The sequence below is a fragment of the Notolepis coatsorum genome (assembly GCF_963971535.1).
Source record: "Notolepis coatsorum genome assembly, chromosome: 4".
NCBI classification, from domain to species: domain Eukaryota; kingdom Metazoa; phylum Chordata; class Actinopteri; order Aulopiformes; family Paralepididae; genus Notolepis; species Notolepis coatsorum.
In genome coordinates, this window is record NC_140168.1 from 49,476,015 (window position 1) to 49,582,901 (window position 106,887).

At 44.8% G+C, this 106,887-nt stretch overlaps 2 protein-coding genes across 2 annotated transcripts; both read right to left on the reverse strand.

Annotated features, from left to right (window-relative positions):
• Positions 1-11,911: 11,911 nt before the first annotated feature.
• LOC311227215 (uncharacterized protein) lies at positions 11,912-36,791 on the reverse strand. The gene is made up of 5 exons (XM_084312781.1): positions 36,753-36,791; positions 36,239-36,359; positions 35,081-35,190; positions 34,725-34,868; positions 11,912-12,684 (listed from the first exon to the last, which is right to left on the reverse strand). Exons 2-5 carry the CDS (start codon positions 36,324-36,326, stop codon positions 12,118-12,120), a joined length of 909 nt encoding a protein of 302 aa, XP_084168907.1. The 5' UTR covers positions 36,327-36,359; positions 36,753-36,791; the 3' UTR covers positions 11,912-12,117.
• A 16,407-nt stretch (positions 36,792-53,198) lies between these two features.
• Positions 53,199-78,169, reverse strand: ndufv1 (NADH:ubiquinone oxidoreductase core subunit V1). Its single transcript, XM_084312217.1, has 11 exons — positions 78,059-78,169; positions 75,533-75,648; positions 75,347-75,426; positions 74,747-74,917; positions 68,563-68,746; positions 65,135-65,324; positions 64,214-64,426; positions 56,237-56,403; positions 55,881-55,962; positions 55,356-55,501; positions 53,199-54,967 (listed from the first exon to the last, which is right to left on the reverse strand). Exons 2-11 carry the CDS (start codon positions 75,638-75,640, stop codon positions 54,887-54,889), a joined length of 1,422 nt encoding a protein of 473 aa, XP_084168343.1. The 5' UTR covers positions 75,641-75,648; positions 78,059-78,169; the 3' UTR covers positions 53,199-54,886.
• Between the last annotated feature and the right edge of the window lie 28,718 nt (positions 78,170-106,887).

Genomic DNA, 106,887 nt, shown 5'->3' on the forward strand with positions numbered 1-106,887 from the left:
ACTTGAGCTATCGTCCCTCGCTTTCTTCCTCTTCCCCCCTTCTTCCCCACTCTCCTCCCCCCTACTCTCCACATCACCACCCGACCCCTTACCCTTGCCCTGGCTACTCTCTTCTTCTTCTTCTTCTTTTGAATTTCCGGCAGAGTAGACGCATCGTGGCGTATTACTGCCCTCCGCACTTCTTTTGATGATCTCTTCTTCTTCTTCTTCTTCTTCTTCTTCTTTCTTGGCGTATTTCTTCCCTCCTCATTTCTTATACTACACTAGTGGTGTTCCATCTTTAGGCCTCTTCAACTCACACTTTCTCCTTCTTCTCTGCTCCTCTTGCCTGTCCAATACTAATACATACACTAACGCTATATCCTCTGGTACAACTCTGAAGCATGCAGAAATGTCAGCACTGCCTCTGTGATCAACTGGTGGTTCTCATTATCCATGCCAAAGAATGATTTAAGAGAGAAGGAAGAGACTCCCAGCTCTACCAGACTTTTATAAAAGATTTCCCTCTCTTTCCTATACCTTTCACATTTTAGGAAGACATGCCCGACAGTTTCAGTCTCTCCACATTCACACACCCCATCTGGATGTTTGCCCACAATGCACAAGCTACTGTTCAACCCACAGTGTCCCAGCCTCAGTCTACACATCTTCACCCTATCACTCCTTGACCCATATCCCTCCACCTTGATCTTGACCCGAGGCTGCAGAGAGAAATAGTGCCTTCCCTTGGTCCCCCTTTCCCACTCATCCTGCCACTCAGCCTCAACTCCTTTCTTTATCTTATCTCTGAGTTCTACTCTTCCCATTGAAATACCTATCTCTTCCTCCCTTCCCAGGCTCTGTTTGGCAAGGGAGTCAGCCATCTCATTCCCCGCAATCCCAGCGTGCCCCGGGACCCAACAAAACTCCACTGACCAGCCTGCCTTCGCAATCCTATATAAAACCAACATTATTTCCTGAATGAGATCAGGGCGAGCTTTAGACCCACCTGCACTCAGAGCCATCAGTGCAGCAGCCGAGTCAGAGCATATAATCACCTGGCTTGGTCCCACTTCCTCCACCCACCACAATGCCCAGAGGATGGCAAGCAACTCTGTCACAAATACTGAGCTGCCATCGGATATTCTTTGTCCCTTACCGATCCCTAACCGAGGCACCCACCACCCAAATCCTGCCCTCCCACTTTCAGGATCCACAGAGCCATCAGTGTACACCTCCAGAGCCCCTGATTCCAGAAGGAACCTCTCTATTTCCTCCACAATCTCGCCCTTATCCTCCTCCTTCAAGAACCTAAGTTCAATGACTCGATCAGGCACTAGCCAAAATGGCACTGATAGCCACCGAGTGTGCTCCGCCACTCCCCCCTGATGCAATCTCAACTTCCTGGCCCACTGATCAATACTGGCCAAAAAAGGTTTATACTTATCCCCATCTCCTGAAAGTAAACACCTAGCTGGGAAGGACAGACTTGTCCCACTCAATTTTGCCCAGTACTGTAGCCCTAACTTTACTCTCCTCAGGTTTAAGGGCAACTCCCCCATTTCCACCAATAGTGCTGAAGCAGGGGTGGTCTTAAAAGCTCCACAGCAGATTCTCAGAGCCTTGCACTGAAGCACATCCAGCATTCGCAAATTAGACTTGGCCGCAGAGCCGTACACATAACAACCATAATCAATTGTTGACCTGATCATCGCCTGGTATATCATGCACGTGGTCTCTCTATCCGCTCCCCACCCACTAAATTGTTGAATATATATAGAACACAAATGTTCTAGAATGTTTGATTATGACATCATATTGTGACATCACAAATGTTCAAGGATGTTTGATTATGACATCATACTGTGACATCACAAATGTTCTAGAATGTTCTATTATTATTATTATTATTTTTTGTATCTCTCTTTCTACGATTTTTCTCTGTTTTCTCCCCGTCCCAATTTAGTCGTTGTGCCAATTCCCCCCCCCCTCCCCTACCTGGTTGTTGTGCGCATGTTCTCCTACTGGTCGGTACAAGGGAACCCTGAAGTATCTGCACGCTTCCTCCGACACGTGCGGCAACAGCCAGTGGCTCTCTTCTCACCTGGCAGCGAGGGCTCTCATTGGTGAAGTGTAACGAGTGGGAGGTCACGCTGCCTTCCTCAAGTCCTGCCTCCGCTGAGCAAGCACCCAGACCTGACCTGTAGGCGTCACTGTCCACAACGCCAGTTTCCCACCCACGGCTTCCCTCCCCCTAACCCAGCCAAACGAGTTAGTATAGCGATCAGCCCAAGCCAAGGCAATGCTGACTCCGGGAGTCGAGACCGCAGCCTCTTGCATTGGTGACGAGCACAATCGCCGCTACGCCACCTGACCGCTATAGAATGTTCTATTATGACATCATACTGTGACCACAAATGTTCTAGAATGTTTGTTTATGACATCATACTGTGACATCACAACGGAACATGTTTGAGAGACATTTGAATAATATAAATAATGTTTGGTAAGACTGTCCCCGAAGCCTGTTTTTGGGATTCAAACTTCGTCAGGGTTCTTCGAACAGACGTTCGAACCTTCGTTTTTAATTAAAAAAAAATTATAAAAAAAGTATTCATTTTTTTTTATAAATACTTTTTTATTTTTTATATCCTCAAACTAAATCCTCAATTTGAATAAAGTGATGAATCTGATTAAATTAGTATTTTTTCTTTTATTAAATCAACTTTCCAGCCCCGTCAACTGTCAAATGATGTCAACTGTCAACCTGAATTAACATTCAAGTATTCAATATTGTCTGATTCAATATTAACATTCAGTATTCAAGTAGAACAGCTATAGCCATTGTGGACACTCACCTTTCCACAGCAAAATGGTAGGCAAGGCACCTTGGTTGAGAAATGCAGGCTTCAATCTATGTTGTTTAGTCTATCTGTTCAGTACTGTTTCAAGATGCACAATGAGCTCTTCTTCTTCTTCTTCTTCTTCTTCTTCTTCTTCTTCTTCTTCTTCTTCTTCTTCTTCTTCTTCTTCTTCTTCTTCTTCTTCTAGAATTTCCGGCAGTGTAGACACAACATGGCGTATTACTGCCCTCCTCAGTTCCATACTACGCCCACAATTTAGGCCTTAAAAAATATATAATAATAATAATAATAATAATAATAATAATAATAATAATAATAATAATAATAATAATAATAATAATAATAATAATAATAATAATAATAATAATAATAATAATAATAATAATAATAATAATAATAATAATAATAATAATAAATAAAATAACACTATATCCTCTGATACAACTCTGACTCGTGCAGAAATGTCAGCACTGACTCTGTGATCAGAGCTCTTCTTCTTCTTTTTTGAATTTCCGGCAGTGTAGACGCATCGTGGCGTATTACTCATAGATATCTATAGTATTACTGCCCTCCGCAATTCTTTTGATGGGCTCTTCTTCTTCTTCTTCTTTTCCCGCAGTCTTCTTCTTCTTCTTCTTATTTGAATTTCCGGCAGTGTAGACGCATCGTGGCGTATTACTGCCCTCCGCAATTCTTTTTATGGGCTCTTCTTCTTCTTCTTCTTCACCTTCTTCTTCTTCTTAGAATTAGTCTTCTTCTTCTTCTTCTTATTTGAATTTCCGGCAGAGTAGACGCATCGTGGCGTATTACTGCACTCCGCAATTCTTTTTATGGGCTCTTCTTCTTCTCCTTCTTCTCCTTCTTCACCTTCTTTTTCTTCTTCTACTGGACCCCGTCATCAACTAAGTGCAGCTACTGCTGCTACTTCCTGTCTGAGCCCCCCTCCGCGGGACCCACCTTGCCCCCTGCTATCTTATCAATTGTTGAATATATAGAACACAAATGTTCTAGAATGTTTGATTATGACATCATACTGTGACATCACAAATGTTCTAGAATGTTCTATTATGACATCATACTGTGACATCACAAATGTTCTAGAATGTTTGTTTATGACATCATACTGTGACATCACAACGGAACATGTTTGAGAGACATTTGAATAATATAAATAATGTTTGGTAAGGCTGTCCCCGAAGCCCGTTTTTGGGATTCAAACTTAGTCAGGGTTCTTCGAACAGACGTTCGAACCTTCGTTTTTAATTAAAAAAGTAAAATAAAAGAAAATAAAAGTATAATTTTTATTTTTATTTTTTATATATATCCTCAAACTAAATCCTCAATTTGAATAAAGTGATTAAAACTTCGTCAGGGTTTTTCAAATGGACGTTCGAACCTTCGTTTTTAATGAAAAAAATTTAAATACTTTTTTTTTTTTAATAATTTTTCTTTTTATTTATTTATTTATTTTAACTAAATCCTCAATTTGAATAAAGTGATTCAAACTTCGTCAGGGTTTTTCAAACGGACGTTCGAACCTTCGTTTTTAATTAAAAAAGTAAAATAAAAGAAAATAAAAGTATAATTTTTATTTTTATTTTTTATATATATCCTCAAACTAAATCCTCAATTTGAATAAAGTGATTAAAACTTCGTCAGGGTTTTTCAAATGGACGTTCGAACCTTCGTTTTTAATGAAAAAAATTTAAATACTTTTTTTTTTTTAATAATTTTTCTTTTTATTTATTTATTTATTTTAACTAAATCCTCAATTTGAATAAAGTGATTCAAACTTCGTCAGGGTTTTTCAAACGGACGTTCGAACCTTCGTTTTTAATTAAAAATAAATAAATAAAAGAAATCTCATTTATTTTTATAAATTCTTTATTATTATTTTTTTTATATCCTCAAACCAAATCCTCAATTTGAATAAAGTGATTAATCTGATTAAATTAGTCTTTTTTCTTTTATTATTTTGTTAGTGATGTAATAAAAAATAACACTTGGAACAAAAATAACACTTGGAACAAAAAAAAAACGATAATATACGATTGGTAAACACTCTGATTAACCAAAACACTTAAGAAAACTGGATGAATTATTATAATAATATGTGGTTGGCACTTCTTTATCGTTGCTATTGTAGATAACTGTGGCAATTCTAGAGTTAATACATGTAAAACATTTTATTCATTGATAACCCAAAAAAAACAGTATCTACTTGAGGAGAGAATGTGTATATCTGTGTTTTAACTTTGTGTACACACTTACCGCCCATAATGGGAGTAGGTATGCGTTACTCATAAATTGTTTCTGCTTGGGGAGAAGTCTTGGTTTTGGGGAGAGTAATACTTAGGGTTTCCAACCTGCTCTACTTCTAGAAACAAAACAGTTCCAGTTTTTGTTCCAAGTGTTATTTTTGTTCCAAGTGTTATTTTTTATTACATCACTAACAAAATAATAAAAGAAAAAAGACTAATTTAATCAGATTAATCACTTTATTCAAATTGAGGATTTGGTTTGAGGATATAAAAAAAATAATAATAAAGAATTTATAAAAATAAATGAGATTTCTTTTATTTATTTATTTTTAATTAAAAACGAAGGTTCGAACGTCCGTTTGAAAAACCCTGACGAAGTTTGAATCACTTTATTCAAATTGAGGATTTAGTTAAAATAAATAAATAAATAAAAAGAAAAATTATTAAAAAAAAAAAAGTATTTAAATTTTTTTCATTAAAAACGAAGGTTCGAACGTCCATTTGAAAAACCCTGACGAAGTTTTAATCACTTTATTCAAATTGAGGATTTAGTTTGAGGATATATATAAAAAATAAAAATAAAAATTATACTTTTATTTTCTTTTATTTTACTTTTTTAATTAAAAACGAAGGTTCGAACGTCCGTTTGAAAAACCCTGACGAAGTTTGAATCACTTTATTCAAATTGAGGATTTAGTTAAAATAAATAAATAAATAAAAAGAAAAATTATTAAAAAAAAAAAAGTATTTAAATTTTTTTCATTAAAAACGAAGGTTCGAACGTCCATTTGAAAAACCCTGACGAAGTTTTAATCACTTTATTCAAATTGAGGATTTAGTTTGAGGATATATATAAAAAATAAAAATAAAAATTATACTTTTATTTTCTTTTATTTTACTTTTTTAATTAAAAACGAAGGTTCGAACGTCTGTTCGAAGAACCCTGACTAAGTTTGAATCCCAAAAACGGGCTTCGGGGACAGCCTTACCAAACATTATTTATATTATTCAAATGTCTCTCAAACATGTTCCGTTGTGATGTCACAGTATGATGTCATAAACAAACATTCTAGAACATTTGTGATGTCACAGTATGATGTCATAATAGAACATTCTAGAACATTTGTGATGTCACAGTATGATGTCATAATCAAACATTCTAGAACATTTGTGTTCTATATATTCAACAATTGATAAGATAGCAGGGGGCAAGGTGGGTCCCGCGGAGGGGGGCTCAGACAGGAAGTAGCAGCAGTAGCTGCACTTAGTTGATGACGGGGTCCAGTAGAAGAAGAAAAAGAAGGTGAAGAAGGAGAAGAAGGAGAAGAAGAAGAGCCCATAAAAAGAATTGCGGAGTGCAGTAATACGCCACGATGCGTCTACTCTGCCGGAAATTCAAATAAGAAGAAGAAGAAGAAGAAGACTAATTCTAAGAAGAAGAAGAAGGTGAAGAAGAAGAAGAAGAAGAAGAGCCCAATCTATAGACCACCAGAACAGACTGGTTTTTATGATACTCTGGATGTGTGCTTAGCTGGAGCTGAGGATGCGGAAAAAATTCTTATTGGGGATTGGAACACGGATATGCAACAAAAAAATGCACCCGTCTTCAAATCCTTCAATAGGTTTTGTGATCTGCACGGCCTCAGCCAACTAATCACCCAACCCACAAGGATATGTGAATCAACTCAGACTACCATTGACCTCATACTGACCTCTGACAAGTCCAAGATCTCCAGTAAAGGGGTTATAGCATGCGGGTTAAGTGATCATTACATGATATTCTGTACCCGCAAAAAGCTAAAACTAAAGGCTGGCTGTCACAAAACAGTCACATCTAGAGACCTCAAAACCTACTCTAGCGAGGCCTTTAACCTTGAACTGGAGAGTCAGGACTGGTCAGATGAACTCAATGGTACACTGGTTGAAGAAACTTGGCTTGGCTTCAAAACCAAATTTTCATCAATACTAAACAAAATGGCCCCCTAAGAACCACCAGGGTAAAAAATCGCGCTGAGCCATGGATGCACACTGAAATACTGACCGCTATGAAAGCCAGAGACAAAAAATGCTCTGAGTTTCGTAAAAGTCAGTCAAAGCTTACCAAAAGCACGAGCAGTGAACTCCAAGACCACGTGACTGAACTCAAACTAGAAAGAAACAGACTAAGAAATGACGTAAACTCCATGATCAAAACTGCAAAAAAAAATTTCATCAATGACAAAACCGAGGAAAACAAAAATAAACCACGTGAACTTTGGAAATTACTCAACAATCAACTAGGCTGCAGTAAAAAACTCAAAACCAGGTTCTCAAACATAAACATAAAGACGGACAACACGCTCATCACAGACAAGCTGGATGTAGCCAATTACTTAAACACTTTCTTCACAAACATAGCCACAACACTGGTAAACAAACTACCCTCCCACTCAGGGCAGTATGGGGTAGAACACATAGTAGCATACTACATGAACCTAGGCGTCCACAAAGACGACTTCAAACTGGAAATAGTAACTACAGATGAGGTACTCAAAAAACTGAGCGCCCTCCAACCAAACAAGGCCACTGGCCATGACAACATCCCCTCCAAATTCCTCAGAGACTCAGCAGCAGCCATCACCCCAGTCATCACACACATAATAAACCTCTCCATAAAACAGGGACACGTCCCCAAGGACTTCAAAATTGCGAGAGTAACACCCCTGCACAAAAAGGGCAGCAAATTAGACCCGGGTAACTACCGCCCTGTTTCTATCCTTACATCCATCTCGAAAGTCATGGAAAAAATAGTATACGAACAGATCGAAAAATACCTCGCGGAAAAAAATCTAATCTACGAATTCCAATCTGGCTTCAGAACATCCCACTCCACTGACACATGCCTTCTCTACTTGAACGACCACATCAAACAAGAGGTGGACGCGGGCAAATACTGCGGCATGGTCATGCTGGACCTACAAAAGGCCTTCGACACTGTCAATCACACCATTCTGATTGACAAGCTAAAAGCAATTGGTTTTGATAGTTTATCAGTGAGCTGGATACAATCCTACCTGGAGGGGAGGGAACAGATGGTGGAAGTAAACGGTACCCTATCCCCCCCCCTCACAGTGAGCTGTGGTGTTCCACAAGGAAGCATACTAGGACCGCTACTATTCCTAATTTATGCAAATGACATGTCGTCAGCTTGTGACTGCAACTTGTTCCTGTTTGCGGACGACTCAGCCCTGCTGGTCTCTGACAAGAACAAGTTACAGGTTGAAAAAGCCCTCAGCTCGGAACTAGGCAAAATCTGCATATGGCTCGCCGACAACAAACTATCATTACACATGGGCAAAACAGAGTCCATTCTCTTCGGTTCAAATAACAAACTCAGCAAGACTGACGGCTTCTCGGTTACAGTGGGTGACAATATTGTCACAAGGAAAGATGAAATTACCTACCTGGGTTCCATCCTAGAGGCTAATCTTTCCTGTGACAAAATGGCATCCAATGTAATAAAAAAAGTCAACCAACGAACGCGATTCTTGTACCGGATCTCCTCTCTGGTAAACAAGAATACCCTGAAGACTCTAGCAGGAGCACTCATTCAAGGGTACTACGACTATGCTTGCACCTCATGGTACCAAAGCACCTCAAAGGCACTAAAAAACAAATTACAAACATCTCAAAACAAGCTAGTCAGACTACTACTTGACCTGACTCCTAGAACCCACCTCACCCCTGCCCACTTTGACAACCTAGGATGGCTTAGAGTAGACGACAGAGTACAGCAACTTGCAATGGGCCTGGTCTACAAGATACACTACGCGACCAAGGTACCCATGTACATGTCAAAATACTTCCCAAAGGTCAGTGAATACCACGATCACAACACCAGAGGGAGCTCCACAAATCATGTAAAACCCAGATTCGGCTCAAACAAGGGACTAAACACGTTTCGCAATTATGCCACATCAATGTGGAACGCCCTGCCTAAAGCTGTAAAGGAATGTGAATCACTACCCACCTTCAAAAACACTCTCAAAAAACACCTACGTGAGACTGCAATTCGAAACTGGCCCCTACAAATGTCCTAACCTAGTTGTACAGTAAATGACCAAGTAAGGCTTTGTCAACATTCCAATGTACAGTGTAAAATGTGTGTGTGTCCCCTACCCAACCCCCCCCCCCCCCCCCCCCACCTCCAATGTACAGCCCTCACCCAACCCACCCAACCCCACCCCACCAACCTCCTCCAATGTACAGTTTCTACGCCAAATGTATATACACTCCTTTTCTGGACACTTTTGTATCACAAACAGTACTGTATTTGCAAATCTGATATGTCATAAATGTATAGATGTAGCAGTACTGTCTATCTGTATGTCATGTATGTCATATATGTTATGATGAATTGAAAATGGGGGACCCTGGTGGAAACAAGACGAAAGTCTTTCTCTGGTCTGCATCCCCTTAACAATTGTATGTATTGAGATGTACTGTACTGTACCCATTCTGCAATCTGTTAATAAACTTTTCAATCAATCAATCAATCAACAAAATGTGTATTTTAGCAGCTTTAGGGGCTACAGGTGTGTAGTTCACCAGTTTGATAAGAATCTATTATTTGGGAAACAGAAAATTCTCTGTTACACTATAACCACTTGTAGGGCTGGGCATGGGCGATATGGCCAAAAATGATATCGTGATAACGATATCGATAACATATCACGCAATATCCATAATTATCGATATTGTTATAAGTATTTAAAAAAAATATATATATATATTTTTTTTTTAAACAACAGATGTATGTTTATTTTGCAGCAATTCTTTGTCGTTGCCGCCATCTTTAGTGTTACAGCCCCTCACACTCCAGTTCTCAGGCTGCAGCTGGTTTGAAAGCTAAAGTAAACAGGCTTCTCTGCTGGCTGTGGCACCAGGGGAGTTGAACAGTTCTGTCTCTGCTCGTTTCTTTTCTATCTTTTGGCGCTTTTTTGGTGGACAAACCACCGCACATGTGCACCGTGACTCGTGACTGGAGACTAGCTCTGCTAGCACACATAGCCTACTGTGTACAGACGGTTTCAAACTGTATTTTACATTATAAAGCAAGAGAAAAATACATCTCAATTTGGTCAGTATTGTCATTTGGACAAGCAAAGCCATTACTTTAAGTTGCAGGCAAGAAAAACAAGTCTGTCCACTGTCTCTGGGTTTGTATAATATATATACCATCTTATATATCTTTACATATTGTTTTTTTTTTTTTTAACTCTTTTCTTTTTTAGCGTTTATCGCTTTTCTGGTCAAGCATGACCGACAGATACAGGGTGAAACGGGATATAGAGCAGGGGAAGACATTCTGGCAAATGACGAATGATGATCGAACTCGGAGTCCACCAGATCCGTGACGCAGCACGGTTTTCCCTAACGCAGAAATAGCGCCGAGATATGCTGTGAGCTACTGGAGCCCCCCCTACATATTGTTTTCAAATGCATTTTTTTTGGTCTCATGAGTGTTTTACAAAGGTGTGTGAGAGAGAGAGAGAGACAAACAGACACGATATAGACAGACAAATGATCTATATCCTTTGCTATTTTAAGCTTGTTCTGGAAGAAATTACTGTGAGTGTCAACCTTTAGTAAAGTCCTGTCTTTAGTTATCCTAAATAAATCTTATACAATTGATATCTTAATTATAACTTATTAACCTTAGTTGTATAGTGCATAATGAAACGTTTGTCAATCTGTATTGTTCTAGAGAAAGAATGGGCATTCATTCAAGTCAAAGTTAATTTATCATGGATGATTCCATCATTCCAAGCTGTGAGAGAGAGAGAGAGAGAGAGACACACACACAGACAGAGAGAGACACAGACAGAGAGAGAGAGAGAGACCTGGAAAGCGAACAGGCTCTTGGAATGGGTGTCTGGGAGGAAGTGGGGGGTCTTTCGATGTTGATTAAACAGCAAGCAACTAATGTCATGAGTGCAAAATTAAATGACAATAAATCTAATCTAACTGAAATTATGCAGCACAGACCTTTCTATGGATCAAAACCTCAATATTATTATGGTGTAGTAGTTAATACTTCATGTATCCTTAATCCCTAGGCTAATGAGGCACTAAGATGTTAGTAAAAAAAAAAAAATGTATGCCAATGACAGGAAGTAATGGTATATGTGTGTGTGTGTGTGTGTGTGTGAGTGCACATCTAGGGGCGGGGTGTAGATTTTAGTCTCCCTGATGTTGACTCCTTAGCCACAGGCTTGGGTTGTTTAATACTGGACGAGTGTTTCATAACGGCCGTTGTGTGGGCCGGTTTCGGGGCCGGTGCATCTGAATGTCCCGGGCTGAATTTGTGTCCCAGTTCGCCCCTGTCAGCGCATGTTTCATTAGGCTACATTCAATGGTTGATAGCAACTTTACAAATTGCCCCGAAACAATAAAATATCAAAGAGTCGTGTTACACGTTTAGTTTTATGCATCTAATGTTTTAATTCTTTGTGGGAAATGTTAAGATCCCCAGATTACATAAATTGAGTAGTATATGATCCCAACAACACTAGCCCCTCTGGTTTATTGAGCCTAGTTCACAAGCAACTGGTGTTTTTCTACATTATGTAAAAATGTAATACCAGTAAAATAAATAAATAAAATACAAAACATCCATTGATAGTTCAATTTGCTACAATGAATATAAACACAAATGTTCAAAGCAGTATAATAGTGGTAAGACGTGTGGAAAGCAAACAAGGTCCAAAGACAGCAAGTGTTCAGGAGACGTTGCAAATCATAACAAGACATAAATCAGGGTTGAGTTTTTATTTACAATTGTGAAATCTTTCTGAAAGCAAGTCAACATCTCTTTCCAAAGAGAAACTAATAATCCAATCTGGAAAACGGTATTCCATAACATCTCCCCCACCACCCACATAAAAAAAACTGCCCACAGAGTATAATACAACAAAATTTGACATTTATCACAATGAATAGTCCATGAGGTAACAACAGTTTCTTATCCGGCACTATCTTTTCCCTTTGTCAACCCTCCAACCACCGCTGTGGTCCCTGGTCATGTGGTCTTTGAGCTGCTCAGGCTGGGCATAGCTCTCCTCACACTCTACGCATGGATGAGCCTTGCGAGGGGATGGGGGAGGCCCATGCATTTCTTTCTTATGGACACGGAGGGCTGCAACAGAAAGGAACATGCAATCACAGTTATTTACAGGACACGGTATCTGGAGCTGTACCTGGGGTTGCTGCTCCATTTGATTCCCTCCGTTTCTCTGAGATTCTATTGTTCCCCCTTCCTCCTCTTCCTCCTCCTCCCCCCCCACCTCCCCATCTTCATCATCTTCTTCTTCTTCTTCCTCCTCCTCCTCCTCTTCAGCTCCTCTGCTCTTCTTGGCAGCAGTCGCTCCTCTTTCAGCCGCCGCACTAGGTGGGCGGCCGCGTCTTTTGGCCTGGGGTCTAACGTCGGGGTGCACGGTGAGGATGTGATTGCGGAGATGCGCGGCGATGCGGAACACACAGCTACAGTATCTGCACACATAGTGCTTCTCTTTGCACTTGCGCCGCCGGTGACTCGTCACCTGCATGAGACACAACCAATGAAACAAACATCAGAGAAGAGACGGACAAGCTTTGACTCTGAAGACTGTACAATACAAAGTGTAAGACAAGAGGATAAGATACCAATTTCCTCTCTGTGCATTCAGTCGAAAGCTATCCGGCTGCAAGCTAGTCTAGCTTAGCACAAATTAATGGAAGCGAATACGGGTCGTTAGCCTAGCTTAAAACTCTGGGAGAGGTGTTTTCTGGCCAAACAGCTAGGTTGGCAGGTCCGTATCCACTTGCATTAATTTGTGCTAAGCTTGGCTAGCTTGCATCCAGATCGTTTTCTACTGAATGCACAGTGAGGAAAATGGTATCCATCTTCTTGTCTAATTTCCCATAATGTTGGCAGGTTCCTTTAACACTTTGAGTGCCAGCCGACGAGATATCTCGTTTTTAATCGTTATTTTTTTATTAGCGATTTCCATTCATATTTCATCAATCTAGCCTCACGTTACCAGTGGGGATCGGTCTGAACTCGAATAGGGAAAATACAGCCCCCTATCGTCTCCCGGATGGTAATGCACGCATTGGAATGGACTCAATGAAAATGGATGAGAAAAGAAAAATCCGGAATCCACATTTTACTTCTCAGGCAAGTAACCTGAGCCGATCGGACTCATTGTGGACACTCAGAACAGCGTGGAATATATATTTCCAGTACCCAGCGTTGGATCAATAAACGCAATCGACATTTTGAATGGCGATCAAGAATTGGAATAATCTTTTTGGAGAACATCTGATCTGAGGTAAGGAATCTATTTTACCAGTATTGGGATAATCAGAGCTATTTTCACCTATATCAGCGTGTGCCATATGTGTGTGATCAGGAAATAAGATAATCGATTTTTCAGCCCGCTTCTATAGCGTGCATACTATTGATAATCTAGCGTTTATTTGAAAATGATTCATAAATAGGCCGAATAATGACAACGTGTTTTGTGTATTCCAGTGTATTCCACTAAGGGCGTGTTCACACCTGAAAGTCTGTGGATAGTCCGGACTTTCTGGTGGACCAAATGTGAAAATGATACATTGTTTGATTTTGGTCTGCATTCACACTACCCTTTTTGGTGCGGATCTCATTTGTAAATGTAGCAGGTATATAAAATATACTAATGTTGTATTCCACAAAGATCCCTCCCTAATGTTTTATTTTAATTGTTTATTATTATTTTTACTCTAATAGTCTTTTATTTTGAAGCCGTCGTCACTTCCTGCCGAAGTGACGTATTTCCCCTTGCACTTCCCCTTTCGCGCCAGACTATCTGGAATGCTGAAAGGGGTAAGACGTGCTTTCACTGTCTGTAAATATATCAGGTCTAAAAGAACGCACTATTGTAAATAAGTTGTCGGGCAATGAACCGAAGTTGTATATAGTGGTAACTGTGTTAATGTGAACAATTCTGCACTTTTTGTAATGTGGTTTAGCTGTGGTGGCGAACTCTTTTGTATGACACATGTGATTGAACTGGTAGTTATGGTCTGAGAGTTACATGTAGGCCTCAACCTGACGTGATGGCATATTTCCCCATTGCAGCCTGCTAGCTGTTTTGGCGCCATCCTGTGGACAAACGATAATGGTGTTATCTGTATTGCCAACAGGTAATTTAAGGGATCCTATTGTTTATTTTGTATTATCTTTGTTTCATTATAAATGTGTTATTTCAATGTTTGATTAAAAATGCCATTGAGACTATCTGGAATGCTGAAAGGGCCTGCTAGCTGTTTTGGCGCCATCCTGTGGACAAACGATAATGGTGTTATCTGTATGTCCAACAGAATTAAATACTGAAATGGCCACGACTGAGTCTTCACTTCCAATGCACGACGACGACACAGAGGGTGACCTTAGACCAGTTACAGTGGTGCCGTGACCAGGACAACACAAGAACCAACGCCAGATTGGTCGCCGGGAAGAGTGACGTCGAAGTGAATTTTTTTTCTTCTTTCTTTGATTTCTGATTTCTGGTTTATTGAAAAATATTGTGACCAACGTATAGATATATTTTTATTCTCTTTCCTGGTACAGGAATAGCCAACAGAAAAATATAGTGACCTTGTTATATATTTTTTTTTCTCCTCCTTTGTGGTGGAATAGCCAATTGAAAAATATAGTGACCTGATAATATATTTTTCTTTTCCTCTTTTGTGGTGGAATAGCCAAATGAAAAATATAGTGACCTTGTTATATATTTTTCTTCTCCTCTCTCGTAGTGGAATAGCCAAGAATAATATTATAATCAAATATTTCTCCACTATTTTGGCATAGTATTGGTAATGGCCAAGGTAAACATATTGTGATCCGCAGTATATATTTAATTTTTTTTTCTCCTTTGTTGATAGCCCATTTTAGAAAATAAAATAGAATGGATCACGATAATGTAGAGGTGGGGACCGTTTCAGAGAGCGGGTCTGTTGTAGAGGGGGGAGCCATTGAGGAGAGGGTAGTTCATGGCCCTAGTGATTTTGCGTCCGGGAGGGGGGCACAGCTGTTGGCTCGATTTAACTCACTGGGCTGGCAGGGTGGTGAAGGGAGGTCACGAGCGCCCAGTCAGACCCAGCAGGTTAGTGCCCCGGGCAATGAAGGTTCCCCAGTCTTCACCTCAACCCATCTACCGAGCCACACACCCTTTGCCCACAGGCCTGCCTTTTCACCTACGGCCATCCCCGACAGGAACGACCCAGCATTGAGTGACCTGATATCACACATCGCCCAGCAGGTGGGGCAGTCAATATCGGCTCAGATGAGGGGAGAGAGCCGGGTGAATGAAGGCAGTCAAGAGCGGGTTCGATACCCGGGCGGGAGCCAACCACGCGTCGACTCCACACTCAACCTGACTGGTGTAAAGCTGGTCATGCAGTCGGATGTGAGGGAGCCTCCAGTGTACAGAGGAGATGGATCTGACAAGCTCTCAGTGCATGAGTGGGAGGAGCTCATGGACACCTACCTGAGGAAGAGAGGTATAGGAGTGGACGAGCAGCATCAGGAGATGTTGTCCAGACTGATGGGCAGAGCCAGAGACATTGTAAAGATAACGCTCCGTAGCAACCCGTTACTAGAGCCTCAAGAGAACCCGAGGGTTGTGATAGACATACTGAAACAACATTTCGGTGGCGTGTCATGCTCAAGTATGCCTCTTGCGGATTTCTATAACACTGTGCCTGTGTCAGGGGAGGACCCTGTCGAGTATTGGATCCGACTTAACAAGGCTGTTGATGCAGCAGAGGAGGGCCTGAGCAGGCATGGGCGACATATTGATGACCCCCGTCGAGAGGTGACCACGATGTTCGTAAAGTATTGCCCTGATCCTTCCCTTGCCGCAATCTTGCGGTTCAAAGCGCCAGAGAAGTGGACAGCTGGTGAAATACAGGAACATGTTGACCGTCATCAGATCAGCATGAGAGGACAGCGGGACGCCAGAACAAACCGTGCAGGTCTGGGGAGACCTTTAACAGTTCATGTCCAGACACCTGTGTTCGAGGGGTTGTCTACGCCCAACCTTCCAGAGTCGCCCCCTGTCCAGGTGGGAGCGAGTGTCACGTCTGCTCCTCAGATAGATGGGAACTGTCTGATGACCTTGATCGGCCTGCTTGACCGGACACTCTCTCAGAACAGTCAAGCGATGGCGCAGAATAGTCAAGTAATGGCTCAGAACATTCTGCCGATCCCTCAGAGCTACCAGCCGATGGCTCAGAACATTCTGCCGGTCCCTAAGAGCTACCAGCCGATGGCTCAGAACAACCAGCCAATGTATGGACGACAACAGTTTGACTGCAAGATATGCAGATCGGCGGAGCACTCCACTGTGGCACACTGCATGCGGGAGCACCTGTGTTTGGGTTGCTTTAAACCTGGCCATATTCGCAGAGACTGTCGCAGTTCCCCTCCCAGACAGAGAGGCCAGGGCGCGCGCTCACCCAGAGAGCAGCAGTCTTTAAACTGACTAACCCGCATTGGAGGAGGGAACGTGTGGGTGAGGACAGTCAAACCCTCAGTGCTGAAAGTGAACATGAACAGTGTTATGTGAAAGAGTGCAGTGCAGCACCGGCTGGTGTGAAGATCATAGCACAGAACACGCAAAGAGTTGAGCCGTATGATGAGCTGTTCTATGCTCCAGTCAACGTGAATAATATGTTTCAGATGCAAGGAATGCTCGACTCAGGCTCCATGGCCTGTACTTTCAGTGAAGATGCAGAGGAAAGGATGTTGAAAGGAAAAGTATTGCAAGGACAAAGACCGATGACTGAGGACGTGGTTTTAGTGGGGTGTGGAGGAAAACTCACTAAACCGAAGTGTGTGTACGAAGTTGAACTGAAAGTATATGGAGTGAGCTGCATCGTACCAGTCCTTATGGTGCCGGGCCAGAGGGATGATCTCATCATCGGCACGAATGTGATCAAGTTCCTCATGCACAAGTTGAAGGACAGTGACGATTACTGGCGGCTCATCTCCGTCTGTAGCCCATCCTCATCCCCAGGGTGTGAACAGTTCTTGGACCTCATGGCGAATACGTCCCGATGGAGGGGTGAGAAGGTACCGGATAAGATCGGCACGGTCAAGCTCAAGCAGTCAATCACTCTTCTGGCGATGCAAGAACACCTCGTCTGGGGTAAGCTACCCAAGAATACTGTCATGTCGCCGGGAAGCACCGTGATAGTGGAGCCGACTTCATCAAGGTCCATGCCACGTAATATTATGGTTGGTCGGGTCGTGACACCTCTGTGGGGTGATGGGTGGGTCCCCATGAAGGTCACCAACCTGTCTGATAGACCTGTTACGCTGAAGAGGAACTGTAAGCTGGCAGATGTGTCTCCCTGCTTAGCTGTGGAGGATTTGGAGCTACTCCAAGGCTGTAGTCGGATCGACAGGGCTCCCCCGACTGAGCACCATACGGCAACCAGTCCCTCTGACTTCGAGCAGAGGCTACGTGATGTTGGTCTTGACAAACTCGATATCCAACCCTGTCATACCAGCAACGCAGGAAAGGAGAAGTTGGTCCAGCTGCTCGAGTCTTACACCGACATCTTCTCCAAGCATGAGATGGACTGTGGTGAGGCAAAGGGCTTCGTCCACTGCATTCGACTGACCGATGATCGTCCATTCCGCCTTCCTTACCGGAGAGTACCCCCTGCTCACTACCAGAAACTACGACAGGTCTTGACAGACATGGAGCAGCAAGGGATAATCCGAAAATCAGTGAGTGATTATGCTTCACCGCTGGTGATGGTATGGAAAAAGGACGGTAATCTGAGGATCTGCACCGATTTCCGATGGTTGAATGCAAGAACACTGAAAGACGCCCATCCTCTTCCACATCAGTCGGACTGTCTGGCCGCCTTGGGGGGGGAACACCTTCTTCAGCACGATGGACTTGACGTCCGGCTTCTACAACGTTCCCATGGCTGAAGAGGATAAGAGATACACGGCGTTCACTACACCGATAGGCCTGCATGAGTATAATAGAATGCCGCAGGGACTGTGCAATAGTCCTGCCTCATTTATGCGCATGATGCTGAGTATATTCGGAGACATGAACTTCAGCAGCCTGTTATGCTATCTGGACGACCTACTGGTCTTCGGATCGACGGAAGAGGAGGCGTTACAGAGACTGGAGGTCGTCTTCCAGCGACTGCGAGACCACAACCTCAAGTTGAGCCCGAAAAAGTGTCATCTGATGAGGTCGTCTGTCAAGTTTCTGGGCCATATCATAGATGGTAACGGAGTGGCTGTGGATCCTGCGAAGGTGGAGGTCATATCCAGCATGTCTAGCACAGATCTGATGGAAGAAGACGGGTGCACGCCCTCAGTACGGAGGATAAAGTCCTATCTGGGAATGGTCTTCTTCTATCAGCACTTCATCCCTAATTGCTCTTCCATCGCCAAACCGCTGTTCGCCCTGACTGGGGGACAGAAGAGGAAAGGAAGGACGAAGGTGAAGGTGAAGGCAGGAACATTCAGGAGACTAGGACCCGATGACTGGACTTCAGAGTGTGACGTCGCCTTCGTCAGTCTAAGAGAGAGTCTGCTGGACTGCGTGGTTCTGGCGCATCCTGATTTCTCACGTCCCTTGATTCTGTCGACCGATGCTTCATTGGACAGGCTCGGGGCGGTGTTGTCACAAGTACCAGCTGGTGAAAGTAAAGCGCGCCCCATAGCTTTCGCAAGCAAGACCCTGAGCAGTTCTCAGAAGAATTACCCAGCCCATCGGCTCGAGTTTTTGGCACTGAAGTGGAGTGTGTGTGACAAGTTCAGCCATTGGCTGAAGGGCAACTCCTTCACTGTATGGACGGACAATAATCCACTCACCTATATAATGACAAAGCCTAAGCTCGACGCTTGTGAACAACGGTGGGTCGCGAAGCTCGCTCCTTATACGTTCAGCCTGAAGCACATCGCAGGAGTCAAGAATGTGGTGGCTGATGCTCTCAGCCGGGATCCGTTTGCCAAGACGGTTGGGCGCCGGCTGGTCACTGAGTCCTACGGCAATCTGCTCGCCGAAGCGGGTGAGGTTGGAGTGAACGGAGTTCAAGATGCCTTCCGTTTGAGGGTCCAGTGTCAACGGGCGGAGAGGTCAGAGAGCGTCGCTGTGATGCAGTCCCAGTGTTCGCCGGCCCTGTGTGACAGCGCTGTGAAGGCGGTCCTTGATTCTCATGACCATTGGGATGCAGCTGCAGAGTCCAGGGCGACAGAGTTGGTACAGACCGTTCAACATCTTGCTCCGCCGGGACAGGATTCGCTGCCTGCCTTTTCCCTGACAGAGCTTCAGAGGAGCCAAGAGAGTGACCCTGACATCTCAAAGGTCACGTCTTTTCTGACTCGACAGAGGAGGCCATCGAGGCGAGAGAGAGACGGTCTGGGCGCGAGTGCTCTGGTGCTGATCAGACAATGGGAGAGACTGAAGGTCACTGACGGAGTGCTCTATAGAATCACCAAAGATCCGTTGAGCAAGCAGAGGAGGCTTCAGTTCGTCTTACCCCGGAGTCTAGTGGACAAGGCCTTGCGGGGCGTGCATGACCTAGCCGGACATCAAGGGCAGGCAAGGACGATCTACCTGACAAGACAACGCTTCTTTTGGCCAAGGATGGAGCGCCAAGTTAAGGACTATGTGAAGTGCTGCCAGAGGTGCATTTTGGCCAAGACTCCAGATCCGTCTGCCAGGGCTCCGCTTGAGAGTATAAGGACCTCCGCTCCCATGGAACTAGTGTGTTTGGACTTCTGGAGTGCAGAGGATAACAATCAGCGTTCAGTAGATGTCCTTGTCCTGACGGATCATTTCACGAAGTTGGCACATGCCTTTCCCTGCTCGAATCAACGAGCGAAGCAAGTTGCGAGGAAGTTGTGGGATCACGTGTTCTGTGTGTATGGATTTGCGAAGCGCATACATACGGATCAAGGAGCCAACTTCGAGAGCGAGCTCATTGCGGAACTGCTTAGACTGTCGGGAGTCTCCAAGTCACACACTACCGCCTACCATCCCATGGGGAACGGAGGGACCGAGAGGTTTAACAGAACCCTGGGAGGCATGATCCGTTCGCTGCCGCTGAGGGAGAAGGCCAGGTGGCCTCAGCAAATACAGACTCTGACATTTGCATACAATGCGACGGTGCATGAGACTACTGGGTATGCACCTTTCCACCTAATGTTTGGGCGGATTCCGAGGCTCCCTGTTGACGTAATGTTCAGACAGGTTCTGCATGACCCAGTGGTTGTTGACTACAGCAGTTACGCGACAACGCTTATGTCCCACCTCCATGAAGCAGCAGACGTTGCTCGGAGACATGCTGTCAAGGAGCAAGACAAGCAAGCCAGAGGTTACAACCGTAAAGTCAAGGGGATCTGCTTGAACGTGGGAGACAGGGTGCTCCTCGCAAACAAAGGTGAGAGGGGGAAGAAGAAACTTGCGGACAAGTGGGAACCAACAGTCTATACTGTCATGGACAGCAACCCACAGACTCATGTCTACAAGTTGGAAGATGAAAAGGGGAAGACGAGAGTGGTGCATCGCAACCTGATTCTGGATATCAGCTTCCTGCCCATAGAGACTGCTGATGGGAACGCGCCGGAGACTGAAGACAGTCTTGGAGGATCAGAGGATGGGTCTCAGATGGGCCTCATCGACTCTCTGGAGGAAGAGAGAGGATCAGAGGGCGGGTCTCAGATGGCTCTCGTCGACTCTCTGGAGGGAGAGAGGGGTTCAGAGGATAGGACGGAGGCATGGGTGTTGAGTGGGGCTGAAGAGGCTACCAGTCATGGCTCCTGTGACGTAGCTGATGTGGACGAAGATCAGTCTGAGATAGAGACAGTGTCGGTGGTTGATGCGAGTAGTGCCCAGTCCTCCAGACCAGTGTCTACAGTTGACACATCAGACACAGTGCCAAGGGCCCCGACCGTTATTCCTGTAGTCATTCCGGCTATGGTAGAGCGGGACCGAGACTGCCGTGCACCTACACTGAGGGGCACAGAGGGTGTAGTCAGGACACGGGCTGGCAGGGTGGTTAGAGGAGTCAACCGTTTGATAGAGACGATGGTTCAGAGGCCGTTCGGTTGGTAAGAGTTCCCAGTCTCTTCTAACTCTGTCCTAGGCTTTCTGTGCCGTCTCTTTCAGTTTTTTTTGTTTCATTGATTTTTATTTTATCTTGCACTGTGACACTGTAAGTGGCGTATTTACCACATGTGCTCACAGATGAGGTATGGGATTCGAGTAGGCCGGGTGATTTGGTGTACAAGGCACCGAGTGTTTCTAGGAGGAACATAGGACTGTACACCCTTTTGTTTTCTCTGAACCTGTCTGACAGGTAACTTATAGTTGATTTTGAAGATGTGTATCTTCAGGTAAACCCGTGCCGGTTCTGACGTAGTGTTGGAGGTCCCAGTTAGTGTGTCCTGTAGGTTCGGGATTTTAGCGGAATTCAGGGGGGGGGAGTATGTAGCAGGTATATAAAATATACTAATGTTGTATTCCACAAAGATCCCTCCCTAACGTTTTATTTTAATTGTTTATTATTATTTTTACTCTAATAGTCTTTTATTTTGAAGCCGTCGTCACTTCCTGCCGAAGTGACGTATTTCCCCTTGCACTTCCCCTTTCGCGCCAGACTATCTGGAATGCTGAAAGGGGTAAGACGTGCTTTCACTGTCTGTAAATATATCAGGTCTAAAAGAACGCACTATTGTAAATAAGTTGTCGGGCAATGAACCGAAGTTGTATATAGTGGTAACTGTGTTAATGTGAACAATTCTGCACTTTTTGTAATGTGGTTTAGCTGTGGTGGCGAACTCTTTTGTATGACACATGTGATTGAACTGGTAGTTATGGTCTGAGAGTTACATGTAGGCCTCAACCTGACGTGATGGCATATTTCCCCATTGCAGCCTGCTAGCTGTTTTGGCGCCATCCTGTGGACAAACGATAATGGTGTTATCTGTATTGCCAACAGGTAATTTAAGGGATCCTATTGTTTATTTTGTATTATCTTTGTTTCATTATAAATGTGTTATTTCAATGTTTGATTAAAAATGCCATTGAGACTATCTGGAATACTGAAAGGGCCTGCTAGCTGTTTTGGCGCCATCCTGTGGACAAACGATAATGGTGTTATCTGTATGTCCAACAGAATTAAATACTGAAATGGCCACGACTGAGTCTTCACTTCCAATGCACGACGACGACACAGAGGGTGACCTTAGACCAGTTACATAAACAAAGGACATACAGTCGCCAACTCGTTCATCTATTGGACTATAGCACTCACAAACGTAAACAGTTGCCGATAGCGTAATGAGAGAGAGAGAGAGAGAGAGAGAGAGAGAGAGAGAGACTGCGAGTCTAGAGAGGAGAGAGAGAGGAAGAGAGAGACTGTCCGCGCGCCTGTCATTAATTTGAGTTGGGTCGCGCGCAAGCGGTTACTTGGCGCTGTCAAGTTGGGTTGCGCGCCAGCCGCCACTAGGCGCCGGTCACTCATTTGCTCTAGATTAGGTACTAAAGTTCGATCGCGTTCACACCAACAGCAAACGCACCATGGTCCACTTTGAAACGAACAGAGTCCCAACTTTTCAAGAGGACCATGGTTCGGTTGTTTGGTCCTCAAAATTGTTCGGTTTGTGTTCACACCTGTACAAACGAAACGGACTATTGATCTAAAGGGACCATGGTCCACTTAAAGTGGACCAAACAGGGTAGGTGTGAACGCGCCCTAAAGGGCGATTATCACAGAATCTTCTGGAAGTTTCAAGAAACGTTTTCAAAATGGTATAAAACGGAAATGAACCGATTAAAAAACAATCCGTTTAGACAATGTTTTTTTTTTTTTTTTTTTATCTACTTTTTCTCCCATCCCAATTTCGTATCATCCAATTCTACCCTCCCCTGTCTCGAACGTTGTTAGGCCATGCCTCCCACAAGCCGGCTGCAATGTGGACTAAGCCTTACATCACGTGTCCCCTCCGGTACTCAAGGAAGCAGCAGTCGCATCTGCACAGCGCGATCTCTCAGCGGCGAGGGTCTGCGTTTGGAGGGCACGCTGCCCCGTCGCTTCCTGATTCTGCTGCGCAGGCGCACACCAACCGACCTGTAGGAGTCGCTGTCCACAACGTCCGATCCCCACCCATCAGCTTCCCACCCCCTAATACTGCCAATTGTATTAGTATGAACGACCAGCCAAGCTGATAGCAATGCGGAGAGCTGGGCCCGAACCCAGCGTCTCCTGCATTGGTGGTGAGCGCCTTGCCCACTGCACCACCTAGCCGCCCCCGTTTCGACAATGTTGACTGCAAACAAGTCATTGATAAGCAACGGCCACATTAGACACATAACCATAATTTAAGATATAGTTTATGCGTTCACAAATATGAGAGCTCTATCATTGAAGTGAGTGGCGGCATTCAACGGGGTAAATAGGAAACAATAACAACCGCCACAGCAGTCGAGAGAGATCCAACAACCATGCTACAGTGTATCTTTTTTCCCCACGCCCTAGTTGGTGTTAGTTGGCCAGGCTGCAACACCGGACCTCATCATAATGTGCCTCACCTTAAAAGAACACACCAACATTTTGGGAAATTAGCTTATTCTCCAGGGAGACAAGAAGATAGATACCAAAAAAAAAAGATGAGCGTTCAGTAGAAAGCTATCTGGCTGCATGTTAGCCTAGCTTAGCACAATGAATGGAAGAGGACATGACCGGTTAGCCTAGGCATTGTCCAACTAACACCTCTCCCGAAGGCTAACCGGTCATGTCCGCTTCCATTAATTGTGCTAAGCTAGGCTAACATGCATGAATGAATGAAAACTTTATTTAACAGATTGCAGAATGGGTACAATACAATACATTATGGCTCAATACACACAATTGTTAAGGGGATGCAGACCAGAGGAAGATGTTTGCCTTGTTTACATCAGGGTCCCCCATTTTCAATTCATAGTGACATTTATGACATACACAACATACATGACATCATAACATTTATGGCATAGGGACATACATGACATACAGGTATATAGTACTGTTACATTTGTGACATATACTGTACGATATGCAAATATACAGTACTGTTACCCATAGATCCTAACAGAGAATATATACATATGATGGGGAGGAGACTGTACATTAGGAGGGGGTGGGTGGTGTGGGAGAAAAATATATACATACGGTGGGGAGGAAACTGTCTATTAGGAGGGGGGGGGGGTTGGGTTTGGACATTTACGGTGGCCAGTTTCGAATTGCAGCCTCCCGTAGGTGCTCTTTAAGAGCGGTTTTGAATGTGGGTAGGGATTCACATCTTTTTTTTTATCTTTTATCTGCAGCCGCTGCCAGATAGCTTTCTACTGAACGCACAGAGAGGAAACTGGTATCTATCTTATTGTCTCTCCCTGGAGAAGACGATAAGCTAATTTCCCAAAATGTTGGCGTGTTCAGGGGTCTCAAACTCGCGGCCCAATTGCGGCCCGCTGGATGATATTTTGCGTCCCCCTACTTGACAAAGTAAAAAAAAAAAAAAAAATGTATATATATATATATTTTTTAAATGTTGTGGGACTTGTACAGCACTTTGTTCAACGTTGTCAGTGCTGTAAAGTTTAATCCTTTTTAAATCTTAGACAAACAAAACACTTTCATGAAATATTGTATGCCGTCATTTGAGGCTTTATAAAAGCAGCACAATGAACACACATCGGTCAGTGCCGAGTCCAACCTCATCTTAAATAACAAACAGCATTGCTTGTTGTAGTTAACAAAGAGAGGCAGAGTTGATTTTGCAAAGAAAAAAAAGAAAAAAAATCATATGCAGGAATGGGAGTGGCTGGCTCTGCGCTGACATGGCTGTCATCATACCTCAATGACCGCTCCTACCAAGTGTCATGGAGAGGGACCCTGTCGGCCACCCGCCCCCTGCGGACGGGTGTCCCCCAGGGCTCGGTTTTAGGACCCCTTCTCTTCTCCCTCTACACTAAATCACTGGGTAACATTATCACGTCTCATGGCTTCTCCTACCATTGTTATGCCGACGATACTCAACTCTTCCTCTCCTTCCCTCCCTCAGATATCCACGTCTCTGTGCGGATCTCGGCCTGTCTGTCCGACATCTCAGCCTGGATGACGTCCAACCACCTCAAACTGAACCTAAGCAAAACAGAATTGCTCCACCTGCCGGCCAAATCCTCCCCCCTAACCGACCTTTCAATCACAGTCGAGAATGCAGCTGTGACTGCGTCCCCGACCGCCAAGAACCTTGGTGTTGTCCTCGACGACCAGTTGAACTTCTCTGCTCACATCGCAGCGACGACCAGAACCTGCCGATTCCTCCTGAGCAACGTCAGAAGGATACGCCCCTTCCTGACAAAAGAAGCCACCCAACTCCTCGTCCAATCAACAGTCATCTCCCGCCTCGACTACTGCAATGCACTGCTCGCTGGCCTCCCGGCCACTGCCACTAAGCCTCTTCAACTCATTCAGAACGCAGCGGCCCGCCTGATCTCAAACCTACCGAAGTCGGCCCATGTCACCCCACTTCTTAGGGACCTGCACTGGCTCCCCATTGCTGCACGAATCCGCTTCAAGGCCCTCGACCTAGCATACCGTGCGGCAAAGGGAACCGCTCCCGCCTACCTCCGGTCAATGGTCTGTAACTACACACCCTCAAGACCCCTACGCTCTGCATCTTCTGGCCGCCTCAGACCTACTCCTATCCAAGCTCCGGGAGGGTCATCAAAGAGAAGTCGCCTATTCTCAGTCCTTGCCCCACAATGGTGGAATGAACTACCCACCCCAGTTAGGACAGCCGAATCACGTCCAATCTTTCGCCGTCGACTAAAGACGCACTTCTTCAACCATTATCTGAATTAAAAAAAAAAAAAAAAAAAAAAAAAAAAATCTAACCCTAACTAACCGTACTGTCATGCACTTGTCCTAATAAACTAACCTACACTGTAGCACTCAACACTTTGATGAACATTGTTGCTCAGCTGATAGAGTTGTGCCCTTCCTGATGGCTTGTCGTACAGAACTTGTAAGTCGCTTTGGATAAAAGCGTCAGCTAAATGACTAAATGTAAATGTAAATGTATATATATATATAATATTTGATGCGGCCCAGCCTCACCCAGACTCTACCTCCAGCGGCCCTCAGGTAAATTGAGTTTGAGACCCAAAGTTTAACCTCAGTGGAAGCCTCACGCACAACCCTATATTTGGAATGCTTAGCTTGGAATCTTTGTTCCAAATCAAGCAGGCCCAGGAAGAGCTTCTTCCCCTCAACCCGCCCCCACCACACCGTATAAACTCCACTGCCTAAACTCTAGGCTCTGTTGCCCATGCCAGACAAACACATTCATATATACAGTATATAGACTTTTAAGACCTTTCAATGCCAGATAAATTACATTTAAGGCCAATTTTATGTTTAAATGAAACATTATAAACTCCAAGTTTATTTCCTGTTGCAGTGGTTGCTAATATGTGCAATAACTGACAGGAAATAAACATGGGCCAAAGCTGTTCCCTAGCAACACAATTCCAGTGAAACCATCTTCTACAGGCATAGATATTTATAAGATAAGATCTTTATTGATCCCCTTGGGGAAATTCGGTAATGAGTAAATACGGTATGCTGCATATTGTCAGTTTAAAATGACAATAACTGGTTAGTTTAAAGAACATTTGTCCACTCCAAATATATTTGTCCTTAATGGCATTAATCACTATGATAGTCTTACAGCCAGAGTCCGAAATTAACTTTTTTTGGCTCACCTGCCAAGGACTCTTGTAGGCCTACTTTTCATGTTGAGACTATCAAGGACGGTATATCATTTCTATGCTAAAAGTAATTTAAACCTCTTTTTCTCCTCCTGATTTTTCTGTGTTTTTCCTCCCATCCCAATTTAGTCGCTATGCCAATTCCCCCCTCCCCTACCTGGTTGTTGCGCGCATGTGCCCCCTACTGGTCGGTCAAGGGAGCCCTGAGGTCTACCACATGCTTCCTCCAACACATGCGGAGAGAGCCAGCGGCTCTCTTTTCACCTGACAGCGCGGACTCTCATTGGTGAAGTGTAACGCGTGGGAGGTCACACTACCTTCACCACTTCCTGTCTTTTTTGCTGTGCAGGCGCCCTGACCTGACCTGTAGGAGTCGCTGTCCACAACGCCAGATTACCACCGCTGACTTCCCTCCCGCTAACTCAGCCAAACGAGTTAGTATGATGGCCGGCCCAAGCCGGAGGCAATGCCGACACCCGGATTCGAGACCGGAGTCTCTCGCATTGGTGACGAGCGCAATCTCCGCTGCGCCACCCAGCTAAAAGTAATTTAGACCCTGGCTGTATTATTATGGCGGCTCTCTGTTTCATAGTTTATACTTTTAAATAAACAGGTAAACACAGTACCATCACTGCTGCTACAAAAGTAGTGAATGGTATTGTGGAGGCCATGGATACCAAGAACTAGGGATGCACCGAATGGGAAATTCTTGGCCGAAACCGATACCAAAAATAGGAAACAGTTGGCCAAAAACCGAATGCCGAAAGGCCGAAAATTATTAATATAAATATATATATATATGTTTTTTTTTTTTTTTTTTTTTAGCTACATGATTATGGCTAAACTTAACTTAAATAATATTAATAATCACTATTATGGGCCCATAAAACATTTATTCAGCACTTTTGATTGAATGCATACATTAATTCCAGACTGTTAAGACTAAAAGACTACAACGATTGATGACGACTTCCTGTCCTCGCATTTCCATTTTCGGTTTAATGATACATTTTCAACAACGGATTGCTGCTAATTAAACACTTCATTTAAACGGAGTAACGTTAACGTTATGTCGAGTTCATACGTGTAGTGTAGTATGAACTCGTCATAACGTTAACATTACTCAGTGTCCACTGTTGCTGCCACCGTTGCGTCGCAGATGGATGGTACACTGTTAGCTCCGTAGCTAATCCGCTCCTAGACTTAACGTTAACGTCGGAGCTGATCAATACTCCGGTTTTTTCTAATTTAGTTTAGAACCGGGTTTCGGGGGGCATCCCTACTCCCAAGAGGAGTTAGTTATCACAGGCTGTAGAATGCAGGAAGAGCTGCCAAGCTGCTCACGTTACATGTTGCGCATGCCATAGATATATATATGCTACCGGTATGTCTGTAGTCGCGTTTTGATGACGTCATCACAACAACACGTTATTTGACTTTCGGTCATATATTTTCGGTGATAAAACCCTTTCGGCCGAAAGCCGAAAGAGCCTTTTTAACCATTTTCGGCCGATAATTTTCGGTAGCCGAATTTTCGGTGCATCCCTACCAAGAACTACTGCACTGCTCTTTTTATCAACTTGTCTAAGGCTTTTGATACCGTCAATCACGGTGTCTTGCGGCAGCGTTTAATGGACATTGATTTGTCAGACCATGCAGTTGGCTGGTTTACTAATTATCTCTCCAATCGCAAGCAATGTGTTCAGTTCAATGGCCTCGCCTCTAGCTTTCTGAATAGCACAAATGGCATGCCTCAAGGCTCTGTCCTAGGTCCTACCCTATACTATTTATATCAATGATGAGTCTCGTGATATAAATGCTTCAGTAAATCTTTATGCTGATGACACTGTTTTATATGGTTGCGCATGCACAGTTGGCTCTGCCTTTGAATGTCTGCAGTCCGCTTTCAATGCCATTCAGTCTAACCTGCTTCGTTGAACGCAGACAAACACATTTTCTTTTTTCGAACAAAAATAAGTTCTTCCTGGCATTTCATCGGACCAAGGGACTTCTATCGAAGTAGTGTCCACCTATAAATACTTAGGCCTTTTAATTGATGACCATATTGACCACCTTTTTAAGAAATCAAAGTTAAAGTTAGCTTGTCAGCAAGACCGACGGCTTCTCAGTTACAGTGAGTGACAATATTGTCACAAGGAAAGATGAAATTACCTACCTGGGTTCCATCCTAGAGGCAAATCTTTCCTGTGACAAAATGGCATCCAATGTAATAAAAAAAAGTCAACCAACGAACTAGATTCTTGTACCGGATCTCCTCTCTGGTAAACAAGAATACCCTGAAGACTCTGGCAGGAGCACTCATTCAAGGGTACTACGAGTATGCTTGCACCTCATGGTACCAAAGCACCTCAAAGGCGCTAAAAACAAGATTACAAACATCACAAAACAAACTGGTCAGACTACTACTTGACCTTACCCCTAGAACCCACCTCACCCCTGCCCACTTTGACAACCTAGGATGGCTTAGAGTAGACGACAGAGTACAGCAACTTGCAATGGGCCTGGTCTACAAGATATACTATATGACTAAGGTACCCATGTACATGTCAAAATACTTCCCAAAGGTCAGTGAATATCACGACCACCAGAGGAAGCTCAACAAATCATGTTAAACCCAGATTCGGCTCAAACAAGGGACTAAACACATTTCGCAATTATGCCACATCCATGTGGAACGCCCTACCCAAAGCTGTAAAGGAATGTGAATCCCTACCCACATTCAAAACCGCTCTTAAAGAGCACCTACGGGAGGCTGCAATTCGAAACTGGCCACCGTAAATGTCCAAACCCCCCACCCCCTCCTAATAGACAGTCTCCTCCCCACCGCATGTATATATTCTCTCCCCGCCGTATGTATATTTCTCTCCCACCCACCCACCCCCTCCAAATGTACAGTCTCCACCCCACCGTATGTATATTTCTCTCCCACCCACCCACCCCCTCCTAATGTACAGTCCCCTCCCCATCATATGTATATACTCTGTCAGGATCTATGGGTAACAGTACTGTATATTTGAATACCGTTTATGTCACAAATGTATCAGTACTAAATACCTGTATGTCCCTATGTCATAAATGTCAATATGAATTGAAAATGGGGGACCCTGATGTAAACAAGACAAACGTCTTTCTCTGGTCTGCATCCCCTTAACAATTGTGTGTATTGAGCCGTACTGTATTGTACCCATTCTGCAATCTGTTAAATAAAGTTTTCATTCATTCATTCTTTTTTAGAAATAAGTCATGTTTTTCTTTTAATTCCAGGAAACGTCTCGTTACTGCCACCTTCTTGCCTGTTTTAGATTACGGTGATGTCCTGTACAAGGATGCATCTGCCCACTCTTCACTTGTCAGACGCTGTCTACCATGGGGCGTTGAGATTCATTACTGGTTGTAAGCCCCTTACACCAGTGTTTATCTTTTTTTTTTTTTTTTTTAAACTTTATTTTTTAGCGTTTATCGCTTTCCTGGTCAAGCATGACCGACAGTTGCAGGGTGAAACGGGAGAGAGAGCAGGGGGAGACATTCGGCAAATGACGGCGGGTCCGGGAATCGAACTCGGAGTCAACCAGATCCGTGACGCAGCACGGAGTCCCGCGCGAGCGCGGTAACATGGTGTGCTACTGGAGCACCCCTCACCAGTGTTTCTCAACTGGTGGGTCGCAACCCAAAAGTGGGTCGCGGGGCCATTTTGAGTGGGTTGCGGATTTTTTATTATTCTTTTGCACTACCTATCTTTGTGAAAGTGGCTTCTCAGCTCTGGTCCAGCTGAAGACAAAGCAGAGGAACAGATTGGACATTGAGCATGACCTCAGAGTTGCTTTGTCTACCATCACCCCAGACTTTGAGACTCTTGTCAGGAGCAAACAACATCCCCAGTTATCCCATTAGTTCCCTGGGATGTTAAGCTAAGAAGTCTGCTAAGAAGGATATATTATTATTATTTTTTTGATCCACTTTTTCTCCCATTTTCTATATTTTCTCCCATCCCAATTTCTTATCATCCAATTCAACCCTCCCCTGTCACGAACGCGGTTTCTTGCCTCCCACAAGCCGGCTGCAATGTGGACTAAGTCATACATAGCACAAGTCCCCTCCGGTACTTGAGGTAACAGCAGTCGCATCTTTTCACCTGCGCAGCTCGATCTCTCAGTGGCGAGGAGTAACGTGTGGGAGGCTCACGCTGCCCCCGACACTTCCTGATTCTACTGCGCAGGCGCACCAACCGACCTGTAGGAGTCGCTGTCCACAACGCCCGATCCCCACCCATCAGTTTCCCACCCCCTAATACGGCCAATGTGTATTAGTATGGACGGCCAGCTAAACTGAAAGCAATGTGGAGCGCTGAGCTCGAACAGGCAAGCCCAGCGTCTCCGTCATTCGTGGCGAGCGCCTTGCCCACTACGCCACGTAGCCGCCTAGAAGGATATATTATTTATTATTATTATTTTTTTTTTTCATTGTGTTTTTAGCCCTAGTTGCACTTTTGTTGCAACCCCAGTTATCCCATTAGTTCCCCCAAACGTAGGTCTCTGTTATGTTAAGCTAAGAAATATGCTAAGAAGCATATTATTTATTATTATTTAAATTTCATTGGGTTTTTAGCCCTAGTTGCACTTTTGTGTTTATTTCATGTTTTTAACAGTGCATGAAAGATTGTGTATTACTCCAAAAAAATATTTTTTTTAATAAATCAGTGGTTAAAAAATGTGTCGCGACTTAATGACTAAGGGAAATGTTGGGTCCCGAGGCTAAACCAGTTGAGGACCACTGCCTTACACATCATTGTACCCTCTACTCAATTGTGAATTGGACATCTCTACACTTGCGTAAGACTCTCCACTGGTACTGCTTAATTTATAAATCTCTCCTCGGTTTGTTCCCTTCTTACCTGTTGTCCCTCATGGTGCAGAAACAGAGTCGTTTTTGCCTGCAGTCACAGGATCTTTTAACTCTCTGTATCTTTACATTTACATTAAGTCATTTAGCTGACACTTTTATCCAAAGCGACTTACAAGTTCTGTACGACAAGTCATCAGGAAGGGCACAACTCTATCAGCTGAGTAACAATGTTCATCAAAGTGTTGCGTGTTACAGTGTAGGTTAGTTTATTAGGACAAGTGCATGACAGTAAGGTTAGTTAGGGTTAGAGTTTTTTAATTTTATTATTTCAGATAATGGTTGAAGAAGTGCGTCTTAAAGTCGACGGCGGAAGATTGGACGGGTTTTGGCTGTCCTAACTGGGGTGGGTAGTTCATTCCACCATTGTGGGGCAAGGACTGAGAATAGGCGGCATCTCTTTGATGACCCTCCCGGGGCTTGGATAAGAGTAGGTCTGAGGCGGCCAGAAGATGCAGAGCGTAGGGGTCTTGAGGGTGTGTAGTTAGAGACCATTGACCGGAGGTAGGCGGGAGCGATTCCCTTTGCCGCACGGTATGCTAGGTCGAGGGCCTTGAAGCGGATACGTGCAGCAATGGGGAGCCAGTTCAGGTCCCTAAGAAGTGGGGTCACATGGGCCGACTTCGGTAGGTTTGAGATCAGGCGGGCCGCTGCGTTCTGAATGAGTTGAAGGGGCTTGGTGGCAGTGGCCGGGAGGCCAGCGAGCAGTGCGTTGCAGTAGTCGAGGCGGGAGATGACTGTTGATTGGACGAGGGGACCAGTAAGGTTTCGTCGATATTCCAATGTACAGTTTCCCCCCCCCCCCACCCACCTCCAATGTACAGTCCCCCCCCCACCCCACCCCACCTACCCAACCCCCTCCCCCCCCACCTACCCAACCTCCTCCAATGTACTGTTTCTACGTCAAATGTATATACTCTCTTTTTTAGATGCTTTTTGTATCACAAACAGTACTGTATTTGTAAATCTGGTATGTCATAAATGTATAGATGTAGCAGTACTGTCTATCTGTATGTCATATATGTTATGATGAATTGAAAATGGGGGACCCTGATGTAAACAAGACGAAAGTCTCTCTCTGGTCTGCATCCACTTAACAATTGTGTGTATTGGCGGCTACGTGGCGTAGTGGGCAAGGCGCTCGCCACGAAATGCTGGAGACGCTGGGCTCGTCAGTTCGAGCCCAGCGCTCCACATTTGCTTTCAGTTTAGCTGGTCGTCCGTACTAATACACATTGGCCATATTAGGGGGTGGGAAACTGATGGGTGGGGATCAGGCGTTGTGGACAGCGACTCCTACAGGTCGGTTGGTGCGCCTGCACAGTAGAATCAGGAAGTGTCGGGGGCAGCGTGAGCCTCCCACGCGTTACTCATCGCCACTGAGAGATTGAGCTGCGCAGGTGAAAAGATGCGACTGCTGTTACCTCAAGTACCGGAGGGGACTTGTGCTATGTATGACTTAGTCCACATTGCAGCCGGCTTGTGGGAGGCAAGAAACAGCGTCCGTGACAGGGGAGGGTTGAATTGGATGATACGAAATTGGGATGGGAGAAAATATAGAAAATGGGAGAAAAAGTGGATAAAAAAAAAAACAATTGTGTGTATTGAGCTGTACTGTATTGTACCCATTCTGCAATCTGTTAATAACATTTTCAATAAATCAAAACCATTTGCCCGCACAGAACTTGGAAAAACAGCCTTTTCCTATTCTGCCCCATCTACGTGGAACATATTACAAAAGGAACTGAGGCTCCCGAACCTAATTCCCATTGGAGATTTTAAGCTTCTTATACGCAATATTGAAAGGGCATCCATGGGGTACTGTTCTTGTTTTTGCTCTTAATTAAATGTATCTAGATTTTAGCCTCTCTTAGACTTTTAGTTGTGTTACTTGTTTTTATGTATTTGTTATGTTTGTTTGGTGGATCAGGTCGCTCTTGTAAATGAGACTATGTCTCAATGAGATTTTTACCATTTATATATTTAGTGGTGAGTGTCTATGTATTGTGACTGTATGTTTGTCTTTTAACCACTACACAAATGAAGTTCCGAAAGGAAAATAAAGTAATTTGAAGTTGAAGTTATCCTGCTAACCTATCATGCTCGCTGGCGTTCATATCCTTGCATCCTCAATGAGGGTAAAGGAGTAGTGATGCTGCTAAGCCATTTTCAGTAGTATATTAAACATCTTTGGTGGAAAAAAACACACCAAACTAATTGTTAAGTGTGGAGGGGATCTTTAACTATTTTAAGCCAAAGATTAATCTTACAAGCATGTTACACCTTCCCAAACAGAATTTAAAACTATTTAATGCTTTTTAAAGAAGAAAATTGAAGACATTTAAGGACCTGCGCCACAAACCAACTGCCATTCAGCTCCATTGTATTGGAGTGACAACAGACATCTCTACGGCAGATATCTCCAAAAGAAGTTGAATCAAACCGAAACTATATGGATGGATAGATAGCTCTCCGGGTAAGGAGGAAAATGTTTAAATTTTTTATTTTGGGTGAACTGCTCCTTTAAGACTAGTGTGGTCTGATATGGTAAATGGCTGCATTTATATAGCGCTTTTATCCAAAGCGCTTTACAATTCTTTTTTTTTATTTTACCCGTTCACTCACCGACGGCGGAGGCAACCATGCAAGGTGCCAACCTGCTCATCGGGAGCAATTAGGGGTTAAGTGTCTTGCTCAAGGACACTTCAACACGCTGCCCAGGAGGAGCGGGAATCGAACTAGGAACCTCCGGATTACCAGACGACTGCTCTACCTCCCAAGCCACTGTCGCAACAGAAACACATTTGTATTTCAAAGAGCGACTGGCGGCCTGGGACTCTCACCTCAGAGAAGCTGGGGAAGCCTTCCCCACAGCTGGGGCAGCGGAAGGGGTTTTCCTCCTTCGTGTGAGAGGCCTGGTGCTGCGTCAGCTTCGCCGATGATGAGAAGATGCTCGTGCACATGTAGCACGAGAAGATGGTATCAGTCTGCACAGTGGCAATGGAATGAGAAAGTATAAACAAATAAAACCAATGTGAGTGTGCAAAACATCTGTTGCAAAAATAAACGCACATTTATCTACTTCATGCTGGACCTCGACTGCAAGACATTTGGTGTGTCCCATTTCTGAATAGTAAGGTAGAACAGGATGTAGCATTGGGGTGTGTAGAATAGAAACACATTTTTATCAGACATTTACCTGCTGGAGTAACTGTTTGTACTCCTCTGCATGGCTCTTCCTCATGTGCCTGTCCTTGGATTTGGGGGAATTGAAAGTGATGAAGCAGTGTAAACACTGCATAGTACTGTCTGTAACACAGGGAGAGGATTATCCGTCAGTCACACAGGTTATGAGTACAAACAACACACTGGTAAAGCTGACCAGTGACTGTGTTAAATAAAGGTTCCTTGCACTGAATTATGTTGAGTAAGTGAAGAGTAGAATAAATCATTGGTAGGCTAACCCTGGTGGATACAAAGGGTTAGCCAAAGGCGTATATGTACAGTATGATTTTGACAGTACATGTACATGTCAAAATACTTCCCAAAGGTCAGTGAATACCACGATCACAACACCAGAGGGAGCTCCACAAATCATGTTAAACCCAGATTCGGCTCAAACAAGGGACTAAACACGTTTCGCAATTATGCCACATCAATGTGGAACGCCCTACCCAAAGCTGTAAAGGAATGTGAATCACTACCCACTTTCAAAAACACTCTCAAAGAACACCTACGGGAGACTGCAATTCGAAACTGGCCCCTACAAATGTCCTAAATGGGGGACCCTGATGGAAACAAGACAAACGTCTTTCTCAGGTCTGCATCCCCTTAACAATTGTATGTATTGAGCCGTACTGTATTGTACCCATTCTGCAATCTGTTAAATAAAGTTTTCATTCATTCATTCATTCTAACCCATTTGTACAGTAAAGACCAAGTATAGCTGTCAGTATTCCAATGTACAGTGTACAGTGTTGTCGTCCCCCCCCCTACCTCCAATGTACAGACCCACCCACCCAACCCCACCCCACCTACCCAACCTCCTCCAATGTACAGTTTCTATGTCAAATGTATACACTCTTTTTCTGGACACTTTTTGTATCACAAACAGTACTGTATTTGCAAATCTGGTATGTCATAAATAGATGTAGCAGTACTGTCTATCTGTATGTCGTGTGTGTCATATGATGAATTGAAAATGGGGGACCCTGATGTAAACAAGACGAAAGTCTTTCTCTGGTCTGCAAGCATCAATTGTACAATTGTATGTATTGAGCTGTACTGTACTGTACCCATTCTGCAATCTGTTAATAAACGTTTCAATCAAACAGTAATCGAATCTCCGAGTGCTTACAGTCCTTCACAGGTTGTTTGATCTCCTGGGCTGAGGTTGTCATTATTTCATTCCCAACAATAACTTGCTGTATATCCAACAACTCCATGATGTCAGAGATGGCTCAATCCAATAGTACAAACTGCAACAAAAACACACATTTTGTGATAAGGTTTTAGTTAGACGTTACAAATGTTGCACACGTTCAGAACGTGAAGGGTGAGCGTGGAGGAAGGGTTACATTTCAGGAAGGTAAGGAAAGGATGAATCTCCCAAGAATTACACTTGTGCATAACTAGCTATATGGGGCAATAATTACAGAATCGGAGATAACGTTGGGCAAAACCAGGCTCAAGTGATGGAGTTTGATTCATGGTGAAGAACATCGTGTTCTGTAACATAACTAAAAAACGTTATGTTAATAATAATGAATGATGCACCTCGCGCAAATATCAAGAAAATTACAAAATTATCACGAACATGAAAGTACTAAGTTACGCTTTGTAAACGATAAAAAATTGCAGCCGTTGCTTACCTTCCGACTGGCATCCACCAAAATGAAGCCGAACCGACCGTTTTACCCAAATCACGTGACACTGGATAGATTCAAAAGTGGTGACGCCTCCATCTAACCACTAGGGGTGCAAATACATTATTCTACGACCCCAAATATTCCTCTTCCTCTTTCTATAATGGCAAAAGTATTTTTCTATAACTCTTTATTTTGGTTCATTTTTTCTTTTCTTTTCCAAAACCACTTTTTTACATTTTTACATAAACATTTTTCTTTTCTTTACAATAGGATTTTCCATTTTTGCATAGACACTGTTTTTCTTTACAACAAGATTATCCAATTTTTACATAAACATTTTACACATTTCCCCCCAAAATAAGACAACCACCACCACATGACAAACAGGACTCACAGGACAGGACATTGGTGTGTGTGTGGGGGGGGGGGGGGGGAGAGCCTCCATCTCGAAAGTCATGGAAAAAAGAGTCTACGAACAGGTCGAAAAGTACCTAGCGGAAAAAAATCTAATCTACGAATTCCAATCTGGCTTCAGAACATCCCACTCCACTGACACATGCCTTCTCTATTTGAATGACCACATCAAACAAGAGGTGGACGCGGGCAAATACTGCGGCATGGTCATGCTGGACCTACAAAAGGCCTTTGACACGGTCAATCACTCCATTCTGACTGACAAGCTAAAAGCAATTGGTTTTGATAGTCTATCAGTGAGCTGGATGCAATCCTACCTTGAGGGGAGGGAACAGATGGTGGAGGTAAACGGTACCCTATCCCCCCCCTCACAGTGAGCTGTGGTGTTCCACAAGGAAGCATACTAGGACCGCTACTGTTCCTAATTTATGCAAATGACATGTCGTCAGCTTGTGACTGCAACTTGTTCCTGTTTGCGGACGACTCAGCCCTGCTGGTCTCTGACAAGAACAAGTTACAGGTTGAAAAAACCCTCAGCTCGGAACTAGGCAGAATCTGCATATGGCTCGCTGATAACAAACTATCATTACACATGGGCAAAACAGAGTCCATTCTCTTCGGTTCAAATAACAAACTCAGCAAGACCGACGGCTTCTCAGTTACAGTGGGTGACAATATTGTCACAAGGAAAGATGCAATTACCTACCTGGGTTCCATCCTAGAGGCTAATCTCTCCTGTGACAAAATGGCATCCAATGTAATAAAAAAAGTCAACCAACGAACTTGATTCTTGTACCGGATCTCCTCTCTGGTAAACAAGAATACCCTGGCCTGAAGACTCTGGCAGGAGCACTCATTCAGGGGTACTACGACTATTGTTACGAAGGATCAGATTAAACCGAATATATATATTTATTTATGGATATATATTGAATAGTATTTGTATATCGTTTGATATCCCTTGTATATTCCTTGTACATATACACGGAATATCCCTTTAGCCTACTATAGCCCATAATAGTTCATTCTCTTATTGGACAAAGGACCAGGCGCCAGGGGACCAGCCCCTGGCGTCAAGTTCAAAGGTACCGACGAGACATGTCCGTACTAGCCCCGGCTCCGCTCAGGGATACGGCTACCGAAATGAGAGTGGCACTATTTGTTCACCGTGCATATAAATATGGCGCAAGTAAATGTAGAAGTCCCTTACCCTTCTTCCCAACTTAGTAACAGAACGTGAAGCCTCACCCACGATACGACGTGCGGTGAAGTATGGCCTGTTTGGCCTTAGAATAGCATTGAGACCTCGTGCGAATTAATAACTGAATTGTCAGAGTTTGGCACTGTACCGTCGAGTGCGACGTATTTCTATCAAGTAATAATAGTCTATCGTGTATGGTGCATCGTGCGGTTAGAGTTCTAATGTGACCAGCATCTCCAACGCTTTCTCGTGTTATCTAGAGTCTTATCCAGGTTGGGCCGACCACATGGCGCTTTCATCCGAGGAGATCTAGGCGAGGACCGAGGGACATGTACACTGGATTACCTACCCGACGACTGCTGAGCCCTATGCGGCTGGAATATATATTTGCTTTGGTACTGTGATTTGTGGAGCGGATAATCGCCGACGCCTGTGAGTGTTGGATTTACCCCCGAGAGGAGTCAAGTTGAGTCGGCGCTCAGAGAGACTGAGGTCGCCTAGCTTCTTCTTCATTGTGGAGCTACAGCCTACAAGAGAACCAAGGTGTATTCATCTGCGGATCAAGAGTCTATTGCACTGTCTTCTGTACTTGAAGTCTCCATAGATATCGTTGACCAGACGGTCTACTACCGACGGCTCTCCTACCCCCCCTACCGGCTTACAACCGGGAGGACCCCTTCCAGTATATCCCGCTATATCATTAAGTGTACCATAGATCTAATTCCCTAAGAGCCAGGTTGTATACTTGCTTCCTGCGTAACCAGAGATTGGACATTCAGTGTTGATTTGCCTACGAGTACTCATTTGCCTTACAAGTGCATTCAAATGATAAATGTAAGATAAATATTCTATGTACCTTTTGCTCCATTAAATATTTGATTATTACCTTTGAGTGGAACCGATTTCATTGTGGAAAGTGTTCATCATATTTAGATATCGTGTACTGTATGGCCAGTAGTTAAAGTACATAAAGCGGTAGTGGTTTAATGATACCATACTTATCAATACAGTCAGGGAATTGTACCCCTCAGTTACAATTGGTCCTTCGAGCCGGATGGTAATTAGTGTAATATTAATATAGTGGTATTAATATTGAAATGGCCTATGATGAACACTCCACGAAACGGTCCTCCTAAAGTAGAACGCCCGCAGCGTAGACGGCAGCCACCTCAGTACTTAGAGGATTACGCTGCCAGTATACTACCTAGCCTTCTACAAACGGTAAACGCGGTAAAAGTAGAAAGTAAAATTATGTCCGACCCTATCAACCAGGATACCCCGACCACAGAGGCCCTAGTGGGTTCTAATGTAACTGACCAAGCTCACGGTGGGGACCAGGAGGGAACTGACACGACTTTACCCCCCGCCAAGACCGAAGAAGTAGTCCCCAGAGAGCTCCGGGAGGAAGACAACCCTCCAGAGATGGAACTCCACACGGAACAAGATGAGGAGAGCGCCGAGGAGATAGAGCTCCAGGACTCCCCGCAGGAGAACGCATCCCCAACGAGTACTGCCAGGAGCGGATCACCTCAACCAGCGTCTTCCCCCAGCGAGGCGGACAAGATGCTGGCACAGGCGTTCCTCGCCAGCCTAGCAGCCTCCACAGAGCGCGATCGGCTCCAAGCACAGACGCTTAGTGAGCGCGAACATTCTACCATGGAAAGAGAACGCATTCAAGCGCAGCAACGGAGCGACGAAGAGCGTATACGTCTGGAGATGAGACGCCTTCAGACGGAAGAGAATATGGCAAGAGACCGGGCCGACACCCAGCGTGCCGCTGCCGGTGCCCAAAGAGAAGCAGAGCGCGACATCGCTCTCACCAAGCGCGAAGCCGAGCGCGACCGATTACAAGCGCAGCTAATGGAGCAGCTGATCGCCAGGGCAACACCCCCTCCCTCGACATGGGGTTCCAGGGCCTCGTCAAGACACGGGTCAAGGGCACCCTCCCCTAACCGATTAAGCGACCCTGAGCCCGACCACCAGAGAGAACCTATACCCCCCTCCGAACTCCTTCCCCGACTGGTCCCAGTGAGACCCAGCTACAAGGAAGGAACGGCGTACACCGCGGAGAGGCTAAATAGACGACTACAGGATCTAGATGACCTGACAGAGGAAGAAGAGGGAGAGGAGGAGAGTCAAGCCCGACAGCAGCACAGTACTCCACAGGACCAGGAGGTCCAGTACAGCCCAGGCTATACCCCCGCGGCTCTGCGCTACAGACCCCCGACTCTATTCACGGGTGAGCATGACGCACGACCAGTCCCGAGGAATAGCACCTGGACCAGCGGGCCATGGTACCCTGCCGGTACCAGCCCACCGAGAGGCGTAAGAGGAGACTCGCCTAGGAGGCCTCTCTTCCAACGCTCACCGATGTGCCAGCCATCCACGGCGTCATACATTGGCACACCGACGTTTCCAGACTTCACCCATGAGAACCGAGCACAGTACACGGAGCTACGGATGTGCTTAGAGACAATGATGGTGGATGTAGCTGATGAACGCCACAAGTATGCTATCCTATTGAAGCACCTGAAAGTGCCCAGAGCGCACAACATAGCGCTAGCTTATGCCACCTCTACGACCCCATACACCGCGGCTCTAGCAGCACTAGACCAAAGATATGGACGTATATGGGATTACGTAATACAAGAGATAAGGCATATTGACCGCCTACCCCCAGCAACAGACAATCGCTCACTAGACGACCTGTCTATCAAAGTACAATCCCTGGTAGGGATGCTGGGGGCGCAACGAGAAAAGGGTATGCACGAACTATACGCAAACTCGAATGTCGAGAGGATTTTAGAGAAGCTGCCGCCCGCCCGACAGGAGCGCTTCAGGCGGCAAAGAGACCACCGTGATCCTAACGGTCCCGAGCCATCCCTCCTAGACCTAGCCGACTTCCTGGCGAGAGAAGTCAGCAGCCTACGGTTGGATACGTTCGTGCGGAGCACACCAAGCTCCAGAGAGGGACCTAGGAGAGCAAACGATGGCCGAAGATTGGTGACTGTCATGCACCAATCAGAATCAGTACCGAGCAGCAAGAACCACAGTACCCCCTCGATGAAAGAGAAGTGGAAGATGGTGTGCCCGTACTGCGAAAAGGAACACTGGTTGTCACAATGTGACCTGTTCAAGAAGATGACCGCTGAAGAAGTGAGTCACTGGATAAAGTCCAACAGGCGCTGTTACCGATGTGCGCGCAGTCACATGGCAGCCGAGTGCCGCCTAAAGAAGAGGTGTAGTCGGTGTGACGGAGCCCACCTAGATGTCCTACACGACAGTAACAGAAGAAAGCCTGCACCATCCAGCAGCACAAAGGCAAGTGTTATGTACATTGACCCCGCTAGCAGCCGGGGCGCCCAGGTGCTCTTAAAGGTGGTCCGCGTAACACTGAGTTACCAAGATAAGGTCATGGACACTTACGCCGTCCTTGATGACGGGTCAGAGAAGACCCTTCTCCTCGCGTCCGCTGCGGCCCAGCTGGGGCTGCGGGGGAGCGAAAACCAGATGACGATTCGGACAATAAGAAGAGATCTAAAGATGATAAAGGGCGAGAATGTCTCCTTCACTATCGCAGCAAGCGGGCAGCCAGAGAGACGGTATAGGATTACTAATGCTTTCACCAGCCAAGAAATAGGACTATCGCAGTACACCTACCCCATCGCCAAGCTGATGGATAAATATGTGCACCTGCGTCAACTACCTATCCCGCTCATAGACGGTGCCACCCCGACCCTGCTGATAGGCTCCGACCATGCAGACCTCATAGTCCCGATAGACCGGGTCCATACAGGACCCAGAGGTTGTCCTGCAGCAGTCGAGACCCGCCTAGGATGGACATTACAAGGCCCCCTCGCCAAGTCTCTTAACCGAACAGCAGCCACTAGCTGCCTCCACTCCAGAGTGACAGAAGAAGACACCACTCTCCTGCAGCATGTCGAGAGGCTATGGACACTAGAGACAATGCCCTTTAAGAACGAAAAGAAAGACATTCGTTCTAAGGAAGATATTTACGCTATAGCCCTCCTCGAGCAAGGGACAAAGAGAGTCACAGTCAACGGAGTGATGAGATACGCAACTCCACTCCTGAGGCGAGAGGGAATGCCCACCTTTCACGCCACAAAAGAAGCGACGGAGCGGTATCTATTGAACACAGAGCGGCGCCTAGCCAAAGACCCCGCTCAAGAGACTGTGTACCGCGCTGAGATTAACAAGCTAATCACAGCGGGACACATAAAGAAAATTGACATTAAAGAGGCCGATCAGACGACTGAATCATGGTACGTGCCGCACCACAAGGTCCACCACAACGGCAAGGATCGTATTGTGTTTAACTGCAGCTACCAGATCGGATCACAAAATCTGAATAAAGAGCTCTTGCCCGGCCCAACACTCGGCCCCTCTCTACTAGGCGTGCTACTACGCTTCCGCCAGGACAAGGTGGCTATCAGCGGCGACATCAAAGGGATGTTCCTGCAGGTGAGACTAGTGGAGGAGGACAAGCCCCTGCTGCGGTTCCTATGGAGAGAGAGGATCGGAGATGAGCACCCAGCCATCTATCAATGGGAAGTCCTCCCTTTCGGAACCACATGCAGCCCATGCTGTGCTACGTTTGCACTACAAAAACACGTCGCAGAGGACCCAGCAGCAGATGAAGAGGTCCGACAAAGTGTGACAAATAGTTTCTACGTGGACAACTGTTTACAAAGCGTCTCGACGCCAGAAGAAGCCGAGGCTCTTCTACTCAAGCTCCGCGCCTCCCTGATCAAAGGCGGCTTTGATCTCAGGCAGTGGGCCAGCAGCGACCCGCAAGCATTGCGCAGCCTCTCCCCCGAGGACAAGGCAGCGAGCAGCGACACCTGGATGGCGACCATCCCAGGAGAAGCCCAAGAAATGACACTAGGACTAGTCTGGCGCTTCAAAACAGACTCGCTCCATTATAGACACAAACCCCTGACCAAGGAGCAGGGAAGGTCGACGGCAATACCGACCAGCAGACGGAGTGTATACAGAACACTCGCCAGACAATATGACCCGTTGGGATGTATTCTACCTTACACCACCAGGGCAAAGATGATTGTAAGAGCGCTATGGGACAAGGACCAGGGCTGGGACGATCCCATACCCGAACACCTTGCATCCACATGGAGAGAGTGGGAGACGGAGCTCCGCTCACTCCCAGGTGTTAACATACGCCGCAGCTACTTCCCACCCACAGTGAGGCCAGAGACATGCAAGATGGACCTGCACATATTCAGCGACGCCTCCGAAGTAGCCTACGGTTCGGTGGCCTACTTGCGTGCCCGAGAGGAGGGAGGAGAAATACATACTGCTTTCATCCTGGCTCGCTCAAGAATAGCCCCACGAAAGCAACAATCTATCCCGCGTCTAGAGCTCTGCGCAGCCCTAGCAGGAGCGCAGCTCGCCACGTTAATCCAACGTGAACTCACCATCCCGGTGCAAAGAACAATCTTGTGGTCAGACTCCACGACAGTACTCACATGGATCCGGTCTGATTCGTGCAGATACAAGGTCTTCGTGGGAGTCAGAGTCACCGAGATTCAAGAGTTAACAGAAGTAGCGAGCTGGAGGTATGTGGACACCAAACACAACCCAGCTGACGTCATCACCCGGGGAATGTCCCTGGATGACCTCACCCGTCACAACCTCTACAGTGACGGACCAGAGTTTCTCAAGCTCCCCGAATAAGAGTGGCCTACACCCACCCCACGGGAGGCGAGTAAAGAGGAGGCCGAAAACAAGAAACCTATGTTCTGTGGATTGAACACACTCGTCTCCACAGACCCCGACATAGACGATTGCCTCACCCTACAGAGTGCGCAGCTAAAGACATTTCTGTGGCACCACCCAGAGGTTCAGCCCACGACTGACATTTCAGCAGCTGACTACGAAGAAGCAGAACTTCTTCTACTACAACGAGCCCAGAGAGACTCGTTCCCCGATGAGCTAGACTGTCTACAGGGAGCAAAGCCCGTCCCATCAGACAGCAGACTGCTCCACCTAGCCCCCGAGAGCGACGCCCATAGTCTCATCAGAGTGGGTGGTCGTCTGCGGAGAGCCCCAGACTTACCGGATGACGTCAAGTACCCGATAGTCTTGAACAGCCGACACAAGGTCACAGAGCTGATCATAAAGAAATACGACGAGGATGTGCACCACGCAGGGGCAGAGAGAGTCTTCGCGGAGATCAGACGTCGTTATTGGATACTGCAAGGGAGAGAAGCAGTGCGGCGCTTCCAGCGAACCTGTCTAGACTGTCGTAAGTGGCGAGCCCAGCCCAGTATACCCCGGATGGCTGACCTACCTCCCTGTCGCCTCCGACTCGGCGACAAGCCCTTTCACTCCACCGGTATGGACTGCTTCGGCCCGCTGTATATAAAGAAAGGAAGAGGAACCGAGAAGCGGTGGGGTATTGTATTCAAATGCATGACCACCAGAGCGATACATATCGAACTCCTTCCAACCATGAGCACAGACTCATTCCTTATGGCCTTCCGAAGATTCACATCACGGAAAGGAAAACCGTCTACATTATTGTCTGATCACGGGACAAACTTCAAAGGCGGAGAAAGAGAGCTGAGAGAGAGCTTCCAAGCTATGGGCCCAGAACTTAAGACCCACCTCGCTCCATCCCAGATTGACTTCCAGTTTAATCCCCCGAACGCACCTCACTTCGGTGGAACTTGGGAACGAGAAGTACGTTCTATAAAGACAGCCCTGTACGCCGTGCTTGGGGCCCAGACCGTGGCGGAAGAAGTCTTAATGACAGTCCTCACGGAGATCGAGGGAGTATTGAACTCAAAGCCCCTCGGTTACGTCTCAAGTGATGTAGCAGATGTCGACCCAGTCACCCCCAACACACTCTTGATGGGGCGGCTGGACCCCGCGCTACCCCAGACAATGTACAGGCCTGAAGAAGCGAACGGCCGAAGAATGTGGAGGTACAGTCAAGTATTGGCTGACAAGTTTTGGAACAGCTTCCTACTCCACTACCTACCGTCTCTACAGACCCGCCAGAAATGGGTGAAAGAGAGAGACAATTTGACAGAAGGAACAGTCGTCATGATTATCGACCAGTCACTACCCCGAGCTATGTGGCCGGCTGGCCGCGTAAGCAAAGTGATCACCGGTGCCGATGGAAAGGTCCGAGCAGCTGAAGTGCTCGTCCAAGGGCGGACCTACACCCGACCCGTGGCGAGGCTAATAGAACTGCCAAGGCTCCCCGATACTATCGATGACGACCATGACCCCATGACTTTGTGAACTGACTGACCCTCACAGCGGACATTGAGTAGTGGACAGTGCGGTTAATCTGTCTCTGCTTAGCTAATTAGGTGGGACTAATTAGGGGGCGGCTGTTACGAAGGATCAGATTAAACCGAATATATATATTTATTTATGGATATATATTGAATAGTATTTGTATATCGTTTGATATCCCTTGTATATTCCTTGTACATATACACGGAATATCCCTTTAGCCTACTATAGCCCATAATAGTTCATTCTCTTATTGGACAAAGGACCAGGCGCCAGGGGACCAGCCCCTGGCGTCAAGTTCAAAGGTACCGACGAGACATGTCCGTACTAGCCCCGGCTCCGCTCAGGGATACGGCTACCGAAATGAGAGTGGCACTATTTGTTCACCGTGCATATAAATATGGCGCAAGTAAATGTAGAAGTCCCTTACCCTTCTTCCCAACTTAGTAACAGAACGTGAAGCCTCACCCACGATACGACGTGCGGTGAAGTATGGCCTGTTTGGCCTTAGAATAGCATTGAGACCTTGTGCGAATTAATAACTGAATTGTCAGAGTTTGGCACTGTACCGTCGAGTATTTCTATCAAGTAATAATAGTCTATCGTGTATGGTGCATCGTGCGGTTAGAGTTCTAAAGTGACCAGCATCTCCAACGCTTCCTCGTGTTATCTAGAGTCTTATCCAGGTTGGGCCGACCACATGGCGCTTTCATCCGAGGAGATCTAGGCGAGGACCGAGGGACATTGGTACACTGGATTACCTACCCGACGACTGCTGAGCCCTATGCGGCTGGAATATATATTTGCTTTGGTACTGTGATTTGTGGAGCGGATAATCGCCGACGCCTGTGAGTGTTGGATTTACCCCCGAGAGGAGTCAAGTTGAGTCGGCGCTCAGAGAGACTGAGGTCGCCTAGCTTCTTCTTCATTGTGGAGCTACAGCCTACAAGAGAACCAAGGTGTATTCATCTGCGGATCAAGAGTCTATTGCACTGTCTTCTGTACTTGAAGTCTCCATAGATATCGTTGACCAGACGGTCTACTACCGACGGCTCTCCTACCCCCCCTACCGGCTTACAACCGGGAGGACCCCTTCCAGTATATCCCGCTATATCATTAAGTGTACCATAGATCTAATTCCCTAAGAGCCAGGTTGTATACTTGCTTCCTGCGTAACCAGAGATTGGACATTCAGTGTTGATTTGCCTACGAGTACTCATTTGCCTTACAAGTGCATTCAAATGATAAATGTAAGATAAATATTCTATGTACCTTTTGCTCCATTAAATATTTGATTATTACCTTTGAGTGGAACCGATTTCATTGTGGAAAGTGTTCATCATATTTAGATATCGTGTACTGTATGGCCAGTAGTTAAAGTACATAAAGCGGTAGTGGTTTAATGATACCATACTTATCAATACAGTCAGGGAATTGTACCCCTCAGTTACAACTATGCTTGCACCTCATGGTACCAAAGCACCTCAAAGGCGCTAAAAACAAAATTACAAACATCTCAAAACAAACTGGTCAGACTACTGCTTGACCTTACTCCTAGAACCCACCTCACCCCTGCCCACTTTGACAACCTAGGATGGCTTAGAGTAGACGACAGAGTACAGCAACTTGCAATGGGCCTGGTCTACAAGATACACTACACGACCAAGGTACCCATGTACATGTCAAAATACTTCCCAAAGGTCAGTGAATACCACGATCACAACACCAGAGGGAGCTCCACAAATCATGTTAAACCCAGATTCGGCTCAAATAAGGGACTAAACACGTTTCGCAATTATGCCACATCAATGTGGAACGCCCTACCCAAAGCTGTAAAGGAATGTGGATCACTACCCACTTTCAAAACCACTCTCAAGGGACACCTACGGGAGACTGCAATTCAAAACTGGCCCCTGTAAATATCCTAACCCAACCCCCTCCAATGTACAGTCATTTACCTAGTATGGTTTTGTCAATAGTCCAATGTACAATTTTGCTTGTTTGTACAGTGTCTCCCCCCCCCCCCCTCAATGTACAATTTTGCTTGTTTATACAGTGTTTCTCCCCCCCCCCCAACCACCTCCAATGTAAATTACCCAGTATGTTTGTCAATATCCCAATGTACCCAACCCCCCCCCACACAACCCCACCCAACCTCCTCCAATGTACAGTTTCTACGTCAAATGTATATACTCCCTTTTCTTGACTCCTTCTGTATCACAAACAGTACTGTATTTGCAAATCTGGTATGTCATAAATGTATAGATGTAGCAGTACTGACTATCTGTATGTCATGTATGTCATATATGTCCTGATGAATTGAAAATGGGGGACCCTGATGTAAACAAGACGAAAGTCTTTCTCTGGTCTGCATCCCCTTAACAATTGTGTGTATTGAGCTGTACTGTATTGTACCCATTCTGCAATCTGTTAATAAAGTTTTCAATCAATCAATCAAAAGCCGTTTTCTTTCTTATTTGGTCTGTGCTGCTTTTTCAAGTTGGTGGTCTTTAATCGTCTGACAGCCTATACATTGTCCATTTCAACCAGCGTCTTTCGTATGTCTTGGCTTTCGTTCTCTCTCTTTTTTCCATAGAGTTTATTTCCTCCACTATTCCCTTCCATGTTTCTTTGTCTGGAGGGGCCTCCTTGAGCCAGCTCCTTGTGATGGCCTTTTTCCCGGAAATTGTCCAGATTTTGAACAGGTATAAGTCTTCATTGTGGATAGTCTCCTCAGTGATCAGTCCCAGGTATATTGACTGGGGTTCCATAGGGAATTCGTAACTTAAAATTGTATACATTTCCTGGGTAACACTCTTCCAAAATGATTGCACTTCATTACATAACCAAAAGATGTTTTGACTTTGACAACCTAGGATGGCTTAGAGTAGACGACTTGCAATGGGCCTGGTCTACAAGATACACTATATGACTAAGGTACCCATGTACATGTCAAAATACTTCCCAAAGGTCAGTGAATACCACGACCACAACACCAGAGGGAGCTCAACAAATCATGTTAAACCCAGATTCGGCCCAAACAACTGCCTCTTTGAACTGCTGCGGTCAGGCAAGCGATACCGGAGTCTCATGGCAAGCACAGAGAGACTGAGGGGGCTTAAGAAGAAGCTTCTATCCTCAGGCCATCAGAATGCTAAATGACAATAACACTATGTGACAACCATCAAATGCACTCACAGCACACACATCCACACGCACACACTCACTTTAAACAAACAACTCACTGCAGCACCCACTTTACAACACCTAAACACACTTTATATTTATTATCAAAGAATTTGCACTACAACCCATACCTCATTACACCTTACTGTAAATTGTACCTAAATTGTACCTCATCCCATTTCTGCATTGTACTGTGTATATAGTATAGTATATTGTATTGTAACTCAGTTACTTTTCTACTCTGCATTGTACATTGTATATATGTATATATATATTGAACACTTTTGTCTACGTACTTGACTTCTATTTTATACTCACTATACTTATTTTATACTTATCTATTTTTATCTAGTACAATCTCTGGAGCAAAATAGAAAGAAGCATTTTATATAAAAGTATTCTGTACTTCTGTATGACAACTAATAAAGAAACTTGAACTTGAACAAGGGACTACACACGTTTCGCAATTATGCCACATCAATGTTGAACGCCCTACCCAAAGCTGTAAAGGAATGTGAATCCCTACCCACATTCAAAACCACTCTTAAAGAGCACCTACGGGAGGCTGCAATTTGAAACTGGCCACGTAAATGTCCAAACCCCCCCACCCCCTCCTAATACAGTCTCCTCCCCAACGTATGTATATTTCTCTCCCACTCACCCACCCCCTCCTAATGTACAGTCTCCTCCCCACCGTATGGACTCTGTCTCCCCCTCTGCCCTAAAGCACTGTGCTGACCAGCTCGCACCGGTGTTTACCACCATTTTTAATGCATCGCTGGAGCTGTGTCACGTCCCAGCATGCTTCAAGGCCTCAACCATCACCCCCCCCCCCCCCCAAGAAGGCCAAGGTCACGGGCCTTAATGACTACAGACCTGTCGCCCTGACCTCTGTGGTCATGAAGGTCCTGGAGCGCTTTGTCCTGGCCCACCTGAAGCTCATTACTGATCCTGTGCTGGACCCGCTGCAGTTCGCGTACAGAGCCAACAGATCCACAGAGGATGCTGTGAACATGGCTCTGCACTACACGCTGGAACATCTGGACTACGCGGGCAACTATGTCAGGATATTGTATGTGGACTTCAGCTCGGCCTTTAACACCATCCTTCCACCCATCCTGGAGCACCAGCTATCCCTGCTGCAGGTGCCGGCCTCCACTCGCAGGTGGATTACGGACTTCCTGTCCAACAGGTCTCAGCGGGTGAGGCTGGGGAAGAGCATTTCCAGCTCTAGGTCCACCAGCACCGGTTCCCCGCAGGGCTGCGTCCTGTCCCCACTACTGTTCTCCCTGTACACCAACAGCTGTGCCTCTCTACACCCCTTGGTCAAACTCCTGAAATTCGCTGACGACACCACCCTGGTGGGTCTCATCTCCAGGGGGGACGAGTCGGCCTATAGGAGGGAGATCGAGAGGCTGCAGAGCTGGTGCAGCTGCAACAACCTAGAGCTCAATGCTCAAAAGACAGTGGAGATGGTAGTGGACTTCAGGAAGAAAGCAGCCCTGCCCCCTCCCATCATACTGGGAGGCACTCAGGTGGCCTCCGTGGAGTCATGCCGATTCCTTGGCATGACCATCTCCCGGGATTTGAAGTGGGAGCTCAACATCACGGGCATGCTCAAGAAGGCCCAGGGGAGAATGTTCTTCCTCCGGCAGTTAAACAAATATAAACTGCCGAGGACCATGATGGCCCAATTCTACACGGCCATCATTGAGTCCATCCTTACCCACTCCATCATCTCCTGGTTCCCCGCTGCAGCGGCAAAAGATCTTGCCAAGCTGCAGCGGGTGATTCGCTCCGCGGAGAGGGTGATCGGCTGTCCCCTGCCCTCCCTCAGGTCCCTGCACAACTCCAGGGCACTGAAGAGGGCAAGGAAGATCATGGCCGACCCATCCCACCCCGGTCACAGCCTCTTCACCCTGTTCCCCTCTGGGAGAAGGCTGAGGATCCCAAAGGCTGTGAAAGCTTGTCACAGACTGAGCTTCTTCCCCTCAGCCGCCAGGCTGATCAATGCCTCAGGTCCCCCCCCCCCCCCCCCTCTGCCCCCAAGTGACACTGGCACAATGACACTGACTGCACTGCACTAGTGGAACTGGAACTCTGCACTTTATATATATATATGTATTTAATTGATTAATCCTCCACTGCACTGTTTCGTTTCTTGTCATGTGTCTGTGTTGGTGTTGTTTACTGTGAAAAAAGAAAATGCATACACTGTATTGCTGCAACAATTACCAATGTGTTTTTACACAAATGGCTCAATAAAGGAATCTGAATCTATATATTCTCTCCCCACCGTATGTATATTTCTCTCCCACCCACCCACCCCCTCCTAATGTACAGTCTCCTCCCCATCATATGTATATATTCTCTGTTAGGATCTATGGGTAACAGTACTGTATATTTGCATATCGTATGTCACAAATGTAACAGTACTATATACCTGTATGTCATGTATGTTCCTATGCCATAAATGTCATGATGTCATGTATGTTGTGTATGTCATAAATGTCACTATGAATTGAAAATGGGGGACCCTGATGTAAACAAGACAAACGTCTTTCTCTGGTCTGCATCCCCTTAACAATTGTGTGTATTGAGCTGTACTGTATTGTACCCATTCTGCAATCTGTTAAATAAAGTTTTCATTCATTCATGATTCGCAATATTCTTTATTATTCCCTTCCTTTGGTATGACAGATATCACAGCCTCTTTCCAGGACGGGACGGGACGGGGGGGGGGGGGGGCTCTGCTTTTTCTAATGTCCAATTGAAAGATTCTAACATTATTGGGGTCAGGTCTTCTTTAAATATTCTATACCACTCGTTTGGGAACCCGTCACTCCCTGGAGTTTTGTTTGCTTTCAGTTTTCCTATGGCTATATATCCAGTTCTTCTTTCGTGATGGGGGAGATTAAGGCTCTGTTCTCTATTTGTCCTATACTCGGAGGTCTAGAGATGATAAGAATTGTAAAAAAGTTTCCTCGTTTTACATCTCTGGTTGTGAGTAGCTTCTCGTAGTATTCTTTGAATATACGTTGAATTTCGTCTGGCTCATATGTCGCTTTCTCTGATCTTGTGTATGGGGTGTCTGTTTTATTGGTCTCTGAGGCGTTTTGCTAGAATTTTGGTTGCCCTTGGTCCCGATTTGTAAAAGGTTTGTTTTTCAAATCTCAGTTTATTTTCTAGTTCATCTATCCCCATCTCTTCTAACTGTTTCTTTATACCCTTTATCTGGTCCCTTGTGGCCTCCCCCTCCCCTCCCTGTGCTTGCTTCTTGAGTTTTCTCAGGTCCCTCTGTAGTCCGTCATATCTTAATCTCCTGTTTTTATTTAGATAAGCCGTCTTTGAGATTAGGTATCCTCTCATAATCGCTTTGATTGTGTCCCATATGATGGTCGGGTTTACATGGCTGTTCACGTTATTTTTAATAGATTTGTTTATTTCCTTCCTGACCTGATTCACGATTTCTTCATTATTTAAAATCCCCACATTTAGCCTCCAGAGTGTGTCTCGTTGTCTGTTGTTCAGGTGTATATTCAGATATATCATGTTGTGATCTGAGATGTCCGCCGTTCCTATTGAGCAGCTCATCACCCTGTCTCTCTCTCACGTCTATTAAGAAGAAATCTAGCCTGGAGTATACCTTGTGAGTAGCAGAATAATGAGTAAAATCTCTATGGCAAAAGTATTTGACCAGAATGGGACCTTCTCTTGCATATAATATACAACTATTTTGTCTGCTTGAGGTAGGTATCTCTGCAGGCAGAATGTTTTCATTTGGGTCCTGGTCCCTTCCTGCATGACAAAAGACTAAAGCTATGAGCAGACTCAAATCCTGCCACCCCTACAACAAGGCGGCACAAGAGATGCTCCGTTCCACCACTGAGGACCTGTCCAGAAATGGATGGCTGGCGGCAGCCTGGAAGCAAGAGTGGGAGATGGCTGGGCCAACCCGCATCCACCGCTACATCGGAGATCCAGGAGATGGCGCCACAGGAGACGATCTTCCACACCGGCAATGGACTCTACTGAACCGTTTAAGAACTGGGGTCGGTCGCTTCAAAACATCATTGAAGTGGGGCCTGGTAGACAGCGCTGCATGAGAGTGTGGAGACCCTGACCAGACTGTCGAGCATATCCTGACGATATGCCCCTATACAGACCACCCTCAGAAGCCAGCCTCTTTGATGTGGGACCAGAGATAAGGGCATGGCTACAAGATATGGAGTTGGACCTCTGATGTTACACGAAAGAAAAAGAAAGACTAAAGCTAGCATAAAATACACCAAATTCTATGACTAAAGTTAGTATATTTAATGACCCTGAATCACAGAACAAAGATGACAAAATGACAAAGCAAGTTTCATTCTCATAAAATTTTACTGTATGTGTAATAACAACAGAACACTGGTACCATATATACAACCGTTGAAATCAAAACACTACTTTAACACTTTCAGTGCCAAAAACTACTTAAGTCGTTTCTGGGCCCATGTCGTTCAGTGCCATAAACGACTTTTTACGTTTCTGGGTCGTTTTTCTATTCGATATTTCTATTAATTATCCACCCAGGGAGCCTGTTGTTACCATAGGGCAGTGCTTCTCAAACTTTTTCTGTCAGGCCCCCCCTTTGGTGGACCAAAATATTTTGGGCCCCCCCCCCCCCCAACAAAATAGTCATGAAATGGGCCATGTTTAAATGTATTGAAATAACACCAATATCGTGACCTTTCAAATTGGCCCTATATTTTGTTTTCAGAGCTGTCATGGATGAAAAGCCAGCTTCACACAGATACTGTATGTGGTGCTGAATGGTATCAACACCTTAACTGCTGCATCATGAGATACTTGGTGGGCCATGAGATGAGATACTTGGTACTCAGCACCACACTCTGAAACTAGCTCTCTAGGTGGCATCAGATGAGATTTCAAAGAGTTCTTCCAAGAGTTTGGATGGAGATGTGTCAGGAAGCTTTGTCTCAATGTTGTCTGTACAGTTTTTTTTTACCCAGAGTAACTTGGTGATCCTTTTCTGTGTTTTATTAAATAATGATTTTCAGATTTTGAGAAATGGTATTTTCATGGAGAACAGTGCAGCTGCAACAGATAGCACTTTAGTGATAATTTTCTGTAATCCAAAAAAAGTTTTTTTTTTTTTATATTTATATTATATTTATTTTAAATCTCAAGGCCCCCCCTGTCATGCCTCTGCGCCCCCCCTGGGGGGCGCGCCCCCCACTTTGAGAAACACTGCCATAGGGAATGAGTCTGAGGTCGCCAAAGTGCAATACCGGCCGCATCCAGCTAGACGGCGGTATTGAGCCACCTTTGAATCCTAGTCAAGGTAAGGGCTATATGATATCAATCTTGCGTTGATCCAAGCATGTCTTCAGCTCGATCCGAACGTGTGTCTGTAACGTTAGTCCACAACGTATGCTGTTGGTGGCGATCAAAGCATCAAAAATCGACCCCCCCCCCACACATGGTGTGCTACTAGAGCGCCCCCTTTCATGCATTCATGATGAAACATAATACCTATGATATAGATTTGATTTGAGAATAATAGCGGGTCCAGGCAAGAAACGACAACGGTTATAGTATAATACGGCTATAAGGCTATTCCTCAGCATTTCAGGAATTACCCCAGACCGATCTAAAAACATACTTATATTCACCACGGTATAACGCGCGAATGTATGCATGGAAAAATTATCTCTTTTTTGCATCTTGACCGGAAGAAAGTCACTGGCAAATGACCATAGTATTGTATCCATAGCTATAATATAGAATGTTATAGCTCTACAAACAAGGTGACGGATTCCTATCTATCTAGCGTTGGCCTTGCTACAGAGGGCCGCGTCTAATGGCTGGCACTGAAAGTGTTAAGGTTCATACAAGCTTTATTGGCGACTTCAAACAAGGCAGATACAGAAGGCAAAGGATTCACAATGAGGTGATAAAACGGTCTTGTTTTAAATAAAAACTATTGAGTGAAGGGGAAATGAGGAAAGGCATAACCAAGGAGCCCACGGGGGAACAAGGGAACAGCTTAAGCCCTGGCCTGCTGCTGCTGCTGCTGGAAGTCTGCGATTCGGGTCTCCATCACGGGCCTGAAATGCCTGATCAATCCCTGAGAAAAGAAAGCAATCCATGATTTTTTCCGATCGTGTTAACGTGGGCTATATTCACATTAGTGACTTGGAGAGTTTATCTATACATGGCAAATACACTGTAAATAAGATGGCAAATACACTGTAAATAAGATTACAGGGGGGGGGGGGGGGCTACCCCTTTGTTTACGTTTGACTGATGACTGATCAGGCCTCTAAAGGGCAGGCGATCCCACAATAAATGGGTTATTAATCATATAATAATACAGAAAACCAGAACAGTAAACAGACGACTCGACAGAAATAAACAAATGGGTTGAATGACTTTCTCCATTGGGAGAATATTATATCTACATGACATGCCCGTTGTCGTCCCGTGGGCACCGTGGCTGTGACATGTTTTTTTACCTGCACTGGCCACGCGGCGCCATCACCCAGGGCACAGATGGTGTGACCCTCGATCTGCTTGCTGATCTCCCAAATCATGTCGATCTCTGCTGCCCGCGCGTCACCACGCACAAAACGCCACATCATGGTGTTCATCCAGTCCACTCCTACAGGTGGGAGGGAGAAGGTGAAATAGAGGATTTAGAGATAAAAATGGCAAATGGTGCATTTATATAGCGCTTTTATCCAATGCGCTTTACAATTTGTTCCTCACATTATACCCGTTCACTCACACACCGACGGCGGAGGCAACCATGCAAGGTGCCAACCTTCTCATCGGGAGCAGTTAGGGGTTAAGTGTCTTGCTCAAGGACACTTCCGACACGCTGTGCGGGAGGAGCGGTTATCAACCCGGGAACCTCCGGATTACTAGATGACAGCTATACCTCCCGAGCCACTGTCGCCCCCAGAGGGATGCATCAAGGTCCTTTGGTATCTGTTTGAAAATCAACCGGCCAACCAGATGATGTTAAAACTATTCCTCACCCTCCCTGCAGGGTGTGCACTGGCCACAGCTCTCGTGTTTGTAGAATTCGATCAAGCGGGCGATGGCTTTGATGATGTCAGCCTGCAAAAGACAATGCATTGTTTGTCAGTGACTATTGTAATGTTGCAGATATTGATAGTCTAATTTGAAATAAATTATAACAAGTAATCTACTAGATGATGGATGCCTGAACACAGAGTAGTCTGTAACTATCTTTTCCCCTTAGAATCGGTAGAATACGATTTGTTTTGCCTCGATTAAATATTGAAGATGCCTGCAATTTGGACATCGCATGAGGCCATACTGCGATGTCAATAATATTCCTATCCTATGTTACACAGCTGACAGAACGTACTGATTTGTCCATCACAATGATGGCAGCAGTTCCCAGGCCAGTCTGGGCTTGGAGGAGGCCGTCAAAGTCCATCAGCACCTCTTCACACACTTTCTTGGGGATGAGGGGGGTGGAGGAGCCACCAGGGATTATAGCTAGCAGGTTATCCCAGCCACCACGCACTCCACCTGAGAGACAGATGTGCATTTCAATCAACCAACTAAGCATGAAATAGGGACACTCATTTACTCAGTGGACGCATCACACTGGTGCCAATAACCACAATATTAGTTAGCACTCCCTCTCATATGTTATTGCTTAGGTTACTTCTAAGGGCTATAGTAATATAACACAATCATTCCTTTCTATGAATTGGTTGTCGAGACCATAAAAGACTGACAGTTATTAGAGCTGTGAATCTTCACTGGCCTCACGATTAGATTACGATTCAGCTGTCCACGATTCGATTTCTACGATGCGGATGCATCTCAATAATATAATACATCCTCAATTTTATAATCTATATTACTGCACATGGCTACTTTTTCATCCTTTAACACATTCAGGGCCGGCCACGGACATGTCTGTGGCAAGGTTGTTTAGGCTTTTATTCCATTTTAACACTTTGATTGCCTAAGGCTAAATTCATGATATACCATCCCTTGCCAGCTCTATTTGTCTATGGAGAAGTTCCCCTTCTTTGCAGGGCTATAACTTTTTAAATTCTATTGCTAAATTGCCATTATTAGGGCCCATTCAATGTCCTATATGTATTGTTCAGGGTGTATGAACGTTAAACTTTTTCATTCACATATTCATACTAAAATATGATCTAAAGTATAAGTATGTTTTCATCTCTTTCTGCAGCTTTCTCCAGAACGTGATTTATAGCCCCAAATGCATTATATTGATGATCAAATACAGTTTGATAGCAATCGGCGCGATATAAAAAAATCCAACTGGACGGACTTCTGGAAGTTACTACACGTCATCTGATGTTGACCGGATGGGCGAGGGGGCGTTTATAATTCCGTGGGCAGCGTTATACCATTCATCTAATGTGGGTCAAATGTTCATCATAGCAGTTAGTGTCGAACACGGTAATATTACACGCTAAAACTCACCCCAGTCTCCGCGGGCCGTTGAGCGATCAGCGTGGGGTAGACAGTTTTCCATTATGGGATGTCGAAATACCCGGTCCATTTCCAGGTTGTATAATACTATATACGTTAGGGCTGGGCGATATGGCCTAAATATGATATCACGATATTTTCTGACCTTTCGGCGATACACGATACGCATCACGATGTTTTTATTTTTTCCCCCAAACAATTCATTATGAGGCTTACCCAGACAGTATTTGAGTTTGCAAGCTAACATTAAAGACAAAATAAAATACCCATGCATTTAGCATTTTTATATTATATATTAGATTTAGATTATTGGATTATTAGATTATATATTGCATATATTTAGCAATGAGATATTATATGATTTAGATATGAAATATGATGAATTGAAAATGGGGGACCCTGATGTAAACAAGACGAAAGTCTTTCTCTGGTCTGCATCCTCCAGTCCACTGTTGATTGTTGTTGTATTGAGCTGTACTGTATTGTACCTATGCTGCAATCTGTTAATAACGTTTATATTCATTCAGTCGGCAAACATTTTGATTGACAGTCGCGTCTGCCAATTACGTCACATCGCTTGCACCCGCCCTGCTGTTCTTAGCACCAATCGGCAAGCGCGTATAAATTTTTTACTTCCGCTATTGGAGAGCTCAATGAAAACAACAATGGCAGCGGTAGCTCGCCGCGGCCGACGTTTAGCTTTTAGCTCTGCAGAATGACTAAACGACTGGAGGCATAATGATTTTACTGCAACGGATGTTATAATAAAAGCCTTTCCATACATCTGTCTGATTGAAAACGTTATTAACAGACCGCAGAATGGGCACAACGGAGTCAGCACGGGCTGAGATATGAACGGCTAATGCTTGCTATATCTAGGTCGACCTCGGTCGTTGCTATGTAAATACGCTGATGTTATTGAAAGTGTAACTATATAGCGTCAATGCCACAAAACGAATGCCTTTGTTATCATAAGTAGTAACTTTTGATGCAGTAGTGTGTGTGTGGGGCGGCGGCGGCGCTGTTCAAAAGTTTCAACGTGTGGACCAGATTGACGCGACACAAGCCTCTTGGGCAAAACATCACGATATCCACGATACGTTTAAAAAGTGTATCGTTAATGAACTGTACCCGATATTTATATAATATCGTCATATCGCCCAGCCCTAATATACGTCCAAATCATGTTGTTTATAGAGTTATTTGCAACCGATCGATGTCCAGTGTATCAAGATGGAGTCCCGGGACCTATAGCGAGTGCCCGGAAGTAATATGGGTGATCAGCACTTCATCCACATAACTTCCTGTTTGGCGCTTCTGCCGATCGGCCACCAGATGGCGCTCTTGAACCGCTAGAGGATTGAGAGGAGCTCAGAACTGTGTGTGAAGGCTGCGGATGGAAAATATGATTCCGATCACAGATTTTTGAAATATTGATATTAACACTTTGACTGCCTAAAAACGCTTTACAGCGTCATTGCTGGCCATGCTAAAGTTGCCGGGGGACGCTGTACAGCGTCCTTATATCAATATTTAAAAAATCTGGAATCGGATTCATATTCCCCCTCCGCTGGCCTGATATCCACCAGCAGGACCCACTGAGCTCTCTGGCGGTTCAGGAGCGCCATCTGGTGGCCGATCGGCGCAACCGCTTAACAGGAAGCGCAGTAGAGGTTTTGCTGGTCGGCCCTATTACTTCCGGCCACTCGGTATAGGTTCCGGCACTCTAGCTCGTCACTCTACATAGCGATCGATTGCCAATAACTCGATAAACAACATGATTTGGACGTATATACCATTATACAAGCTGGAGATGGACCGGGTAATAATATATCCCATAATGATAAAATTTCTACTCGACGATGATCGCCCAACGGCGCGCGGAGACTGGGGTGAGTTTCAGCGTGTAACGTTACCATCTTCGATACTAACTGCTTTTATCAACATTTGACCCACATTAGATGATTGGTATAACGCTGCCCACGGAATTATAAACGCCCCCTCGCCCATCCGGTCAACATCAGATGACGTGTAGTAACTTCTAGAAGTACGTCTAGTTGGAATTTTTTATATCGCGCTGATTGCCATCAAACTGTATTTCATCATCAATATAATGCATTTGGGGCTATATATCACGTTCTGGAGAAAGTTGCAGAAAGAGATGAAAACATACTTATACATTAGACCATACTTTACTATGAATATGTGAATGAAAAAGTTTAACGTTGCTACACAATGAACAATACATATAGGACTTTGAATGGGCCCTAATAATGGCAATGTAGCAATAGAATTTAAAAAGTTATAGCCCTGCAAAGAAGGGGACTTTCTCCATAGACAAATAGCGCTGGCAATCTATGGTATATAATTAATTTAACCCAAGGCAACCAAAGTGTTAAAGACGAGTTACGGCGTCCTCGGCAACTTGAGCATGGCGGGGAAGGACGCCTAAACACGTTTTCGGCACTTAAAGTGTTAATAACCTACTCAATGTCACCGAGCGGCACTGCAGATTTACCATACTCTTGGAATTCGGAAAAGTGCATTACCAGCCAGATCCTCGTAGGGGCGCTGTCTCGATAATGCAGTGTTCCCTGTGGCAGAAAGGTGTTTTATTTTTTTGGATCTCGAATGGACTCTCCTGTTAGGGTGAATCTATGCGTGTAGCCTGTAGCTTGGAATACGTTTTGGGACGCGGAATTCAGTACGCAGTAAAGGAATATATCATCAGCCAATGGACATATGGATCTACCAGATGGCGATCGATAACTGGGAAATCCTTTTTGGGATCCAACCGGCTACAGGTAAGATCTTTTTCACGTAAATTACATGCTGATCAGGCCTTGTTATCATAGCCAACCAGGCGATCAGCGAATGTGGCTACTGAGGCTAACGGCGTTATTGGTAATCAATCATCAGAAACGACGTCCCCCGCCCCCCCTTTCATGCATTCATGGTGGAACATTATATCGATCATATGCATTTTGATTTTTAGCTCTAGCTTCTGTAGGGCCGAAACGCCATTCGATTTAACGTTATTAGCTTAGCAGCCTGTATCTCGTTTTGCAGGAAATATACCAGACCAAATCCCATATAACGCTTATATTCAAGATGCTATAAAATGGGAACGTATTGATAAATTCTTTTTTTCTTTAAGCCATTTTGAAGGGACGGTTTATAGTGTCAATTGACAATGAGAATGGACAGATAGCAATACTATAAAGTATAGATTTAGCTATACAAACAGCCTCACGCACCATGAAACCTTATTATGATATGCTGGCCGTATAGAGTGGGCCCGTCTAATCCCCGTGGCCGTCAATGTGTTAACACATTGGGCGCCGGGCATTGTGCCCATCTTATACCACTCTCTGCCACCGTTAAAAGCCTATGGAGATGTTTACCTTCTTTGCAGGGCTATAACTTTTTAAATTGTATTGCTATATTGACATTACTATGGCCCATTCAACATCGATTATCTATCGTTCAGGATGTGGGAACATTATATTTTTTCATTCATACATTGTTGTATTAATACCTTCGAGAATATAATTATGTTTTATATGCTGTAATTCCAAAAACGAGAGTTATAGGCCCTGAAGCATATATAGATTATCGATAGGCGTTTCTTTCCCATACACACTATATTAAAAAATTCAAATGTATATGATCGGTATACATTATGCTTTATCATGCGTGGAGGAAAGGGGAGGGTCGTTTATAATTCCTTGATCGTCACTAACGGCTTTATTTACTATGGGTTTATATATTGATCAGACTGTTTGCAAACAAGGAAATGCACAATCGGGTTCAAAATAACGTTACTGTTCTCTTACCGTGGGCCGATGAGACTGGCGGAGAAAGATCCCAATTATTCGACGCCGATCACCTAAATCCATTTGCGGTTTGTATGGCGCAATAAACGCCGAAATCATATCGATTATTGCGTTATGGCAGCGATCCATATGTACTATAGTGTCTGTCAGGAGTCCCGTAGCGAGATGTGACTGCCGGAGGAATTTCCTCGATGCACCGATGACACTTTCCATTTTTTGAGAGTGTAACTCGCCCGACCATCCACCAGGCGGCGGTATTGAGCCGTTGCAGTCCGATCTAGGGTCCCGCTAGTGCACCGGAGGTTGGGTGGATGAATTATGAATGCCATGGCGAAAAAATGAAATATTGATCTCAAAAACGCTGTACAGCGATGTTGGCGGTCAACGCATGGCGGGCAATACCGCTGGAAAGCGATTTTGGCGACCAATGTGTTAATACAAGCAGTCGGATAAATAAAATTGTATTTATAAAGTTCTTAAATCAGGGCGCCCCAGTGGCAAACCACATAACGCGCTGAGTCGCGGCACGGCCGACCCGGGTTCGATTCCCGAATTGCCGAATGTCTTCCCCCCACTCTGTCTCCCGTTCCTCCTCTCTCTCTCTACTGGACTGCCCAGTAGCAAAAAGCGATAAACACTAAAAAAGAATGCGCCAATATGAGAATTAGAGACATAGATCATATTAATATAAGTTCACATAGCTAGGAAACAATGCTAAACACTCAAAAAGGCCATTTATAAGATAGTTCCCCTTTAAAAAGAAAAAGAAAAAGAAAGTTCTTAAATCAGAATGTCAAAATAAATGTTTTTACTAGTGTTGCATGATACAGCTACTAGAAAGGTATCTCGATACCCAGCTGTTAAAAACGGTTCAATACTCTTTTTTAGGGATGCACCGAAAATTCGGCTACCGAAAATTATCGGCCGAAAATGGTTAAAAAGGCTCTTTCGGCTTTCGGCCGAAAGGGTTTTAGCACCGAAAATATATGACCGAAAGTCAAATAACGTGTTGTTGTGATGACGTCATCAAAACGCGACTACAGACATACCGGATTACCGGTAGCATGCGCAACATGTAACGTGAGCAGCTTGGCAGCTCTTCCTGCATTCTACAGCCTGTGATAACTAACTCCTCTTGGGAGTAGGGATGCCCCCCGAAACCCGGTTCTAAACTAAATTAGAAAAAAACGGAGTATTGATCAGCTCCGACGTTAACGGTACTGCTATCAGTAGTCTAGGAGCGGATTAGCTACGGAGCTAACAGTGTACCATCCATCTGCGACGCAACGGTGGCAGCAACAGTGGACACTGAGTAATGTTAACGTTATGACGAGTTCATACTACACTACACGTATGAACTCGACATAACGTTAACGTTACTCCGTTTAAATGAAGTGTTTAATTAGCAGCAATCTGTTGTTGAAAATGTATTATCGTTAAACCGGAAATGGAAATGCGAGGACAGGAAGTCGTCATCAATCGTTGTAGTCTTTTAGTCTTAACAGTCTGGAATTAATGTATGCATTCAAAAGTGCTGAATAAATGTTTTATGGGCCCATAATAGTGATTATTAATATTATTTAAGTTAAGTTTAGCCATAATCATGTCTTTTGCCATAATCAGGTAGCTAAAAAAATATATATATATATATTTATATTAATCATTTTCGGCCTTTCGGCATTCGGTTTTCGGCCAACTGTTTCCTATTTTCGGTATCGGTTTCGGCCAAGAATTTCCCATTCGGTGCATCCCTACTCTTTTTATTATTATCAGTATCAATACTTTTAGAATAGCCTGATGCTGTATTTTTTTTTAATTCTTTTATCCACTTTTTCTATTTTTCTCCCATCCCATGTGCCAATTCTCCCCTCCCCTGTCTTGAACGTTGCTCGCATATGCCCCCCACAGGCCGGTCGTAGGGAGGATAGAAGCCTTGCATCACATGTCCCCTCCGGTACATGTGGAGGCAGCCTGTCACATCTTTTCACCTGCCAGCGCGGACTCTCATTGGCGAGGTGTAACGTGTGGGAGGCTCACACTACCCCCGCCATTTCCTGTCTCTGCTGTGCAGGCGTCCCCCAACCGACCTGTAGGAGTCCCTGTCCACAACGTCCAGATTACCACCCATCGACTTCCACCCTTCCAATTGAGTTAGTATGACGACCGGCCCAAGCCAGAGTCGAACCCGGTGTCTCTTGCGTTGGTGACGAGCGCAATGTCCGCTACGCCACCCAGCCGCCCTCCTGATGCTGTATTTTCTATGAGTTGAGTGGATGCATGACCAGAGCACTAGCTTTAATAATAATAATATATTTGTAGGGCGCTTTATAGTTGTGGAGAAAATCACAAAGCGCTACATTGTAAAAGAACATAAAAGCTAGCAAAAGAGTAAAAAAAATGATATATATATATATTTTTTTTTTAAATAATCGATTATGTTCTGTCACTGCATCAATGCTGAATCGTCCACATCCGCATCGCGATGCATCTTAGAATCAAAAAATGTCCATACCCCTAACAGTTATGCAGTGGTGGTGATTACACTTTTTGGAACATGCCTGAGTCTTTTTTCTATCGTTGTCAATAGTTTTGTCACGACAGGTGTGCATCTCCTCCAAACTACGCGCCTCGCATTATTGAAGTTATTGATTGATTATTGATACGACGGACCAATCAAATCAACCGAGGGGAGGGATTACAAATCTTAGGTATCAGAAGAGAAATCGTCGGCAAAACAAACCAATCGATAATGGAGGAGAAGCTAATTTTGGCAGTTTCTGACAAACCTTGTTTGTACGACCAGGTCTTACCACGGCCGAGATATGAACAGCAATGCCTGGAGGGCTGTGAGTAGTAATGTAGCTTATGTAACGTTAGCTGAGGTGTACACCGTTGTGTCTCACGTTTGAGCGCAGGAAGAAGGCATCTAATGTGATCACAGCCTAAAAGGAGATGGTTGCAGGATAATTGACATAGAAACCAAACATAATTACATTAGACACAAAGTGGTTTTCAGCCGCCTTATATACCTGCGTGTCTCTCTATGAGGTCTTTGAGTGGGATGGACATCTCTTCCTCCACCGTGCAGGGGTGGTTCACATGGCCGGAGATGTTGAAGAGCTTCGTGCCGCTGTTCCTCTCCCTGCCGAAGCCTGCAAACCACGTTCCTCCGCGACGACAGATTGTGGGCGCCACCGCTACTGTCTCCACGTTGGCGACAGTTGTTGGGCAACCGAAGACACCTTCAAGACGGCAACAATGATATGAGTTGTTAACCCTCTAAAGCTTACATTCGCCTGGACGTTGTATTTTTACCAATTCTGAGCTTGTTCTTTGAGTCAGTATCAAGTGTTATACCTTTTATGATTCAGGGGGACCTACATTTAATTTCTGGTGCAGTGTAAAGTCACCATCATACATTACCTTTCTGTGAGCAATGTGAACATACAAATTTTACATTAAAAAAACACCTAGTGAAAAGAACTTTGTTGAATAATTCTATAGTTTACAAGGGAATTATTGCCTTTTCAACATGGGAAGTTCTATTTAGGCATTTTGAACCTCCATGTGAAATTTGGTGCAATTACACCTTTTCCTCAGTGAGTGACAGCAGACAATGTGAAAATATGGTGTTGCCTTCATATTGGACTGATATTTCCCTGCAACTTAAGTTTCAATTAAACGGCGGAAAGAAGAGAATCTCACGATTCAGGTACAATTTAAAGTAAAGCTTTATCACAAATGGTTCCAAAGATATTTCAAGTTTTGCTAAACATAGATAGATGGATACTTTACACACATGCATGCGTTAAGTGTTAAGGGAAGTTGTGATGGATAGATGGCCTTATAATTTTTTCAAGTCAGAAAGGATGATTTCTTTAGTCTCTGTTCAGATATGGTTGTGAATATATTCATGGTGACGTCACGTCTCCCTCTCCGGGGCGACTCACCTACGTCGGCAGGAAACGGGGGCTTCAGGCGGGGCTTCCCTTGCTTGCCCTCTATTGACTCGATGAGAGCCGTCTCCTCTCCGCAGATGTAGGCTCCGGCGCCGCGGATCACAAACACGTCAAAGTCATAACCCGACTCACAGGCATTCCTCCCAATTAGACCGGCGGCATAGGCCTCATTGATGGCCACCTGAGGTCAGAGAAAGTGTCGCTCCTGATGAAAGCATCCTTGATTGCATTGCATCTTAATATGTAATTTTTACTGAAATGAATAACCCGTATAGTAAGACTTTTTTTTAAATATTAAAATCTTACTTCTAAGAGATTGTGATAACTTACACTAATTGGCCATGATAAGCAAGGTAATTGCAATTTGTTTTATCTTTAGATACAGACATAGATACGGCTATATATATATATATGCACATGTGCATTTCTTCAGAGTAGCCAGAAGAGGAGTTTGCCTGGAGCAGTTGTGGCTTTGGTGCCTTGCTCAAGGGCACGTTGGCAGTGATGCTAGACAATTAATGGAAGTGGACATGACCGGTTAGCCTTCGGGAGAGGTGTTGGACAATGCCTAGTGTTACAAAGGATCAGATTAAACCGAATATATATATTTATTGATTGATATATATTGCATAGTATTTGTATATCGTTTGATATCCCTTGTACATATACACGGAATATCCCTTTAGCCTAGTTACACAGACCATAATATTTCATTCTCCTATTGGACGGCGGTCCACAGGCGCCGGGGCCGTGCCTCCAGAGTCAGGTTCAAAGCCACCGTCAAGACATGTCTGTACATGCCCGGCCTTGTCCAGGGATACGAGACAGAAATGAGGTTGGCACTAGATTGTTCGCCGTGCATATAAATATGGCGCAGGTGAATACAGAAGTAGAGTTACCCAATACGTTGAAGCCTCACCCACGATACTCCGTGCGGTGAAGTATGGCCTGTTTGGCCCCAAAATAGAGCATTGAGACCGCGTGCGAATTAATAACTGAATTGTCAGAGTTTGGCGCTATACCGTCGAGTGCGACATATTTCTATTAAGTCAGTAATAGTCTATTTGTGTATAGTGTATCGTGCGGCTAAAGTTCTACAGTGACCAGCATCACCAACGCTTCCTCGTATCAGCTAGAGTGCTTATCCAGGCTGGGCTGCTTTCATGGCGCTTTCACCCGAGGAGACCTAGACGAGAACCGTGTGGACATGTACACTGGATTAATCTACCCGACGACTACATAGCCCTTTGCGGCTGGATTATATTTGTTTTGGTCCTGTGATTTATGGAGCGGAGAATCGCCGACGCCTACACGTGTTGGATTTACCCTGTGAGGAGACCAGTCAAGTCTGCGCCTCAGAGAGCCTGAGGCCGGCTAGCTTTCTTCACTGTGGAGCTACAGTCTACGGAGAACAGCTGTATTCGTCTGTGGATCAAGAGACTATTGCACCGTCTCCTGTACTTGGAGTCTCCTTAGTCATCGTTGACCAGACTCTCTACTACCGACAGATCCTCTACCCCTGCTGGCTTACAACCGGGGGGACCCTTCCAGTATCTCCCGCTATATATTACTAGTGTACCATAGATATAATTCCCTAAGATTCAGGTTGTATAATTACCTCCTGCGTAACCAGAGAATGGACATTCATTATTGATTTGCCTACGCACATTCCTTTGCCTTATAAGCGCATCCAAAGTAAGTAGAGAAGTATATTATGTACCTTTTGCTGCAATAAATACTTGATTACACCTTTGTGTGGAACCGATTTATTGTGGGAAGTGTTCATCATATTTATATATCATGTACTGTATGGCCAGTAATTAAAGTACATAAAGCGGTAGTGGTTTAATGATACCATACTTATCAATACAGTCAGGGAATTGTACCCCTCAGTTACACCTAGGCTAACCGGTCATGTCCGCTTCCATTCATTGTGCTAAGCTAGGCTAACGTGCAGCCAGATAGCTTTCTACTGAACGCACAGAGAGGAAACTGGTATCTATCTTTGTGTCTCTCTCTGGAGAAGACAAAATGTTGGTGTGTTCCTTTAAGTTGCCAGCTCACAGACTAAATACACTGAGAACCAGTGACTTCTCAGTTCATGTTTCACCTCAAGTTAAGTTTCAAGTTTGTTTATTAATTATCACAATAAAATACACATACTTTACGGTGAAGTGCTTGGTTCTGTATGAGCCCCTGAGAGTGTGCTTCATACAGTAAAAAAAGTAAGTAAAAAGTAAGTTAAAAAAAAGTAAGTAGAGAGGAATATACAATATACATACAATTAGGCCTGCCGCGATAAGCAATAAATCGATTAATTGCCGCGATAATTAAAATGAATGCAATGATTTTGACGGGCGCGATTAATTGCTATTTGCGCGTTTGTTTTAATGAGGCGGACCCAGTGCCCCTTGTCAGTCACTGTCCGTGTTGGGAGGCGGGCCGCTGGCTTTACTACAGAGCACAGCACAGGAGCTCCGTGGGGCTAACGTTACCCCTCATTGTGTCTATTCTACTAGCATTAACGTTACTCATACAAACAGAGTAAACACAGTTTTCAATCAATCAATCAATAACAACATTAACGAGACCCTCGTTGTGTCTATTCTGCTAACGCTAACGTTACCTCTCATTGTGTCTATTCTACAAGCGTTAACGTTAGCTAGGCTGTCTATGCTAACGTTAACGAGCATTAGGCTAACAAGCTGTAACGTTACCAGTCGCGTCTATTTGCTAACGTTAGCATTAGGTAATAACCGGTTTAAAATGGATGGTGATTACCTCACGTTGTGTCTATTCTACTAGCATTAACGTTACTCATACAAACAATCAATAGCGAGTTATATTGATCACGCTATGTACGATAGCCATGCTAAAACGCTAGCACAACATTAGCACCTAACCTAACAACAAGCCTTAACAAGTCAGCGATCTTTTTGCGAGACTAAACTCTCCGCTCGGTGGCAAATTGTGTTGATGTCGGTTTTGTTTAATCAATAAATGAGGCAGAATACACAGTGACTGTATCCTTTGTTTATTGCACTTGTGCCTGCTGCAAACATAATGATTATGAAATCCTAGAGACGCGTCTCTATTCAGTGGTCTGCAGTGTTTCACGTGACTTTTCTGGTACCCAAAAAGTACCTGATAATCACAACAATACTTCCGGTCCGGTCGGTGGGCTTCAAAATAAAAGTCTTAAACACCGGAAAAGACGGAGCGGTGGGCTTCAAAATAAAAGTTTTGGGAAATAAATTTCCCCAAAAAAAAAATTCTCTAACCGGTCGCAATAATATCGCTTATCGCGATATTTTCGGGGGCAATTAATCGCCCAGCAAAATGTGTTATCGTGGCAGGCCTACATACAATATACTCTAACTCCTGGCCAACAAAAAACCACCCTGTTCTGTGTCTCGCACCTGCAGGTTGGAGGACTCGTTGTAGAACTCTCCCCTGATGTAGATGTAAGCCGCGCGGGCCCCCATGGCCCTCCCCGCCACCAGGCAGCCCTCCACCAGCTTATGGGGGTCGTGACGCATGATCTCCCTGTCCTTACAGGTGCCGGGTTCCCCCTCATCAGCGTTCACCACAAGGTACTTGGGCCTGAAAGAAGGGATCATAGAAGGGCTTGAGTCAATGACAGTCTAATGCACGAGGAGATGAGTCACTGTGGAAATCTAAACGCTAAAGATGACAACCACCACGGGCCCCGCAAACCGTGGACACAGTCTGCTGCCAATTGCTGTAGAGCTAACGTCTGGTGAACTTGAGAACTGTAATAATAAACACTGCACAGACTCTGGTTATCATTACTACTTGCACTTTGTTCTATTATTATTACTACCTATCCTACCTGTAGCCCCCCCCCCCCCCCCCCATGCTGCTATGACACTTGAAATTCCCCAAGGGGTTTAATAAAGGAACACTTGATGAAGACACTGAACGAAGTGAAGATACTGTGTGTGAGAGAGAGAGAGAGAGAGAGAGAGTTCAGATTCAGAGTTTTATTTGCCACATGGAAGCAATACAATCATAGAGTTCAGTTTTCATACAAAATCATAAATACCATACCATGGTCAAAAGGAGCAGGAAGAAGAATAATTATTATAGTTACCGGCCCCTTATTCCTAAACTAAACAAGTATTACTTGATGGTCGGTGTACAACCTAATTTACACAAAATAATAATTTATACCATATAGAAAGAAACAAACAATCCACAGATTAAACAAGAAATAATAATAATAATAATAATAATAATAATAATAATAATAATAATAATAATAATAATAATAATAATAAAGAAGAAAAGAAAATATCTCACTATTCAGATCACATTTGACTTTCATACTGACAAAATATATTTTTTTTATAATTATTTTTGAATTGACAAACACTATTACATCCCTTAACACATTCGTGGCCAACCACGTATATATACGTGTTTCGGATCCAACGCTTGAGGGCCAACCACGTATATATACGTGGTAAGGTTGTTTTGGCTTTTATTCCATTGTAATATCCTACTCAATGTCACCGAGCGGCACTGCAGATTTACCATACTCTTGGAATTAGGAAAAGTGCATTACCGGCCAGATCCTCGTAGGGGCGCTGTCTCGATAATGCAGTGTTCCCTGTTACAGACCGTTTTCTTTTTTTTTTCATCATGGGTGGACTTTTTTGTTAGCCTAAAGCTATGCCTGTAGCTTGGAATACTTTTTGGGATGCTGAATTCAGTATGCAGTAGAGGAATATAGCATCAGCCAATGCACATATCGATCTACCAGATGGCGATCGATAACTGGGAAATCCTGTTTGGGATCCAACCAGCCCACGGTAAGAGCTTTTTCACGTAAATTACAGCCCGACCTTGCTTTGATAGCCAACCACCCGGTCAGCGAATGAGGCTAATGCCGTTATTGGTACTCAATCATCAGAAACGACGTCCCCCCCCCCCCCCTTTCATGCATTCATGGTGGACCATGATACAGATAATATACATTTTGAGTTTTAGCTCTAGCTTGTGTATAGCCGAAACACCATTCGATTTAACGTTATTAGCTTAGAGTCATGTATCTCACCTTCCAGGAAATACCCCAGAACATTGCGGTATATAGTTCATATTCACGACGCTATAAAATGGGAACGTATTGATGAAAAAATTATTTCTTTAAGGCATATTGAAGGGACGGTTTATAGTGTCAATTGACAATGACAATGGACAGATAGCAAAAATATAAAGTATAGATTTAGCTCTACAAACAGCCTCACGCACAATGAAATGTATGTTGTTATGATAAACTGGTTTTATAGAGTGAGATTAGACGGGTCCCAATGGCCGCAAAAGTGTTAAGCTCGCTATGGAGAGAATTCCACAACTTTACACCAATAAGTGAAGGACACATCTGTTTAACCCATTCTTCGCCAGGCATTGTACCCTTCTTATACCATCCTCTGCCAGCTCTATTTGTCTATGGAGATGTTCACCTACTTTGCAGGGCTATAACTTTTTAAATTGTATTGCTAAATTGACATTACTATGGCCTAGGGGTGGACGGTATAAACCAGGGAGGGGCAACTGGCGGCCCGCGGGCCGCATGCGGCCCTCACCGACGTTCCATGCGGCCCCAGGCCAATATAAAAAAAAAAAAAAAAAATTATAATATTTTTTAATTTTTTTGCATTGTATTCGACTAAGAAGAGTTGGCAGTCGACTATGGCTCCTTTCGATCGATTAGTCGACTATTTGACTAATAGGGGTCAGCCCTAGTGTGGACATATGAAACGCTGTTGAAAGTGCCGTGCAGCAATATGGGGGTTTTGATAAACTGTCGGCTGTTGTTACCGATGGAGCACCAGCAATGAAAGGAAAACGCACAGGATTCGCCTGGCTTCTAAGGCAGAGTGGCGTTGAGTGTCCAATGCTGCACTGCATTATACATCAGGTAAGTTCGCTAACATAATTTCCATCTATTGTGGGTCACTAATAATGACCAATGCGAGTCGAGTGTAGTCAAATTATATGCGAGAGTCGTTAAATCGTTTTTCTTTTTTTTTATCTGATATAGGAGGCTCTCTGTGCCAAGAAGCTTGACTACTACAGCCATGTTATGGATTTGGTTACCAAGGTTACCAATCTAATTCGTGGAGGCCACAGGTCACTAAACCATAGAAAGTTTGTCTCCTTTTTGGAAGAGATGGACACTGATTATGGCGACTTGCAGCTACACACAGAAATCCGATGGCTGAGCCGTCGGAAAGTACAGGAGCGACATTGAAACACTGCAAATGCAATTCAATGATCGGCTACGGTGTCAGAGCAGCCCCCACCGTTGCAGCTTGAACTGTGCGAGCTACAGTCAGATCCTTTTTTTCAAGCAAAGAGAAACTGCTACCTGAGCCCCGCTTCCCACTCCTCAGGGACTTTTCCCTCTCTATGGCCAGTATGTTTGGGAGCACATACATATGTGAGAGCAATTTCTCAAACATGAAGCACATCAAGTCAAAGGAGAGAAACAGGCTGTCGGATGAAACATTATTTCATCTGATGCAGATTGCATGCACAAACATTGAAGTTGACATTCCTGCTATTGTGCGCCAACAAGAGAGACCACAAGTGTCTCATTAAAGACAGGGGGGGAGGAGATGATGAAGAGGTGTAGAGGGGGGGGGGGGAGGAGATGATGAAGAGGTGTAGAGAGGGGGGAAGAGATGATGAAGAGGTGTAGAGGGGGGGAGATGATGGAGAGGTGTAGAGAGGGGACCATTATTATTATTATTATTATTATTATTATTATTATTATTATTATTATTATTATTATTATTATTATTATTATTATTATTATTATTATTATTATTATTATTATAACCATTATTGACCCACTGTGGGGCGAGGGTGAATGTCATGCCAGTTTGATAAAGGGTCAATGGGAGGCATGTAGTATTGCACTTTACTTTACTTGCACTTTACTTGTTTACTTTTGTAGTGTTCAGATAACACTAATAACACAAAGCAGCATTCCTGCTGCATTTCACTACAACAGTAAATCAAAAGTGCAATAATAAATGATTTTGTTAAATGTATACACTTTTATCCTGCTACTAAACAAAACATTCCTGAGTGCTTCATATCCATAACATGGATATGTGTTATAATGTTTTGTTTAGTAGCAGGATAAAAGTTTATACATTTAACTAAATCATTTATTATTGCACTTTTGATTTACTGTTGTAGTGAAATGCAGCAGGAATGCTGCTTTGTGTTTGTTGAGCAGTGGGCTTTAAGTTCATACATTTATTTTATTAGAAGCCTTAATTATAATTGATAATGTTTGTATATATTTGTGGTTACACAGCAATCCTTTTAAATTCAGCTGATTATAAATTCATAAAGTTGAAATTGCATTACTAAATGCATTTGAAATGGAATAAAAACAAAGTTACAACAAATTATAATTGTTTATATACCTTGTGACTATTAGGGCTATTTGAGTGATGGGGTACTACTTGCGGGACTGCCGATAAACAATGCGGCCCCCCAGATTGATTGTGGACATTTTGTGGCCCTCACCATATACAAAGTTGCCCACCCCTGGTATAAACGGTATGAATTTGCTCTACGGTATGGATTTTGACTATACCTTGTAACCGGTAGAGCAGCTCTAAAATAGCACTGACGTCATGTAACCACAGCGCGACTATTTCACTCGCATTTGCCCCTAAAAATAGATAGAATTAGTCATAGATAATAGATATGTGCAAACTGGAAAAAGTTATTTAGGAGACTTCGCGCAGTGGGCGTGTCAACACGCAATTGTCATTTCATAATAAACACATATCACTGTGGCGCACAGCAAGTTTCAATTTCAGTTCCTGGCATTTTTAACCAGTGGAGAAAGGTAAGAGATTTCCCTATCGTTTTTCTTATATGAATTATTCTACGTTAATAAAACATACCTGGTGATCAACTACAGTTTGCTGTGAACATTATGATATGTGTGTAGTAGGGGTGGACGGTATAAACGGTATAAACGGTATGAATTTGCTCTACGGTATGGATTTTGACTATACCGTGTAACCGGTAGAGCAGCTCTAAAATAGCAATGACGTCGTCGTCATGTAACCACAGCGCAACTATTTCAATCGCATTTGCCCCTAAAAATAGATAGAATTAGTCATAGATAATAGATATGTGCAAACTGGAAAAAGTTATTTAGGAGACTTCGCGCAGTGGGCGTGTCAACACGCAATTGTCATTTCATAATAAACACATATCACCGCGGCGCACAGCAAGTTTCAATTTCAGTTCCTGGCATTTTTAACCAGTGGAGAAAGGTAAGAGATCTTACCTATCTTTTTTCTTATATGAATTATTCTACGTTAATAAAACATACCTGGTGATCAACTACAGTTTGCTGTAAACATTATGATATGTGTGTAGTGTTATGATAACGACGGCTGCAGCGGGAGGAAGGCTGCAGCAGTGGATTTGCGAAATAGCATGCAGCTGCAGAGCCGCAGAGCCAGGGGCTCTTTCAGGTCTGGTCACAGGCCGCTCAACAGCGCCCCCCCCCACCCAACGGCTGAATTGACCTGAAAGAGCCCCTGGCTCTGCGGCTCTGCAGCTACATATGCTTCTAGCAAAATCCAGCATCCAGCCCTGCTGTTTGCAATGGGAGCAGCACGGAGTCTCGACTCAGGACTTATTTTATTTGGAATATAATGACTTTATACGCAAAAGTAGCCTAGTTTTAAGTTAAAATATTATAAATCTACATGCCTTGAGGATGTCATTCTTTATATAGCCTGCCTATCAGGCAAAGAAAATTATTCTAACGGAAACACTGATACCGTGATATATACCGTTACCGTCTATGCTTCAAATTATACCGTGATATAAATTTTAGACCATACCGTCCACCCCTAGTGTGTAGTGCTCTGACGGCTGGGCAGCGCGAGCTGGATGCTGGATTTTGCGAGAAGCATATGCAGCTGCAGAGCCGCAGAGTAGGGGCGCTTTCAGGTCCGGTCACAGGCCCGCTCAACAGCGCCCCCCACCCAACGGCTGAATTGCCAATGGCTGAATTGGAGTATTGCACTGTGTATTGCAATATTGATCTCGATGACGGCGTAATCCGTCATTGGCAGATTAAGCATGGCGAGGAATGACGTCTTAATACGTCAATGGCGGAGAATGGGTTAAGTGTGGTACGTGCAAACTGATGTTTCCTCCTACTAAACTCACTTTCTAAATGAAAAAGATTTTGTAATTTTTCTGGCAGTGTCTTATTTCTTGCCCTAAACACAATTAACATTGTTTGAAACTTAACCATGTCTTCAAGTTTAATTATTCTAGATTTAATAAATAATGTTTGTGTGTTCTCGATAATTCACTTTGTGTGATTCTTACAGCCCTCTTCTGTAGTATATATAATGGTTTTATATTGGTCCCATAAGTATTCCCCCATACTTCAATACAATAACTGAGATAAGGTGAGATGAGTGAACAGTAGAGTGTTCTCATTGCCTCATACTCTAACTAACACATCCTTTACTTTATTCATAACAAAACAGAGAGAGAGCGAGAGCGAGAGAGATCACTGACCTGCCATCACTGGGTTTATTCATGAAGCTCCACTTCATGCCAGTAGGGAACCCGGCTCCGCCTCTTCCACGCAGGCCCGACCCCTTGATCTCAGCGAGAATCCAATCCACTCCCTTCAGCAGGATCTCCTTCGTCTTATACCAGTCTCCGCGCCTCATTGACGCTTTCAGCCTAAAACGACACCACACCAATGTTTATTTATTCTTTAAACTAGCCTTCGTACTGTCTTTTACTATAATGCACTTTGCTACTAAGTAATCTACTGTGCCCCTATTACTACCTGAGTACCTGGTACCTACTATGCTAATATGTCAAGACTGTAGCACTCAAGGTCGACTCTGTATTGACAATGTCACTTACCCTTAGCTGCCAGTGTTGTACCCTTCCTGCTGACTTGTTTTACTTGTAAGTCGCTTTGGATAAAGCGTGAGCTAAATGACTAAATGTAAATGTAAGCTGCCTACTACCATTAAGCAAGACTGTGCTCTTACTTGGTGTTTGAACTGAATAAATGTAAAGGATGTACTGTAACAATGCAAGGATAACTCTAATGTGTAACATGGATAATGTGTGTACATGCAACATGAAATGTGGCATTACCTCCAGTCATGACGACCATAGAGGTTTGTGAAGATCCTGTCCTGGTCTGCAAGGGGTCCATAGGTTTTCTTCGGTGCATCCTTGACAGAACAAAGGGAATACCCTTTATTAACGTCTTAGTTTATACTCAAGCGGTTATTGTTTAAGGAAAATAGAATAAAGACTGTATGCTCATCTTGTTGATACCTGAGTTGCTGTGCTGTTGAATCTGGTAAGTGCAGTCACCCCACCTTGACTGATAGCAGCTGGGGTGCGAGCCACCGCGCTCACTAATGCTCGGGACAGAGACAGCATCTCAACCGCTAGACAGAGAACATAAAATATGAATAGTTGGTGATTAGGAAGCCTGTATGTAAGTCTACTCTGTTTAACCTCTGGCAGCTCCGTGAGGAAATAATCCTACCATTGATTTACTCCATCCAGCATCACAGGATATCTGATCTTTCTTTCCCCTTATCTGATATTTCTCTCCCCTCATCTGATCTTTCTCTCCCCTCATCTGATCTTTCTCTCCCCTCATCTGATCTTTCTCTCCCACACATGCTGAGGTTTTGACCATTTCAAGGTATAGCAAGCCACCACGGTTATGAACCATAAGCCTTTCCCTGGCTGTAACACCATTCCCATGGTATAAATGTATGTTGCACAACTTGCACAATGCACATATGCACTGTTACAATGCTAATGCATGAGTGTTTCAGTTAAATACACACAGACACCGTACTGTAAAGTTTCATACCACTACATCCCTACTGGTGATGTTGTTGAACCGTCCCACAGGCACTACATGCCATCCCAAAACCAAACATGAACCCCATCGTCATAGATTACTATCACCCTGTCTCTCTTTTCTCTCTAAATCACTTGAATGTGCCATATCCAACCAGCTCTCTTGATTATCTATTACAGAACGACCTTCTGGACCCAAATCAGTCGGCTCTACACAAAATCTGTAGGTAACATTATCAGTATCACTTCTCTTGCCTTCTCATGCCACTGCTATGTTGATGACACTCAACTCTTCCTCTCCATTCCTCCTTCAGATACACATGTCTCTGAAAGGATCTCGGCCTGTCTGTCTGACATTTCCACCTGGATGACAACCAACCACCTCAAAACCTGAGCAAAACTGAGCTACCTCACTTGCTGGTTGAATCCTCCCCACTGACCAACCTTTCAATCACAGTGGAGAACGTAGTAGTGGCTCCGTTCCGACCTTGGTGGTCACCCCACTTCTCAGAGAGCTGCACTGGCTTCCCATTGCCACACAAATCCACTTCAAGGTTCTTGAACTGGCATTCCGTACAACAAAGGGAACCTCCAGTCAATAATCTCGAACTAACACCCGCAAGATTCCTATACTCTGCATCTTCCGGCAGCCTAGACCCGCTAATTTTTGGGCTCCTGGGGGGTCATTGAAACAAAACAAGCTATTCTCTGTCCTGGCTCCACTGTGGTGGAATGAACTTCCCACTAGTCAGGACAGCTGAAACTTTTCATTCAATATCTGATTAAAAAAAACTGACCTTCTTACTGTCTTTACTACTATGTACTATGAATGAAAACTTTATTTAACAGATTGCAGAATGGGTACAATACACTACGGCTCAATACACACAATTGTTAAGGGGATGCAGACCTGAGAAAGACGTTTGTCTTGTTTACATCAGGGTCCCCCATTTTCAATTCATATAGACATTTATGACATACACAACATACATGACATTTATGGCATAGGGACATATAGGTATTTAGTACTGATACATTTGTGACATAAACGGTATTCAAATATACAGTACTGTTACCCCTAGATCCTGACAGAGTATATACATATGATGGGGAGGGGACTGTACATTAGGAGGGGGTGGGTGGGAGAGAAATATACATACGGCGGGGAGGGAATATATACATGCGGTGGGGAGGAGACTGTCTATTAGGAGGTGGTGGGGGTTGTGGGCATTTACGGTGGCCAGTTTCGAATTGCAGCCTCCCGTAGGTGCTCTTTAACAGCGGTTTTGAATGTGGGTAGGGATTCACATTCCTTTACAGCTTTGCTGCTACTACTAGTATCTAGTACTATGTAATGTGCTACTATGCCTAATGCCTATACTACTGCCTAGTACTGTATGTCTATACTACTATGCACTCAAAGCACTGCTAGATGAATAAACCACAACCCCTCCTGCTGACTAAATGTAAATGTCACCAAAACAAGATCCGTTACATTATTGCAGACTCACGTGACTGCATCAGTCAGTGACATTACCAAATCACAACTTTAGTTGACACTATCTATATCTAACGTTAGCTTCTATGCAGTACATATCATTATAAGTGGTAATTCAGATTGTTTTAAAATAACAATTGGATGTTGCATCCAGGGACATTGTGTAAGTCAAGTGTACGCGTATACAGTTGTTATGTCAGCACTAGGTAAATAGATAGCAATACAGCAAACTTGTCAGTTCAAAGATGTACATAGTCAGCCTAAACCTCCAAAACATATCGACTTAATAGACACATCTGGACTGTTAGCTACGTGCGCCGTTTTTACAATACATTATTTGTCCAAATATGACCTCCATGGTTACTTGATGCTAACGTAGCCTAGCTTGCTAGCGGGTCATTCCAGGTGGTATGTCAAAAGAACGAACATAATCAGATCCTATTTGTGCATTCATGGTGATATTTCCATTGTATCTCTGTACGAACCAGTCGATGACGATGTTCTGTACGTGAAACCAGCAAAAATGCCGAATGTTTTCACACGAGAAGCGTTAGTCCTCCATACCTTTGCCGAGTTCACGAAATGTAGCACCGGAAGCGGAAACAACCAAGGAAACCTTCTCCCTGAAAATGACCACAGGGGCGCGCTGTTGCGCCTGATTTGAAAGGATAGGTTACAATGAGCATCACCTCCTTGTTCAGGATTGTATTCAGGATGCGTCTGTCAGGATACCTATATTGTATATAAAACAGTTTTAGATCTATGCACTACTGTACGGAAGCCCTAAGAGGCCATACAAATAATCATACATTTTATTTACTCTGTTTTCCCGTGATAACAAGTTAATTTAATTTGTTTTCCCGATATAATGGGATAATTTTCTCGAGATCTCGAGAAAACGAAACGATAGTCTAGTAGTCTAGTATATTAAATCACTGCAGGAAACATCATTCAGTGTAGCAATGTCAGAGGAGTAGGTGGATATTGATCACCGCGTCACATATCTCTTCAATCAAGGCCTGACACAGGCTGAAATAGCTTTATGCCTTGCTGTTACAGATAATATACACATGATTGATTGATTGATTGATTGATTGAAAATGTTATTAACAGATTGCAGAATGGGTACAGTACAGTTGTTGTAAAATCCAAAACATATATATCATGATTAACTAATGTGTAGAAATATTTGGGCCTCAAAACAATAAGTCATAGATTGTCTGTGTGTGGTTACATAGACTGATTGTGCAAATGCCCTCCTGGGGTGACAATGGCATAGTGGCAGCTGGGGTAAGACTACTTCCCTTTAGGAGGTAGATCAAACAAAGACAAAAGGTCACGTAGACATGTTATCTCGCTGGAGTATCCTGTCACACACACAGACACTCACATACTCACACACACACATACACTCACACACACATTTTCACATACACATCCACACACACACACACAGTGATGAGGTTAAAAGGAAACAACTGTTACATCAAAGCGCCCATGAAGTGTTATCAGCTGCTTACGGCCTGGGGACACAGACAGACACACACACATACTCACACACACACATTTTCGAATACACATCCACACACACACACTCACACACACAGAGACACACACAGAGACACACACAGAGACACACACTCACACACACATAGTCACACACACACACACCCACACATTCACACACACACACACACACACACACTCACACAGAAGATCTCCAAACTAACTATTTCCTGGTATATTGTTAAAATAGTAATTTGAATCATTGAAGTAAGTTAAAATATAATTAGGTTTGGTCATACCTAAATGTCTACAATTAGTTAATGTGTCTGTGCTATTTTCATTTAGATTCAATATGATTAATTGGTTGTTCTATATGGTATTGAAATGTATTCTATTAAGCTAACAGAATGATTAGATTTGTTAGATATATGTTCTAAAAGTCAAACAGACTTAGTAATAAAGCTGTGTTTAGGTAATCAATATATTTTGAGGTTCATCAAAGTATTAACAAGTCAAGTAATATGTTTAAGTAAAATTATAGGTTAGATATTATAGGTTAGATATTCTCTGGGTAACTGTGAAGAGGGTTTGGCCTATAAACCAAACCCCTATTTTCAAATACCAGCTTAGCCGGTTTGTGATTGGGGCAGTAATGTGATGATGTCATCAACTCAGAGACACTCGGCCTGGGCTATAAGAATGGGGTGTAATGGTGGGAGGAACTCAAGGAAGAACCAAAGGAAACAACCAACAACCCACAAGGACAGGACCTCACCTACCATCTCACCCATCTTCAGCAGGCAACGAGAACAAAAGGACTTTTTGGAGGGAAAAACAGACTGCTTTGTTTTGTCAGCCAAGACAACACAAAGACCAGCAACAACTTATCAATTATCATTCTTTATACTGTAAAATTAGGCTGGTTGTATCATCTTACGGCATAGTGTTTGTGATCAACAACCATAGCATCTTCTTATTGTAATTTGTATACACTCTTAAACTTTAATTAAACAACTGTTATACTATTTTCCTCCTAATTCCTGGTGTCCTTCTGCCTGCACGTCTGAATTTGAACAGAAGTGATTCCCAGCTTTAAAGTATTGAGACACAACGCCGAGTACTAGCCAACAGGTTCTGGCAGAGCAGAACAGAACAGCTGGGAATTCACTTCACAGTACAGCTCAATACATACATTAAAAAAAAAAAAAAAATTAAGATTATTTTTTGGTGTTTTATCGCTTTATTACTACTGGGCAGTCCAGTAGGGAGAGACAGAGTAGGGGGAAGACATTCGGGAAGTAACGACAGGTTCGGGAATCGAACCCGGGTCGCCCGTGTCGCGGCTGAGTGCGCTATGTGGTTCGCCACTGGGGCGCCCAATACATACAATTGTTAAGGGGATGCAGACCAGAGAAAGACTTTCGTCTTGTTTACATCAGGGTCCCCCATTTTCAATTCATCATAACATATATGACACGGTGGTGTAGTGGTTAACACTGTCGCCTCACAGCAAGAAGGTCCAGGGTTCGATTCCTGCTTGGGGACCAGGTTTCCATGATGCCAGGTACTCAAGTGGGGTATCTCCCAGGCCTTTCTGTGTGGAGTTTGCATGTTCTCCCCGTGCTCGGAAGGGTTTCCCCCCCCCCGATAAGATAAACCCAATGGAAAAACATGCACAACAGATCGCTAACGCCGTCCTTGACGAAGACGGACAGGAGCACTTGGGTAGGGGGTGGGTGGGGAACACTGTACACTGTACATTGGAATACTGACAAAGCCATACTTGGTCATTTACTGTACAACTAGGACATTTGTAGGGGCCAGTTTCAAATTGCAGTCTCCCGTAGGTGTTCTTTGAGAGTGTTTTTGAAAGTGGGTAGTGATTCACATTCCTTTACAGCTTTGGGTAGGGCGTTCCACATTGATGTGGCATAATTGCGAAACATGTTTAGTCCCTTGTTTGAGCCGAATCTGGGTTTAACATGATTTGTGTCAGCTCCCTCTGGTGTTGTGATCGTGGTATTCACTGACCTTTGGGAAGTATTTTGACATGTACATGGGTACCTTGGTCGTGTAGTGTATCTTGTAGACCAGGCCCATTGCAAGTTGCTGTACTCTGTCGTCTACTCTAAGCCATCCTAGATTGTCAAAGTGGGTACGGGTGAGGTGGGTTCTAGGAGTCAGGTCGAGCAGTAGTCTGACTAGTTTGTTTTGAGATGTTTGTAATTTGGTTTTTAGTGCCTTTGAGGTGCTTTGGTACCATGAGGTGCAAGAATAGTCGTAGTACCCTTGAATGAGTGCTCCTGCCAGAGTCTTCAGGGTATTCTTGTTTACCAGAGAGGAGATCCGATACAAGAATCGAGTTTGTTGGTTGACTTTTTTTTATTACATTGGATGCCATTTTGTCACAGGAAAGATTAGCCTCTAGGATGGAGCCCAGGTAGGTAATTTCATCTTTCCTTGTGACAATATTGTCACCCACTGTAACTGAGAAGCCGTCGGTCTTGCTGAGTTTGTTATTTGAACCGAAGAGAATGGACTCTGTTTTGCCCATGTGTAATGATAGTTTGTTATGGGCGAGCCATATGCAGATTTTGCCTAGTTCCGAGCTGAGGGTTTTTTCAACCTGTAACTTGTTCTTGTCAGAGACCAGCAGGGCTGAGTCGTCCGCAAACAGGAACAAGTTGCAGTCACAAGCTGACGACATGTCATTTGCATAAATTAGGAACAGTAGCGGTCCTAGTATGCTTCCTTGTGGAACACCACAGCTCACTGGGAGGGGGGGGGATAGGGTACCGTTTACCTCCACCATCTGTTCTCTCCCCTACAGGTAGGATTGTATCCAGCTCACTGATAGACTATCAAAACCAATTGCTTTTAGCTTGTCAATCAGAATGGTGTGATTGACAGTGTCGAAGGCCTTTTGTAGGTCCAGCATGACCATGCCACAGTATTTGCCCACGTCCACCTCTTGTTTGATGTGGTCGTTCAAATAGAGAAGGCAAGTGTCAGTGGAGTGGGATGTTCTGAAGCCAGATTGGAATTCGTAGATTAGATTTTTTTCGCAAGGTACTTTTCGACCTGTTCGAATACAAATTTGTCTATGACTTTCGAGATGGATGTAAGGATAGAAACAGGGCGGTAGTTGCCTGGGTCTAATTTGCTGCCCTTTTTGTGCAGGGGTGTTACTCTTGCAATTTTGAAGTCCTTGGGGACGTGTCCCTGTTTTATGGAGAGGTTTATTATGTGTGTGATGACTGGGGTGATGGCGGCTGCTGAGTCTCTGAGGAATTTGGAGGGGATGTTGTCATGGCCAGTGGCCTTGTTCGGTTGGAGGGCGCTCAGTTTTTTGAGTACCACATTTGTACTTACCATTTCCAGTTTGAAGTCGTCTTTGTGGACGCCTAGGTTCTTGTAGTATGCTACTATGTGTTCTACCCCATAATGCCCTGAGTGGGAGGGTAGTTTGTTTACCAGTGTTGTGGCTATGTTTGTGAAGAAAGTGTTTAAGTAATTGGCTACATCCAGCTTGTCTGTGATGAGTGTGTTGTCCGTCTTTATGTTTATGTTTGAGAACCTGGTTTTAAGTTTTTTACTGCAGCCTAGTTGATTATTGAGTAATTTCCAAAGTTCACGTGGTTTATTTTTGTTTTACTCAGTTATATTTCGTATTGGCTTATCGCGTCCCGCTCAAGCCTATTGAGATACCCATTATCTCCTTGTACCTACTGTACACCACCACGAACACAACTTATACACCCACACCTGACCGGGTCCCGCCTCTATGGAGGCGTAGCCTATAAGACCATAGTCATGGTCACCAAACACCCTTCCTCTATTTTCGTTCCATCATGTGGATGCAATGCACCTTATGTAACTAGTAGTATGAAAAAGATTGGAGGAATTGCGTAATGTTGAAAGCTTACCGGAGGATTGCGTGCCCCTGGCATCTTCGAGGCATTTTTCAGCGACACGACAGGCCTATGTTGATGTTCCTCATCTGTCGGCAGCCAGATCAAGGTGCAGCGTACAATGTTGGCTATCGAGCCGGGTTGTACAACGGTGAGCCCTGTGTCATTAGGCACGGGTATTAGTGTTAGTAATGCTGGGTTGTTGTTACACAACCATGTTGTGTGTTGGCACCAGGGGGGGATGGTTTGGTGAACGTTCACTGCGGTGAACGGGTTCCAAACGGTCCTGCAAGCGTGCTGTTAAACAACTAATGCTAGCTACATGCTAATACTAATGCTACATGCTGAACTCTACTGCTACGCTGTTCTAATGTCTCCGCCGTGAGATGTTGTCACTTCTCCCTCCTCTTGCCCGGTTCATCAATGAAGGTCAGTCGGTAGCTGATGTGGGGGTTTTGCTGAGTCCTATTTACCTTTTTACGGGTAAATGGGTTGACAACAGGGTAGGCCGTGGCTAGGTAGCCTAGCCAGGTACGTTACCTTTGTGTTCCGGCGGGGTCTGTTGAACGGTGTCCCCATCTGGGAGCCGATGCGTGAGCTCGGCGGTGTAGCAGTAGAGCTATACTACTGCAGGATGGGACTTAACGGCGGGTTAGGGCTCAGCTGGCTAGTTCCTATCCACATTGGCGTCGGGTAGTGGGGCTATGGGTCCAGCCGACATTGTAAACATGTTGCGTGTTGTGCGCAGGCGGTTGTTGATCTGGGTTCCACATCGCCTCACGCTAGGCTGTAGTACTAGTAGTGTAGGGGCTACTGTTTTGTTCTGTCACTCTGCTATGAGAAGGTCTGTCTATGCTACAGCTTTCTCTCCTCTCAACCATGCATGCTGACGGTCAATCGGTGTCTATTGGGGGAGTATGCGGGGGGGGGGGCTTTGTTTACCTTTTTTGGTAAATGGGCTAAGCTAGGGCTGGTGTGCTGTTGTGAATATTTTGAATGAAGGCGGGACTAGTTCGCTCTGGTCCGCCTCCCCTTAACGTTGTGTATATGGGTTTGGGTTTGCTCATTCTACAGTATTTGTGGTTTAGTTCTTTTATTCATTTAACCCTTTCATGGTGCACACATTTACATTTACATTTAGTCATTTAGCTGACGCTTTTATCCAAAGCGACTTACAAGTTCTGTACGACAAGCCATCAGGAAGGGCACAACTCTATCAGCTGAGTAACAATGTTCATCAAAGTGTTGAGTGCTACAGTGTAGGTTCGTTTATTAGGACAAGTGCATGACAGTACGGTTAGTTAGGGTTAGATTTTTTTTTTTATTTTTATAGTTTTTTGCAACCACCAATGGTGCTCCGTGTTAACATCAGTCCTTTGCTTTTGACATATTGAAACAGTGCCCCGCCCGGCCGACGCCATGGGTGGGTCGGCCTGGCGAGTGGCTGGTGGGCTGCTAAAGCCTGTACCGCCACGGTATGGAATTGGCAGCGATTAGAACTGTGTTCGAATTGCTGTTTTTTCTATTCAAAAAATGGTGTCTGGTGGCGGGGCCTTGAGGGCCAGCCGACGTCGACACATCGCGCAAGGTTGTTGACGTTATTAGCTTTGACCCAGCCGCAAGCTATAACCGCTCAGGGTTCCCCTCTCCGCAGGGGATTTTGGTCTTCTGCTGGAGCGCGGGCGGTATTGTCCTAGGCCCCACACCGCCTCACACCGCGCAGCCAGAAGAAGAGAGAGCACGGCCTCGTCAGCAGCGATGACGAGGCCCTCGACAGGCGGCCATGTTTTCCCCCGCCGGAGGTATCCTCGGCGTTGAATTGACAGGTGTCCACAAGGCCGACAGCCTTGGTGGCCGAGGGATCGGCCATGTTGGATGGGTTCGGCTTGAACAACAAGCCGTCACCGTCCTGCCGCGAGCAGCCCGCTCTCCGATCACTCCCTTCCCCAACACCAGCGGAAAAAGTGGGCTCTGATTGTTTCCTTTGGCTGCGGGCCGTGTGCCTTCGTTGAAGCGCGGGCGGCCCCACTTTTCGCTTCTCATGGGGACAGGGGCTGACACCCAGTTGATGGCTGAGCCTGGGTCTGTCCGTGAGAATGTTGTGCTGTCAAGCGGCTCCCACACCATAAGCTGTGTTGGTTGAGCCTGGTGTTACGTCTGTCAACTGTAAGTGTTGTCAGCAGGGGGGCTCGAAACCTTTTGAGGCACACAGTGCGGGCTTCCCCGGCCTCGCCTTCGCCAGGCCAGGTATCATGTTGGTGCCTCCCACTCCTGAAAGATTGGCAGTGGTCTCGCAGGCACGCGTGATTTGGGTGGTAGTAATATCACTGCAGGGCTACGGTGTGTAGGAACCCATGGGGTCCTTACACCTTGCATGTCCGGCTGCAGAACAACTCCTCAGCATGTTCTGGAGGGGTGTTCAGTGGGGGGGCTTTTTTCACCTAGAAAGCCCCCTGTATCAAACCGGCCCTTTCTATCGGGGTCCCCCCTTGGGTGAGATTGCCTCATGGGTGGTGTCAGGGTCAGATGTCCCGACACGGAACGCTCTGCTCGCACGGTTCCAGGGTTGGCTACGCACAGCGGGTGGGACCGGGCCAACTATCTACAGTTCCTGGCGGACCTGCGCCACATGGCGGCGGGTGCGTTGGGAGTGTCATCACATATGTCTACGGCAGTACCATATGTCGAGGTGGATGGAGAGAACGCTGAGGTGGGGACTTGTGTTTACACAACCCCACCCGTTTTCGGGTTTGGTACAGACCCTATTTTCAGGGTCTCCAGCAGTGACAGCTCTGGTCAACGAGATCCAATCTCTGTGGACGAAGCAAGCCATCGTCGTGGCGTTCTCCTCCCGGTGTTCTCTGGTGCCTGAGAAATCGGGAGGGGGGGGTGTCAGACCCAGGCTGGACCTGTCCCATGGGAAGGTTCAGCATTTTTTGGATCGTCTCCTACCTGTTGAACACTGTCAGGTGGGGGTCTGGTTCTCCTCCATAGACCTGTAGGATGCGTATGCGCATCTCCGATCTTCCATCCTAGGGCTTACCTACGCTTCCTTTGCAGGGTTAGCGTATGAGTACCAGAGGCTGCCGTTCGGTTTTCTCTGGCTCCCCGCATCTTCACCAAGTGCGTGGAGGCCGCACGGGGGCCTCTGCGTCGTCAGGGGTTACGGAGTGTATTCTGCCCTGACGACGTTCGGGTCCTTCGCGGTCAAGGTGGATCGTCAGGTCTCGTACCAGGCAGGTTCCTACCTGCCTGGGGTTGCTGTAGACTGGAAGTAGAGTACTCCTCTTCCCAGTCAACGGTTGGAGGGCTATGGGCATCCCTCTCAGAGCGTGTTGTCAACACGCTCGGGAGGCTCCGTCCTAGGACGGTTATGGCGCTGTCTCACGTCACGTTTTTCACCGACGCCTCCCTCTCTGGTGACGCGTCGGGCCAACGCAGTAGGGGGCAGCTGGCAAACCATGCTGCCCGGTCTGCGCTACGTTCAATGTGTTGGTGTTGAAAGCGGTCCTTTTGGGGGGAGCTCCAGTAGCTCACCGCGTATCTCGGCGCTATTTTCGGCGTCGGGGACAACCGTGCGCGTCACGGATCTGGGGTACACGAGTTCGACTCCCGGACTCGCCGTATTTTCTCAGAGTGTCTTCCCCTGATCTATATCCCATTCAACCTGTTTCTGTCGGTCATGCTTGACCAGAAAAAAAAAAGCGATAAACGCTAAAAAGAACCAGCTGTCTGGTCAAAGTTTAAAAAAAAGAAAGCGGTCCTTCTGGTCCTCAAACGGTGTTGATCAGGACGGACGATACGACGTCAGTGTCGTGTATCGACAGACAGGGAGGAGTACGCTCCCCCCGTCTGCACCAGGCGGCGGGCGGCTGGCTATGGGCGTCCTCCATCTGCGCGGTCTGAGGGCTCCCCACATCCCCGGCAGGGAGAATGTGGGTACAGGTGTACTGTCGCGGGGCGGTCCTCATCCTGACGGGTGGGGATTACGTCCGGACATAGCCAGGCAGGTCTGGGACCGATGCCGTGCCGCCTGGGATTCTTCCCCATACATCTGTTAGGTCAGTTGTTGGGACAGGTACGTTGAGGGGCGCAGGTTCTTGATCCTGATGGTGTTACCATCCGGAATGCGCATGCTCCCTCCACTGTCGCGCTTACGCGGGCAGATGACGTACGTTCCAAGTGTGGTGTAAGGCGGGGGGCCGGGACCCAGTCTCCTGCCCCCTGGATGATGTCCTTAGTTACCTCCAGTCTCTCCTTGATAGACTGTCGGCTTCGACGGTGAGGGTATATGCAGCAGCTATATCCTCCTATCATGAGGGATTTGAGGGGATGTCTTGTTCAGCCACCCTCTTGTGAAGCGTTTCCTGCTTGGCGCTCGACGCGTTAAGCCGGTGCAACGCTCCTTGGCTCCGACTTGGGATCTTCAATTGGTCCTCGGTCGGTTGTCCTTGGCCCCGTTTGAGCCGCTCGAGCAGGCGCCGTTGGAACAGCTGTCGTTCAAGACCGCGTTCTTGCTGGCCGTCACCTCCGCTGACGCGTGGGTGTGCTTTGTGCTCTCTCGGTACGTCCAGAGTGCCTGTCTTTCGTCCGATTGCGGTGCCACTCTGCGGCCTAATCCTGCCTTCGTGCCTGTAAATATCCGGAGTTCTTCCGCTCCAGGGATATTGTGGTTCAGGCGTTTCATCCGCCTCCTCACGGTAGTGAGTTAGATGCGGGCCTTCACCTGTCATGTCCGGTCCGTGCTTTGGGAATTACCTCAGCCGTACTCAGGACCTCGGGGTCACCGTTCAGCTTTTTGTCTGTCATGGTGGTTCTCATGCCGGTAAGGCACTATCGAACAACGCCTGTCCCATTGGTTGTGCGAGGGCATTGCCCTCTGCTACACGTTGGCTGGGCAGGATCCCCCTGGGGGCGTCAGGGCGCACTCCACTCGTGGGGTGGCTGCCTCTGCCGCTCTCCTGGGTGGGGCTTCGGTGGAGGATCATGGTCCTCCCCGGGCCCCTTTGTAAGGTTTTACCTCATGGACATGACCGGGGGTTCTGTCTCCCAGGCGGTTCTGGGGTCTGTGGCCTTTCCTGCTTCCCGTCCTTTGGTAGGGTAGCAGGAGTGTGTGGGTATGGGCCACAGTGTGTTAGGTCACACGTGGTTCCGCCTGTGCTGTGTGTTCAAGGGGTTCTAGTTCCCTCTTGTTCGCACTCAGGTGGAGTTGACTGCGCCCCCCCTTCGTTAGGAAGGATGGGGTGACAGGGCTCCCCGCACCCATTGATGTGGGCTTACGGGTCCTCAGGGGGTACATCTGTCGGGTCTCGCATCCGCTCTAACCCATATCTCAATAGGCTTGAGCGGGACGCGATAAGCCATACGAAATATAACGATAGGTTATGTATATAACCTAGTTATATGAGTATTGGCTGAGCGTCCCGCTCTAAGCGACCCTGAGTTCCCTTTTGAGGGATCTTTTACTGGAACAGGATTTTGGCGAGGAAGGGTGTTTGGTGACCATGACCATGGTCTTATAGGCTACGCCTCCATAGAGGCGGGACCCGGTCAGGTGTGGGTGTATAAGTTGTGTTCGTGGTGGTGTACAGTAGGTACAAGGAGATAAGGGGTATCTCAATAGGCTTGAGCGGGACGCTCAGCCAATACTCATATAACTAGGTTATATACATAACCTATCGTTTTGTCATTGATGAATTTATTTTTAGCAGTTTTGATCATGGAGTTTACGTCATTTCTTAATCTGTTTCTGACGCACATTAGTGTGCGTCATTAGCAGGGGTGTAAAGTACTTGAGTAATTGTACTTCGTTACAATATTTAAGTACTGTTTTTGGGGATTTGTACTTTACTCGAGTATTATTAGGTTTGTATACTTGTACTTTTACTCAATTGCATTTCAGAGTAGAGGGGGGGTCCTGTTGTAATCACGGCGAGAGCCTTCCTCACCCCTGCTCCTTCCTCACCATCACGGCGGAAGCCTCCCTCACCCCCTATCCTCTCACACCCTTATATGGGCAGCATCCGTTCCCCGGTTTCCCACGCTGCCAGCACCTCAATCAACACGGCTATGATGGATTCCCTCATCAGCGTGAGGATACTTCTGCTCGCAGATCCTGTTCTACTCTCGTCGGAGTGCTTTTACTCTACAGGTAAGCATGTGCTTTCATCTGGCGCGCCATGCACCTGGTGTCACAGCTCTGCTTTCTTTTGGCGTCGTATCAGGCGTGAGGTGGTGAGGGGGTGGATAAAATAAACCTCCCCCCTCCCGGATATAGTTATATACTTACGAAACTGATTGGCCGAGAGGTTGTGCCTTTCTACCTATCAGTCTCCCTGTCGAGGTATCTCTCGTCACGGGGGGGGTTCTTGTCTCCCACACCAAATCAGGATAGGTGGGACACGGGTTTCCCCCGGCTATTTGAAAACGTCACAGGCGCTTTTCCTTGCTGGCCAAGAGACATGTCCGTGAGTTACAGGGCCTGTGCTACAGACCGCTGTCATTGTAAAGGATAGGTGATGCAATGCAGTAGAGATCATTTATCTTCTACTCTGCTCCCTACCAGTAGTGTATATTGGGTCAGAGCCTCCTTGTTGTAAATTCCCCACTATTTTGCCATACTGTGTATTATTATTTCTATTCAGGCATTACTTTGGACAGCCCAGGGGGTATTCTTGTTCCTAGTCAGGCATCTCTCCAGACAGCCCAAGGGTCCTTAGTAGGGATGATCGATATTGGCTTTTTTACCGATACCGATATTCCGATATTGTCCAACTCTTAATTTCCGATACCGATATCAACCGATACCGATATATGCAGGGTTTCCCCCCCAAAAAACTGAATAATTTCAGGTAACTAATCATTTCACTGGATTATATATAACAAATATTGTTATTGTTTTTTAAACCGATACCGATATTTTCCGATATCACATTTTACTGCCGATATCGGCCGATAATATTGGTCGGCCGATAATATCGGACATCCCTAGTCCTTAGTCTGGTAATTAAATACAGGTGGTGAATTGCCGGCACCTGTGTTTCCATTTGCAGACTGATAGTGCGTCCTTGAGGAAGTAAGTTATCACCAGCCTCCAAAATGTAATGCCTGTGGTTTATGCTAGATAAATGTCATATGTAGCCTGCATTGTGTGTTGTTGGGGCGCTGTGATTTATCTGTATGATTATGGCTTGGGATTTGCTGCTTTGTGTTGTGTTTGGTCCGTGCCGCTAATTGAGCTAATGCTAGCCAGCTGGCTATGCTATATGGCATATTTCCACTGGCATGTCAGCACTGGCGCTGGCTCGGTTGGCCGCATGGGCCGGCATGGCACGGGATAGAGACTAGCCGTGGTCATGCATATGGGTCACCTAGCGGCCTAATGCAGGCAGTGGATAGTGCATGATGCATATGACCTTTACCTCTGCTAATTATGTATTATGTATTATAATTCCTTGTTTCTGCTTATGTGTTACAGAAACCACTCTGAAACACCACTATTTTGAGAGATCTCACTCAACAACAGAATCCTAAATAAAAATACAAAAGGACTGTTCTCTTGACTCTTGTGTCCGCTCTCTGACCGCTCTCTGACCTCAGAGTTTTCAGAGTCTCCTCCTCAGAGAGTATTGGTCCAATTGTTACATGAACCCTTTTCAATTGTTTTTACTCACGTTGTGGTCTCTCTGGGAGAATCGCTGTCTTCTCCTCTTACATGAAGAGCAGAATTGATGTGTTTTTATTCCCAGGCTCGAGAAGCCATTGAAGCACAAGCACGTTTTCTTATTGGCCAAGAGACATGTCCGTGAGTTACAGGGCCTGTGGTGCAGACCACTGTCATTGTAAAGGATAGGTGGTGCAATGTAGTAGGGACAATTGTCTTCTACTCTGCTCCCTACCAGTAGTGTATATTGGGTCAGAGCCTCCTCCTCAGGGAGTTTCAGAGCCTCCTCTGAGTTTCAGAACCTCCCTCTCAGTGAGGGAGCCTCCTCAGAGTTTCAGAGCCTCCTCCTCAGAGAGTCTTGGTCCAATGTGTTACATGAACCTTTTTCAATTGTTTACTCACGTTGAGGTCTCTCTGGGAAAACCGCTGTCTTCCCATCTTACATAAGGAGCAGAATTGACGCGGTTGTTATTACCAGGCTCGTCATGTGAGGACCCGTGTCTGTGTCTTTGTAGACCGGCCCCCTGCTGCTCGTCCCAGACAGCAGGGGGAAACGTTGTGAGTCACTGTTCTCGGGTTCTTTGCGAGCATATACGCTGTTTTATGAAATCAGCGTATGGTCTTACAAGACCGATCAGCGCTGGCCCAGGGTGTTTTTTCAATAATTGAATATGCTTTGTGGGTCCGGCACGCCTTGGTTGGCCAACATCATAAAAACAGCGTTTTTTTATGCGGTCGGCTGGGAAGGAGATTTTTTGTCTCTACCGAGCGCCAGTGCACTAGGTTAGACTCGACGGCTCACGTACATCTCCGGGGGAGATGACGGAGTAGATCAAACATTGGCAGGGGGGGTTCACGCCTTTGGGTGGGCCACCAAGAGCAGTGCGTTCGCGTACTGACCGTCTTGGTGGCGCCCTCTGTGATGTTTTGGATCGACACGTGTACCTACCCCCCTCTTAGGACTGGGGGCGGCGGCGTGACAAGGGCACGGGACTGGTCCTGGTCGCACCGGACCGGATCAGTTTAACCCTTTGTCTGCCGGGGCGCAGACAGGTTCTGGTTCCCCGAGGGACTCTGTGCTTTTCCGGGGGGAAAATGCCAGGTCGGGCTGGACGTCACAGGGGTTGATGTCATGAATGTGTGTGTCATATACATGTCACCTTGAGTTGCCCTTAACAGTGGCATGTATTGGTCCATACTGTGTTGTACCTTTTTGCATGATGTTAGGGGGTTGGTCCTTCTCCATTTGTTTCACCCCTCCCTCCCTGTTAAACCGGGGATGGGAGGGGGCTGTCGGGGAGGCTGCTTCTGTCAACTCCTCTATGCATCCCTGTGTAGATCCCGGTCCACCAGGCCCAGGCGGGCCTTGCCCTCAATAACCTGTTGGCCTGGGTTAACCCTTTTTAAAGGGGAACTATTTGACTATTTCTTTCACTATTTGGGCACTTTTACACAATTCCTGTGAGTCTATGGAACACCTCTGTAATTTCTTATTTTTTTTTATTCATTGTTTTGTATTTCTAATCAAGTCCTCAAAAACAACATTTTTCGACCTCAAGATCTTAAGCCGTTTTGAGGCTGGGCTCCAACCACTGTGTGCAGCTCATCATGTACCTGATGCCACACAGCCACATTATCATGCAGCGGTGTCTCTCTGACATCACAAATCATCACATTTTCAGATGACTCAGTTCAGTGAGGGTGAATATTGTGAGAGGAGAATTGGAAGAATGCGCCAATATGAGAATTAGAGACATAGATCATATTAATATAAGTTCACATAGCTAGGAAACAATGCTAAACACTCAAAAAGGCAATTTATAAGATAGTTCCCCTTTAAACCTGAAACGCTTGAACTGCATTGTATAGCCTGTGTATACACGCAGTTGTGTTTCTGGGGTTTCTTAGTAGGTTAAGGGAGCTCCCACCTCCTGTTATAATAAAAATAGGGGGGTGGTTGTCTCCCCGGTGTGTTGGTAGCAGAGTCGACTCGGGTTGAGCCCGGGTCTGACCCCGGCTGCCCGAGAGTATGCCCCCGCGTCTTTCATGACGTCTGCCAATTGTGTCAAACTCTTTCTCTGAACCTCGACCCGCGGGATTAATAAATTGGCGGGGTCAGGGTTTGTGGAGATTGTGACATGGTGCACAGCATACCAGAACACCCTTTCCGCTGGGATACTGTTCTTACAGTAAGCCCCTTAGGCGCCTGTCTAGTCCGCAGTGCTCTGGGCACAGGTCGAGTTCTACTCTTGGGACCTGTCGGCCTGGATTGAGGGATCAACCTCCTTGGAGGGTTGTCTCCCCGGCGCGCCGGCTGGCCCCACGTTATTGTGGGGGGGAAGCCTCCTTGGGAGCGCTTCGGAGCGGCGTGCCAAGGGGAGAAGGGCCTTCACCTGGTTTAGGCCCTGTCCGATACGCTGGCGATGTGTGGGCCTCATAGACCTCACCAGGCCCCTTGTTTCAGGGGGTCCTAGCCCCGGGGTGGCCTGAGGCTGGGACCTCCTCCGCGCTCCGCGGCTACGGCCTTGCCACATGTTTATTTTTTTATTTAAATTTTTTAATTTTTTACTCCGACCCGCTTTATTGGGGGCTGTGACGGGGGTTTCGCTCACGTCCGTTCCCTGGTGGCGTGTGGGATGCGAGTCTGAGTGGTCGCGGGCCCTTCTAAACAAAGGTAAGTCCCACGGTCTACTCACCCTGTGCGTTTGAGGCGCTAAACCCTCTTCGCACAGTCTGGTCCAATCTCCCTCCCATCCCTCGCTAGGGGGGGCCCGGATCCTCCCCGGTTCTGATGGTTGTAGGGGACCTCAGCGGGTGCATCTGTCGGGCTTAAGGTGCTCCCATAGTCGAGCGGACTGTACACGGACTGGACTCTGCGGAGGTCCACTGGACTCTTTGAGCTTTCATAGTTGAGCGGATCTCCGCGGACCAATTTCCTACATGTCTCGCGCCAGTTTACACCAGTTTACACCTCGCGCCAGTTTGTTTGACACCAAGTGGGCGCCGCGGACGTCCGCGCGTCAGAAAATAGGAGCTTCGCACTTGGACGCATACTTAAGTCCTGTGCTAACCAGCTAGCCCCTGTGTTCACCACCATATTTAATCGATCCCTGAAGGAGTCAGTGGTCCCTGCCTGCTTCAAGATGTCTACCATTATCCCGGTACGAAAGAAACCCTCCCCAGCAGGTCTCAATGACTACAGACCGGTGGCACTCACCTCTGTGGCCATGAAATGTTTCGAGAGGCTGGTCATGGATCACATTTGTGCCTCCCTCCCCAGGAATATGGACCCTATGCAATTTGCATACAGGCCAAACAGGTCCACTGATGATGCGGTCTCCCAAGTACTGCACAGCACCCTCTCTCACCTGGACCGTCAGAAGGGGGGCTATGTGAGACTGTTGTTCATTGACTACAGCTCAGCGTTCAACACCATAGTCCCCACCAGACTGGTGGACAAGCTGATCGAGCTGGGTCTGAGCTCCGCTCTGAGCGTCTGGATACTGGACTTTCTGAGTGAAAGACCCCAGACGGTCAGGGTGGGGGGTCAGACCTCCAACACCATCACCCTGAGCATCGGGTCCCCCCAGGGCTGTGTTCTGAGCCCCCTGCTGTACTCACTATACACACACGACTGTGTGGCCAAGTTCAGCTCCAACTCCATAGTGAAGTTTGCAGACGACACAGTGGTGGTGGGGCTGATCTCGGACAACGACGAGAAGGCCTACCGGGAGGAGGTTGAGGTACTGGAACGCTGGTGCCAGGACAACAGCCTGCTCCTGAACATTGGTAAAACCAAGGAGCGGATCGTGGATTATAGGAGAGGACAGCAGGAGACACACACACCACTGAGGATAAACGGGGCCACCGTGGACAGGGTGAGCAGCTTCAAGTACCTGGGGGTCCACATCTCAGAGGATCTGACATGGTCAACACACATAGACACAGTCGTAAAAAAGGCGAAGCAGCGCCTCTACCACCTGAGACAGTTAAGGAAGTTCAGAGTATCGGGGAAGATACTCCAGTCCTTCTACTCCGGAGCTGTAGAGAGCATCTTGGAAACATCACTGCCTGGTATGGAAACAGCACGGCACAGGACAAGAAGGCCCTACAGAGAGTGGTGCGCTCTGCCGAGCGTACCACGGGTATTGCACTACCTCCCCTGCAGGTTCTATACAACAAGAGGTGCAAATCCAGAGCCTGCAGAATAATGAAAGACCCTCACCACCCCAATAACAGCCTGTTCCAGCTGCTGAGGTCAGGCAGACGCCTGCGAACACCAGCTACTAGGACAGAGAGGCTTCGGCTCAGCTTCTTCCCCCAGGCCATCAGAGCCTTGAACAATGAACACTGAGGGTCACAGAACACTGAACTCTCCACACACAAGCACACATTAGCACACACACGACACGCACGCTGTGCACGCTCGCACACTAGCAGCCACTTTAACATGAGAAAGCACTCACTCATGCTGCACACGCCCACACTTATGGCCACAAAGGAAAGGTCACTTTAAAAATAGTATAGTAACAGTGTATTGCACTACCAAGGGACCTAGCATGTCCTTCATGCTCTGTAAATAACTATGTACAAATACCGTGATGTCCCACTATGTTACCTGTTTATTGCACAATGTTGTTTATTGACCACCCGCATTTCATTGTATACTTGTATGTTGTGACAAATAAAACTCTTGACTTGACTTGACTCTGCGTTGGGTCTGCTTTGAGTACCCTTTACGCCTTTGGGTCAGCTTTGAGCCAGCGGGAGTCTGCTCCGTGTATGGTCCGCTCGACTATGGGAGGGCCTTTACGCTCTGCTCAGCTCTTGTGTTCCAATAGAGCAAAACATAAGCTATTAACGAAATATAACGAAGGTTATCCTATAACCCTAGTTATATGAGTAATAGCGAGTGCTTTGCTCTGACTCACTGAGGACCCCACGGTCTTCCGTTTCGGCGGTGAAAGACTGGGGAAGGAGCTGTTGTATGGCCATGACCCCGCTTTATAGGAGCGGATGTGGGAGTGGTCAGGCAGGTGGGCAGGTACACGACGTTAAAGCTTTCATTTAGGATATGATTAAAGGGATAGTTCCAATAGAGCAAAGTGCTCGCTATTACTCATATAACTAGGGTTATAGGATAACCTTCGGTACAATGCAGAGGTACAAAACTTAGGGTAGGGTGCAAATGAGGTATGAATGTAGTGCAAATCTAATAATAGATCAATATAAAGTGTGTTAGAGTGTCTAAAGTTAATAAAGTGAGTGGTATGCTTGCACCCCCCGACCCCACCCACCCCCCACCCTATGCTTGCACCCCCCTTGTCATAAATGTCATTATGAATTGAAAATGGGGGACCCTGATGTAAACAAGACGAAAGTCTTTCTCTGGTCTGCATCCCCTTAAAGGGGAACTATTCTACTATTTCTTTCACTATTTGGGCACTTTTACACAATTCCTGTGAGTTCATGGAACACCTCTGTAATTTTTTATTTTTTTTAATTCATTGTTTTGTATTTCTAATCAAGTCCTCAAAAACAGCATTTTTCTACCTCAAGATCTTAAGCCGTTTTGAGCCTGGGCTCCAACCACGGTGGTAAACCACTGCCTCGCCTGAACATTATCATGCAGCGGTGTCTCTCTTATATCACAAATCAGCACATTTTCAGATGACTCAGTTCAGTGAGGGTGAATATTGTGAGAGGAGAATTGGAAGAATGCGCCAATATGAGAATTAGAGACATAGATCATATTAATATAAGTCCACATAGCTAGGAAACAATGCTAAACACTGAAAAAGGCCATTTATAAGATAGTTCCCCTTTAACAATTGTGTGTATTGAGCTGTACTGTACTGTACCCATTCTGCAATCTGTTAATTAAAAATGTCAATCAATTCAATCAATCAATCAATCAATCAATCAATCAATCAATCAATCAATCAATCAATCAATCAATCAATCAATCAATCAAAGTGTTTGTTTAAAGTGAGTGTGTACATATGGATGTGTGTGCAGATGATGGGTTGTTACATAGTGTCATTGTCATTGAGCATCCTGATGGCCTGGGGATTAAGCTCCTTCTGAGTCTCTCTGTATAGTGGCCATGAGACTCCGGTAGCACTTGCCTGACCGCAGCAGTTCAGAGAGGCAGTTATTTAGTGTGTGTGTGTGTGTGTGTGTGTGTGTGTGTGTGTGTGTGTGTGTGTGTGTGTGTGTGTGTGTGTGTGTGTGTGTGTGTGTGTGTGTGTGTGTGTGTGTGTGTGTGTGTGTGTGTGTGTGTGTGTGTGTGTGTGTGTGTGTGTGTGTGTGTGTGTGTGCGTGTGCGCGCGCTCGCTCAGACTGGGGAACAACATGTCTGTAACCTTTACTGTAAGTTTATCTCTTCACATTATTGGAATGTAACACAAATAACGGGAGCAGTATATTGTATGCTGCTGACAAGAGTAATGCTATTAGGACTCTGACTGAACACATGTGGCTGTAGACTATTTATCTGTATATCAGAAAATGGATCCGCTTCCCACCAGAAGTTAATTCAAGACAAGACACAAGATAGGGGGGAGATTATGCATAGCAGACATTGAGCTCACAGCAGGACATTGTCCATGCGCCATGCACCAACAACACCTGCTACTGCTACTTAAAATAACACTGTCATCAAACACATTAGGGACTTAACAATGTTACATGTAGTAGTAGAGTATAAAGTAGTAATGCATTCCCCTGTGCGTAAATCAATGGAGAGGACACAGAGCTGGGTTCTCTAGAATAAGGGTAATGAAGTAAGTACAGTTGTAACTTAACACTACAGCTTAGCAAACAAACTATGTACATCTTCAATAATGAACAAAGAATCAACCGCAACAGGTCGTCCTCGGGCTGTAGGACATATCTCCTATCTTCCGTCTCGTCTTGAATTAACTTCTGGGAGTGAGGGGTGAGGATCTATTTTCCGGTATAGTCTAGTAGCTACATGTGTAACGGATGGTACCGCGAAGCGCAGTCACTCACAATGGATTTCAGATGTTGTGAAGTGCCTGGGGCGAGTAGCGGTGCTATGGGTTCACTCACTCTCACCCACTTTTGGGGCCATTCATGTATATATACGTTATTGGGCGCCAACGGTTAACGGCCAAAAACATATATATGTTTTTGGATCGTTTTCCCTTTATTTTTATTTTAATATCCTATTCAATGTCAGGGACCTGTATGTTGCCGTTAAAAGGCATACTGGGAAGGTGCAGTACCGGCCAGATCCTGCTAGTAGGCAGTATCGAGAGTGCAGTAAACCCTGTTCCAGACCGGGTGTAACACTCAAATATCTCCGGACTGACTTTTTTAGTAATGGGAAACCTAGGGCTTTACTCCATCGCATTGAATCGTTTTCGGGACCCCCGATCCATATGTTGTGGTGGGTTATGTCGTGGACCAGATGGGCATAGGATGGACCAGATGGCGATCAAATAACTGGAATATTATTTTTGGAATACCACCGACCACAGTTAAGGACAATCTGACGTAAATCTCAGCTTGATCGTGCATGGTTTTCATACCCACCCCCCTGATAGGCGTGTGTTGTGGTAGTAACGAATGCCGTTATTGGCAATCAATTAATCAGAAACGACCCCCCCCCCCCTTTCATGCATTCATGATGAAACATAATACCTATCATATGCATTTGATTTGAAAATAATAGCGTGTCCAGGGACAGTAGAATTCATGTTGCGCCCTATAGCCAGCCTCCCAGGAATTAGCCCGGATCATTCCGAAATTATACTCATATTCACCACGGGATAACGCGTGAACGTATTCATGAACATTTTTATTCTGCAGCTTGAATGGAAGATAGTTACTGCCAAATGACCATGGTATTGTATCCATAGCTATAATATAAAATATAGATTTAGCTCTACAAACAACGTGACACACAGTGAAACTATGTAATGAAAACCTGGCCGTGCTTAGATGTGGAAATTAATTGGCCCTGAATGTGTTAAAAGACACATAGACATGTTGCAAAGCAGTGAATTCACCTCTTGGTATAGTGGTCTGTGCTGTCGACCCGTGGTGCGGCAGATCACGGGTTCGAAACTCCCTCGGGCATCGAAATTTAAGGTGATGATATGACAACCGTTAAATTGGTGCCGTGACCCGGATGCCTTGGGTGGAGTGGAGTGAGTTTAACCCTTTCACTGCCACACTACAGAAAGTTAACCCTTTACTATCACACTACAGACGGTTATTAAATACACCCAAATATTTACCAAGCCTAATACAGGCGCAATGAGACTCACATTCCAACCTAGAACCAAAGTGATAGCCAGATATAAACCACATGTCCAACTATGATTTATTGAGTGACAGGAACAAGACACAATTTGAGTTGCCCAAATATGACAAATCAACAGAGTACTGATTCGGGGCTAGTATATGATGACACGTGACATTAAGTACATCCAATTTGGAATAGTTTGACAACTTTGCAGGCACGTAAAGCATTTGTGGTTGCTCAGGCGTAAAGCACACCCCTCTTCCATTGCCCCAATTTATAGATTACCTTAGATATTTATCTCGTTATATCGAGCTAATTTTGTCGTTAGAGATCTTTAGAAATCAGGCTTTTTTTAAAAACCGAATGAATGCAATACGCTTCTGTACATTGTCATTGTGGAATGATAATAATAATAATAATAATAATAATAATAATAATAATAATAATAATAATAATAATAATAATTAATAATAATAATAATTAATAATAATAATAAATAATAAATAAAAGGTTGTGAGGTTGAGAACAGAACGATATATAGAGCAGTTTACGTGAGCTTAGGTCAGAAGTTAAAACAAATCAGTCTGATATTTCAAATAGATTTCTTCCTCTCCATAAGTTTCCTAAGAATAATACATACATAAATACAATACTAAAATGTACCCTACTTACTGAGGAATTGGAAATGGGAACTGGTCGCCAGTAGCCACTAAGCAGTGTGCTGCTGCATGCCCCTCCATCCGCTGCTTGTGCGCATGACATAACATTTAATACCGTCTAACGCTATCAGTGCAGAAACTTAGCCTTTTAATTTATTCACATATCAAATCCAAGCAAGGATAAGCTTTTGATCAAAAAATGACTGCATATATATATATATATATATATATATATATATATATATATATATATATATATATATATATATATATAAAGCCAATATCCTTTAACAATCGGTGATCCTCATTGATTGAAAAATAAAATCTCAATCATAGAATCTCTAAAGGTGATCAGTGAAATAGGTAAACCCAGTCTGTGTACAGATAGACTTAACTGGGCGTTGAAGCCATTACATCACTGCAGCTTATCCTCTGTGCACATTAGTAGTGAATCCTGACTTTATGTGAACTAGAGACCTACACTTATCAGTTGAATCAATGCACTATTTAATGCATTTATGATGAAAGATGTCCTGGTTGACGCTCTTGGGGATTTGATGGATAATGATTTAGCTACCTAAGTACAGAGAGTAACCTTACAGGCAACTGTAATGAGATTCTTAAACTAACCAGCCTGGGTAGGAAATTCACTTTTTCTACATTTTGTCCTCCACTTGCTTGTACTGGGGATGTTTGTTCAGAAACACATGTTAAGTGGACATATTTGTGGGCCTAATTGCAAATGCATGTGTGAGTGTGATGTCAAATGCTGTCACATTCTGTATCGTGTGTTGCCTGAAATAATCATTCCTTTTTTTTTATCTACTTTTTCTCCCATTTTCAATTTTTCTCCCATCCCAATTTTTTTCCATATTGTCCAATTCTACCCTCCCCTGTCTCGAACGCTGTTAGGCCATGCCGTCGCATCTTTTCACCTGCACAGCGCGATCTCTCAGTGGCGAGGAGTAGCACGTGGGAGGCTCACGCTGCCCCCGTCACTTCCTGATTCTGCTGCGCAGGTGCACCAACCGACCTGTAGGAGTCGCTGTCCACAACGTCCGATCCCCACCCACCAGCTTCCCACCCCTAACACTGCCAATTGTATTAGTATGAACGACCAGCCAAGCTGGTAGCAATGCCGAGAGCTGGGCTCTAACCCAGCATCTCCTGCATTAGTGGCGAGCGCCTTGCCCATTGTGCCACTGTCATTCCTATTACAATTTGTACATTCTGCTCCTATGGTACTGAGAGGCAACTGTGATTAGATTTTTAAACTAAGCAGCCTCCCTGGGTAGGAAATGTACTTTAGGGGAAATTTTTTGTCCTCAAGAACTGATTTTGTAGGCATTTATGTCACTCTATTCCGACTTAGCTCTCTCTCGCTCCTAAGTAATACAGGATGGGGTGCAGGTGTGTGAAGACCGGCGGAGCAGCTGATTGACATCTACCGGCTGATTGCTCTACCTATTTAGACCTGGTTCAGATGTCATGAGGCTGCCAGATCGTAGTTTCTCATATACCAGTCAGTCCTTATAGTATTGCTCATTCTCATGTCAGTCCTTGTTAATTTGCTTTGGCTAACTTGTCTTGTCCTCCTTTGCTCACAGTCCTCGAGTCTATGGCTCCACACCCTGCTCTCTCTCTGGATCCCCGTGTATGACCTTCGACCTTCGACTGCCCCCCCTCCCCATGTAGGACCTTCGCCTGCCCGACTACTCTTCTCCGTGTGAATCCCCTGGACTGTCTGAGAACCTGCTCCCGACATATTTTGCACCCATAATCCCAATTTCAGGAGCAATTTCTGAACTTTCAATTAAATTCATCTTTATTTCATCTTGAAAGATCATTGAGAGCAAGCTCTCATTTACAATGATGTTGAGAATATACAGTACAGCACACAATAAATATAAAATCTAAAAAGAAAAACCAATCAATAAAACAATTAAAAGTAACTGCAGACTGGTGAAAGGATTTAAACTGACCAATGGATACTAATGTATTGAGTTTTAAAGTACATTGCAGGACGTTGTCGGTGGCACAGAAGCTAAAAGTAGATTTCCCAGGTTCAGTACAAACTCTGGGGGCTTGAAGTGTAAGAAAAATAATTGGAGTGAGTATCATAAGGTCCAGAGGTCCAGTCCAACAATGCAGTGATATAAGGAAGAAGATTTACAACAATGGCTTAGAAACAGATGCTAGTGCCAATCATGTCTCTCTACCAGAGAGAACCACCCAACCTTATTGTACAGAATATAATGGACTATAACTATCACTGGTGATAAATCTGAGGGCTGATACAGAATCTAAGGGCTTAAGAGTGGAAGCAGCAGTGGTTGGTTAGGGCTGGATAGTTATATTTTATTAAAAATATATATATATATATTTGTTGTTGTTTTCATTTATTTGTTTGATTAGTTGTGTTTGTTTATTTGTTTTATCAGTAGCGATTAGCGATTATATGGCAATAACGTACATCGTATACAGTAACTTTCATGATTGTCATTGTCCTTTTTCTGTCTTGCCTTGTTTTGTCCTTTTTCTGTCTTGTTTTGTTATATATATATATATATATATATATATATATATATATATATATATATAGTGTCTTGTTTATATATATATATATGTTTTGTTTTGTTCTGTTCTGTTACATTTAGCTGCAGCTAAGGGTAAGTAACCTTATTCGTCAAACAGTGTCGAACTTAAGTGCTACAAACTTGAGTGTAGTATACAACAGTATATTTATATATACTGTTTTGTATACTGTTTTGTCTTGTATAATGAAAAAAAACCAATATAAACAATTATATAAAATTTAAAAAAAATTGTGGAAGCAGCAGCATGTCTATAAATCTTCATGAGCTAAGACAGATAGAAAAACTGCTTCAACTACCCTCTTTCTGCTAATCATTGGGAAGTTGATTCTGTTCCTGTTCAAGAAGCCAATTTCTTACTGGCAAGATTGTCTATATGATATTTAAATGTGAATTTCTCATCAAGTCAAAATATTTGTATTCTGTAACTCTCATTCACAGTGTATATATGCAAATTATTGTACACAATATCTCTGGCTCTGGAGAACAGCATGAATTGTGTTTTATTTGCATATTTGCAAGTACAAGTTTAAGATTAATAAACGCATCTTGCAAAGTATTAAAGGAGAATTGCAGGTTCTCAATGGCTAGTTGTACAGAGTCAGCAATACAAATAGACAGTAGTGTCATCCGCATAAAGATGAACTTGACAACCACTCAAAGATAAGACAATATCATGAATATAAGTGGTAAATAACACAGGACCCAAGATTGATCCCTGTGGGATACCTTTTGTAATGGGCAAGAACTCTGACTGGGCATTCCTCGTTTTCATATACTAAAGTGTCTCAGACAAATAAACTCTGAAACCAACTACAAGAATTTGTATCAAAGCCAACGCTGTATAGTCTTTGTAAAAGAAGAGAATGGTTAACTGTATCAAATGCTTTTGACAAATCTACAAATAGGGCGGCACAATGTTTTCTTTTGTCTAGGGTGGATACTATTCACAACTAAAGTAGTGGCTGAGATCATGATATGTTTTACTCTAAACCCAGATTGGTGTGGGCTTAATACAGACTGATTTGAGATAAATGCTTTGAATTGGGTATTTACCAGGCTGATCTCTTCCTGTTCAGATACTAAGCAATCATTAAATGTGTAGGTAAATAAATAGTACTTTTGTTTTTGTTAGAATTTACTACCTTCCAAATTGTGAAGGATCTATCTGAATAAGATCTAGTCATTAAGTCCAAATAATAATTTGATTTGGCATTCCTCACAGAGGATGTGCATTTATTTGTTGTCTAAATGAAGACTAATGGGATGGATCCCCAGAGTGTCTGGCACGTGACCAGGCTCCATTTCTTTCATTAAATAAAGTTGATCATTTGGGTGTAAACCAAGGGATTAAAGGTGCTAAAGATAAACATTTTATGTAGAGTAATCCTTTTATATATATATAAATATATATATAATATATATATATATAATTATATATTATTAATTAATAATTAATTAATTAATAATTAATTAATTAATTATTATAATTATATATATATAAATTATAATATATATAAAATAGCGTTTAGAAAGGTGTGGAATGAATGTATTGCTTTTCTCCCAAAAATAATATTGATTCATTTATTTATAAAAAAATATATGTTGGCGCGGTCTAAAATGAATGTTGTTGTTTACATGTATTTGCATATGCCCTCCCTACTTACCATTTCCCCACATGGAATGCACCTGATTGGATAAATTACATGCTGGTGCTCTACTGTGACATCTAGTGGCTGAATGTTATCTATAGCACCTTTCATTTATCTTTTATTCACAATTTTTGGAATAGATGTCTAACTATAAAGGAAGGAATCTGTCTGTCTGCATGCATGTCATTTGCACACCCGGGGGAGTGCAGGGTCGAATGTGGTGCCATTTGGCCAGATGGTGACGATATAACAACACAACTTTACATTTGGCTTTTGAACTGTAACTCTCAGAAACAAAACAAAATGTTCCCTGAATTCTGTGGGTCCAGACAAATCTATCGATGTAAGCCACGCCCCTTTGCATCTGGATAGATTTTCCAGCATTTAGAATTTTGTCCGAATCAGTTTTTTTTGCAACTTTTTTCACTACTACTTCGCTACTTAAAGGAAGACGCCAACATTTTGGGAAAGCTTAGCTTCTCGTCTTCTCCAGAGAGAGACAAGAAGATAGATACCAGTTTCCTCTCTGTGCGTTCAGTAGAAAGCTATCTGGCTGCATGTTAGCCTAGCGTAGCACAATGAATGGAAGCGGACATGACCGGTTAGCGTAGGCATTGTCCAACTAACACTTCTCCCGAAGGCTAACCGGTCATGTCCGCTTCCATTCATTGTAAATGGTAAATGGTAAATGGCTGCTTTTTTATATAGCGCTTTTATCCAAAGCGCTTTACAATTTGTTACTCACATTTTTACCCATTCACTCACGCATTCACACACCGAGGCAGAGGCAACCATGCAAGGTTCCAACCTGCTCCTCGGGAGCAATTGGGGGTTAAGTGTCTTGCTCAAGGACACATCGACACGCTGCCCTGGAAGAGTGGGAATCGAACCGGGAACCTCCGGATTGCCAGACGACTGCTCTACCTACCGAGCCACTGTCGCCCCATTGTGCTAAGCTAGGCTAACATGCAGCCAGATAGCTTTCTACTGAACTCACACAGAGAGGAAACTGGTATCTATCTTCTTGTCTCTCTCTGGAGAAGACTGTAAGCTAATTTCCTAAAATCTTGGCGTGTTATTTTAACTGACGAGCCATCGTCACAAATTTCGCTGCAGAGCGTCACCAAAATTGGACAACGCTTAAAAAAAGTTGCTTTTTCTGATGTTTGATATTCCATACAGTTTTGCTATAGCTGGCCCTCAAAACTTGCAGGGCTTATTATTACAAAAAAGTTCACAAAGTTATATCACTAAATCCTAAATTGAAGACACCACACGCAAGAATATTGTCACTCCTATTGGAAAAAAATAAATAGATTAGGGTAGACCTAGAGTTATATTTTCAGATTTGGCCTGGTGGGTTCAGTAATCAACTGGGTTAAATTGAGGTTACCGCTAACCTCCTTGAGGTAACTAGAGGTATTACTCAACCAATCAAGATTAAAGTCACCCATAACAATAATTTAAATATCTGAATACTGAGAGAGTAAACCTGATATCTTGTCAATTGAGCTAGCATCAGCAGATCTATATATAGGTCTATAGACCCCAATCACATTGATTGAATTATTAGGCCCCAAATCAACCTTCAGTACTTGAAACATAACATTTTGGGACAGTGATAGCATTCACAACGGTGACAGATAAACACAATTTTACATAAATAGCCACTTTACCTCCCCTTCCAATTCTGTCTATTCTAAACATGTTGTACTGGTGCAAAGCTATAGAAGACTAAGAAGAGTCACTATAAGTCTTCTTCTTCAGACCCAGTCAGCACTATACTGTATATCTGGGTCTGCCTGAGAGATTAGAATTTTCAAATTATGTAGTTTTTGGTGCTGAAGTTTACATTCTTACATTCAAATGAATCAACCCCAGACCTTCCTTTCTTTACAAATAGGTGGATTATTTAAGTAGACTGGTGGATTCCGACTTAGGTGGCAAGGAAATACTGTAGAAGAAATAGACAGCCGTAAGAGTGACTGCTATTAAGTTGTTAGAATTTACAGTGAATATTGACTTTTAAATCGAATTTAGCCCGGTTAGTGTTCCTAACCAGAATGTTAGACGTAAAAACAGTTTGATTTAAAAAGTTGATCTACGAATCCAGGAGTATAAATTAACTGTGGTTACTTGAGACTTGAGAAATATTTGAAAAATAAACAGGGGATGTGGTAGGAAGGAGGAGGTGGTATCTCAAACCCGGCCCTCTTTTCTTGATTGGAGAATCAAGAACAGAGGGCGGGGCTTGAGATAGGTAAATTAACCAGGGGGGGGGGGGGGGGCATATTAACTATCAGAAAGCAAGAACCTGTTTTGCTGGGGTGGACACGTTATGTGCAAAAAAGAAGGGTCTGGGCCCGGAATAACAACAATAATGTTTCAGCAGTTCATGGGTGGAGAACAGTCTGGATCAGCGCTCCATCCCCCGTGCGGTGAGTGGGAAGAGGGCCAGATGTGATGACGTTAAGGCTGCAGTCCAGGTGAGATGAGATCAGGTCATTGAGAAATCCGATTTTAACTTCTCAGATTCAAGGCAACGTCCCGTACTACGGAGTCTCCAACAACCAGAGTGTGGTGATGGCGGGGGTCCGTGACATCCGCAAGTGGTAGTGGAGGTGGAGGTGGAGTTTGTGGTTGAGGGACAGGAGAAACAGTTTGATGCTACGTTTGCAGAGGTTTTAGGTTGAGTACTGGAAGGCTGAAAAGAGGGTCTCCGAGGCGGTCTCTGAGGGCACCGTCCCCCAAGGTGGAGTTCCCTGGTGGCACCTCCCAGCGCCTTCCACCTCATGGCTCACCCGGCCTGGCGGAGGCTGATGCTGGCTCTTGGTGACACCAGCCGGGCACTCCAGGGCAGAGAAGCAACCGGGGGTTGGCAGTGAGGCAATATCAGGGAATGATGGATGGTTTTGCTTCTTCTCTCTGACCTGCGCTTGAGAACTACCTCTGTCCATGTAGTCCATGGTTGGGGAGTGGAGCGGCTGCCAGAAGCAGACCTCTTGCAAGCAACAGTGGTGTCCATAGCCCCAGAGGGCTCCTGACAGCAGTGAG

Coding starts and splice junctions, on each gene's coding strand:
- LOC311227215 (XM_084312781.1), bottom strand. CDS start 36,326: ATGGAGTTGTTGGATATACAGCAAGTTATTGTTGGGAATGAAATAATG. Junction 34,869..35,080: donor ACAAACAGTTACTCCAGCAG/GTAAATGTCTGA, acceptor GCCACTGTGCAG/ACTGATACCATCTTCTCGTG. Junction 12,685..34,724: donor GCTTCCCCAGCTTCTCTGAG/GTGAGAGTCCCA, acceptor TGTCTCATGCAG/GTGACGAGTCACCGGCGGCG.
- ndufv1 (XM_084312217.1), bottom strand. CDS start 75,640: ATGCTGTCTCTGTCCCGAGCATTAGTGAGCGCGGTGGCTCGCACCCCA. Junction 68,747..74,746: donor AATAAACCCAGTGATGGCAG/GTCAGTGATCTC, acceptor CCCTTCTTTCAG/GCCCAAGTACCTTGTGGTGA. Junction 55,502..55,880: donor GTGCACACCCTGCAGGGAGG/GTGAGGAATAGT, acceptor TCCCACCTGTAG/GAGTGGACTGGATGAACACC.